Source organism: Daldinia vernicosa, assembly GCF_022497035.1.
Source record: "Daldinia vernicosa strain CBS 139.73 unplaced genomic scaffold F5Y00scaffold_28, whole genome shotgun sequence".
NCBI classification, from domain to species: domain Eukaryota; kingdom Fungi; phylum Ascomycota; class Sordariomycetes; order Xylariales; family Hypoxylaceae; genus Daldinia; species Daldinia vernicosa.
The window spans coordinates 96,137-232,109 of NW_025953944.1; the positions used below are offsets into that span (position 1 = coordinate 96,137).

Below are 135,973 nucleotides of genomic sequence, written 5' to 3' on the forward strand. Positions count from 1 at the left end.
ATGCAGTTTTCTTTGACAATATCAATAACAGCAAGGGATGCAGAATGATTAATTTGGATTAACTAGCATACTACAAGCATACCAAAACCTATCAAGAGCAAGGTAGCACAAGCAGCACAAGGCGCATACACATGTAACAATGCCTTTCCCCAAAAAGTACAAAATTGCGATGCTATACTAGTACGTACGGTGGTACGAATAACACGGAGATAGAGAGATCCTATGTAGTGTAATTCTTGCCACCAATTTTGATTAGTCCCATAGCTCTATGCACTTGATCGTATTTCTCGCCAGTATGATGCATGTAGGTACCCAACACGACTTTCACTTCATTAAACACACGAGTTACGAGTTGCCTATTCAAACAATTGCCAAGAAGCTGGAATGCCTCTACCTAACAACAAAATAGTCCAAGTTGACCAACTTGCATCTAATTCTAGATCCTTCTTACGTGAGTCGCGTGGCACATTAAGTGCCAAGCGCTCCCTTTGGTCTCATCGTAACGGGAAGATAACACTATTCTATTTCGATTCCATAGATAAGATCTATGGCTCCGTCCTATTTATATAGCACCCTAAAAACGAGGCTTTTTTCCCCTTTCCTTCGCCGTGCCGCTTCAAACACCTACCTATTTTTTATATTCCGGAAATACATACTTTGGTGTGGATATAATCACGACAGAACTAATGATTAGAGCACCGCTATCTGATTAGTATGTCTTAGACGAGCATCCTTTAGCACAAAGAATATGACATCACGTAAAGGTAAGCTAGGTCAGAAAGACTACCTAAGATATGCTACTACAAGGAACCGAAACAAAAACACAGCAATAAAAGCATATCACGTATCCGGACAAGGGAGAAAGTCTATGAGAAACGCATAGGGTAGAAAAAGAAGAACGAGGTCAGATGAATAGTTTACATGGAAGACACGTGGCTATAAAAAGGGAAAATGCAAAAACACCATTTATCACTAAAGTAACGTCGAACTATCAAACTGATAATTATTTGAAATAAAAAATAAAAAAATATTTCTGGTCAGAGAGAAGAGGGAGAAGAGGAATGAGGAGGAGGTACCATCATTGCTGGAGGGTACCACTTGGTACCCCCGTAACGTTAGCTCCAGTATGTTGGATACAATCATCATCCCAGAAATAAAGAAAACATCTTTGGTACACAGCATGGATTGAACCCTGAACCTCGAGAGAAGTTCATGATGTTCTTTTCATATGCATGCGACCACTAGACCGTTTTGTAGTGTTAGGATTCCCTCTTAACTTGAACTAAGTATCTGTTTACCTTCGGAGGGGTTGTCACTGGCAGACTCAAGTTTCCTTGACGATGACGACGACGATGAAGATGACGTCTAGTCCAGCTAATACTGCATGTCCCTAGATATCTCACCACATGCAAGCTATGTACAAACTCACCAAGATAAAAGAATAGGAGATTATATAGGTAGAAGTATATCCTCATTAGAATATACCGGCAACGAGATCACGTTCTAGTGTATCAAAGTCATAGCTAGTTCACACCATTCCCCCTATTCCTAAGAACCCTTGGCCCTACTACAAATCCGTATCTGTAAAAAGGAAGTCTAGGAGGTACTTAACACGACAGGTATATCCCGCCCCATAGTTGAACAATACCGTGTACGAGCCATTTGGAGGAAATCGCTTTGCAAATAATGGAATATGTACTGCCACAATAACTTCCGCATAATTGCCTGTACAATGAACTCGCCTTGTGTAGTTCGCTTGTTGGGGTATAGTACGATTGGTAATCTGTTGAATGATTTCTTCCAATATAAACAAGTTCACTAGGAAAATTAAACAAGTTTATAATATTTTGAGAGTATAACATGACTAATAAGGCATTAGTCCACCTGGACTGACGTTTTTGAACTTGGGAAGGTTAATTTCTTGGTAATCAACAAAGCATACTACTCTTCTAGGGTGTTAAGGGGTTAATCTTAACCTTTCCAATATCTTTGTATCTTGCACCAGTTGAGCTTAATCTTACCTGACAAAGCATAGTAGGAGATTTGACCATCAGCTATTTGCCAAGTATCACCCTTAGTGTCCTAGTTATTTGGTCCATAGCAATTTTTACCCAGAATAGTAACAGATGCCAAAAGTATGATAATTGTAATACCATGGAAGTATACTTTGAATCCCTCAAGCAATTAGACTCTGTATTGAATTGGGTGGTTTATATTGAAGATGGGTGAGATGAATGTTTCCAGGATCAATGATTTGACTGACAATGAGATGGACACTAGGAGGACAAGATATCTATCGTATTTACACTTTATTAGCTATTGAAGATATTGCAAAAACGATACCGTAATTGCTAACTAGCAATTACGCCTTATATGTGACAAAAGACTTATTGTATCTTCGGGGGTCTTCTTGTCCTTTGACGCAAGGCTGGAATCAATATATATGCTTACTTCGGTCTATTCTGAGGGCATACCCCTCAAGACATAGTCGTAACATGCCATAAAGATAAAGATGCTTAATGATCAAAAGGGTAAATATAAATGCAATATATTATAAACCGGAGGATTTTTACGGGGTTATGTATACTAACCGTCATTCGCACAAGAATAGTATTAGTAGAGCTGTAGCTATAGATTATTCCAACGATCTTTATATCGTGTAATGTGGCCTTCACCATTCACGGCACGACTCATACTAATACATGTTGCCTTCGTTGATCGCCTGGCTCACATGGTAGTTTATACCGGAACTTATCACTCAGGATCAGGACCCTATGAGCGAGATTTCTTTTTGACGTGCAAATGGATATACCAGGGCAGAAAAATACAAGAGCTGGCAGCACTGAGTACGGAGGTTGATCATAGCGGAAACGGAAATGGCAGTGACGGCAATGACGGGACCAACAATAGTAGCAACGCCGACGGAAGGGGCGATTTCAAGAGGATCACCGACAGAAGCAGCAACTGCAACGAGATCGCCGACGGAAAGAGCGATAATGGCAGGCACGACATCCATGAAGCATCTCCAATTCCTAACTCCTAAAACCCCCCATCGTTGCCGACCAGGGAGTGCGCCCGATGTGGTGCTTCAAACCTATATCCAGCTTGCGGCGACTGTCTATCGAAAAGGGGTCCATCCTCGTCCACGATGACATGCTAGACTTCCTAGGTAATCGGGCGCATCCATTCTTGCATACATAGACGTGTCAGCAGGGGAAATGGGCCGATAGACATCGACGACGTAGAGTTCTTTGAGAGGCAATCGGATCTCCTTGAGAGCGCAACAAATTTCTGCGAACAGAGGCTCAGGGTACGCCCGCACAATCACTGCGGCTATATGTACCTCACCCGGGAATTCGAGTTGTATGTCACAGCTGGGCCATCGGACTATGAAGCCATAAAGCGTGCCTGGATACCGAAGGAAGAAATTGTACGGCTTGAGGGCAAGAGTAAGGCATCGCTGAAGAAGATCTGGAAGGCCTGCCTTGAAGAATTTCGTGTTAGATTCAAGCGCGCTACGCTACAGATCGAGGAAGTGCGTCAAGATTATGTACATGGCGGCGCGTGAGATTATGGTCTTCTAGTTGGTGTTATTTATTGCTTTCTACGATAATTAATGCTTCGTTTTGTCTAAGGTCCTTTCTTCGCTAGGATTCTAATATATTGCATCAATTTACTTCTTAAGATGACTTGAGCACTACCCCCGGCGATCTAGGCCCTTCCTCGTGAATTATGTCCCTCATCCTCATTCTTAGCCGGGTTTCGGTTAGTAGGCACATAGCTATCTATGACATCGAATGGCTCATCAGCCAACTGTGAAGCATAGTCCAGATATTCAGGAAGGTATTTCGTATCAATTCCCAGCCTGTCCCAGTCGATTTCTCCTCTGCCATTCTTTAATTCTTCCCATGATATATTCTCTTCGACGTTATGCCACATATGTTGTTCGTCATCGTCGAACTCTTGTTCAGTAAAATATTCTGTACTCTTTTTAATTCGTGGTCGGACCTTTTCAACGATATCTTGATAACCTTTTTTACCAGCAATTAAGACCGCTTTTAAGTTGACAGTAGTTTCCGGTATCTTAAGTAGTAGGTCAACTACCCCGCGATGACCTGCTTGCACCGCGATCGAGAGTGGTGTATCACCTTCCTCTTCCTGAACATCCGGAAGGTGCACTTTTCCAGAGCTGAGGAGCTTTTGAACGTAGGAATCAAGACTTAAAGCCGCTGCCCACCAAAGAGCTGTCCTTGTTTCTCCGTCATAACGGTCTGCATCAGTCCTCTGCGCCTTTAGAATCTTCTCAAAAATAGACTCGTTTTTAACTCTGACTGCGCATATCAGCGGCGGCGGGGAACAGGTCATCCTGCTATATTTATGGTTTGGTTTAACTTCGTCAAATTTTAAAAGCAATTCCACTATGTCCTCTTTTTCTTCCGCGATGGCCAAATGAAGCGCTGGTAATTTCGTAAGACGATCATTTGGTTTTGCCAATCCGTTGCTGAGTAGTAAATCTATAATATGACGATGCCCCGATATGATCGCCGAACTTAGTGGCGTCATGCCTTTTTGATCATCATCAAATATTGACCGGCTTTTCCAAGTTTGTATCATGTCATTAAATATTATCGCATGTCCTCGTTTGGCTACTTCGCGAACAACCATACAACGATAATCATAGTCGTCACCGTCGTTGTTATCTTGCATTCGTATATCTTTCTTTCCAATGAATCTTCTCGCTATGTTGATATCTCCGATTTGGGAGGCATAAAGGAGTCTGTTTTTATCTTCTTGTTCTCCGCCTGCGCCAAGCTTCACCAAGACATCGACAACCATGTACCAGCCTAATTGACAGGCATCAATAAGTGCCGAAACTCTTGATGGCTCGTCAAGAGGTTCCCGTCCTAGAAAATAAAGGGTGGCGCTTAAATCGGATTCCTTAATGGCTTGAGAAAGGTTGTTTGCCTTTAATTTTGGTTCGACTTCCTCCCCTAACTCAGTCTGTAGCTTATCTTTCATAGAGGAGTAATCTGATATATACTCTTCTTCTCCTCCTTCTTCTATTATCCTTTTTGCCTGATATAGGGCAGCGGTGGTATAACATCTGATCGTCTCGGCAAGGCTAAGTGTCGATTGACGATTGCTTGAATCTGTGCGCTCCCCAAAATCAACCCAGACAAGTGGAATGTCCATGATCTTTTGATTTCTCGAGTACCATTGGAGCAATCCAAAAATTCCTTCGTAGCCGGCCAGTCCCTCGCTGTAATTCCGTATGATATCTCGACGATAGAATTCGCAGGTCGCTACGAAAGTTCGCCTGACCTGATTAATAGCCTCCAGTCCCTCAAACGAACCTTTCTGCTCGCTTATTGATCCCAGACTTGAATATGCATGATAAAGTCTCCAGTTAATTAAAGATATGGATTTACTCCACGGATGAAGATTTCGAGAAAAGGCTGTTATATTATTATTGGCCAATTCATAAAGGACCTTATCAGGAAGTTGAAGCTTGTGCTGATTTCTCAGAATCGGGATGGTACATGCGAAAGCATCTTCTGTATCACACAGGCCTCTTTCGATAAGAATATTCTGGATCTTGTCGACATTCTCATTGTGGACTGTAATATTACCCCGATGTCGGTCGACTTCTACTTCTCCAGTATCCTGAACAGCTGTCATAATTGCCGTTAAAAATGACGAATATATTTCCTGCGCGCAATTTAATAAAAGTGAGTTTTTGGAAGTCCTCACCAAAGCACGAAGACTCTTCCAAGGCGAGGTTTTTTTCATATTACACCAGCCAAAAAATCGTCGCTGATCGTATGATTCGCTAGGGGGTCTATTTTCGCCAACGCCAACAACAAATCCATCTCCATCTCCATCTCTCCACCACACTCCATTCTCAACTTCTGCGCGGCTGATGCTTCTCCCCGGACTGGAGGTTTGATTAACGTGTTGTTCAGTTCCTTCTGCTTTGGGCACATTTCCAGATCCTGGCTGAGCATCTGGGTCTTGTACCTTTAACCGGTAATCTTGTATCATCGGTTCCTCTTTATTTCTCCAGATATTCAAATCCATTCCATTCCCTGTAGGAAGACTATTACCTGTCGAGAGAATGCGACTTATGCGCTCGTCAAACTTCTTAGAGCTCATATCTTCTGCACCCCCACCGTCACGCGGCCCCTGCTCTTTTAATGACCAGAACCATAAGCCAAGGACAGCTTCTATTTCAGAAGCTTCAGCTTTCCACGGTCCTTCAGGGAGCCTGTCCTTGTTATGTGCTCTTCGCAATGACATTTGTATAGTTCCATCTTCTAATGAACATGAGGACTGAATGGTCCAAAATATGCAGAAGGCTTGTCCCCATGATCTAGAAAGCTTGATAGATTGCTGAGAGTCTGAGGCGAAGAGAACTTGCATGGTTTCTTCAATAGCTTGCGCCAAAGCTAGGGCCGTATCTCTAACCAAAACGCGTCTTTTACCCCAGTGACTACTATGTTCTGACTCCGGTTCTTCCAGCCCTATCATACGAGCAAGCCGACTTCTATAAAAGAACGCCTTCACGGTCGAATTCGGGCCTGATCCGCAGCTATCAGATGTACAATCATGTTGAGTTTTTTCAGTGCAGTATTCTGCTGAGATCCACTGAGAAATCTCCTTCTCAGCCATTTTCATAATACTTTCCGTGGGATTAAAGTTGTGTGATTGGATTCGAAACCCAGAAAGGATAGGCACGCCGCCTGAAAACCCTTGAAGTCTTTCCACTAAACATGATATCTCGCTTTCATGTGCTTCAGGTTTAGAAGACACATTTACGATAGAGCGAATAGTAATGTCTGCGCAACTTGTTCTTGGTGTACTAATAACCCTCCATTTGCAGGTGTTGGATTTAGAAGGCATATCAGACTGTCCAATCTTGAGTGCCAGCCATTCCAGTTCGTGCCCCTGGAAGAAATTTGGGTCTCCCGCCATGCCGTTGTTGGAGGACTGATACAGACGAATGGCATGCTCTGAGACCTAAAAACTGGCAGATGAATCCTATCACGGATAATGAGACTGCGGTCCAAATATAGCCCATCGTAGCATTTCCCGCTTTGTCTTTGTACGACGTGATGTACTTCTGTAAGGGGGACTTGGTGTCTGAATATCCAAAGGGGTCAAACATCTGATCGCCTATGGTTTGATTTCCTGGTTGGACCCAATAAAATACAGATTTGTAGTTAGGACTATATTTCCTTTCGAAGACATGTTCCTTGGTTTTGCTTTCGATCAAATAGGCACATAAAGCTATTCCGAGGCAAAGTAGGACCGTCCCAATTACCGTCAACGGAACCGCGTAGTAGTCTAAAATTGATATTTAGCATTAAAATAAAACGAAGACATAAGATTTATGATTTACCTTCATTGGAGTTTCGTGTCCATTGAAAGTGGTATCTTGTGAGAACCGCCCATACCAATACGAAAAACTGCATCATAATCCCTAGTATGGCCGCAAAAACAAACCAACCACGGCGCAATGGCTTGATTCCAATATTGAGGGAAAGATTTGGGTTTGGTGCAAAACGTATTGGCTCTTCTCTAGTAGAGTTCTCCTCGTCTGATCCTGCAGACTTATTTCGTTTTTGTGTCTCGTTCCATTCTTCCCTCCCGCGCTCTGTTTTGATATACTGCCCGAAGGAATATATACCAGCTGTTGGCTTGCTTCCATCTGTAGGATAAAATGCATTACCCGAATACTTGGGATCGTGCACGACCTCGAGTAGCTTAGGACGACCAAAAACACGAGCAATACCTCCATTAGTGTAAAGTTCACAAACATCGCGGCTAGTAGATGAACACAATTCTGCTTCGGCCGTACCGGCTCCCTCTTGAGCTCTCCCAACGAAAGCTCTAAGAGACGGTGTTCCACGCACTCGAATTGCAGATACAACAGCAGTAATAACCCCAATGGGGGCCATGGAGAATATAACAATATCCAGAATGGTTAAGCATTCGCTGAGATACTGCTTGGTTGGATTTTCCCCGAAAAGGCTAATAAGGGGAGCAAGATCTGTAGCAAGGTTGTTGGAAAAATCGTCCCACCAGTCTTCGCCCATGATTAATGATTCGTATGACGCTTATTGCCGTGGAAAGGGGTATAGAAAGGTATTAAGGTAGGTAAGAATTCATCCGAAAGTGAAAGCAAGTGACAATATTCACACCAGCATATCGCTCCACATGCGAGAAAAAGACAGCTATTCGACCTTAGGTAGAATGATGCGTTGGGCAGCAAAGCATATGACCAATAGAAGTACCGCGCAATCGCATAAGAAAGTGAAGCGTGTTATGGGGGTAGGAAGTCTCGAGGAAATAGGAAATAAAAGCGTATACTCATAGGGACTCGAGCCAAAATTACTCCTCTAGAAGGAACTACTACACATCCCCTTAGAAAGGGTCCAAGAAAGCGTTTTGAGTAAATATGATTCTTGTGCTTTTCTAATCCCTCACGTGAGTAGCTGAAAGTCGGGCATTAGGACACTATTATAATTATGCCCTTTATATTGGCTGCTGACTCGCTTATGCAAGTGAATAATTCAGTGAATAGAAAGCTACATAATCTTCAGCCTCTTAACGCCGACATCATCTCCGGAGACCCTCTTTCCTAAACGGAAAATACAGCCCGATGACTACCTAATCTGCCTAATCTAACTGTCTACTTAAGTACTAGGATCATGAGGAGGGACATTAGAATCCACATTCTGTAGAAACACAAGATCGATAGAGCTATTGTTGATATTAATCATATCTACCACTACCATTTTCCAAAATGGAGAGTTGAGCATCTATACCAAGAAGAGAAGGGCCATCGTCTTGATGTGGCTGTTGGTAGGGGTCCGGGTAAAACGGTCGCAATGATGCTACTTGCTGTATTCATTAAGCTGGATGAGAGATCTAGAACAAAGGATACTTTCCGTATGTATACCTTTATTATTTATAGGTGCAAGATGCATCTACCCCAAAGAGGGTATAGTCTTGGCAGCGCGGTCAACAGCACGAGCTGACAGTCGGCTCTGCAAGCTACAGAACAAGACTGCCGAGACCGCAACGATCATCAACAGCAAAGTCTTGGTCGGAGATAATTCCCCAAGCCCAACCTAAACTCCCCTCTAAGAGCCGTAAGGCAGACAGGAAGCAAGCGCAGCGTGGACATATCTTTCACGAATAACTACTCAAGGTATCATAGATTAACATTTAAGAAGAGTGGTTAGAATTAAGGCCTGGGTCCACACAAGATATTCGGTCCCGGTTGTACGCCGGCCATCCACTAGAATTCATAAGCCGATACCTACGGTAACCCACCTAAGTCTTCCCTAGGACGCCAAGAATGCCAATGATAGGTACAAGCGAAGATCTTTACCGTTACTTACAGCAAAACAAATAATATTCCCTGTGGCGATACTGATGCCCATGGTCAGGTCTGGCATTTCGAGCCGCCAAATTACCGGCATTATCATAGCAGAGCCTCAAATTACATTCGGGGTCGAGCGGTTTTGTGGACCCCGCCGTCAATCCCGGCAGCCCGGGCGTGGCGCCGACAAGAGTCTCCACAAACGATCGTAACTAACTTCTCCGATCCTCGGGAATCAGCGGGTATCAGCTCTTGGGTGAGCAGCTATAGAACTTGTATCATTTTAATTGGTCTCGACTCGGCGCTAAGGCGAGAGACAGGCAGATAGATAGCTGACAGGTTAATAGCGGGAGATACGCGGCCGATCCTTACGTCTAGTTAGAGGCCTCTGCGCTAAATAGTGTTTCGGTACCGGCGTTAAGTCGAGAGAGAGTTTTCCGTGGCAAATAAGAGGTATTAAGGATACATCTTGCGCATGTCCGTAAAATCCCCAGAAAGTCTTATACGAACCCCCTTTCTCAATCAAAACAGTAGTTCTGTTAGGGAGTTGTTCAGGAGGCACCGATTACGTCGAAAGCCAGAAGCTTAGGTAGCTGGGTACGATAATCCCTCAGTACTTCCATAACTGACAAGTCGGGATGAATCTCATAAATTAGCGACGTAGTTAACGTAATCATTAGGTACATAAGACCCTTCAATGTTCAGGTTCATCTCGCCCCGTACCTAGCTCTCCAAGGCATGGCCATGTATAGGGAGCCACCATGAACAAGCAATGAGTAACACATACTATATGCATGCCAACATCGCCCATCCACTTCTAGATTCACGTCTCGTCGTGTCCCGTTATCAAAAATGTGAAGGTGTTTGCGTAACTTAATCATGACGAATGTAAAGAAATTGAGTAGATTATGGGTAATAAACTCGATATTCGAGGAGGTGTACGTTAGAGGTAAGGAAACCTTAATGAAAATATGAATATTCAACTTTAGTCGGAATTGGGATGCCATTCATCCCGCTTGCCTCCCGAAGGGGCAACTTTAGAAGGTATAACGTTTATCATCGTAGCATTCAAGCTTGTCGTAGCGGCTCATGAAATAGTGACTCATGTGTCTCAGGGTAGCGGGCTTGTGTGTGTCGTAAGTATTTGGATTTTCAATATATAAGGCATCCGGGGTTCTAAGAGCAGGAAGATAAGTGAAATATTTCTCGAGTAGTTTAGTTCGGATGAGCTGTAAGGGAAAACGTAGGTGTATATTAAATTCATTCATGTCCCCTAGTCAGGTAATGATCGTGGTATGAAAGATGAGATGCAGTCGATGTCGATGCGACGGACTGAGTCCGGGGAGCCAAAACAGCCGAGGTCTCCCGCAGCCGCTGGATACCAGCGCGGAGCGCCTTAAGCAGGGGAGCCTCTCCTATAGTTAAAAGATTGTAGATCTTAAGAGACAATGTCCACGATACCGCTCAAACATAAACAGACAAATATTCGAGAGATAGTTGGGTCAGGTGGCCAAGTGTTAAGATCATGACGATCAGATCCGGTATCTAGGCAGTCAACCAGATGGGTTGGGCGGGTCTTCCTCTGGCACTTGTTCGAACATATTCAGCATTTCTCCCTGTAGAAATACAGGGTCGACAAATTCGTGGCCGTTATGGCCATTCTCACCACTGGAATTTCCCGGGATGGGGAGTTGAGCACCAATACCAAGAAGAGAAGGGCCGTCACCTTGCCATGGCTGTTGAGGAAAATACGGGGGAAATATCCGCCATGCTTCTTGCAGCTGTAAGCGTACCTCGTGCTGTATTACTTGTCGCACTTCTTGTCTTATTGCTTGCCGTACCTCTTGTAGCTGTTGCCGCATCTCTCGTATAATCGTTTGTTGTACTTCTAGAAGCTGTTGCGATACGCTTTGAGGCTGTCCTGATACCCCTTGCGGTGGTTGCGGTAGCTCCTGCGGTAGCTCTTGCGGCTGTTCTGGCTGTTGTGGGTCCTTTTCCAACTGCCACATCTCTTGCATGATCACTTGTCGTACCTCATGAGATAGTTCTTGTGGTTGCCGTGGTTCCTCTTGCAGTTGGTATCCTGCATGCTCTTCGACATCTATGGGCGCCGGTTAGCTTGAGCTTCAGAGCAGCCATAGTAAATAACTTACATGGAGACGGGTACGGACGGGCGGCTTCCGGAAAGATGATTGAGTATATTCTATACCACTTCTCCTCTTCTAACAAGCCTCGCAAGCCTTGTCGCCTCCGCATTTCATTTTCTTGTCCGTTATGAATTACAAGTATGGGGAACCCGTTTTCAGGAGGCGTACAGGACCTCATGAGAAGGTGCTCTGTGCATTCCTCATTCCGGCCGAAGACTGTGCCACAGAACGGACATTGAGGGTTTCGATGCTTCCGGTAAATATGTTCCCTATGAAAATATAAGAACATATTAAGTGTATGCAGTTGGGGTCTGACGTACTTGACTCGAGACGTGTCCGCAAAGCCACCTTCATCATGGCAATGGAGAGGTAAATGGGGGAACACCTTAAGGAATGGGCAGGCAAATTTTGGGCGCGGATTTTTCAGAGAAGCTGGTTTCTTTCCGTAGCTAGGAGAACCCTCGTCGTCGTTATCGTCATCATCGTCGCTATGTTTCTTTCTTTTCCTTGTCCTCTTCCGACTTGGGTTTAAGGAAGAGCTCACCGTCGGTTGATGACCAGCTATATGAATATGCTGCGTCCCACCCCGGCTCGGGCCAGGTATACCTTGAGCGCATGTAACGCTTGTCCCTTGACTTAAGGCGAGACGCGAATAAGGTCGTGGAACGCTAGCATTCAATGTGTTTCCGACTTCACCAGCCCCCAAGTCATGAGGGATTGGCCAGATATCGTCTACCCTCTCAAGGGTTGCTTTGACATCGCTGCATCTAGGCCCGGGGGGCTTGCCAGGTACTTGGGTAAGTCGCTCTTGAACTAGCTCAAATCTTAAGCAATTGTCGAGATACTCTCGGTGGGAGAGTTGGTTTTCTAGGTTTGGGTGAGGATATATTTGGGCCCGGGAAGACCTAGCATGGGACCGAGGACGCATCAGTCCGTTCGACGTGTTAGGCATGGTCTGGGAATTTGCCTCGGAGTTTGATAAACTGGCCATAATCTACAATAGGTACTGGTAACCTTTTGATAGACATGGGTAATGAAGGGACTGTAGCGAGATTTCAACAGTAACAAACACCAAAAATTCGACGGAAGATTTATTAAACTCGATATAATTAGCGTTACTAACTGGAAAAGATCGTGGCGTGAGATTTAAGAGGGGAAAAAGGCAAAGACACAATTCTAAGATACGGCAATGAAGATCGTTCTACATCCCTCTATTTCAATTCCTATATGGCAGATGGACAACATGTTATGCGCTTGCGAATAATGGTTGCGTACCTGCAGTAGCGTCAGTTATTCTCTACGGTTGGGCAGAGATACACCCTAGACGTATAATCCTCTTTAATCGGGCGGGCGTAGGACTTCTCTTCATCGCGGCTACGTTCCCATTGGTAGTGTATCTGGCGCTGACGTCTACTGACCTAGGTACCTGGTAGCTAAATAATAGATTTTAGAAGACTTCTACATCACAGCAATCTAGTTTTTTATCAATCGTTATCCTATTCCCTAAGTTGATTACTGACTCGAAGATAGGTAGGTAAATAACTGGAAGGGTAGAGAGTTGAGCGCATAGGTAGGACAGGGCTATGAAATCTAGACCCAAGAATCCAGCGCGCGTTTTCGCAATCTACCTAAGGTACGAGGATCTCCCTTGAAGTACTTCAATTTTTATGGTCATAATTTTAACTGGCTGAACGAGGACTTCGTATGTATTGATATAAGATAACTAATGTAACGAGGACGCATTTGCAAAGCTCTATCTCGAGGTGGCTATAACTTTCATTAGTCGTAACTCCAAAGTCAAACAGAAGTACACTTACAACTATTGTATGCCGGGCCTAGGGTCAAGGTCATATATATGTGTCTTATATTGATAACAATGACAAGTCGTGAAAGAGTAAAGACTACGACCAGATCCAGCTACTAGGTCCAGCTACTCTCACGACTAACCTCAATCGGCGCATCGCGTGGGGATTCTACGTACTTTATGTCAACGACAAAGCGTCACCAACATCCATGTACCACTGCTTTTGGGTGGGGATACGGTTGACTGGAGGAGACTGATTGAAAAAGAGCGTTACCCGGAACTTTTTTATCTACCTCCTAACCTTAGGTATATAAATAAGCAGCTTACGTCGCGTGGTAGCAAACGAAGGGATGTGGAATTGGGGTCATGACGACATGTTTGATTGCTGTCGAAAGTTCTCTGCAGTGCAACGCCGCGGCTGTAATGCATTACGAGGGCAAAGCTACCCATTTATTTCTTCGAGATTGACCGTAACGGTAATATTACAGGGTGTTACATACAGTATTACTTCGCAGTAGGTTTAAGGTACTCGGACACCGGTTGATTCCGGTTGGCGGGAAACCCCATAACAAAGGCTCGATAGATTTAAATCACCGGTTTCAGCCCTATGACTATATAACGCGGTTCCAACAACTAACATAGCCGCAGAAAGAAATTATCATCTCGAATACTTACGTATATGCCCCGTACACGATGGGGGTTGGGGTTGTCTTCTTCTATCCTCCTGGGGCGCATAGGGAAAACGAAAGAGGATCTTGGCAGCGGGCAGAGCGATATGGCAAGGAAGACGTGGCAGCGTACCACTGGAAGTGCTGCTCGTTATAACTAACCAAGCCGACTCGGGTGTCGCAATGGTGCGTTTGACCTTAGTATAACTGGCGTGTAAAAGAATAATTGCTTTTGGTTAGTTGACTTACTTCACAAGACTGGGTAATATGTACGAAGTAAACGTTCGTAACTTGGGCAGGAATTATGGATTAGTCCAGTGAGTTTGTAAATATTTAGACCAAAGTGATGATCTTATCTTCCAGTCATTAGCGATTGGTCATTTGCCGAGCTACTAAATATGTAATTGTTGATACCCGGATCGTAACTCCTCGAGTTAGATATTAGTAGATCAGCTGCATTTATAAGAACAACTAGTAAATACCTGGGTTAGATATTAGATTAATAGGTAGTAATGCAGACTCGATAGAAGCCCATTTTCGAACAAGAGAGTTAAAGTAGCATAGTTGTATGCTTTTAAAAGCCAAAGTTCTGAAGGATTAAGAGTATCCGTGAAAAGGAATACACTGTGACAGGGTATGTGAAAGGTACTCCTTTGCTCTGTTAATTGGCTAATAGTTACATGCATATTCCATAGCTTTTCCGACGTATGCAGCTTCTCGAGCCCTTCTTTCATTAGTGGATATAGACTAAAGTCCATAGATGGATGATTTTAAAATTTAAAACAATGGAAATTCCATATTTTTTGGTGGTGGTGGTGGTGGTACCTGTGTTGCACAGCCCTCTTACAAGCCTCAATGTTCAGATGTATAGCTGTGGCTTGGCTTCATTGCGGCAGGTGGGTTCTAAGGTTCAATTGTTTGTGGAGGGGAAACTAGGAGGGGGACAGCTTTAAGGTTGCCGTTGATTTTCACGGGTCCACCACCGGACCGCGCTCTTACCGACCCTTCAAAAAAGAGAAAGCCAACAGCTGGAGAAACGGCCCCCATACACTTCAATTCAGCCCAGCCCACCTCAGGTAACTCAAATGTTCTTCCATTAAACATCCATTTACATTCCATTCCCTACATTGGCCGCACACACAGAATGGTCATGGTCTTCTTGACCAATTTTTGGCTTTGCAATTCATTCCTAGCCACTACGACTCTTGCTTGGCCTATATTATTATAATTCCATTTCTTATATCCGCTACGGGCTTTATCATCAACTCCGGCTTCTATTACGTCTTAATCCTACGTAGTAAAGGTTTTTACGACATCAACGGCTTGACGATTAAACTTTCTGACCCCTTCAATCTGCTGTCCTATAACCGGGTTGCCAGATTAACCCAGACGATTATCCGCATTTTATTTAGTGAAAGCATTGGTGCCGAATACTTCCCACTTGCATCGTCTAGTGTTTGTTAAATTCCCCAAAGACGAACTTTGTCGTGAGCTTCCTCTGAAACTAGGACCTATAGGGATGCGATTCGTCAAATTTCAGACACAATAGAATTCTAGCTTGCCAACGCTCATTCATGCGACAACATTCTATCAATCCATTTGTTAATACCCAATATCTCCACCCTGCGGTCGGCCCTTGCGCAACAACCTAGTTGCCGCAACTCAATATGTCATTTCGAGACAACGACCAGCGCCGGTATGGCCATATCCCTCCGGTACAGTACCCCGTCGCAAATCAGTCTTCGCAAGACCCGTTAAACTATCCGAACCGACGGTCAAGCTTCAACAGCGGCGACGATTCTGGCGGGTTTACTTCTCCTGTATCTCGTCCAAGCTATCAGCCAACCTTGAATACGAATGTCGCAGGGCTCGCAGGCCGCGATGAGCTGTTCCTAGCTAGCCCATCCGATCCCAGCAGGCCCAACTATGGCAATTCAAATGTCGCCATGGCAGGATACCAGCATCAGTACCAGCCTCAATCACCGCCTACACCATCGACGTACAACCCGCAAGCCTTCGCTCGATCTCATTCTACCTCGCTACCGTACCTACCGCACCCCTCACACAGGTGGGCTCCACCAAATGCGACGCCCGCTCCATATAGTCCTACAAACGCGACGCCTAATAACTTCACACCTGCTCCGTATAATCCCGCCGCATATTCTGGAGCGCCAGTACCTCAGCGACAAGCGACTCATGCTGGATATGCTACTAATAATAATAGCAACAATGGTCAATCTTATGGCTCGCCGCCGTTAAATCAGTCGCCCTACTTCCAATCCCAACCTCTATATGCTGCTCCCACCCACTCAAGACACACCTCCACTCCACCGACCACTTACACTGCAAGCTACGGTCGAGCACCTTATAACTCGGCATACCCGCCTACTACCAACATAATAGCTTCGACTCTCACGACTAGTTACGATTCTTCGCAAGGGCGTTACACTACGAGCTACCCAAACGATGGTGCAAGCCCACAAGCTACGTTTTACTCGTCCGACTCGTCCACGTCTTCCCAGGCGCCGTACCCGACTCATTCAGAGATACCTGTGGGGCCAAACTATTCCGCTAACGATCCACATTCGTTTTTGAATCGTACATCCAGGTCGAATTCAGCAGCATCGCCACTACCTTCGCCCCCTGTCCACTCACAATTATTAACTGGCTTGGCGCGCCATCCGACTAACGCGCCATTGCCTAGCCGGCCAGTCGACGATGTCGCCGAAGAGCAGTATCCATCTAATGGCGCCCATGCTCCTGATATAGCACAGGAATACGTCACACAAAATAGCATTATGCAGGATATCGAAGCTGAGCTCGGGAGGAGAAATGGTTCAATCCATGGTCGTCCCACGGCTTTTGATCAGCGTAACGGCGCCTTGGCCGATGGCGATCTACAGAATCTCCGTCGGTTAACGTCCAACGCGAGCTATCATTCAACTGCTACCACGATAACGAGCCAAGAAGAACCGTCTGGGGTAAACCGATACTCCTCCAATGCGTCGACGTTGAATAGGAATCACTCAACCAACCCATATTCCTACGAAGATTATGATGGAGATGAAAGCGATCCCGAGGGCGCGGCCGGGGCTTGGGCATTGCAACAGGCGGAAGAGGATGATCGTCGGTTTAGTTCGGTAGGCGGGACGTTATCCTATTTCAATCCGCCGGAAACAGCCACGCAACCTACTCTCCCCACCCATAAGGAAGAGCCAAGCAGCGATAGTGACTATGCTGGAATGGATTTGGGGCTCATGGGTGGAGGTTACGCAGGAAACCTAACGTATGACAACAATCTCGGATCGCCGCCCGCTTCCGAAACGACACCGGGAGATTTGCAGGCTTTGCCGACCCCCCGCAGTAACCATACATCCCAAAGGAGCCATGGGAGTAATAAGTATCCAGCTTTTGAGCAGGCTGAGGTGGACTATGAGGGTACTGGTGGGTTACAGAAACCCGCTGCTCATCGTTTGAGCTTCGATGAGGGAGAAGAGCGCGTTTCCCTCCATTCAAGACAAAGCGGTAGTGAGTCTCCTATAAAAGAAGACTATCCGGACATGTTTTACCATCCTGGTCTATCGAATCGTCCTCTCCCGGCTATACCTGCCAGCTCGGACAGCAGTTCAATGTTATCTATTCAGTCGCCTACTAAAGCTGGATATCAACACGGATACTCCCTCAGTGTAGACTCGCCTCCATATTCTGGACCGGATGCTCTATATGGACAAAATGCGCAGCAACTTCAAGTCGAGAGGTCTATCTCGTTATCTAGCCATAGTACCTCGCCTCACGTCCAGCCACCGGGTCGGTCGAAGACTGATGCCACCGAGGAGCGTAACGCACGGTTGAGGCACGTGAGACAGCAACAGCAATTGGCGGCTCAACAAGGTTTGCCGTATGAGGGTTATGAAACAGGGACAGCTTCATCGATAAATTACGACGTAATTACTCTACCTAGCGGTCGGCGTCGAAATTTCCAACCAGAAAAATTCACAATTGTTGACGTCCGTTCTTGCACGGAGCCATGGGCTTTGAGTGGCATCGCCAAATGGGTTCGTGAGATGGCTGAGGGCGAACCCGACCTAAAAAGGAAGACTCTTGAAGACGGTCTTGTTAGACTATTTTGCCTGAAGGTCCCGACGATGAACGTCGCAGACGCCGAGACTCTGAGCACCCAAGTTACGGACTCGATGTTGGACGCTGGTATCCTTGTCCCGGAAGAAGAATGGCTCAAGTTCGGACCTGGTTCTATATCCGGTGTGTTATGGCAGTTGACCGGTTCAGGTTGTTACGCACCAAAACTTCACGAATATGATGATGATGTAACAGGGCATGAAGTACCACCACGGTGCTACTCATATCATTGTACCAGGACGCTTAAGAAAGCCAACCTAGATGATCTTATGTCAAATGGCGTTAAGACAGTTGATTGGGTGACATTTTATAACATGACGAAGGAGGGCACAGAAAACAGGTCGAAGAAGGAGATCTCACGACAAAATGTTCTCCACGAAATCGTTACTTCAGAGGAAGTATACATGGACCGCCTTGATGTTCTCCGTGTTCTATACCGAGACCGGCTCCTCCAATTTCAGCCCAGGATTATTGCTGAAAGTAAGATCGAGAAATTCGTCAGCGACGTTTTTGGCAAGGCCGATGCGGTCCAGCAGGTCAATATGGATCATCTATTAGCACAATTGAAGTACCGACAAAAAGAGCAAGGTCCTTGGATTGTAGGCTTTAGCGACATCTTCAGAGAATGGGTTCGAAAAGCCAGAACTGCGTATGTTGATTACGCCTCCGCCTTTCCTTATGCACGGTATCGAGTGAAGAAAGAGGCGGAGAAAAACTTCCTATTCAAGCAATTTCTCGAAGAAAACCGGGCGCACCCTCGGTCACAGCGTCTTGATTGGACCAGCTACTTAAAAGATCCTATTACACGTCTGCAAAGATACTCCCTCCTCCTAGAGACGGTATTAAAGTATATGGTACAAGAGAGCGAGGAAAAGTCGAATCTTAAGAGGGCTATTGAGGAAGTCAAGTCTATGACCCTTGAATGCGACGCGAAAGTAGATGAGATGCAGAAGAAGGTGACGATGATCGAGTTAGACCAGATGCTGGTTCTTCGACCGGGTTTCCACGCCGACCTCCATTTAGATCATCTGGAACTTATCCTTCAGGGCGATCTTCAGAGGATGGGTTCGAAGGGTATGCGATGGGTCGACACGCATGCTTTACTGTTCGATCATTACTTGATCCTCGCCAAATTAGTCATATCAAAAGACGGTAGGCAAGACAGGAAATACGATGTGTCGAAAGAAGTGAGTATTTCTCCACTTAGAATAATTAGCATTCGTTAACGTTTTTAGCCCATCCCTATGCCTTTATTATTTCTCGAAAGCAGCCAAGATGACCCGGTCTCTAAGCAAAAAGGAATCACTGCTCCGTTAACCCGAGCAGCAAATTCAGCCTCTGATACCAAGCTTAATAAAGTAGCGTCAAACGGCACCGAGCGGCCCGGCCTGGACCATATAGTCACGACTTCGTCCATCGGCACCGGAACCGTTACCAGGCTAGCGCCCGGTGGCTCAGGGGACACTGAAGGAAAGATACTTTATCCTTTCCGTGTTAAACATCTAGGGCACGAGGTATATACTCTATTCGCGCAGTCGGCTCAGACGCGGCAGGATTGGTGTGACAGGATTATTGAGGCCAAGACTCGCCATGCTAAGGCACTACATGCTCAAAATGCCGAGCCATTCAGGTTACGCGTAATGGCCGATAGTGCTTTTGCCTACGATCCAATCGCAGCCATCGGCAAGTATGTTGGTGGTGTGCATATACGTGGAACTCCCCTTGATAGAGCCATTCGGGAGGTTGAAAAGACGTACGGATCCGGTCGCGGCCCTCCTCCGATCTCTCGAGCAGGAGTTAATTGTGCGACTGGTTTCTCTGCCTTCGGTAAGAATATGGTTGCGGTTGGCACAGACGCGGGCGTGTGTGTGTCGGAAGCTAGTGATCAACGGCATTGGAATAAGGTAAGACCCATAGATGCGTACGTCTTATGCCATTTACTGACTATCTTCCTAGACGGTTACAGCCAACCGAGTTACACAAATCGCTGTCCTTGAAGAGTTTTCCGTTGTTCTCGTGTTGTCCGACAGGAATCTTATTTCTTATCCTCTCGACGTGATATCACCTCCATCCAATTTTCCCGTTCCAGCGAATGATAGCCACCGTCGGTCCCCCCAAAGGCTTGCCAAAGATGTATCGTTCTTTGCTACGGCCCGCATGAAAGACCGGATGCTGGTGTTCTACAAGAAGAAGGAAAGTCTACATACCACCTTCAAGGTGCTCGAGCCGGTGTTCCAAAAGGCGACGGAAAAGAAAACGCGTTTCTTCGGTGGAAGCCGAAAAGCTGGTGTGGGCGTGACGGAGAGTTTCCGAGATTATGACGAGTTCTTTTTCCCTACGGAATGCTACTCGCTCAACATTTTCCACACGTACATTGCCGTCTCAACCGCTAGGGGTTTCGAGCTTTTAACCCTTGATAAGAAGATACCTACGTCGATTCCTGACGTCAAGCAACCCGCTATTGCCGACATTGCTTATCGTATTAAGGATCAACGACCTCTGGGCATGTTCCGCCTGAACGACCAGGAATTTCTCCTGGCATACGAGGACTGCGCTGTATACGTAGACAAGTACGGCGATGTCAGCCGTAGCGTCATCATGGAATATTCAGGAAAGCAAAAGAAAGCAAGGGGTGCCACAATGTATGGGCAGTACTTGTTACTATTTAATGAGGATTATGTCGAGGTGCGCAATGCCGAGAATGGTCGGCTGCGCCAGATCATTGCCGGAAGGGACGTGAGGGTTCTAGACTATGGCGTTCGGGGTCCAACGGGGGGCTCGTCTAGTGCAAATGGGTCAGGCCCATTTCCTAGCGACGATAACGTGCCCGAATCAAACGGGACGGTCAAAATCTGCATGGCGCATCCAGAGGTTTCGGGTCAGCAGATCGTTCTAGAGATGTTACTCAACAGCGGGCATTGAGAGATGACACGATTCGCACGCTTTAGTTATGGCCAACACCGCATGGACAAACAGTTCAAGGCTCGGCTGGTATAGGGGGTTGCATATTTGTTTCTATGGCACGGCTACCCGCATGCGAATGGTTTTTTCCCTTTTTTTCAACTGGATATCCGGCCAAGCCAATGGCCAAGTTTCCTTTTCTTTCCTTCTCTTAACTACTCGAAGATGGTCCAGATGATGAGCTATTACGATAATGGCTAGAACGAAATATCGTTAGTAAAAGCTCTCCAAGGCACGACGTCATGCGGCCCAGGGTTATTCGGCCGTTTTCGAGTCTTGCATTGCTCTATTTTTCTGTGTATGAAAGAGGTGGACTCGAAGTTACCCTCGGTAATAGGGTAATCCGTAGACATTACTGCTACAATTCTATGATATACCCCCCTTTGATGGCATATTTCTATTGCAATGTATTTGCTTATTTTTTTTAATCTTCAAACTTAATCCGAGCTCGTTCAAGTGATTTAGATAGTCAAACGTACCTAACACATGTATGGGTGCCTATTAAGTAAAATTGTATTAATAGACAATTTCCTAGCTGACTGTCGATAATGTATTCGACTCCCTCGTAGATAAAATAGGTATGTCCTAGGTTAACTCAGTCTGGGGGCATCGTATCTAAAACAACCAATAATATAGCCAGTACGGCCTATTTGATACTGAAAAGTACAATCCATCATATGATAACGAATTGCATAGAAGCCACTTGAGCGCGATTGAATATGAATAGGTACCTAGGTATTTAATGAATGACGATTGAAAGCTATTTCCGCGCCTACATCAAACGGTTAGGCTACCCCTTTACCCTCGGGCCGCCCCAATTATCAACTGAATCTTCAACGAGCGTAGAGACTAATCAAAACACGCATCCCAAACTAATAGCTGTACAGCTACATTCCTCGCCCTATAACTCGCAACTTACTTACCCCTAACATCAACCCACCCCCTCTCTCCCCCCTCAGCAATAATAGCCGCACCATCCCACCGCACCCGCATCGTCGTCGGCACGGGGGAATACGCGCTCTGGTCAGGCGTCATATACGCCCTCAGCCCAGTCCACTCGTCGCCGCCGCCCCGCACAGCCCTCCGCCCAACCTGGCCCCGCCACTCCTTGAACTCGAGGCTCTTGCACTCGCCCCGCGGGCCGGGAGCACGCCTCAAGCCCGGCAATCGCAATAGTACCTTGAACGCGGCCGCGAGAGCGACCCGCGTCAGCCCCTCGCCTAGGCATCTGTGCGGCCCGGCGCCCCAGGGCAGGTACGTAGATACCGGGCGGTCGAGACGCAGGGTCTCGGGGAAGGGGAAGGCGGTGGCGTCGTGGGAGGCGGTTACTAGGTCGAGAATGGCGCGTTGGGTTGGGAGGAGGGTGTATTTGCGGGTGGAGGAGGGGCGGGAGGAGGGGGGGTTGGGGATGGGGGTGGGGGATGGGGAGGATGGGTTGGGAGGTAGGCAGGGGATGTCGTCGGTGATGGTTTGGGCGGGGCTGGTGGGTGGGATGGTGCGCGCTACTACGACGGTGCCGCGGAGGCGGATGCCTTCTAGGAGGCTGGTTTGAGTTAGTATTTGGAAGTGCGGTTCGTATACGGGGAGGCGGTAGGTAGGGGGTGGGAGAAATAGAACTTACTAATGCATCAACGTATCGTCAGCTTCGGCTGTGTCTTCGTGAGCTAGGCGATACAGCTCGGGCAGATGTTCGCTCCCCGTTCCTAGGAAGTAATCTAGACACTGCGAGAGCAGGCCTGACATGATCATGGCGCCGGCAGCACTATGATATCCAGCGTCAGTATGATGTACCATCCACGAATTCACTTCTGCTACCGTAATCAACTGGTCCCCAGGCATGAGCAGCTCACCTGATAGGCATAACAGTCCCCGCAACGCACTCCTCAACCGTCTTTCCCTTCTCCATCATGCGGGAAAGCAACTGTCGCCCGTAATGCGGGAGCCCAGGCCAGTCATCCTTACCCCCGACACTCGAGCCATCCTTCCCGGCAGACATAAAGCCCAACCGCGCCGCCATCCCGGCAACCCAACCGGTCTTGGCATCCGCTTCGGCCTCCAGCCGCACAAGCCGTTCTAGCCCCAAGGCGAGCTCGCGCGACAGAGTCCTCAGCTTAAAGGAATTAGCCGGGTCGCTGTCGAAAAATACGGCCGAGAACATGGCAGACAGCAGCCCGTATAGCTCGTGCTCTGTGTAGATGCCGTGGGGCGAGGTCTCCGCCGTTTTAATCGGCAGCCCGAAGAACTCCGCGACGAAGCGCGTGTTAAGCGGGATGATAACGTCTCGAACAATGTCCACTTCGAAGGTTTTGGCCGATCCCGGTGCTGTGGCAGGACTGGGCGGTAACATCCGGCCGGCTTTCTTCAGCAGATTCTCGGTGGTCTGGCTAAAGAAATGCTTGATCTCGGCTTCCCACTCCTGGGGCTGGTAGAGGCATCTAGCGACGTGATCCCGATTGCGCTGGTTGGCGGTGCCGTCGCCAGCTAGGCAGAAGTCTTTGGCGAAGGTCTTCCCCGGAGGACTGACGAGGTAGGATATACCTTCGCCCCAGGGAACGTAGAAGTCCTTGTTGTTGCCCAACACTTGGCTAACGGCTTTGTGGGATTTGATGACCACCGGATCCAACTGCCGCGCAGGCTTTTCCCACTGCGGTGATCAAAGTTGGTATTAGTTACATTAGAAAGGGATATTGACCGAAGAACCCCTATCACGGAGGGGTGGGAAAGGGGGTCTAAGGGGGAAAATTATCTTACCGAATATAACTCAGATGTGCCAAGAGCTTCGTGTATGACCTTATTCTCCCCGGGCACGACGAACGGGAAATGCGCGTGGATGCTGTTGCGCACGAAATGGAATGGGAACGCGCGGAATATTAACTTGTGCATTACTTGCCCCTGGTCCACTTTGAGGTCGAAGTCGGCTTCGTTGAAACTAAAAGACTATCTATCAGCTTCACATCTTACTAAGGGGGGATAGGTAAAGCGGGATGCTGCGAGATGGTAGGTATCATGCATACATACCCCCAGTTTGTCAAGTTCGCGGGAGTATAGTCGGTAGTATAGAAGCGATCTCCGCGGACGAGGGCCACGGCGTCGGAAAGGATGGCGCGGCTCGTCGTGACGTTGACGCATAGTCCGCTGCCGGACATAGGCGGCTTAGGCTTCTCAGCTACGACTGCGGCCAGTGAGTTAGGTACTTATTTGTTCAAATAGGGGGGGTTAAGGGTCTACGAATGTCCTAGGATAGGGGAAAGGGGTTTTCTCAATGCACGTACGCCCTGGATATAACTCAACCGCGTCAGGAGAGTCGTAGAGCGACATCAACTTCCCCGCGACCGCAGGGTCTGGGTTGATATCTTCGAACGTGGCGTGCTTCTTCAGGCCAAAATGCTGCCGGAATTCGTTGAGCGTAGCAACGTGCCATTCCCGCGCCTGGGTGATGCCAAGGATTTCGATAACTCGCAATGCGCTCGGAACTTGGTTCGCTCCAAACGCGCCCGCGACATCTTCGATAGAAGCGGTTAGGATATCGACGAGCTCGTCGTCGGAGTAAGTCCCGTCTTGGCCCCGGCTTAGACCGGCGAAATTCCGCTCGTCCGGGTTGTTGGGGATGCTGCGCCGGAATCTTGCTAAGGCTTGCAATACCTCGTCGACGCTCGCTTTGGCGGGGTCCGCGCCGTCGAGGATTTTGCGGAAGTCATCAGTTACCCATTTCTCGTCACGCGCCGATAGAGCGCTGTGCCACCTATAAATGAGATTGAACTCGACGGAAACTTGGTTGCCTGTAGCCTCTGGGGCCGGTGAACCGTTGAATATGTTCTTTTTCTCTTGCGTCCGCGGGTCCAGGTCCCATGTACTACCGGACCGGTTTACATTTAGTATGGTTCGTACGTAGTCCTTAAGGATGATGTTGACATAGAGCCCACAGGTAATGAGTCGTCCTGTCTGGAATAGGTCGTTATCGTATTTCTCCCAGGCCTCCCAATTGCCACCTTCGCTGGTTGCGACCGGCTTGGTAAAGCGGCCGTCCTCATTAATTCTTATAGATTTTAGCATTTTTTGATTATTATTATTATTATATAAAACTCAAGGTACCGCTGGTAGGTGGAGTCTTACCCTGCAAGCTGAGTTACAACATAGTTGTGAAACCGATTGAACATCTGCGAATGGTTTTTAGTATTAACTATCCAAAGTGAAGAAGTTTAAAGCTGCGAGAGTTTACAGTTTTAAAATCTGCTACGGGACACGTTGTTGATCCTCCAATACAATCCCTCAACGTGAATACATGTACACTTTCCAGGGATGGCTGGCAGGGGATAAGAAATTCAGGAGTACTAACGATCAAAAAAACTCCTACACCTGGAGGAAATCCAAGAAGATTCTTCGACGAAAAACAGTCCGACTCAAGTAAACCGTCTTTGAAAGTTCGCATAGCTTTTTGCTCTTCATCATTACGACCGTACAGAGGCGAAAGGTCGAGATACGACGAAGTCAAGTTGACGTTTGCGTCCCGCGAGTCCTTTACTTGGCTATTAGATATCGGCTAAGGCTAAGGGAGACAGGTACACATGTATAAATAACTTACTGTCTGGAAGATATCGTGAGTGATGATTGTTGCAAGGTAGAACAGAACGCTAGATATCTTGTTTGGATGCTCGCGAAATGACGTCCCATCCCTGGCCATGATACTATCGTAAATAAGACCCGGGTCTGGTAAGTTGGGCCCCTGGAACACCTTAGCAGGGGTCGTTCGTGTGTATCGTGTGTTAGCGGCCCCCATAGTAGGAGCGTCGAGATTGTTATAGGAGCCGTCTGCTGTACGGTAGCAAGCATCTCTAGCAGAAATTTGAGCAGGAGGATGCTCAAGCGAGTTCCAGAGCGTGTTGACGAAAGCATCCGTAGCTTGTTTACCTTCCCGAGAATTAGGGGGCAGTTTAGCCAGCAAGGTGACAATACGCTCCTGTAGAAGCTCGTTGTCATCCTCTTCGCCAGAAACAGTGGCATCCAAGACATCTTTCAACGTCTTATAGTCTTCAACACCCAAATGCTGCAAGTCTTGGAGAAGGCCAGTCTCCTTAGATGTGTCATCATTCCCCGGGGTGAACTGATATTTGGGAAGAGGTCCAAGGGCCCTGGTGATAACTTGGATAGCTTGGGCAAATGGAGAAGACATGACTGGAATATTAGAAGAGGCTACATTGGAGGTTCCTGGTACCACGGAGGAGGACATGAACTCCCTTGTCCACTTATACAGGAAGAACCTACGAGGTGCCCGTTGGGGGCCAGCATTTCTCGGCCGATTCAGCTCCATCCTGATAGGCCTTGTAGATGCAACTATAATAATATGAAGTCGCCATTATCATGTGGAAGGCTGATAAGTCACATTACGCGTGGGAGACGGGTGGGCACAGTGTACCTACGTCAAATAGGTAGAAGAAATGTAACTGTAACACAAGATGAGTCGATAATAGGCCTGTAAATTGTAATAAGAGACATAAATGCGACTCTGCCTGTAAATACCAACACCACCAACATTAAGTAAGCAATACGATGCCAACCTAGGTACCTACTTAATAAATGTCTTTTTTTTTTTCATCCCTTAGATACCTAAGGTATATTTGCTAAGTTACCTAGCAATTTGATTTAGTCACCTAATTTTGTTACGACTTATACACCACCGGATATAGAAATATAGAAACTCCATGTCGTTATTTCGGGACCGAAGGTATTTGCACTTAAATTCGCACCAAGAAGCTCTGCCTATATTATACTATGATACGGCTAAGGATTTTAAGCTGCGGATTTAACCCCTACCTCGCTATTTAATATAAGGTAGTTTGACGGCTAAGGTGTTGGTGCAAAAGTGTATCCATGATTCGATCATATGGTTTGAAGCTGCAAGCCACTGATCCTCTATTAACTTATCATATCAGGTATCAACAAGCAGCCACCGTAAGTGGCTTCCTACGATATCCTTGGCGCGTGAGTATTTTAAATGATAGGTATATGAGAGAATTACTACGTATCGGCCATACCCAAACCAGACTGTTTCCTCGAAACTCCAGGATAGCGCCATAGGTCTTATGCAGCCACCCGTCGAAGTCATATAAGGTATTCCCCTTTAATAATATACCTCAAAATAAGAGGCAACCAAGTATTTTTCCTAGAGTTGTGTTTGGATTATCAAATAACTAACTATAATTATTAAGACGCATTTTCTACGTAACTACTGTTTCACACTTATATTACTATAAGATTCAACTTCGTGGTACCGGGTCTGCTCTTTTGGTCCCTCCTTTCCTCACGTAAGGGCCTAATAAGTGTGAGGACGGTCCGGACCGACGCTTAGCCCTATACCCCTCTACTTACGCGCAAGGCGATTGAGGACTGCGTGCGTAAGCGGATATTTCATTCGACTTCGACTTTTACGCGGAAACAAGGTGGTGTTGTAAAAGCCGCTAGTCTGATACAAGCTTATATCATCTGAAGGCTTAATCGTACTTCGCATATAGTACGACAATTCTCTCGGGCTATTTTTACAAGGTCAAACTGACTTGCAAGATATATCTGTTTAGGGCACAGAAGTCACTTTATAGCTCGCAGGGTAGTTCAAATAGCTAGCATGTAACTCAGTACGAGCAAACGGTATTAATATTCAAAGTAACTACTACTTCATGATTCATTTAGTAAAGGCTTAGTTGAGTTGAATTATAACCCCAATTACGAGCAGCTGCATTCTATGGGATCCTTCGTAAGACAATATATACGCACATAACTGACATGTCAGCATTCCTTGGACATCATAAGTTTTGTTTATTCACTAATCATAAATGAAATTCGGCACCGAGAAGCTAGAACACCCCTGTTTAAGATCTTAATTCTAAAATAGCATGAGCTAAGCTGTCAAGAACCACTTGAGTAAATACCTAACTTAGAAAATACCTAGTAATAAGCCGATACTATTACCTTAGGTACCTCTCAACCATACTTATAGCTAATAATACGCATACGTAGGTACCTACCTGTTAATCTAGTTCATTTAGTTCCCTCAAGCTAACAATTAGAAGTTCATAGATATACTATAAAGTTTTGTCAATATCCATGTACAACTTGGCTGCAATTCAAGGCACGCCTAACAGGTATATACCCTCTCCTTTCGTGAACTACAACGTGTCGAAATATTGCCGGGTTATATAAATGATAGCATATACTTACTCACGTGACAATGGCGACATACTGTACGAGTATTGCGAATATTATAAGCGTTGGTAATCAGTTCATGCGGATCCCAATGCCCCTCCTAGGTAAAGGCGATTACGCATCCGGTTCAATTGAAGATGAAGCTTTAGTTATTACAATACTTATTGTACGAGATATGAGTGAGGAGCATAGAATCAAGTCCGTGGCTGTTGTTGGCGCGGGTGCGGGAGGTGTGTATAAATGTCATCTTTAAGACTCTTACCTATAACTACCTACATGCATACGGGTATCTAGCATAAGTTAATACATATAATAGGGGCTATCGCCGCGGCAGCATTGAAAGCTGAGAACTATTTTGAACGGATTCGGGTATTTGAGAGAAGAGAGACGCCCGGAGGAACATGGTACGCCGTGGTCCTTTATATACATAACCCAATAAGTATGTTTTTGCTTACAACCTGCAGGATTTACGACTCGGACCCGAAGCCCGCATTAGAGGTGCATCCGGGAAAGTTACCCCCCGATGTCGATCCGCCGCTGGAGATCCCGAAGGAGCTCCCTCAGATCACACAACCTAACCAGCAAGAGAGGTTTTCCAAGACGCCTATTTACGACTCTTTAACGTGGGGGCTCGACTCAAGTCCTTTAATTGTTATTGAATAAAGGAGTCAACGTGTTAACACCGGACTATGTAGAACCAATGTCCCCGACATCGCCATGTGCTTCTCCGATAGGAGGTTTGCCTACGGCCCGTTCCCGCCACATCATGTCCCGAAACAGTATATCGAGAGCTATTTCTCGCTCCACAAGACGGACTCCCTGCTGAGTCTAAACACCACCGTCGAGGACATCACCAAACTAAAACCCGATTCGGAAGACGGCCCCGAAAGGTGGAAGTTGACCCTCCGGAAGTACGACCCGTCTCGCCACGTCGACGTCTGGTGGGAAGAAACATTCGACGCCGTAATTCTGGCGAACGGGCACTACTCCGTCCCCTACGTACGTTCTAATCCCGACCTCACTCGCTTTATAACCCAACCACCAGCACCGCTCGGCACTATGAGGTAGGTATAACTAACTAACTAACACACACCCACGGGCCACAGATCCCCCACGTCAAAGGCCTCCAAGAATACGCCCGGAAATTCCCCGGCCGCGTGTCGCACTCAAAATACTACCGCTCGCCCCTCCCCTACACCAACCAACGCGTCGTCGTCGTCGGCAACTCCGCGTCAGGCCACGACCTAACCGCCGAACTAGTCTCCACAGCCCGCCTCCCCGTCTTCCAATCCCGCCGCTCCAAGTCCCGCTGGGACGGCCCCGAGCCGCCCCCGGGCATCGCCTGGAAGCCCGTGGTATCCTCGTACGACGCCTCGGACGGCGGCAGCATCCTGTTCGCGGACGGGACGCGGCTGGCGGACGTCGACGCCGTGATCTACGCCACGGGGTACAACGCGTCCTTCCCGTTCTGGAACGCCGCGAACAGCGCGAACGGCGCGCCGCTGTGGGACTACGCCAGCGGCAAGCTCGTCGGGAACTACTGGCACACCTTCTTCCGCGCGCACCCCACGCTCGGCATCGTCGGCGTGCCCCGCGTGCTGACGTTCCGGAGCTTCGAGTACCAAGCCGTAGCTCTGGCGCGGGTGTTCGCCGGGCGCAACGCGGTGCCGCTGCCGCCCGCGGCCGAGCAGGAGCGCTGGGAGCGGGAACGGTTGGAAAGCACGCGGCGGGAGGGTCGGCGGTTCCACGATATTAATTGGGAGAGGGGGGAGACGGCGGAGTGGCTGGAGGGGCTGTTTCGGATCGCGGGACTAGGTACGCTTAGGGGAGATGGGAGGGTGCCGCCGCCGTTGACGAAGGAGGTTGTCTGGGCGATTGAGCATTTGAGGAAGTATCCGGAGCCGGGGAAGGGGAAGGATGGGGATGATGGAGATGGAGATGGAGAGGGAAAGGAGGATGATTTGGTTATAGAGGCTCGGAGTGATCAGACGAGTATCCAGGATGATGGATGGGTATTGGTTGATAGGCGACATAAAGATTTATTGGGATTCATATGATGGAATCCTCGAAATTGAGCAACGAGTTGCATATAAGTACCTACCTACATAGCTTGGTAAGATTCCGAAGTCATATATTTCTAACCTGCCTAGATAACTCCTCTTCGAGATTGAAAACATGATAGTTAATTCAGAGTATAGATCGAACAACACGCCTAAACATAAACCCCTATATTCCGTGTACAAATTCCTCCGTTCATCTTGCGATATTATTCTCAAATGAACAAGATAAAGCCTCCAGATACGTACTTTACAATGCAGGCTCTGGGTTGGACTTTTCAAATAAAAATCCTGTGAAGGAATGTCCTCATGTACGCTTAACCAATCCCAATAACGCCGTTCTGCTATTCCAGTAAACTACCTACCTAACCTAACCTATTGCCGAAAATAATCGAACTCAATTGAGATTACGCACGTGCGTATTAAACACGTCGTTCTGCCAGCCGCCTGCCTCAAATTGCTCAATGCGATCGCCAGCCCGAGATGCCTCCTCGTTCCATATCTTAACGACGCTACCCGGGGCATAGACCCCCTTAAAGACACCACGGCCCGGCTGTTCAACACCCACCCTCGTTTGTAGATCAGGATCCTCCTCGGGTACCAACCTAGCCGCAACAGCCCTGATGAAAGTCCACAGATCCTTCGGGTCGGCGATCCGCGTCGCGCGCAGACGCTCCCGAGCAAACAACAGCTCGCGGTTCGCGGCATGCAACGAATCGCTAATGGCAGAAGCGAGCTGGGCTTCTATTGTGGACTTAAGGATGGGACGAAGCATTGGCTGGATGATCCAGCTCAGCCACGAGTACTTGCTCTTCCGGAGCTTGTAGTTTAGCTTGTGTACTTTTACCCGCACGCGGCGTAGTGTTATGATCTGTTCTAGGCGCCCGCGGCATATCTCGACTTCGAGGTGAATGTCGATGCCGCGCTCATCTAGCGCGAAGCTTGCGATACCCTCATCGGCCAGACGGAATAACCCGCTATGGGCGCGCAACCAAAAGCCGACCTCGTCCGCACGTGCCGAAAGGCCGTCGATTTTGATGAGCATGAGATTCTTCATGCTGGCATTTGTCCGGAAGCGGGCTTTACGGATCTCAACATCATTATAATTCTCGATCCTCAGTCTGAACGGAAGGAATGATGTTCCGTTCACAGTATGGCCGGGTTCGATAATGAGGTTTTCCAGTAGAAGATCGATTGTTGGTGTGCTGACTTCGAGACGTGGGATTGGCACATACTGAACGGCGCTGATGAGAAGTGGAATGAAGACATTCAGCGCGTCATGGATTAAGTCAGTGTTCGTCGCCGAGTTGGTAGGAGAAAGGACACCAAAAATACGGAGCATGGTTGTTGTCAGATTGTGGATATCTTCGTCCTTTGCCACACTTTTGAACGTAACAGATAGCTGCTGTAGAAGATCATCGACATCCTGTTTCAAGCTACTCTCTGACCCGACCTTCTTGCTCTTTTCTCTTAACTCCCGGAGCTTTTCATCCGCATTGGAGAAGAATTCCGGATCCATAAGGAGCTTCTGCAAGCTGTCACCGAGGTCCTGTAGCAGATTCTCAAACTCGGGATCGCTATCCTTATGGCTCATAACCTTCTTCAGAAGCTCTTCAGACTTCTCCCATTCATTCCTGTCACCAAAGCTCTTAACAAACTCCCAAAGATTAGTGAGGGCACGATCTGCCTCCCGGTTTTCCTGGACATTGTCCTGGGCGACTTCCATTACTTCCTCAGCGGCTCGCGAATAGACTATGGCGTAGCGTTTTATGAGCAGTGAGAGTGTCGATACGGAATCCGAATAGTCTTTGCGCTTGCGAAGGTTGAGGACTACTTGTTGCAATCGCTTCAAAAGTGCCTGGCCCTCATCTCCAGAAAGCTTATCTTGGGCACTTTCGACCGTAGCGCTTACGACTTCAGCACCGTGGCTCGCAACAACCTTGCCGGCGTCTTCGAATTCATCTTCTAGATCTTGGGCTGTTGGTGGCTGCCCATCACTAGTAGTTCCCGACTCGGCTATACTTTGCTGTTCTTCATGTGATGGCTCCAACTGCTCGCCTACTTCCTTAGCAGCACTACTCAAGGCAAATGCCGAGTCGCTGAAAACCTCGCGACCGACTATGATGAGATCACTAAGGAATGTTCTAAAATCGGGGTTCGTGAGCAGCAGCGAGCCGACGGTGCGTACACTTTGGTACGCAGCAGCAATATCGGCCTTGGCTTTGGTTTTCTTGGCCCTTGCACTGAGATCTTCCACGTCGATTGATATTCGGCTTCTTGTTAAAAACCAGATAAGATCTTGAAGTTGATCCTTGCCGTTTTTATGCTGCAGAAGGGTAATGAATTGCTGCAGCCATAGCTTGGTGAGACGTGTCAAACGGCGACCACTGTCGGACAGGTCTGGGTTCTCGGGATTCAATACGTCGCTTGCTAGTAGAGTACGCAAGTTGACAATGGCTTGTTCGGTAGTTGGCATGTATCCTTTGGTCAGAGCGCTTAGCATCTGGTAGCTTTGGAGCTTCCGATACAGCTCCCGCTGTAGGTGAGTGTCCTGCTCATATTGAGGGAGCAGTGGTTCTCGCTCGGGGTCAGTGCTCTTCTTTCGTGAACCAAAGCAAGAGGAACCGAAGCAAGAGGATAACATTGTCGCTAGCTGACCTTGAGAATTGTCCTTCTTCTCCTGCTTGTTCCTGGTGGGAATGATAACGAGTTGTAATTCATTGAATACATTGTTTAGTCTTGAAGCAATAGGTACCTGAGTCTTGACGAATGAATGACGTCTACGTGGAGAAGAACGACGAGTTTAAGCTGCCAGCTCAGGGATTATGTAAGAAGTTAATCCGGATTAGCCCCGATTATACCTATGCACGCCAAGACGAGTATCTCCTTTTTAGGTAACAGGTACGTACATTATCGGCGCTAGCTCGAAGCTTATTTAGTCCTCTTCCATCATTATGGAATCTTAATTTTCTCTCCAACCTAAGGTGTAATTAAATCAACGCTTCCTACCCAATACAGGAGTAGTTTACGAGATGGCTGGACGGTTCTAAGACTTATCGTCCCGGTTGTCTGACCGCCCCTGACCTTGTTAGAGATTCCAGATCAGACCGCGTGCCACGCAGAGCATCGTGGCAGTGCACTACGATTCCACCAATCAACATAATGCCTTTCATCCACGACTTCATATAATAACTTATAAGATCTGCATATACATTCCTCCTATACAATATTAAAGTCTGCCAAAATGAGGTTTCTAGTGAGGCTGAGATGCCCAGCCCACAACGACACGTAAGCTAACGAGCCCGTGGTATGGACGGGAATATATATCTTCAGGGAAGCGAGATGGTAGTATGGATGCGATCCTGGTGGTAGCCGAGGTTCTGACTCTACATAGGCATAGGCACAGACACACACATATTCTGCATGTCCAAGGGGCTATCTGCGCCGACTTGTCGCGAACCAAATCATGATGTTGCTTGTCTTGCTGTGTCTACCTCCACATACAGAAGTTGTGACAATGTGACTATGCGCTCGTAGGTCCGCGGGGTCCGCTCGGCCGCCAACGGGTGCGATTATACAGTATACTCATCGAGTCGGAAGTGTGTATACGCCGTTAGAACGCATATTGTTAATAGTCTGTTCTAGATATAGCATAACTACCTATATCGGCGACTTTCTATTCCGGTGATTATCATAGGGGAAATATGCCCCCCAAAACTCGAGAAGAATATCTCGATATTTGTAATAGCTAAAGAGAGTCATTTAGAAGAAACTAATCTATCCGCTCTGACGATGTCCACTCTGACGATAGGTTCGATAACGAAGAACTGTCTCGACTAGGCAATTCGACCCACAGCCTTACCTCGCATTCGCTTCTATGGCTACCCGCGACTATGACTACCTAGACATGCCTCTAATAAACCAGTCCGGCCTTTTTTGAGGCTGAGCCGCTTATGTAGTAGATATATACCTAGACTGATATAAACATTTGCGAAGCCCACACACCCCGGCATCCGCGGTCTTTGCCCATCCCGCCTTATAGTCTTTAACTAGCACGCTTGCTTCCCTTCTGCTGGAGGAACTATTCTCACTCTTTACCATACCTAACCCATTTCCGCCGTAGAACCCTTCATATCCGTTTACCCTAGAGAGTCTTACTACATTGACCATCCTTCATCGCCTCGAATCTAATACCTATCTCTATCCGCGATGAGCGACCAAGCCGGGTCTGGCGCCAACGCCGGCAACGACCTCACCAACGTTGCAATCCCCCTCAAGGACTGCACGCCAGAGATATGTCCTTACGATCTGTCCTTCTATGCCTACCGTATCGATTTAGCGCCCAACGTAGTTTTCCTGGCACTCTTCGCCCTCTCCCTGATCGGCTTCCTCGCCGTCTTCGCCTTCACGCGGCGTGGCGGTAACTTTACTATTGCCATGGCCCTCGGTCTCATCGTCGAGATCATAGGTTACGCCGGCCGGATCATGAGCTGGCAGAACCAGTGGTCTGAAAGCGGATTCTTGATACAGATCTGCGTATGCGATATCCAACAGCCCCCCCTTCCTCTTTCTCTCTCTTTGCCGGTCTCGTACCAAGAGGGACTCCCTGATCGAGTTGGCTGGAGAGCTATTATATACTCCCAAAACATATCTAAATTATATACTTGGCTTTCGTAAGGAGGCGATTACTAACTCGTGTCGTTGAAGTGTCTAACCATAGCCCCGGCCTTTCTCGCCGCCGGCATCTACCTGTGTATCCGGAAGATTGTGTTCGCCTTCGGACCCGAGAACTCGCGGATCCCGCCCAAATACTATACTCGCATCGTATGTCTCACATACCTACCCTTTCTCATTTACTCCAAAGAAAAAAAAATAAAAAATAAAAAAAAGGGTAAACCCGTATAAACTCCAAGTCCACTAACCCCAACCCATAGTTCATCCCTTGCGACATCGTCTCCCTAATCCTCCAAGCCACCGGCGGTGGCCTCGCCTCCTCCGCCTTTCACACGGGACGCTCCACAGACACCGGCGACTATATGATGGTCGCCGGTCTCGCCTTCCAAGTCTTCACGCTCTTAGTATTCATCCTTCTATCCACCGATTTCCTAATCAACACCTTGCGCCGGCGCCGAACCCTCGGTTCCGCAGCAGCGCTAGACCAGGACCCAGCGCTAGTCGCGATGCGCAACTCCCGGATGTTCAAGGCCTTCCCGCCCGCGCTGGCGCTAAGCACCATCTGCATCTTCTGGCGCAGCGTGTTCCGCGTTGCCGAGCTGAGTGGCGGGTGGGCGGGACCGTTGATGGGCCGTCAGGACCTATTCATCGGCTTTGAGGGTGTGATGATCACCGTCGCCGTCTTCGTCCTGAACGTCTTCCATCCGAGCCTGTGCTTCGGCGAGATTATGGATCGGAAGTTCGAGGCTGGGGATGATGGTACCCGTAAAGAGATCCGCCAGAACGAGTTTGAGATGCTCCCCGAAACTAAGCCTAGTGCTGCGACTAGTGTTGCTGATGCTCGTGGTAGTAGTCTGAATACGAATGATGTTGAGCGTGGGGCTTGAGTACGACCAAATTAGGTTGAAGTTGAAAAATTACGGCGTTCTAGGTACAGGAGCCAGTTCGATATACCTTTTCTTTGACTATCCTCGGGGCCTTTAGATTCCACAATGCCTGAGGTTGATTTTCATTATTTATGGAGGATGGTATGGACGTGCTATGGATCTTTTATAAGATAAATGGACGAAACGTTACGATTGTTTATAGATTATCTCAGGTTATAGAAGAGTAAGATAGTAAGCAGTAAAACAGCCATAAACACTTAAATAAATATACTTGAAGATTTCGAGTCAAGAGAAATGATGCATGCATTACTGAGCTATTCGGCTATTTTCCTAGCATAAGCTGCAGATACTTCCTAAACATAGTTTTGCAAGTATTCGTGGCTGTCCTCTGAGAATGTGGGCTGCATCTAGATAAATATAGTATATGCAACCGCTCTGTCTTGCTCAGCAGTCAGTCGACTCCAATTATTATGCTGTGAGCGGCCACCCTAATCTTCTGCTTAAATTATTCTTTCTTTCTTTCTTCCAATCATAAGCCAACTGTATGGCCATAAGTCCGTCTCCTATAGTTACTCTACCGGCATTCTTGTCTGGTAGATCTCACATTTCCAGCATTTCAGCTCCCGATCAAGAAGATCATGGGCGTCGTGAAGTTCGTGAACAAGCGCCCAGCCCACGAGGGTTGCTGAGCCCCTTATCACAAGGATATATACTGCCACGACACCTCTCATAGAGGCAAATAAGTAGGCTGAAATAGTCATGGAAGATCATGATCTGCCTTAGGTAGGTAATGCAACACGACGAAGCGGGAGAAAGGGGGTAAAGGATAAGGGATAAGTACGAAGTCTACGGGGGTTGATCGATTGTGCGTTGCTGCGTAAGTAAACTACGAGGTTGCTTAACTGCTGCCAGCATCGAGCGGCAAGACTTTAGACTTGTCTTCGAGAAATTCTTGTCTGTGCTTAACGATAGCTTTCGTAATGCGATCGAAGTCCTTGACTTTGTTGGCCTTCAGTTCGTTAAGAACTTTCTTCAGGCCCTCAATGAATCTGTTTCTCGTTTCACCGGTGAACATATCGGCGGAGCCGAGTTGTGTGATAATCTCGGCGTCTGAAACAAAGTACCATGAAGTCAGTTATCCAAAGGGGGGGATGCTTCGCAGATAGGATCGAATTTTAGGAATATCGTTTCGAAAACTCACCAGGAAGCACCATATTCTCAAAGTGCTGGAACTCGCAAGCATTACCATCGGGACACTGTTCTCCCGCTAGCACACGCGGGCACAATGGCCGCATGGGGTCAATCTTGGAACTATAAGTCATTGACTTCAGACCACCCGCTACTTCGTCGAAGTACTTGGGATGAAATCTATATGCACGGAAATATCCAAGAGGACTATGATAAGAAAGCAGATCCTCTGGTTGGGCTGGCTTTTCAGACTCATCCTGGTTAGAAGTCAGTAAGGGGTGCTCATAAGAAGAGCTGTTCTGTACTTCTCCACTCGGGTTTTCGGGTGCAGACAAGGCCGATTCTTCCCCCGGCTGAAGCAGGCTAGCCTCATGGAGCACTTCACGACTGAGTTGCTCATCATTATACAAATTAATTTGCTCTTGTGATGGTGTCTTCGTACTGGTGTTCTGAGATCCTAAGGGATTATCGTGGGTAGGGGAGGCCGGCGTAGATTGTGGTTGGTAGGATCCATCGTTGCTTAGAGAAGGTTCTCGAGATGGTCGCTCGGAAACGTCTTCCTTGGACAGATCCTGTCTATCAACCTGGACTTCCGAAACGTCGGCCGTTGTTTTAAGGATAGTTCGGTTCTCATCAGTCGACGCATTCGTGGAACTATTCTGCGATACTCCAGATATGCCAGCCTCAGCCTGAGATTCTCCATTGACCAGAGCAAGTCCCTGAGATAATTGGACAGCGGCGGGCTCGTTATCAGTCGGAGAAACAGACTGAGATGAATCCAAACCAAGCTGTGCGTTATTTGAATCAACTGGATGCTCATGCTGAGTTGATTCTCCCTCGGTCATAGAAATATCTGTCATTTCTTCGGAATTTGGCTGCTGTTCACTAGTAGGCTGCGTCTCAATGTGACTCGGTTCCGAAGTTGTGGTTGCTATAGCTATATACATGTTAGTATGTAACAAGAACGCAATATAGGGAATGGCAAAACACTAAGCATCGCAACTAAACTCACCGGAAGGGGCAAGTTGATTTTGCGTACTTATTTCGATAGGTATTGGCTCCGCAGGGACCGCCAGCCGCTCCGCTTCATCGGCTAGTTTGCGCCGTTGCTCCATACTCGCCTGAATTTCGAGCTCAAGCTGAGCTGCTTGAGCAACGGCTTCCCTTAATCTCTCCTGTTTTTCTTTCAGGGTGGCCTCCACGGTTGGTAACTCGTAGCTCACGATCCTATCGCGTCTCTTCACGTCGGCCGTTCCAACTCTTTTTTGTACCTGGGAAAATTCCGAAATTTTAGGAAGTGTAGTAGATTCCATTACTGAAGGCTGAGTCTGAGGTGATTGAGGAGCGTTCGTCTTTTTGGCAGCCTTCTTAGCTTCGGCTTCAGCAATTAGCCTCTTCGTCTCCTCGATTCGTTTATGTAATAAATCTAGCTTGGCTCCGTGCACGGGTGGTGTTGGTGCCGTGCTTGAGCTAGGACTTGAACGTTGTTTTCGGTTTAGGGAATCGGACAACGGCGGGAACGCCGCGAGGGGAATCTGTCGAGGAGGATTGATTGTCTCACTAAACGAATTGGGCTCATCGGTAGGCGAAGCAATGTCCATTTCAACATCCTCATCGTCACTAACGTCAATAATTAACGTTTCTTGAGTGCGTGTTCGCTTGAGCGTGCCAGTGGGGGTGGAATAACTATCAAAATCCGATGCTACCGGTCGTTTTAGGTTGCGGTTGCTTGACTGCGTTGGTTGAGTAGTTAGAAACAAACCAGGAATACCTCCGTCTCTTGGTAAGCTCTTCTCCGTAGACATAGAACGTCTATCTGCTTCCGGCACGGATGTCGTGACCGTGGTAGCATTCGTGGTCGATTCTATGTTATTTTTGGATACCGCAATTGTGGGTGGGTTACTTGTGGGAAGAGATGGAGGCGTCATGGGCTTAGCCGCATTATCAGCTGCCAGCTTTTCGGCTAGAGCTTTCTCCTGCGCTTTCTTCAACTTGGCGAGCTTTTGGTGAAGAAGTGCGTTATTCTCGGCCCGCGTCTTTGGTTTGGCCGGCGACGCACTCGTAGAAGTTACAGCACCTAAGTTGGTCGAAACGGGTTGAGATGGTGGTGCTGATGCAGGAGGCTGTGTCGCATTTACGGTCTTCTGTGCCTTTGCCGCTAATTTCCGAGCAATCTTGTCTTTCCGTTCCTCAGCAGCAGTCTTTTTACTAGGCTTTGTATCGCCGGTGGTACTGGTATCTATCGCAGTTTCGACTGTTGTAGATGGCTTCGGCTTTGATATAATTGGTGGCTGAGGTTTTGCGTTCTGTGACTCGGGTGCGGCCTGGGAAAGATTAGAAGGCGCAGCAGGAACCTGCGGGTCACTTGCAGTCTTTTGAACTGTGGTGGGTTTTGGGATTGAAGCCTCTAGGCCCAAATCCGTGAACAAGCCTTTGATAAGCTTCTCGTCGAGCCCTTCCTCAATGTAATCCTGATATCGGACCTTAAGGGGCCATAGGCCAAGGATAGCCTCCTGTGCCTTCTTTTTTGCTTCGGCCACGGAACGAAAAGGACGGGTTGTGGCATCTTGTGTTTGGTTAGGAGCCGTTCCATTTGCCAATGGAGTTTTCACTGGTGGTTGCTGTAGGTGTGTCATATTTATCCCTGGCAGGGATTGTACTGGATTCTGAATGTTTGGTGCTTCTGGTGACCATTAGATACAAGTAAAGAGAACCAATATATATAGTGTAACTTACGCTTAATTCCATGGGACGCGGGTTTGCTCACTGACACCCTACGCTGGATCTCTCTGGGAGACAAGTAGGGGGAGTACGAACCGGATCTCTCGCGTTCTTGGTAAGAAGGCTCCCAATCCCCGTCCGGTGAATATTCTCGTTCGGCCGTAGGAAACGACGTAGGTATGCTATTAACGACAGCTTCACCTCGGGGCGTTGTACCATCATATATGGAAGACCCGTCAGCATCCCCAACACTTCCATTCTGGTTTTCCATCACACTTGGGGGTCGAGGAGATGGAGGAGTTGGTATAGCAATATCAGTGTTGTCTTTAGGCTCATATAGATCTTCAAACTCGCCTTCGCTAAGCTCCCCTTCTTCTGGAGTGTGCTTTTGCGTCTGGGATGATACAGGTATATCTCGTTTCTCCATAGGACTTTTCTGAAGGTTACCCTGCTTAGCCGTAAAAACAGGGGATTTATCTCTAGCTTGCGTGGGAAGCTGATGTAATGCGGGTTGTGTGTGAGGTTGCCATATGCTATTATGTTCGGGTCGATATGGCATAGGCGGTAGAGAGCTACCCATACCTAGGCCAGGTATAGTAGTTGCATTATATTGGAAGGAATTATGAGTAGTTGCGTAGTTGCCTGCAGTGGCAACTGGCTGTTGGAAAGCCCCGTAGTAAGGCGGTTGAGCATTTAGGGAGGGAAGTGACTGTTGGGCGAAGGGCGGGAGAGGTTGCGAATGAGGTTTTTGGCCCTGATACGGGCTATACCTGTAAGGATGTTCTGACATCTTGAATCGAGTCGACGCGATGCATGAGGAAGCCCGTTCCTAGAAGTTGAGCAATAGTTCAATATATCAGCCGAGGATAACGAGACGATTTAGGCAATGAATAGCCAGTCGCATGAGAGTCGCGTTTATAATAAAATGTTTGTTTGCAATGGTCAATTAATCTTTAGGGATTAATCTTTAGGGATAAGAACAGATGAAGATGTCGGATAGAAGGTCTGATTGACATGGCAAGGACTTCGACGCGTCTCCTTCAAAGCGATAAATTGATCGGCGGCAAGAGGTGATTGAATCTAAGGATGGCGAAAACCCCTAAGAGCCAAAGATTTCGGGCGACCGAGATCAAAGATAATATATTGCCAAAACTTCTTTCATTAAATAAGAAAGAATAGTTAGCTTGGATTTCGATTTGTACTACCTTCGCACTACTTCCTAAATGATGAGAAGTATTTGATGGATTTCAAATTATTGTTTGTTAGTTGAGTGTTGGAATATGGCCCAAGCGCTCCAATACCTAAATATTACCTAATATTTCTATGGGGGTCAAAAGAAACTTGGAATGAGGCAAGAGTGGACACCTGCACCCCACGAGGTGCCGAATCCATGCAAACGGTCCTAGATTAATCCGTAACCCGATATGTGCATATGTCTCCACTTTAAAGTCGTGTAAATACATAGAGAAAAGTACATGTATGTACCTACCTATTCCAACCCCCACTAACAGTAGGCTAGAGCTACTTGGTACCCTAAGCCTATTTTGGTTTATCTAAAAGTTGGGCAGCCAGCACATTATGCATGGAGATACGCTAATTTCTGCCAAGTCTAAGGCCTGTTTACTTCCCTACTCGCCCGTTGCCATGTGCTTCTGCATGTCAACAATTGACTTCCGTCATTTCAATTGTAGCATCAATTATCTCAAGACAACACACCCATACAGAAGGAACAGTCTTTTTTGGGGGCAAGTTAACCTCTTGTTATTACTTTGGAGGCGCGGATTTTAAATTGGTTTCGTTCGTTCAATACCAGTAGTTATTTTGCCCAAAAACCCATCCTTGCTCTTCTATGGCATCGTGTCTTATGATACCGATACCGATCTCCGCAATTTATGTAGCAACGTTTAAATAACGGCTGCAGACGAGAACTACAAGATTTCTTATTGATGAAGCTGGAACTGAGCCAATGATATCTTGGAATCCTTACTATGACATTGGACATCCCCAGCATGTCGGTACGCAATAATCCTTTCGTTAGGAAGGCTTCACCCTCGCCGTCGCCGTCGCCGGGTCCGAGCGGTGTGGGTAGACCGAAATCTGCTATATTCCCCTCCCAGTCGAATGTCTTAACGAGAATAGCGACACCACCCACACATAATCGCACGCAGTCACAAGCATCGATAGCCGCCGCCAACCTCCTGCCAGTTGGCACAAATGGCCCTCGGCCGCACCGAGTCGACTCGAAAAGCAGTGGCCCAAACTCGACAACGTTTGCACCGTCGTTTATTAAAGCAGAAGAGGACCGGCGGAAGAGCTTGGACCCTGTAAAAGGAATCGAGGGCGAAAATGACTTTTCCGGCAAGAGATATGTCTGGCTTAAGGACCCACAAGCTGCCTTCGTCAAGGGCTGGATAGTCGAGGAACTTGGAGAGGGCCGTATATTAGTACAATGTGACGATGGCAGCGTAAGTCTCGCTCTCCCGCATGGTTGCTGACGGTTATACTGACTTAGCCTGGTAGCAACGTGAGGTTGAAAGCGAAAGCGTGGATAAGGTCAACCCGGCCAAGTTTGACAAGGCGAACGATATGGCGGAGCTGACACACCTGAACGAGGCATCCGTTGTCCACAACCTTCACATGAGATACCAGGCCGACTTAATATACACTTACTCAGGATTGTTCTTAGTTACAGTCAATCCTTATTGCCCTCTACCAATATATACGAATGATTTCGTCAATAGGTACAAGGGCCGAAGCCGAGATGATACAAAGCCACACATTTTCGCCATGGCTGATGAAGCGTTCCGTAACTTGGTCGAAGAAGGGGAAAATCAGAGTATCTTGGTCACCGGTGAATCTGGTGCTGGAAAAACCGAAAACACAAAGAAAGTAATCCAATACCTTGCCGCGGTGGCTCACTCAGAATCTCCGGCCAAGGGTAGAGGGCAGCATTCTACCCTCTCCCAGCAAATATTACGAGCCAATCCTATCCTCGAAGCTTTCGGCAATGCGCAAACTGTTCGAAATAACAACTCCTCTCGATTTGGAAAGTTTATTCGCATCGAGTTTACTCGGAATGGAGCCATTGCCGGTGCATTTATCGATTGGTATCTCTTAGAAAAGTCAAGGGTTGTTCGCGTCAATCCTCAAGAACGGAACTACCACATTTTCTACCAGCTATTAACGGGTGCCGATAGGCAAATGAGACGAGACTTCTTACTAGACGAATTTGAAGTTCAGGATTTCGCTTACACCCGTGAGGGTCATGATACCATATCCGGCGTCTCTGATCTTGATGAATGGGAGTCGCTGCTCGAGGCGTTCGATGTGATGGGATTTTCCGATAGCGAACAGAAATCCATTCTACGCACTGTTGCTGCGGTCTTACACTTGGGCAATATCACTGTTGTCAAGGAAAGTCGTATGGCTGATCAAGCCCGCCTTGCGCCGGACGCCAAGGAGGTAGCAGCCAGAGTATGTAAGCTTTTAGGGATTTCCTTGGAACCTTTCTTACAGGGGCTACTTCATCCCAAGGTCAAAGCAGGCCGCGAGTGGGTAGAGAAGGTTCAAACTCCCGAACAAGTACGACTCGGCATCGATGCCCTAGCGAAAGGTATATACGAGCGGGGCTTTGGGGACCTTGTTACAAGCATTAACCGTCAGTTCGACCGAACTGGGCTCGGCATCGATGATTCGCATTTCATTGGCGTGCTTGACATTGCAGGATTCGAGATTTTCGAAGAGAATAGCTTCGAGCAACTCTGTATCAACTACACCAACGAAAAGCTCCAGCAATTCTTCAATCATCACATGTTTGTCTTGGAACAGGAAGAGTACGCAAGAGAACAGATTGAGTGGCAATTCATCGACTTCGGCCGCGACTTGCAGCCAACCATTGACCTCATCGAGCTCCCAAATCCTATAGGTATCTTCTCATGTCTTGACGAAGACAGCGTCATGCCAAAAGCCACAGACAAGTCATTTACGGAAAAGCTCAACTCATTGTGGGATAAGAAGTCTAACAAGTATCGCCCGTCACGCCCTGGTTCTCGACAGGGGTTTATCTTGACTCATTACGCAGCCGAGGTTGAGTATTCAACCGAGGGTTGGTTAGAGAAGAATAAAGATCCCCTTAATGACAATGTGACCCGACTCTTAGCTGCTTCTACAGACAAGTACATCGCGAATTTATTCCTAGATTGTGCCGACTCAGATGACGACAATACTACGTCTCGAAGTAGGGTCAAAAAAGGATTATTCCGAACGGTTGCTCAAAGACATAAGGAGCAGCTAAGCAGCCTTATGTCCCAACTTAATTCTACTCATCCTCACTTCGTTCGTTGCATTCTTCCAAACCACAAGAAGCGGCCTAAACAATTCAACGCGCTACTCGTTCTTGATCAATTAAGGTGCAATGGTGTCCTCGAGGGAATAAGAATAGCCCGAACCGGTTTCCCTAATCGACTCTCGTTCACAGAATTTCGACAACGATATGAGGTTCTCTGCAAAGATGTAATCAAAGGACACATGGATGGACAAGCAGTGGCGGCGTTAATGCTGGATAAGCTGGGGATAGACAGATCCCTTTTCCGTGTCGGTCTCACCAAGGTATTCTTCCGAGCTGGTGTGCTTGCCGTGCTAGAAGAGCAACGTGATGCCTTGATTACTGAGATAATGTCTCGTTTTCAGTCTGTTGCTCGCGGCTATATCAAACGGCGCTTGGCTTTCAAACGGTTATACCGCACGGAAGCCACTCGGGTCATCCAAAGGAACTTCAATGTCTATCTTGACCTCTGCGAGAATCCTTGGTGGCAGCTTCTTATTAAGATGAAGCCACTATTAGGCACAACGCGTACGGCCATCGAAGTGAAGAGACGTGACGAGAAAATTCGACTGTTAAACGACAAGATGAAGCAAGAAACTGAGAACCGCACTCGACTCGAAGAAGAAAGGCGCAACTGCCACGCAGAATTAATGCGTACACAGCAGATCCTCGAAAGCGAGCGGGCGTTGGCCCTAGACAAGGAGGAGATATTCAAACGGTTACAACTTCGCGAGTCCGAGCTCGAAGAAGAGCTCAAAGGCGCCATTGAAGATCAGGAGAAGCTCGAGAACCAACTTGATGATCTTCTCAGTGCGAAGAAGAGGGCTGAACAAGAAGTGGACAGATACCGATCCCAGCTTGAGCAAGCCGCTGCTCTCATAGCCCGGCTCGAGGAAGAAAAGTCAGAACTCGACGTTCGAGTTGCTGACCTTGAAGTAGAGATAGAGGCTCTCTCTCGGAAGCAGGCGGACAGAAGTGCACAGGAGGCTATCCTCGAGGATGAGGTCAAGATGCTTCAGAGCCAGCTGTCGTTGAAGGATCGCAAGCTAAGAGACGTCGAGGGGAAACTACTCAAAACCGAGCAAGACGTGGACATCAAATTCGCTGCCACTCAAAAGGAGTTACAGTCTCTAAGATCACGAGAGCAACGACTAACAAAGGAAAATCGTGAAGCCCAGCAACAGCTATCTGAATTATCGAAAACTTCGACAGATTACGAAGAGCTTGTGAGGAAGAAGGAAAGCGAGCTTGCTATTCTCCGTTCAGATAACAAGAAGTTTCAGATGGAGCAACGTAATTTCGATGAGCAGAGGAAGACACTAGGCTCCGAGAAAGAGAAGATGGCCGACCGTCTACGTGAGGTTCAAGCTGAAATGGTTGCTATGAAATCTCAGCATTCGCAGCTCCAGCGTGAAGCAGAAGATGCGAAGCAATTACTTCAGGCGAGACTCTCCGAAGATGCACAAGCAAACCAGAACCGAGAAGTCTTAGAGTCACAGATTAAAGACCTAAAGAATGAGCTATACAAAGTTCAGATGGATTTAAGTCGGGAACGCCAATCACGAGATGACGTAGCCCTTCTTGCTGAGCATAAATATCAAGCCTTGCAAGAAGAACATGATCGACTCAAGGAATCAAAAATAACAATTGAGAAGGAGCTCTATCTTCAACAGGACACTCTACGGCGAACTATGGAAGCCCGAGCAACTGCTGAAAAGGAACGCGATGATGCGCGCGACGAGATTCGGCGTTTACGAATAGCGAAGACTCAAGCAGAAGAAGCACGACTAAACGCGGAAGAGGCAGGTGAACGCAATGCCACTCGCGTAGCCCGGGAGCGAGAGGCTAGCCTACAGAAAGATCTCGATGCGACACAAGAGCGACTTACATGGTTCGAAGGCGAATGTGAAAAGTTAAATCACGAAATAGAAGATCTCAATAAGTTTATGATCTCATCCGGAGAATATGGCCTCAAAAATGACCAGGCCAAGGAACGCTTAGAACGTGAACTAGTCACAGTGAAGGGTCGACTAACTGCCTCCGAGAACGACAATCGCGCCTTGCTCAACAAGCTGCAGCAAAAGGGCCTTGAAATCGCGCGATCCGCCTCGAGGGCAAACGAGGCCTCGAGAGGACAGATTTTAAACCTGCAGCGTGAAAAGGCAAGGATGGAGGAGCAGAATGCGGTACTTAACAAGCAGCTCGGAGATGCATCATTGACTATAGCTGGCCTCGAGAAGAGGGTTGAGAAGTTGCAACTTAACGTGGAGGATCTCAACCACGAAGTTGCACGCGAGGTCAAGTCCAGCCGCAACGCCGAGAAAGCTTCATCCAACTATACAATTCAGCTTGCTGAGGCAAACAGGACAATAGAATCCGAGCGTCAGCTACGGACCCAGGCCCAAACTACCGTGCGCGCTATGCAAACGACCCTTGACTCCCGGGACAAAGAATTAGAAGAACTTCGAGCACAAATGCTACGAATTTTGAAGGCAGTTGACCCAGAAGTCTCAATTCCAGCCCAGGGTGACGGAAGTCATGATAAGATCATGAGTCAAAACTTTGATATGCTTAGGAAGATTGAAGAATTGCAACAAAACCTTCGTATACAAACCGCTGCACGCACAAATGCGGACGCACAGTTGACTGAGCTACGTGCAAATCGATCAGAGTCGCCAGTACGACCTAAACTAGAGGAGATGCACCCTAACGAGGCTCCTTTCAACGGCTCTCCTACGCAGAAACGAGGCAAACTAAACGGAAGGCGTAATTCGGTTCTTTCCACACCTACTCGCCGTGTTGGCAACGAGAACGATGTGATTCCGGACTCTGGTAGATCAGACCGCACCGCAGATATTCTCAGCTTCAACAATAAGCAAGATCTAAAGACGGAGGTTGAAGAGTTGCAGAATCAACTCCAAATATCACAGATGCAAAACCGTCACCTCCAAAGCCAGCTTGAGCGTGTCACGCCCACACCAGAGATGAACCTTGATGAGAGCCCTTCAGTTCGCCGAATGAAGAAGTTGGAGAAAGCCAATAACCGACTACATGATATGCTCGACGACTCTGCTAAGAAGGTTTCCCAGTTGGAGAAATCGATTAGGAGTGGCGAGTTGTCTGTGCGAGACCTCCAAACTAAATCGCACGAAGAAATTCTCGACCTACTCAACAGTCAAGAAGACTCTAGACGTGCACTTCTCCACAATCATAACGATGCTATTACTGAGCTAGCTGACGTCAAAGAACATTTTGAGAAAATGAGGCACGAACGTGCCAGGCTAGAGGTTGAGCTTCGAGATACAAAGTCAGATCTACAAGAAATGTCTGTTGCTCGAGAACAGGAAGCCGCTAACCGCAGTCAACTACTCCAAGAGTTTGCCGATCTACAGATTCGCCTTGATGCTGAAAGCTCTCAGTTAGCAGATGTGACTTCGAGCCTCGAGATGTATAAGAGTCGTGCCGACGAATACTTCAGCAAACTAGAGCAGGCTGAGATCGCTGTTCTGAAGGCGACGCGGGCAGAACAGTTTGCTAAATCTCAGGCTAAAGAAGCAGAGGAGGCCTATGCTGAGATCATGTCACAGCGAAACAAATCAGATGGAAGCATGGAGGACGTATTACGTCAGAATCAGCGTCTTGAGGAGAAGCTAGAGGATCTATCTACAGACCTCGAGGCTGCTTTGCAGTCAAAGAAGCGTCTCCAGCACGAGCTAGAAGATTATAGAAGTCAAAGAGCCATTGATCTCGAGGACAAGGAGTCACAGATGGAGCAAACTCGCAAGAAGTACCAAGCGGAATTTGCTACTCTTACTAAAGAACTTGACATAGCACGGGAGGAGAAACTCTTCAAGCAGTCCGAAATCATTCGATTACGCGAAGAACTTGATGATCTCCGCTCCAAGTGGGACGACGAGGTACTCAACAGCACAACATGGTCAAAAGAAAAGGCACGCCTTGAGAGTACGCTTGCTGACGTCGTTTCATCACGCGACGAAGCCGTTAGCGCCCATAACGAAGCCCAAGGCAAAGTTGTTTCCCTCCTTTCTCAAGTCCGAACCCTTCGAAGCTCAGTGGACGACATTACCGCTGAGCGCGATACTCTAATGAGAGAGAAGTCCAGCATTGAAGCGAGACTTAAAGAAGCCAAAGCCAATCTTGAAGAATTGGCCAACAGCGAGAGTCCAGCGATGCGTAATGCTGCTAATACAGACAAGGAAATTCTGGAGCTAAAATCTAGCCTAGCTCAACAGGAAGACATTGCTGCTGCTGCGGTAGAGAAGATGCGGCGTGCCGAGTCCCTCGCTACCGAAGTGCAAAAAGAAATTGCGGCCGAACGTGAACTCAGCGCCGACCTATCTAAACAAAAGGCAGCTCTCGAAAAGAGCCTCAACGAAGTGCAAGTGCGACTTGTCGATCTGGAAACTAAGGGATATTCAACCGGCAGCCAGGATATCAAGTTCTTGCACAAGCGTATCCAGGAGGTTAGTACCACGCCAGACCCTGAACATGAACCTCGTAGCAACGTGATAGTATCACAATCTCCAACAGCAAGACCCCTATCCTCGTTATTCCGCAAGCTTACAAGGCGTACCGCTAATACTCCACCAACATCATAGCTTGAATCGCAGCTCGAGACTCAAGAGAACGAGCGGTCGAAATCGCAACGTTCGGTCCGCAACGTAGATCGGATAGTAAAGGATCTGCAATCTCAGATAGAGCGCAAGGACAAACAAGCCGTGCAGCTCAACGACGACGTGTCGCGACTACGTGACAGGGTGGAGAAGCTCCTCGTGACAGTCGATGAGCTCCAGGCCAGTGAGAGCGATATCCAGCTGTCGGCCCGTCGGGCTGAACGGGAATTAAGAGAGGAGAAGGAGAAGGTTCTACGGTTAGAGCGTGAGTTAGAAGGGTGGAAGCACCTGCGGATGGAAAAGGGAAGCGTGAACGGCAGCGTGCGGCTTAGTACGTCCGGCCTAGAAGGAACGCGGCGGCTCAGCGCCTGGAAAAACGGGACCGGAACTGGTGGCGACGCGGACGAGACAGCCAGCCTTGGCGGAACCGGCATCGAGGTGCCAAAGCGGACAACCAGTATCGGACGGAAGCCAAGCCTAACGAAGGGCTTTTTGTGAAGCATGGAGGATGGAGGATGGAGGATAGGGGGGAGTTACTGGAAGCATTGTTAATGTACCAACGATTAAGTGGCGACTTATGTATTTTACGGAACTACGCTTGTACTAATCATGATAATGCATCGAAATGAGGGGAGGATGGGGAGGATGAGGGGGGATAGGATAATGTTAAGGCATTGAGCTGGTATTATTTTATGTAGCATGAATGAGTGGCTCTGATGGTAATGTGGATTGGTGGTCTAGCTGCTTTGCTACACGATGCTTGAGCTTGCTCCCATGTATTTATGTTTTATGTTTATCCCTCGCCATAGAGCTGCGCTCCTCTGTCTATACCTTATTACGAAACACGGTATAGAAATGAATATAATCACATCACCATACATACCTACATACCTCATACAGCATTTGAAGTCATTATCAGATAGTATCTGAGACACATCATTATCATTAATTACCCGACTATGTAATACACAGCAGCACAGCAGGTAACCTTGTTCACCCAAAGTGCGACTTGTCTCATATAACCTGGGCGTACGCCGTCCTCGCCAGGAATCAAATCACGAAATAGCCTCTATGGGATTCCTCTATCGTGGTTTGCTGGGGAAGACTGAAGTGACGCTTGTCAAGCACGTATCCGGATTTACTTCGTGGTTAGTAGCACTTATAACGGTGTTTTGGCCTCATAATTAACTAGTTGCCTAGGTAGCTAGCTGTTTGCACGCCTGCACAAACACGAGTTTATGCTTACTTATAAAGTGGAAGACCACCACTTATCATGAGAACGTTCCTTGCTTGGGGGATTTCCAGAGTACCTAACCTAATATCTTAAACCTGGAGCAAGGTGATATCGTCTGCTGGGTAGTAACTTAGCCAGCCAGCCAGCCAGCCAACTTAGTTACACACGCTCATCGTAAGACCTCTCCCCCGAAGGACTACCTAGGTAGTTAATAGCAATGGCGTCTTCTCACTTCTTCCTGATGCTAGACCACATAGCCTCCTATCAATGCCATGAAACATCCACCACCCGCCGAACCGAAATGGGCAATATCCTCGGCTCCCAGCGCGTCTTCTACGTCGGGTACGAGTACACCCGGAGCTCTGTACACGGCTCCAGCGATGATATAAGCGACGGCTCACAGGAACGGGACTTGTCGGGAGGATGGGGGGGTAATGTGGTAGGGGTTAAGAGGAGGAAGGGCTGTGTATGAGTGTTTTTCTTTTCTCTTTAGTCGTACATCTACTTCTGTCTTCTCTCCCTTCTCCTTTCCTCCCTTTCACTCGTGCATAGGTACCTAACCTAACACTATTGCGCGGGAAAAAGGGGTAAAGGGGTTAAAAAGGAGGGAAATAGGAAGAAACAACCAAGTATAAAAAATAGCGCTAACTAACAATCATATCAGATAACCCGCGACCACTGGGCGCTCAAATTCAGGCCCGGCATCGACGCCTCGCAGTTACCACGGCGGATCAAAGGGTTCCGAACAAAGATCCCAAGCCGGTGCAAGGAGAATTGTGGCTGAGTGCCGCGAGGCGAGCACATTAGCGGAGATCTTTGAGGACGACCAATATTATCATCGTGGGATGAGAGTGAGGGTTTCATCTTTCCAAGTTGTACATATAACTACCTAACCTAATGGCTTAATGTAATCTTTGGCTGGTTGTCGGGGAGAAGCTGGACAAATTTAAGAGTTATTATAACTCCAGATAACGCATATTAGCTTAATAGCCTAGTTAGCACGTATCCAAAAAAGAAGGCATGAGAGCCCGTTCTGTTTATCATTTAGAGATAATATGGCGAGATGGATTACTGTGTAGAAGCAGTATGCTTCACTTACAGTATTATCCCATTGAGTCCCAGACGTGGGTCAAAAATTGTATCCACTGCCTAAGCCCTTAAGAGAAAGTATTTTATGGTTGTTATGGATTAAATCGTAAAATAATAAGGGTTTCTTTTTGATATCGTGATTCTTTGAATTTATTTGGTTTAGTTAGTTGAGTGGATACAATTTTTGACTTATGTCTGGGACTCAATGGGCTGATGGGATACCGGCAATTACTATGCATGTTTAAACTTGTTCGTCTTATCAAAAATCGATCCTTTGGGCTCAATAAACTTTCTAGGGCCTTGCAGCTACATTATGCATATCCACGTACATATGTATCCACCCAGTATAATATAGGTAGATATATATGTCTTACATGTAAGAGCTCCCGACGCGGAGCGAATGATGGCCCCCGGAAGCAACTTCAGCTGTCTGACATGGAGGTGATTCGTTGGTCAGCCTAATATAGGTACATATGTATATACCTACAGATAACTCGAGATAAAAGAAAAAAGAAAAACAGTGTAGTGTATTAGGTACTTTGTTCTAGCAAACATGGGTTGGGATCCGACTTCCCGTTACGGGATGGGTCTACCAATAGGAGGCGATTTTAGCTCCTCTGCCAGGGGTCAGTATGTCAGGTCCTAGTCGCCACGCCTTGGGCGGCAGCGACTTACTCCACTAGAAAACCCAATAGACGGAGCACGGAAGTGGAAGTGACGGGGCTGCGGTGAGGATGAGGTCTTTCCATATCGACACGTTCACGTTCGATCTGGACAGCAGGCAGGCACAGGGGGTAATTGGGGATTGGATTGGATTGGATTGGATTGGATTGTACGTGGTGGAACTTACCTAACCCGCGCGTAGATTATGTAGTATATAGTACTGTATATATCGTTATCAGCTCCCATATCGTAACATATCATAACATATCACAACATATTACTTCGTACATACAACCGCTTCTTCCGTGATCCCGTCCGAGCAGCCGAGCCGATACATCACCTTCTACCTCTTCCTTCTCCGAGGTCTATTTACATACACCGTCATTTTGTCCTTCATTGGCCGATATGCGTCCGTAAAAGCTTTGTGTACCTTGTCCAATAACTAGTTGTTTCTACGGTTTACACAGGTACAACAACACTCCCAATCTACACCCCCAATCTTATTGGTACGAATAACTTGTCACTTGCAACCTCAAGTGACTGTGCAGCACTCTTATGATACCACTCAACGCAACAATTCTCACCGCGGTTTTCGAAGAAAGTACACGCTCGATCGATGGTATTCGCACTTTGTCCTATTTTCAAAGTTCCATTTTCGCCGACTATCTTCGTGTCTCTCCAAATCTCTAGGTAAAAAATATTAGCGACGATCTGCACGACTCAATATCTCATCTACCTAAGACACCCACTCTGTCGTTGATGGCCCTTCTGAGGTGCCTCACGTCACCAAGATGCTAGCTCATCGCCTATTCGATACATTGATGCTTCCCACACTCGGCGGGCTGGCTCTCCTACCGACAACGTGGGCCAAGGATACTCAATATATCACCGGCATGAGCCTCGACGGCGTCACGGCAAGTTTAGCGCTCGACAGACGACCTGCCTTATATACGGGCGATTTTGGTGATTGTCTTGGTGGACAAAGCTTGCTGAATGTCACCAAGTTCGACGCCGCCTTCTACTACGACAATTCCACCGTTCTCTTCCACCTCGACGGAACTACCAATATACGCAATGAAGCTGTTATGCGTATGAAAACTAGTCCCCCGTGCGACAACTATCGGCTAACTGTCCCTCTAGTATATATATCCGTCGAAGCTTACGGCGAAAGTAGATTTGCCATGGCCGTAAACCCGTGCAATGTGAATATCTATAGGTACGCTTATCTAACTGAGCTTCATGACCCCGGGCCCCGATGCTAACAATTCCAACCAGCATGTGCCCTATGAAGGCCGAACAGCCCATCGAAGCCTTTGCCTTGTTACCAGTCGGCCCGCTACAGGTTTCTGGAATCCCGCAAATTGCCTACCAAGTTCCCGACCTCGAGGGGTTCGCGAGGATACAGGTATTCGCTAACTCTAGCCAAACCGAAATTGGCTGTTTCCAAGCCGTCATGAAGAACGGGAATACATTTTCGCAACCTGAATCCATCAGTACCGTCTTGGGCGTATTTACTCTCGTGGCCATGATAGCTTCGTTTGCGACGGCAGCCTATGGTGTTAGCATACCCCATATGAGGAGTCATTACGCTCATTCATTGTCTGTCCTCGTCATATTCGAAACCTTCCAGTCCATATTTTACTCTGGCGCGCTATCACTACCTTGGCCCAGCGTACTCCCGGCGTGGTGGAGCAACTTTGCGTGGGCTGCTGGCTTGGTACCTAGCACTCAGGTGGTGAATTCGATTAATCCCTTTGTTGGCGTCAGCGGCAACGCAAGTCAGGTCGGAGGAGCTGGTACCACGGTCATCAACAACCAAGGAGGTCTCACTCAACAGATTTATGGCCGTTCGCTTATATCGGACGTCGTTATCCAACTATCTAGGAGAGGCCCGGAGATTTTGAAGGGCGCCGTGAACGCTCTGGTGAAGAGACAGCCTTACGATCCGAACGATCCCTACGATTATAACTGGAATGGCAATCCGGTTCATCCGGGGATGCCATTACCTGGCACTTCGCCTGGGTTTGCGGGCGAGCTATCCGCGTTAAGCATTCCTGCTCCGAATGCGTTCATGGTTGGGTTAGTGTGGCTCCTTGTCGTGCTTGGGCTTGTGGTTGTCCTGCTGGTGGCTTTCAAATATTCCCTTGAGGGCTTGGTGAAGCTTAAATGGATCAAACAAGATCGCTTGGAGTATTTCCGATCCCACTGGACCGGCTACTTAAGCCTTGCTGTTCTAAGGACGTTATTCATTGCGTTCTTCTCTATTACCACCCTGGCCATGTTCCAGTTTGCCATCCACGGTTCTGCTGGACCGACTGCAATAGCTGCGGTTGTTTTCATTATTCTACTGGTTGGTATGGGTAGCCTGGTCTTATATGCACTATACTTTCGGTTGCGTTTTAGCACATTCTCTATGGATCCAGACCGGATCTTGCTACGACGTGGTAAGATATTTGGGTACGTTCCCTGCTTAGTACCAGTCCGTCTCAGTCAGTTGAAAGAGGAAGAATCGAAAGAGAAGCCAGCTGGTTCCCTGCCTTTCGTTCGCTGGCATTTCGTTGATAAAGACACCAATCGGAAAAATGTCCACCAGGATGAGATGTATGTGAAACGATTTGGCTGGTTATCTGCGCGCTATCGGCTCTCGAGGTGGTGGTTTTTCGCCTTTTGGCTGCTCTATCAATTCGTTCGCGGCTGTTTTCTAGGGGGTGGTTCGGGCAATCCCCTCGCCCAGGTTTTCGGACTGTTCATCGTCGATATCCTCGCTCTTATTGTCATTGCTGCCCTTAATCCCTATGAAGGGCAGCGTAATACCGCTCTGGCGGTTTGGTTGCTAGCACTCACCCGCGTGATAACCACCGGCCTCTCGATTGCTTTTCTCCCTGATTTTAATCTCAACCGCATCGTGGTCACAGTGATCGGGGTCGTCATTATTGTGATCCAGGCCCTTCTTACGATTGCGGTCATGATTCTGATAATCCTCGGCGGCATATCCTCGTGGATGTCACTGTCTCGAAATCGCGAATACTTCACTACGCAGAGCCTTGAAGGAATCCGAATTCGCTACTTTGAACACATTGAGCAAAGCGCAACTGACCAGCCTCCCCCACCGAAACCTAAATCGAGAGCAGCGACGGAATCAGGTTCTACGGAGAAATTCCCAGAGCTACCACCAGCGCCCTACTTCACTGTTAAGTCTGTTCGACGAGCTCCCAAGATCGCAGATGAGGATGATGACTACCTGACCGATATAAACCCGGTTCGTGTGTCGCACGGTCCTGTGGGAAGGGCTAGCCGTACTGCTAGTATCAGTTCGCGGCGTTCAGTCAGCAGTATACCCCGCGGAGCGAAGGTGCAGCGCGCTTCGTGGAGTTCCAGGGACTTTTCTCAAGTGGACCTAGATCGCCCCAATCCTGTTCTCGTGAGGCGGATGAGCGGCGGTACTCGGCCTGGCTCTGCGAAGATTGCCGATGGCTTACCGGGACAAGTCTTGGGGACGCCGGGCCCTAGTCGCCCGATGACTCCTACGAAGGAAGTCCCCGAGAAGGAAAAAGAATCCGAACTAGATGGAGCGAAGGAAGTCGAGGTTGAGGTTGAGGTTAGGAAAGACGCTGAGAAGGGCTTGGAGGACTCTCAATAGTCGTGGGGATCCTTGGACACTTCCGGGATGGTACTTATTAAGTAAGTAAGGATCAGGTACGAATCGTGGGTTTGTATGTACCCCGTGTCCTCTGCGTTTGTTCATTTAGGTTCTGGCCGGTTATACTATACCCCTTAGGCGATTTTATTCTAAAAAGCACGCGGTAGATTAGTGCATTCATTGGGCGGCGTTTGGTTTATGAGGGAGATGATGGTTATGAGACATGAGATGGACGTATAGGAATGGAATGGAATGGAATGAAACGAAACACTCGGGGTGCTGTATATTTGAGTGAGTGCTACGGCTTGGCCTACTATGCTTTTTTTTAAGTTATTGGACTTACTCGGAAGTCGAGCTAAGTTAGGTGGGCGTATATACGTAACTACATCTTAAGTTAAGAGACTCTGGATAGCTACGCACGCTCTAAAGGCAATAATTAGTATTACGAAATCGTTAGGATCGGGCCTTGGGATGTTTTAATGTAATGCTTGCTTGTGAGAGACGTCAGTGAATAAATACGATAAAATACTAACCTAGAGACGATGGCAAGGACCTAACCTACCTTGCTTTATGCGAAAGGCCGTAGAATAAATAGGGGCACGGTAAATAAGCCATCATTCTAGTTAGTCAAGATAATTACGAAACACAGGTACATAATAGTAATAACTACCGTAAAATACTCAAAAAAGAATTATAGACGGGCTCAAAAAGTAATGTTGTGCGTAATGTACATACGCAATGTGGTATCAATTCATTCTGACTGAACACGTTTATACCAGTCTTAACCCCCCCTTTTCGCCAAAGATTTCGTTTTTCATTGCCTCATCCATCCATATATACCTCGTCCATGTGCCCCCTAAATCCCAAAATCCCGCAACCAGCGCCAGTTCAGCTAGCTAAATAGATAGATAGATAGATAGATAGATAGACAGATAGATAGTAGGTGATAATAATAATGAAAACGATATACGCTCTCTCTCTCTTTCCCCGCCTCTCTCTACCTCTGTCCTTCTAATATAGGTAGAATATAGGTAGTCAACTATAGTTATTTTCCGTGTATGCGTCCGTATAGCGACAGGAACGCTTCATATATAGGTGGTATCCGTGGAGGCTTACTATTCCGTGTGCACTATTAGATGAGCAGCGGCGCGGTGGCGGTAGGCGGCGCTAGGAAACAATACACAGAGAGACTAGTAGTAAGAAGAGAAGAGAAGAGAAAATAGAAAAGAATATCGTGTGCTGCGTAGAATCTCAAGCGGCAGCCGTCGTCATGGACAGCCGGTTCTTCTTAGGGGCCTTGGCGTTCTTAGCAGCCGCCGCCTTCTTGGAGTCGTCCTCTACGGCCTTTTGCGAGAAGTCTTTCCACTTCCTCCACCCGTCGAAGTCGATCAGAGCCTGCATACAGCCCCATTCCATCACCTTCCTCTCGAGCCAGACGAAGTTGACGGGCTGCACAAAGTTGTGCGTTAGTAGAGCCCACGCCTCAGGTTTGGAAACTTGCTTGCTTACCTTGGTTAGGAAATCGTTACAGCCAGCAGCCAAGGCTTCGTGCCTGTCGCTCTGTAGGGAGCTAGCCGTGAGAGCGACGATGATGACGGGGCTCTTAAACATCTCCGTATTGACCAGCTTATCTTCCTCGGCAGGTTCTGCCTTAATCTCGTCCGGAGGGCTGCTGGCGGACGAGGAGAAGACGCCGATCGAGTTAACCTTCTCTATCCTCCTAATCTCGCGGGTGGCCTCGAGACCGCTCATGACGGGTAACTGAATATCCATCAGAACCAAATGAAACCCGCCGGCGCGCCACTTATTCACTGCCTCTCTACCGTTCATAGCCGTCTGCCACCTGACTTTTAATCGCTTAACGAAGGCTTCTAGCAACTTCAGGTTGATGATGTTGTCTTCGACGATGAGAACGTTAATAGGGGGGACGCCGCCATTTAGCATGCCCGGTGGCAGCAAGGGGTGTTCGACAGGTTTCTTCTTCTTAGGCCGGTTGACGAGTCGCGGCGAGGAGACGCGGGGAGGCGGAGTAGCGGTGCGTTCTGGGATGGGGGGAGTCGAGATGGCGGGAGCGGCAGGCGGGTGATTGGATTGTTCTGAAGATGCACCTGAATGAGTCCTTGAGCGCGGCTGTCTTGGGTAATTGTGCATACCGATAGGCGGCGCTGCGGGTTGCTGCGAAGCGAGGCCGCTCGGAACAGCAGAAACTGGTGATGCGGTGTGCATCCTCTGGATTTTCGGTCTTGAAGCCCCGAGTCGTCTCGTGCCGCCGGGAGACGGTAAGGGTGGTAGCTGACCACCATTGATAACGGTTAAAGAGGGAGGAAAGTGAAGTTGATGAGTGCTGTTGAGAAGTGTTGTAGCCGAGTTATTCGGGTGCTGAGCTGCAGGAGGATAGGGTGGGAAATAATCGGTTGCGGATTCGTGAGGCCTGTCGTCGGCGTAGTATCTAGGATTCGGAGAGGCTTTAGGCGTTCGGCGGCTTGGTATATCGATTAAGAGAGCGTCGTCGACGGACTGGCCACCAGGATAGTAGGCATCGAGAGTCCTACTCATGGGCTCGTCTGGTTGTAGAGGTCTACTCGTCTGTTGTTCTCTGTCGCATATACGAAGCGTCAGGTCCGGGGAATCGTATTGGCGACCTAGGGAATTTGCATATTTTCGCAAGATCAAATCGCGAACATCGTCAACTAAATCCTCCTCATTTATCGTGATCAATGTAGGAGAGGCCAGCGGCCTTTTAACCCATACTTTTCTGGTAACCATATTTCCGCTAATCGGTAGAAGTTGATCGACTTCGCCTGGACCTACTTCGCTGCTGGCATAGCCCGTATTGCCCGTGTTGCCTGTGTGGAGGAGAGTCTTGATGAAGGTGGTTTGGCGGTTCGGGATGATGCTCTGTCGTCTTGGCGGTCCTGTAGGTCGGGATAATGGTGATAAAGCGCGGCTAGAAGGAATAGGTAGACGAAGATGATCGTTTATGTCGTCGTCGGTGGTGTTATTTTCGTGGTCGTGATCGTGATCGTGATCGTTATTATTGTCGTTGTTATTATCGCGATGTTGAAGTTGGTGTTTTTGATGTGGATGATGATGTTGTTGATGATGTTGGTGATGTTGGTGATTTTGGTCTAGGATGCGTGGCTTAAGCTGTAAGAGGGAGGCGGCGGCGGGATGTTCATTGATGCTCGGCAGTGGTAATGGTGTGGCTGCGGTTGAGATTGTGTTGTTTAAATTGTTTAGATCAAGGCTTAAGATGGGCGTAGTGATAGCGGGAGTAGGCGCCGAATTGATTGTAGAAATTTGCAGATCCTTGCCGGTCTTATTAGATGGGGTTGAGGGGGTCGAGAAGGTTAAGTTGGTTAAGTTGGTCAAGTTGTTCAAGTTGTCAACATTAACACTCGAATTCGCATTTGCACTTGCACTTGCATCCACATCCGCATCAATTTCAACATCAACATCCCCGTCCAAATTTGTAGCCACAGCCACAGTTTTGAGACCTTTATCAGCATTATCAGTGTTATTATTCACGTTAGAGTTTCCAGCTAGGTTTAGTTGCTTCTCTAGCTCTGGTGGAACCGTCTCAGTTTCATCCCGATTTCGATCTTGGTCCTGGTCTCCGTCTCGGTATTGACTTTGACTTAGGGGGGCTTGACTCGGACTCGGAATCGGAGCTGGAATTGGTCCTGGTCCTGGTCCTGGAAATAAAACACCAACACCACCAACTCCAACACCAACTCCAACACCGCCAAACCCATTTCCTATCTTCTTCGGTGGACTATCATTGGAACGAATAGAACTATTACTCGGTCTATCCTCGTTGGTAGCAGCCGTACTCAACGAAGCCGCATAGCCCGTAGTAGAAGTTCGCGTACGTGTGCTGCTGGACGCCCTATCCTGGCCAAGACTCGGCTTGCTTGAACCCAACGTAGGAGTTGCGCTGTGTCTTCGCAGGAGCTTGGCCTTGATGCGGGCTCTGAAATCACCCATCTGACCGGCCGCTAAGTAAAGTCATAAGGAAAGGGATTGAACTCCTTTCTTTATTCTAAAAAAAATATTCTGGGTCGAGTCCACTGGACTTAATTAGTATGAAAGTATATAAACATAAACTAGAAAAAAAGGGATAGTTAGGGATAAGAGATGGGACGAGGAGCTTGTTGAAGAGAAGCCCCGTAGGTAGGTTTGTGCTTGTTTACATGCCGGGTGGATAAGGCGATATGATGATAGTAATAATAAAAATATATAAGCGTATAAATCACATACTGTAGGCAACTTTTTTTTTTAAAAACACGATCTGGCAGCATGCAGTACCTATGGTATGGTAGAAACAATCTTATTAGCGGGAGGCAAAAAGGAAAAAAAAAAGGTGTCGTCTGGCATCCATATCGTATGCGCCTGCGAAGCTCCCGGGACCAATACCAAATGTTGCCAACAACTAATAAACCGAACTTAACCTAATAACCTACCTTAAATGTATTGGCCTTTAACTGTATTGGAACAGGTACAGTGGTAGGCTGGCAGGATGAGATGGATGGTGTGACAGGCGGCCCAGACTTTTCCCTGTTCCAAGCCTCCAAGCCTCCAAGCCTGTCCAAAAGTCGCTTGTGCTTGTGGGTGTTTATCTCCTTGGGGAATTATGGGAGCTCCCCATGCATAAGGGATCGCGATCACTGATGAGCTAAGCATGGATATAGTATGGGATAGGTAACAAGGATTCCCGCAACATCGTGGTCGACGCGTCTCGATTCAATTCCAGTTAGGTTGAGGCTAGGTCGAGACTTTTACATTAGTGCCCTCCCAGTCATTAGGCCTAATATAACCATAGGCGGGATTTCTAAGCCCCGGCTAAAAAGAGGGAGTAGTGGTGTAGGTATGTAGTATGGTGTACGTTTAGCGGAGGAGGCGTCTTTTCGAGTACCTACCTTTCTCTCGACTCGTAAAATAGCCAAGATAATAGGAATCAATAACGATAATAAAAGCGAAGGGGAAAAAAAAAAGAAAAGAAAAAAAGAAAAAGAGATAATGCAAATATAGCAGTATAGGTTGTTATATGCAGTATGTGAGTTGGATGCGTGCAAGTCGCCAAGCATTTACTATTGATTCGAGGATTTAACGGTCGTATGGAGTAGGTAGACGATACTGTGTAGTGAGGCGCGAGTCAGGTGGAATTGCCGAGGACGCCTCCAAGCTAACGATAAGCAACATGCAGAGTGAGTGACTTGGGTATTGCTGCATGCGAAGACAGACAGACATGAACGAGGAAAAGACACCTTTTTTCTTTCCTTCTTGAGATGCAGTTGGTCGAAATCCCCGGTTTGATACGAGCAAGAGACGCTGCAACAGACGAAGCAGTTAAAAAAAAGAAAGAAAGAAAGAAAGTTAAGCTTCGAAAACGTCCCGCCAGCAAAACGGGACCATATGTCCGATATGTAGGCATGTAGCGGAAAGGACCCGAGCTTGCCCGTTTGCTTGGGCTCTGACTTCCCGTCTTACCTATCTGCAAATTCCCCCACTACGGATTACCTACACAGTAGGTACATGTCCATATGTACACTATTTTAAGTACCCAAGTACCAGTGTTTCATCAAACAGGAATTTCCGGAGTTTAAATCGCCGTTTCAATATTCTTCCAGCTCCGATACCCACCCACCAGTGGACCTAAATTTTTTTTTTTTGCAACGAAGATTTTCACATTACGGTGGATTTCCCAATTAAATATAAAAGCTTCACCCTCACCCTCCGCGAGTCGAGCTGTCATATGCTCCTGCGATGCCACCACGCATACCAGGCCCGTCGACGGTATCATCCGCCTTGACCCGATGCGCAGTCCCATCGGCCTCGAGTCGGAGTCGATGTCACCCGCAGCAGCCATGTCCTCCTCCTCCCCAGAGCAAAGCTAGCTTCTCAACCACTGCAAGCCGGCCGCGCTTCACCAAGATCCGCCGTGTCTTCAGGACTTGGATCAACGGCCCAGGCTCCACTTTCCGTAAGCATAGGCGCAACGGTACCAATTATCTTCAGAGCCAAGCGGATAAAGAGCGGAATGTTGATCGCCCTTTCCCCCTCAATCCCCATTTCATAAGCCAGCCCGTCTTAGATGACCACGCGAGGGAAATAATATGGCACAAAGTGATGCGGAAGGGCGAGCCCATCAAAGCCGTCTCTGCCGAACTAGGTGTCGATATTAGAAGAGTAGCTGCCGTTGTGAGGTTAAAGGAAGTCGAGAAGGACTGGGAAGCCAAGGTTAGTCGTCTCTTACACTTTTTCCATTATTCAAATCCTCCCGGCGCTTTGTATGATGATTATCAACATTACCCAATTCGATAAGTCTTTAAGACAACTACATGGTTACAAACTTTTGTTGCGAGCCTCTCTGATAACAGTCGCCTCTCACAATTCTCACTTGACATTTCTTCTCTTGAGAGTGCCCCGTTGCTAACATGCTGCAACATCAGGGCAAGAAGTTGGCAAAACCATATGCCAGAGCTGTGCTGAGCATGTTACCTACGCACACGTTTAGAATCGACCGATGGAACCAGCCGTTCGAACCCATTAACGAGCTGCACGTACATCCGTACACCACGAAGCAGATCTTTTGGCCGACGTCCGAATCGCGTCACTTCACACGTGCCGACGCGGCCAAGGCCTTCCACCCGAAGCTGCTGTCGGCGGACCAGCGTGTTCCCCACCCGGAATTAATCCAGATGGAGAAGGATCTTCTGCAAGGTCGGCCACTGTGGGATGCCTCGGAAAGGTTCAAGCAGGCCGCGATGGAGTCGGAGAGGAAGGCTGCCGACAAACAGGCTGCAAAGGCTGCTCTAGAGGAGAAATTCACTACCCGGGTACGCTCGAATCGTTTCGAGTTCCGCTTCAAGCAGATCAACTCGGAGAACGTCGGCGCTAAGGGCAGGGCGCGGCACGCTGTCGGCTGGAGGTATGGTGCGCCGTACTACGACCGTGCCAAGGGCGAAATCAAGATTCCTACCTCAGTACCTTGATCTAGTGTTAGGCGAGAATACTGTTCAAGTTATCGTTGCGCCGGGATCCTATACCTGCGACGGTGCCTTCGGAATTACTGCAGCTATGTTAATCAGCTTATCTGAGCAGAGCGTCAGACAGTAGAACGGAGGAATGTTTGTACGAAAAATGTATGAATATCTAAGTCGAAAGACGCATGGAGCGAGTTGGACGTCTTGAGGGTCCATGAATGATGTCTATCTATAAGGAGCAGGCCAAATTCGGCATCCAGCTTTCTGTATACATATTACTCAAGACTTGCATATACCCACCGATTTACAACAATAGTTTGGCATGGTCCTGCCATGGCAGCACTCCTTTCTCGTCCACGTCGACGATCAGGTTGCTTTGTAGCTGCCTAACCCCGTCAGGTGATAGTAGTCCCAGGTCAACGACACACTTTTCGACTGATCCATAGGTATTGCGGATCTTAGCCAATGTTCCCAGCATGGCCTCTTTCCTATAGTTTCACAAGTCAGCCTCCTAACACGCAAATATATCATGAGACAAAAGCTAAGTGATAAAGAGTAAAAATATTAATGGCAAATCGGTGAAAGGGAGGCAGTGAAGTCCCAATGGAACGGGCTGGTTAGTTTAATATACGAAGCAGAAGTAGGACATACTGGGATGAAATCATCCTCCTAGCAGCTACTGGGTGTTCCCGTAGCGTCGGGTTGCTCATCAGATGCGCAATGAGCTCCTCGTGACGCGACTTGAGCCCCAGGTCCGTCAAGCTGTACTCATGCGCTACGACCTCATCGGGTACACCGCATAAGCTCAAGATCAGCCCGCAGATCACTCCGGTGCGATCTTTACCGGCTGTGCAATGGATGAGGCAGGGCGCCGGCGGGGAGGATGTAGGTGAGGCTAGATGCTCTAGTATCGTCTTGAACGGCGCGTAACTGTTACTCGGCGAAGCCCCCGCAACAAGTATATCGTGGTATGCCGCTATAAAACCCTAGTCAGGACATGTCAGTCTAGGTGCATACACGGGTTGAGCTGTCAGCCTCTCGGAACGACTTGAGCAAGAGATTTGGTAACACGCAAGCATGAGGCAGCCTGCTTCGAGCGAGTGGTGAACGGAGTACGACGAGGCGAGCGTAACTGCCCAACGGACCCCATTCACTTATCACCGCTCTTCAATCTTGGCCCAAAACGAGGCCAGCGAGGGGCTTTCCCGCCCCCAAAATACAAGTAAATGCAACTGTATATTCCCTCAGCCCCAATCTCTTAATAATCCGCTTGCTTGATCCTAATTTTCGGACCGAACTAGAAGGGATAGGCAAAAATCCAGCAACCCAGAAAGCCAACCTGCGTTGTTCCAACATGGATCTCCGCGGCTCTCTTTAGCGCGTTACGCGCGTAATTGCAATACGTACCTCTGCATGTTCTGAAGCATAGTTCTTGTACCTAAGAGCTAATGCTTCGGGAGAGTAGTCCTGATCTAGGAAGACGGGAACGAAATGGCGGCTCGCACCGTCCCATTCTTTAATCTTCCAGCCGTAGCCGTCGCGCAAGCCTTTCTCGATCTCCACCGCCGAGCGCAGGTCAAATACCTTCGCAATACCTAGGTCCTGCAGCTTCGACACACCGTCGTCGGTGACCTTGGACGGCTCCGAGGAGCGGAAGACCAAGCCGCGGCGCACGACCTTGGAGTCACCCACTGGGTAACCTCCAACGTCGCGGAAATTGGGTAGACCAGAAATTGGCACAAATGGCGGACTAGGAAGTTCGGTTTCCGCCATTTTCCTTTTTCTTTTTTTTCCTCTTCCCTTTTGTACGAGGTTGACTAGGGGACCTTGGGAAAAGGTGCCTTTTGGGTTAGTTTCTTCCTCCGCGTGAGGCTGGCCTGAGATGTGTACAATAAAGTGAGGACGTAAGCTGTCAGAGGAGATCCGGAGCAATGATTTTCATACATAAAAAGGGACGGATCTAGGGATGAGACGCCACATGCTGTAGTAAACAACAGATCCAACCAATGAGATACCAAACGCCTGGATCAAGTTTCGATTGGTTGGTCAATTGATCAGCCAAGGACATGCCCCTCTACACTACCTTGTTTGTATAAGTCGGATTCCACGATAAGTGGCTCATTGGGCTCTGTGAGTTGTCAATGGAAGAATGCTGGTATAACCAACACAGCAGCAACATGGATAAATCTATTCGCCCAATTTTCGGTGAATAGAAATTGTATGTATTCCAAATTGTAGAAATGGTGAAAGATGAATGGGAGCGAAACGAGGGGGAAAAAAAAAGGAGGGGTTGTAACTAGGGCCTAGTTGTAACACAATAACTACACAATTTGACAAGTCCCAATCTGCGAAACGTGCATATATGTACTAATCGTTCATGTATATTCTATATGCGAACGGTATGTAGGGAGTACATACTTTGTAATGTACATTATGTACTACAACATATCTGTACTATGTATATGTACATATCGGCGTGTAACCTTGGCACAAATCCATATTTTAGTCAGCCATTATCTTATCTGCGTAATCCGTAACCCAAAAATATAATAATAATAACCAGCTGCAACGCATTAGGTACCTAACCTAACCTAAGCCAATTATGTACGCCATAATACGCCATACATGTAATATGATATACACGACCAGCCATCAATCACATGCAGGACCCTTGTGATAATCTTGTACGGAACCGATTACTTTCCATCCTTCTCTCTCATGTGACGAGTCCTCCACCCGGAGCCTCAAATGTGGAGACAAACATCAACACGTAACCCCATGTCTCAAAGTTACAGCCCAGTATTTATCAACTTACCTACATACAACTTACCTACCTGATACATGTACATGCATATATACAATCCTTTAACGCAACAACCCAGTACGTGCAGTGCAGTTTCTTCCAGACCTGTCAAGTCCCCGGATATTTCTCAACCGCAAACCGAATTGAGAAACCGAAGACGAAGATAGGCAACAATGCGTCGATGATGTGTCTCGGAACCCTCAATTGGGTCTAGCCGAGTGACGGCATGGCATAGGTACATACCGTTAATAAACGCCCGGCCGCATCCTTACTCAGCTTGCAAATTACTCAAGTATACCAAAGGTGGAAAAGGGGGGCCGGATGTATGTATGTATGTATGTATGTGTATAATAGATTGTACATAGTAGGTAGTAAGTAACCTTTATCCCCACCGCCATTCCCAGTATGTATGAACACTTCTGGCTGACGGATCCGCCCTAGCCCTTTCTTCTTCTTCCTGTCAGGTCGCATATAGATGGCCTAGAAGGGCACCTAGCCCTAGCTGCCTAGTCGTTAGCGTTGGAAGCCTTGGGATTGCCTCGAAAATTTGGCGTGAGCTATGGGAGTCGAGACTAGCTCAAGGCTGTGTCTGCTAATTGCCGGCGGCGGCGTCCGCCCCTGGCATCAGGGGTTGGCGTGAGGCTCGTTGCCATTGGTGCTGTTCGATGCCTACATTTTTCGGTATACCTTAGGTAGCTTTAGTGTTACTTCCCATAAGACTTCCCGTAAGCAGAAAGTAAGTAGTTCCAGCGGGCGTAACCGTAGTAAGTGACATAGATATACATACATAGTTGGTCATTCCTCTCTGTCAATATAGGGGTAGGTACCAGAATATGTACGAGGATGCGGTAGCAGTACGACTGACTGTATCTACATTAGCTGCGTCAGGATAGTTGTTGGTCCTGGGTTTTGTTGTATCGAAACAGTTCAAAGTGTAACCGGCGGCTGGTTCCTAAGGCTCATGCATGCATGTATGGTAGCTGCGCATCCTTTAGCTGCATTTCCGCCTGAGTCTAAATCCCTTGACGATATGCGAGGCGAGTCACAAGGGATCCGCGGTTGGGACAGCCAGTTTCGGAAAGTCACTCTTCCAACGATGGCATTTTAGGTGTTGTCAGCCGCATGTCACCTTCTGTGTCACCATCTGTATAACCATTAAAGTGTTATAACCGTGAGGATTTTCTATCTGTCTATAGGTAGTACATAATATAGTCTGAGTCTGCGCCGCTCCTGTGTTTCCCGAGATGAAGATAAATCCCGTGTAACTAAAGCATAACCAGCGTGAGCTTTCATCTACATTGATTCCGTCCAATCCACAAATGAGAGACAAAGGATATCCGAACTTTTGGAACTTTTAAAGACCGTATGACCTCCACTAGTCGGAAAAAGAAAGACGAGGATGCCGAAGTGTATGTTTAGTCCGGAGCCTCCCGAGGGAAAAAAAAGGGGGGGGGAGGGAAACCCTCAGCTTAGCATGAATGCTTGCCATGCTCGATGCCTAGCCTGGGTATTTATTTCGGTTTCCAGGTACTGCAATAGCTGCACCTTGTATGCCCACATTCAACGCAAGCATTATCGTAGATGACTGAATTATTACCACCAGCGGTACAGTTGCACTCCGGGTACGTTAGTTACAGACAATAGATAGTAAAGGGTCAAGTAACTCACGCATTTCCAGCGATGCTCTGCCGAGGCCGACGACGTCAGCACCGGTGATGATTCGCGAGAGAAATAGCCAGTGATAGTGTTATCATCGTAGTTTTCCTCGATACCGTTTGAGTAAGCAATCTGCTTGCAGTGTGCGTGGAACGGAGCCATGGTAAATATTAAGGATTTTGTGAAATTCAGTATAAGATAGTGGTGTATATTCGATAAGACTGTTCGCTATGAATCGAGTAACTAGTAACTTTCGTAGACGAGTGGTGACGGTAGATCCAGGCATCAAGAAGGAAGGACTCGCAATGGGCTTTATACCCATCTTGGAGACTCACAGCCCAGCATCGTAACCAACTAGACACAGGGATGAATTCGAGCAAGCTGGTAGTCTCGAAGCCATATCTGGTTGTTACGCTGATAGACTTCCAGTGGCTCGGAATGTCAGCGTCGTATGACTGACTAGGACTCGGTCAGGGAAGAGGATACGCCTAAGTATCGAAACCCTACATCTAAGTGGTTAGGCACGAGATTGGCGAAGCTAACAGGCTTCCCAGTCGACGGCATCGCCATTTTGATTGAGTAACTCGAACTTCGACATGTGACGCAATTTTTCCCAACGAGAAACCTAGATAGATTCGGTAGGACGAGTTCCACTTCCTTACACCCTTCTCGGTGGAATATAGGATGTTGATTGACGCATATAATCCTCAATATTGATTGCGGACGACGCTTTGAGGAGACCGGAGATTCTTTGACAAGTGCTCCCACAGCCACTATACAGTTTTCGGTAACTTCTTCGCGATTATATTGGCTCCCGCCTGCTCGGTAGCCCTGTTATTCAGGCGACAAGGACCCAACAACTGCACAAAGAGTCGCATTGCATAGCCATGAGGCCCGACGGTCGTAGGGCTGATTCCCCATGCACCACCATCCCCTCTCGAACCCCGTGAGTCGCGCCAGTAGACCTGTCATCTGTACGACCGCCAGCCATTATAACGCGCCCTCTACCGAAATTAGGAGACAGCTGAACTAGGCGCATACGCCTCAGGCGGTCTGGAAACCAGCGTTGGCATCGACGGGAACTAACAAGCGGTCCGCGTATACGAGGCGGGGGTGGCCTTGAGGTTTCTTGAAAGCAAAAAAATAAAAGGAGGAAAAAAAAAAGAAAATTTCATCTTCAGATATATGATGTAAGCGAAGGAATCCAACGGTGTAACTGCACAGCTGAGATTCATACTCGGACATGATAAGCGGCCGCGTACACCCCGAGCGACCCCGGAACTCAGCCGGCGTCTTTAGCATCCTGCGACGGTTCTAAGAGTCGGACGTGGGCCTTCATCACTTATATATCCCAAATTGTTAAGTCCTAAGCTTTGCTATATTTGGTGAAATCCAGAGAGGTGGTTTGTTCATCATGCGGCTCTCCGAAAAAACATGTCGTGAGACTTAGAGACGTGCAACAATTGGAGGGGTATCGGGGTTGGGGTTACCTCTCATTGGACGTGGATTGATTGTGAGAGACGGCCCACGTTGCCCGACTATCTTAGATACAATCTTAGATACAAAAGATATCTCCTTCGGAAATCTCGATCAACGAGCCTCAGAGATCTAGCAAGGAGAGTCCATAGCTGACAGCCTCGGAATAGCCCCGTAAAGTAACCTCGTCAAGTTTGGTTTTAACCCCCACGTTTTCAGCAGTAAAGACTATTGCATATCTGATTGCTGCTGATGATGATAGCCCTTGAGGCTATTGAATGCGAAACCGAACCTATGTCGCCACTGGTAACAGGCCTCCGAGCGAATCCAGCCTCGATCCTACCGAGATGTCAGTGTCAACTAACTATGCAGTCTTTATCAAGGGTCTTCTCAAACAGGTATAATACTCTCTTTAACTAGTTAGTGTAATCGCTAAAGAACTCATTAGACCATTTAAAAGCAAAAGTACCCAAGTTTTAACTAACTACCTACCTTACCTATTAAGAGGTATGGGTTTAAGAATCTAACTTGTTACAATGTAGTTAGTTAATTAGAAATGCTTTTTCGAAAGTCTACACGAAACTAGGTTAAGTAAAAGCACTTACACGGCAAGTGGCCGAAAAGTCCAGCGGGCTGCCTTCATTCATTCGCCAATAGCATTTAACTAGCCATTAACTAGCCCATTCTTGGCATGCCCAAAGGAGGCAGATCTTGTCGTCCCAATTAGGAAAATCTACAAAGATACATCATATCGGAGTCTGGGGGCTAGACACATTTGGAAGCACAGACGCATAGTTCGTCATGGCTCGTCATCGTTTATCCTTTCTCACAAACAGGGATAAGACGCCTAAACGGCCACAAGCTTCTCACTTCTATCAATTATATTTAGCTCCATCTTCAGCTCAAAGTTGTTTGTGTTTTTCCACAGCCATTCTTTTTGCTTGCGCGTGCTCAGCATTGTATCGTCATTAAAGCCTGCGGCGATTTAGTAGTAGTATTAGCTACTCGACATCGCAACTGACATTCTTTCTTCGTTAACTACGCCGAGCGTCGCGACTATGAGTATCTGGGGCATGACAGCGAGCTATTTGCTCTTTTCTCTCCTTCACTTTGCCCAATTCGTACTTGCCGTTGCTGTTTGTGGATTATACGGCGTTGATCTTTCGCGCGCGCGTTCTCAGGGCAAATACATCGATGGGAAATGGGTATGCCAAATCGTCCCGTCCCCCCTCCCCCTCCGCGATAAGCTGATGTTGGGGTCTTTTCTTAGAAGTGAAAAAAAAAAAAGCTGACAGAAGTACTACTGTATAGGTCTACGCTGAAGTTGTGGGGGCTCTTGCCGCACTGACGGCTATCCTCTATTTCATACCTTTTATCCTACGATTTGCTGCAGTTACGATATGGAATTCTATCATGTTTATCTTGTGGATAGCGCTCTTCGGTCTGTTTGGTGGCATGTACATCCATGAGGACCCTGAAGGTAATGGCGACATCCAGAGGATGAAGAACGCCGTGTGGGTTGACTTAGCGAATGCACTGCTCTGGCTTATTGGATTTGTTGCGAGTGCCACTTACTGGTGGACCCACCGCGAGAGGCCAAGCCGCTTTACGGGCCGTGCTCATCTAGGCCGGAATTCGTCGGTCAGGTCCACCGGTTGGACGGCATAGTTATATCATATGCGGCTATCATATTGTTTGGTAGATCTGATAATTTTGGGGCCGATCTTGGTGGGAAAACTTGGGGTATGTGTGATTACGATGATGAAAGCGATGAGGGACAGTTTGGCGTTGAGAGAGGTTAGAATACCCAAAAACACGACTTGGATTTCTGAATAATTCGTCACGGATGTAAGAGTGACATAATCAAGAGTTGGAGTCGTTAGATATTCGAGGCTCTGCGAAGTCTATGCCACGTTGCATTCTTAGTCTGCAGCTCATTCGACTCTGCATAAAGCATCAATAAGAACGATATTGCTTATTTCTCAAAGTGCCGCCTAGAACATGACGTTTATTGCAACGTACTCCGAGGACTTGTCATCATCCGTTTAATTTATACCTACACCTCAACTTATACCCAACATACCTATATACCCAACATACCTATATACCCGCCGTAAACTCCCGGTGCCTCAAAACTACATGTCATACGTATACCTATGTAGATGAAGATGTATGAGAGCCTGGGCTTTATGCAGCCTTACTGACCTAGAACCGCCGAGCTGCGGATATATATATGTGTGCTTATTTTGAAAAATAAGACATGCGGTTAGATGAGTAGCTTTCCAAAGTGACTGCGTATATGCAATGCAATGTATCAATCAATATCTTACCTCTTATCATAGTTAAGCCCCTTTCACATGTCACTACGGAGCACAAGAAAATTTGACGAACTATATGTTGTTTTGTTAGGCCTTAATATCGTCACGTTGGTTTTGTGTGTGCCTGTTTTACGAATTTTGGTAGTATGTCAAGTGGATAACGCTACTACTTGAGAATCCCGAAATATGCGCCAAGGGGACCACCATCTACGTCATATTTCATAGAATTTGCTATCGAATTCTTTGTCTCTCCCTCTCGTTTGTTTAACGCCAGGGGAAAATGGGGATTTTCCCCTGTAGCCAAATTTCCAACTCTGTGGCAATTACAATTAGAATATATTCGACACTGATACATAGTAATGATGCTCTGCTTAGTTATTAGGACGCTATCGTCGATCCTTCAAGACTTTTTAACGGACCCCTGTCGAGATTGATAACCCCCGAGTTGGAAGTTGGGACCCCGCCGGAACCGCGCTTGGCGCATTTAAATCTCCTGCTAGAAAATTCGTGACAAGGGAACGGGCGTTGTGAACTCTACTAGTCAAAGATCTTCGTCACATAGACGTGCGATGAGGAATTACATATGCATATACGTAATAGCTATATAAATTGAAAGAACACTTAATTTCGACTATTCGGAGCAAAGAGAGAGATAGAGAGAGAGAGGGTCGAATTCAAGGCTAGAGTTTGAGATTGATAATGACGGCGTATATAGTACGTACCTACACGTGTAAGAGGAGAGTCGACGCGGAGAAGACCCAAACAGAACAGGGTTATTCGCTCGACGTAGACCCCGGGCGATGATGGGAGCCATGCTTTTTTCCCCGAGCATCGATCTACTAGTAGATCGGCGGGGGCTTACCTCTTTCTGGCATCGTCTGGTGCTAATGGTGCGAATACACTACGGATCCGTACATAGAGAAGGCATTGCGTACCTGTCGCTGACAGGCTCAGGTGCTTCATTTTCAGCTTCGTCGACAAAATTGCGAGACGTTGCGAGACGTTACGAGATGTGACTAGATTGTCGGAGTGATGTGTTCTTCGGTTCTCCTCCTTGATAGGAGGTTACGGGAAGCCGCCGCATACACGTACACGTACAGTTTTGACGGGTTCCTCATAGCCGCGAATTGAATTGTGCACAGCTGTAAATCTCAAACCCAACGCAGACGCTGGATGATCTCACAGAGGGACCTAGTTGAGCTGTTAGGTGCCCATCTAGAAATTAGCTCGTGGCGATAATCTAAGACAGAAGCATCAGCGGTAAAATTCGCATACGGCTATTTTTGGATATTTTACTCATTTTGTGATTGCATTCTACCCTTCGGGACTACAATCATTCCTTGCTGAATACATAGGGACGTAATGTCCTAACCTATTATGTAGAGTACTCTTGCGTATTATACATAAGGCATGTATCATAGACTAAGGTCTTGTGGGGACTGTGCCGACGCTAGAGTTCGTAGTGTCTAGAGGCTGTGTATATTTGGGCACCTAAAGTCGCTTAGTAGTTATGAGAACGGAGGCAACTTGATGTGCAATACGGAAACGTTGATCACTGTACGCTGGGTAGCAACACACCCAGAACACCCAACGTCCCAAGTAGCCGGGGTTTGCAGTAAACTGCGAGTTCGGGGACCGGTCATGTTTTGTCGCGGGCGGGCTATGATATAAATTTGATAGGGTAGTAAAGAGGACACGGTGAAGATGGAGGAGACTTAGGCGGATTTTGCTCCTCGACATCTTACACGCTGGCCGATATGAACCCTCCCCGGCCGGTATGGAGTTAATGGGAACTTGGAAGATGCAATCGGCCGAGCGTGCGAGGGTAAGCTAGAATTAGATGTCAGTCTAAAAGGTAGTTTGGAGGGTACCTACACTGCTACAGGCCGTGGCCAAGGTATGATTGATGTGGGTGGGACGCGTTAATGGTTAGCAGGGCTCGTACGATGCGTCCTCATCTCGAGGTTGGATGATCGTCAAGAATTACCCATTACGTACAAGGATACATTAATGCTAGCCCGACCTGTCGGCATATTGTTCATATATTGGTAGAATCATATCGAGCAATCGTGAGGAGAGAGAAGCCGATCGTAGACGATGCTGTAAATCTTATTATTTTTTTCTTTTCCCTTTTGCGCGTTGCAGTAGGCGGAAATGACAACTTTGATAGGGCTACCCAATGAGCGAAGGGTATCACATACGAATCTACCCCGGTACAAAACTGTCAGTTCAAATGTACTGTACTTCCAAGGTTCCTTCTGCACAAGGTGGAGTGGAGCCTACCTGCCTACAAGTTTAGTACTAGGTATGTATGATGATGTACTTGGATGTAGAAAGTCGAAGGATCCTTACGAAAAATTCTAAACATTAGGTAGGCACATACTTAAGAGGGACGATACACTATTGTATGGGGTACTTACATATATGTGTCGATGTGCTTACCTTTTTTTGTGGTTTGATACCTACATAAACTACCTACATCTAGATGCAACTTCTTACCAATCGCAACCACCCATCATCAATACCTTTTTGAATTCGAAGTGCTCTACTCCTTAAAGAGTTCCCGTACCTAACGCCACATTACCGCGTTTGGTAGCAATCATCTTTAAAAATATTATAGATATTACTGCGGTGATAATAAGTAAGCCGATAGCATATAAGACACCAGAAGGTACAGTACTAAAGCTTATTCCTTCGGATGGCTATACAGCGGACTAAGAGACTAGAGTCGTCATCTTATCAGAAGAAATGCTAGTTGATCCCGACTTTCCGAACATCTATCGCGACCGGCTTTATACGATATAAAGTACTTTCCAATAATCTCATCAGGGGGTCTGGGGTTTCCGTTTGAAAGGTATGTGTGCTTGGGTGTACTCTACCACAAGTAAACCTACCTAGTCGAATAGGTAGCCTCGACATCTGCAGGCCTTACCATCTACCACACACATTCACTCACACTCACTATCACGTTTACTTTAGCATCTCCACCACTGTTTAAACACCTGCTCTCTTTTGAACAACAATAATTCCGAGCAACTAAGAATATTCACATCATATGGCAAGGGCAACCGTCTCCCCCTCGGGTCAAAGGTAGACAATTAGAAATAACGAGCGGGAGGAAGCGGGTCTCTTCATACATACCTATCCATCCATCTATTCATCCATCCGTCCCTCCATCGACCTATTCCACCCGTCAGTTTAATCCATGGTCAAATTGCGAGTGGAGACGCCGGATACTTTATACACACCTACTACTCATTGCGCACTACCTAACGCACTAACACACTACGCACTATTCAGCCCGCCACGGGCCGGGACGGCGATCCTCTTTCGAAAACCAAATCTCGTTTCGATAACAACTCGTACTCCAATTTACCTATAGTTTACCTATAGAAGTGCGAGGTATCAACCCTCACGTTGGACATAAACCCACCGAAGTTTCTTGCCAAGGTAAGACACCTGACATAACCCCATCCTTCTTCGATCTATTGCATTGTCATGCTTGCTTGGTATTTGATCAAACACCGCACCGAACCGTCGCTTGCTGGGTAGCACGACTTCTGCATCATTTTACAACGTGAAGCACGTCGTCATATGAGAGGGAGAGATAAATTCCCAAGAAGCACCATTGGTATAAAACAACAAGTGGGAACCTCCACCGGTCCGTTCGACATATAAGGTTATTTGGACGACGGGCTCCAGTCTCAACAAATCCAACATACTCTTCGGCTTACCTATCTCATACCTACTTGTTTATGACTGGCTAAGGACTGTGCGACGTCTAATCCTAAACACACCAACCGACTTCTGAAGAGCCGTACTGACTGAGAGTCCTGTGGTCCATTAGGTTTCCCGATCTCTGAGTTTATTTGGGGTTCAGCTGCAAGGGCAGATTAGTGAGCTGCGGCTTAAAGGTACTGACGATAACATGGCAGGCTTCAGCCGTTCGTTTAAGCCATCTTCATACCTGTCTTCTATGAAAAGACGACCACCTCCACCTTCGAGAAATATGTCAAGCTCATCCGAAGCGTCGCCTCTCTCATCACCCGACATCCGGCAAGACGATATTATCTTCTCTACGAGACCTTCGCCAACACCGACGATGGATAATCCATCGCAAAAACAACACGGAGCTTCTCCAAATCTCAGACCTATTGGTGGTATGTTTATATATTCATAATTCTTGTTAGCGAGTGACGATCTTTTCACAATAAAATGGGTCGTTTACTTCAGGCATACACACGAGATGTGTTTGCTTTATTTTCTAATCCGGAATGCCGGTCTGCGGTCTGCGGTGAAGATTGCCATTTTTCGGCGTGTGACCCCGGGGAGGGTGATGGTGGTTGGATTGGTTCAGCAAGCCACTAACGCTGTCCAATGCCCCAATGCTCCAATGCCCCAATACTCCTCCAACTCCTCTCCACTATCAACCCCTAAGGCGGGGTGCATTTAAAGGATACCCTTTTTTCTTTAGCTCCTTTAGTTAGGTGGTTTTAGGGTCCCATAGTCCCGTTAACGTTCCCCTTTGAAACGCCCATCTATGCACCCCTCTGTCACTTGTCTTTGAGTCTCTGGTTCCACGTTTACGTTTGCTTTTGTTAAACTGCGTCATACTCGACCATTGCTAAATAAATGTCCTAACTGGTTCAGGAAAAAAAGATCCGGTGCTTTTCGATGCTCCTAGGTCAACACCTGCTCGAGCCAAACCAATTGCAATCGAGTTACCCACTGTAAAGAAGGTTAATAGTGCTCCCGTTTACACTCCACCTGCACCTCTTTCAGCTCGCGGCGATCTTCCTGGGTAAGTTTCTTGCTAGCAGTTTAGCAACTGTTACTAACAACCCTCGCCTGGTAATAGTGGTTATTTTCCCTTACACGAGGAGCAAGCCCGTATTTATCGTCCTCACCCGTTTCAGCTTGATGCTTCTCAGGCCCGTATGAAATCCATCGAACGTGCGAGCCTGTCCAACTCCCCCGGCCCTGAGAAAACCACTTCCGCTAAAGCGTCGAAGGGAGTTATTCCTTCTACTACGGCTCCCGTAACTATGCCAGAATCTAGTTTCGATTCCAGGTCTGATACCCCCGTTGCCAGCTACATGCCGACTGGCACCCAGGACAGCCCTCTACCAATGGGCAAGTATTATCCTTCCAACTATGTGAAGAGAAAAGAAGAAAAGCGAAGCCGACAGACTCGCCCATCAACGTCAACCTCATTGCCTCCGATGGGCTCCAAGTCGGAATCACTTGTATCTACCACAAGAGACTCTGCTACGTTGGGCCATTCACGGAACGAGTCCGATGCGAAACGTAGATTGCAGCAGTACCAGCGAGATATGATTGCTCAAGCGACGCTGGCTCTTAACGGTGGAAATGTCAACGCGGCAACGCTAAGTTCATTAAGGACGATCGGGTTTACAGCCGTGCCCGGGCCCGGCAAGCCAAGACTGGCACCTTTGGGATCTCCTGGACCCGTGACACCTATGGAACTCGAAAATGCCCAGGATGGTTACTTGGGAGCACGGAGCACTGCGGATATCCAAGTTGAAGAGATCGCACGGGCTATAAGAGCCGAAGAGGAACGCAAACGACGAGAGGGTACGACATCACCCACTGTTGAGCTGGGACCTAGCACATTTTAAAATCTCCCGCCGCCTTTGCGTATGATAAACAGGATACGTCGCTGTTACGAGATTTATCGGGATGGGATATTGTGGTTAATCGTCTAGGTAGCCATGGAGGTCTTTCCAACAGCCTAAATTCAGGCTTACCGTACCTAAAAATGGGGGGGAGGTCTCCTGTTTTATGTATCAACGATACCATTCTTTCGGTTCCAAGTTTAAGAATTGCATTGCGCGGTCTGGATCTATTTACCATGGCATTTTCACCTGTTTGACTGCCATCACGACCTCTGGCCCAAGCACACGTACCGGCGCCTCGAGCCGCGATGTTTCATTTGTCTCGTTTATGATACCCGATATCCTCAACAAAGACTGGATGATACAACAACAGCCACTACTACACTTGCATGCATGGATTCAACAGGCGTAGGGAATTGGCAGATAGGTTGTTAATCGCGCGGCAGTCTGACATCCGCCATCGTTTTTTTTTTTCCTTTTTCCTAAAAAAAATTCATTTGATTTGATTTGTCCCGGCCTCTATTATAGACTTACCTTCATTCTTGCTCTACTCGCTAAGAGGCAGCTCCCGCGTGGGCAATCCGTTCGTGTTGTTTGTTTGATATTGGAAATGGGGCTGGGTTGTACTTTTTGCTGGGTTTCGGAGGCGGAAAACGAAGATATTTATTTATTCGATCCAGAGAAGTAGCAGCTGTGACCGAGTAACTAACTCTTTTGGTTGAGTGCTAGGTTAGTTTCGTTTAGGCGGACGTAACTAAACTAACAGACTGAATGCACATATGTATTTTTAAAGCATCAAGAACTCATCATCATATCATGTTCTGACCTCACGTCATGATTTTTATAGTGAAGACTAAAAGAAGTGCTATTGTATTGTATTGACTTGAACCCCAATTTTGCTTTTTGCTTTTTCCCTTTTCTCCCTTTCGTACTTATAAATACCAAAGGTATGCATGCGTATCCTATTATAAAGGGAACGTAAATCTTTTCCCATTTCATTATCCATCCATCTACTCATCCACCCAGCCTTATCCGTTTATTTAGACATGACCGAAAGAGCGAGTAGAATGAATTCCCCTTTGAACCACCATTATAGAAACGAAGCAATACTTATTAAATATATATAATACCACATGTTCTGAATACCTGCGTTTTATTCCGAATATCTCCGATTTTTTTTTTAGTTACCTAACCTAGCTGGGATTTTCTCTGGACGTCCTACCTGCTAAGCTGCCTTACAGTAATTTGCCGGGAAGCTGCCCCGGACGCCGTCTAGTTCGCCCACCCACCAGTCCTGATCCGTGCCCGTCTTCTTGACGATTTTTATCCTGTCGCCTTCGCGGAAGGACAGGTCGCCTGCGTTTTGCCCGGTGAAATCATATTGAGCGATTACGAATTCCTCCAGCCGGTTTGCGCCTATCTTCTTCGGCGGTGGGGGCGGAGGAGCTTTCTTCTTGACGGCGATGGCAGCTGCAGTAGCGGCCGCATTGAATGATGCGCTGGGTGCATTCGTAGGCGCCGGCGAAGGGCGTCCGAAATAATCTGATCGTGGTTGAGTGGAGCCAGGTGATATGGCTGGTGTCAGGCCCTGGCCAAGTCGAGATGCTGTGGTGAAGTCTGTAGGCGTGAGATGGTTGCCAATAGTAAACGACGGCTTCGGCTTCGGCTGTATTGTGTTGCTTCCTTGGGATGACGCTATCGAGGCTGACGAAGGGATTCGTTTTGGCCGTGGGCCAGCTGGAGGTGGTGCGGAGTTACTGGAGCCGATGAGCCCAGACGGTGAACGGTGAAAGCCGTTCTCCGCGGTAGAAGAAGTGGCGGACGAAGTGGACGGTTTGCGATCATTGTTATTATTGTTGACGTTGCTTGGGTCGTCTGGAAGTTTCATTGGTTGTCGGACGGCCTTACCCGTTGCGATGCATGTTATGGATTCGACTTCGCGCTTGACGGGCTCATAAGCAGCCGACCACATCGATGTTACGGTTTCCATGGGTGGCGGTGGCGATGGAAAGTCATAGTCTTGACAGTAGTTGTGAAGAGTGGTATAGTATAGACCGAGCAGTCTATTCTGAATTACAACCACTCCTGCTATGAGCGGCGGTATTATACTGAAAGTCGCAGCCACGAGAGGTGGTAATGTTTCTCTTAGATGTGAGTCCGCAACCTCGAATTCCTATGGGGCTTGTTAGCTTCTATAAGCCATCTTATTTCGCATCGTATTAGAATCTGTACCTCAGCTGTTCGCGCAACTTCAGCTTCGGCTTTGGCCAGAGCAGCATCTTCCTTAGGAGTTCGAGAGACCTTCCTCTGCAATTTATTGACCTTGTCTTGACACTTCTCGTAATCCAACCTTCTGTTTTCCCGCTTCTTAATGGTCCTCCTTAAGGGAGCAATGCAGTCGCGGGCGTCGGTAGCGGGCTTAATTATTGTAGATTCAATGAGACCTACTTCCTCCAGTACTTCTGCCTTAAGTTCAGTATAGGCCTGTTTCAACTTAAGAGTACGTTCGAGCTGGAGATCCGGGGTGGGCACAGCTGTTGTTCCATGACCATCGGTAGCACCAACTATTGGGTCCCAGAGGCCGTCGTACTCGGTGACTATGCCTAGTTGCGCCATAGCTAGGTTGATCCAGGATTCGCGCCATGCCTTGGTGTGGTCAATGATCTGGAGATATAAACTGTTAGTACCGCGGGAGGCCAGATTATAGTAGACTAGGAATGATAGCCAGCATCATCAGCTACTATCTTTTAGTTCATACCTTAGCAAGAACTCTGTCGGCGTCCTCGTAGTCGTTTAATAGAACAGCGACTCGGGCATTATCTCCAGGGCTCTTGTGGAGTAATTTTCCGAACTGTCTCTGCATAGATTGCATGGTGGCTTGTTTGTTGAGCTCGCCACGTTATCAATCTTGTATCTCTTGTATCTAACTGCTAACTGCTTATCCTTGAAGGGAAACGCGTGGTGGGGGGAGATTATGAACAATTAACAATTAATAGCACGCGGGGTTCGTAGCTTTGAAATATGACATGACGAACGGTCCTGCACACTTAAGTCTGTATCTCGAAAAGACGAAGGGACGAAGGGACGAAGTAAAGACATTCGCCGACCTAAGGATGAGGGGTGTGGGGTGAGTAATAAGAAACGACAATAAGCTAAATAGCATAGACTTGCCGTGTGAAGTGAAATAAATGAAATAAGTAGGTCTAGCAGCGTTGTTCTTTCGCGTCGGAAGATGGAAGCAGGGGTGGAAACGCAGGCAGAAACAAGGGGCTGAGAGAAGAGGCGTAGAAATAAGTATATGTACATGCGTTTAGGACATTTAGGACATGCATTTAGGTAATGGGTAATGTATAGTGAGAGGAACGGCTGCCGCTTTACCGAGCTGCCGGAACTTTACATAAGTCACTTCTGTCCGTAACTTCCAATTGACGAATTGACGAAGGTTAAAGAGCATAGTATAAGATAGACTTAGGAAGTTACGATTGAGAAGAGAATCATGATAGATATTATGAAAGTACCATTTAAACCAATTTATTAGGGCTGGGTACTTTGTAAGTACTTTATGAGAAGCTTTTTGGCTATACATAATTGTAGGGGCTAGTCCTAGTACATAAAACTTAGTGGAGGATGATGGGTTGTGATTAGGGATTGCCTGCAGGATGGCCTGTCCTCATCAGTTCCTGCTCTTCTCCTAATTTTCTCGAAACGAACCACAAATAGGTAAACTACTGCTAACACGAACGCCTCACCGTTCCGAATAAACAGGTTTGCGATAACGATAAGCAGCAAGACGTCAGCGCACATACCTGTGGCCAATGGTTAGGAATCTAAAAATACATTTCAACAATGATTGCTTGCCGTTACACTAGTCTCCGAGACAAGTTACGGCAATTTATGGTCGACTTTTTGGTTTGGATTATATGCTGCTAAAGAATTATGAAGCTTCTGAATACATAATATACTGGCATCCTCAGTCTTGCTCCCAATTGTCATAAATGTAATGCTCGGGGGGCATTTGTATTATACATACCTATAAAAGGTACCTATTCTAGTGGATGCAGCCCTATATTACATCAAAGACATGACTCAGATGTATTGTACTTACTGTTTTAGGCAGTTGAATATACCGCTCTATAGCACGTGCTAGCGTGTCAGGCTAGATTGGGTGGGACGCGACTTCTTAAATGATTAAATAGCGAAAGCGCGTTCTAATCCCCGTTCTAATCTCGCCACACCAACTTTTTGAGTTTAGTAGCAGCATTAAGCGACTACATCGAATACTTGGCTTATCTTTCCTTTTCAGGCACCACCAAGTCATATATACATATAGACTTGATCAATGCCAACAAGTATTCGTCGATAGCCATGGCTACAACTACGCAAGTTATGCATAGTTCTGCTTCTTCAAATCACCAGCAGACATCCGGCAGTACCGCTCCAGTTCTTGAATATGTCTGCCTATTCACGCGCGACCTTCGCAGAAAGCAAAAGCGTTGGCAAGATGGGAGGTTGAAATATCACACGTTCAATAAACGTATCATGGTATACGACGAGCGTGGCAACTTTGTAGGAGACACACACTGGCACGAAGATTATGATTTCGACGAAGGCGAAGAAGTTGAACTTGAAAGAGGAGGCACCATTGTTCAAGTCGCTGAATGTACAGGGAGTCGTGATCAAGATCTCTCCGAACTCATAGACAAGAGAGCTCGAGAAAGAGCCGAGCGTCAATCTGCTGCTCTTGCGCGACGACCTCCCACAGTTGAGGCCGCTACACCAAATGTTGCTGCCCCTCATTTCCAGTTGCGGCATAAGCCTCTCCATAATTTGATTGGCGCACCTACTGGCCACCACGGGCGTGCTCTCGTGCCAACCGAATCACCATACGAAGAAAGACAGAAACTGGCTGCTTCCACACATGATAACGATGCACGCCCCGCAAAGCGAAGGAAGCGAGAAGTATCTCCTCCAAGCAAGAGCGGTTACGCACAAAGCTTGTTTGGCGCTTCATTGACACTATCCGGTACGCCAACAAGTAGTCCACTATTACGGAGCAGGCCGCCGAAGGTGGCATCAGTCTCCGCTGACGACCGGCCTTTATCATCAGCTACTCTTAGTGCCTGTGTCGGTAATTCAGTTGCCGAGCCTATAGTTATACATGATGCACCTACAAGAATACGAGAAGAAGCACAAGTCCAGTCAGGACCAAGGAGAAGGGGTCAGACTGGAGAACAACCCGTAGAGATCGATACATTGCAACCAATATCGGCGAACTTGGGTTTGGAAAGTCACGAAAGCAATAAGCAATACCATCCTCAACGTAGGGATCGAGATGGTGCACTTAATAATACAGCCTCTGTGGCAGATTTAATCGATAGAGGAGCCGAAGGCCCACCCTCTGTCTTAGGGCCAAAAGAATCGCTTCGGAGCCGCGGTCTCGTTACAGAACCGAAGCCTAGGAATAAAGCGGAAGCGGTTGGCAGTAATAATGAACGCTTGGGATTGGGCCATGGACAACCTATAAGCGAGCAGAGGACAGAATTGCGTATCAAGCCTAGGAAGAAACGGGGCCTAGTAATGATATCCGAGAAGCTGAATAGTGACAGTTCATCAGCATCAAGAGCATCTAAGAGCCAAATCGATTGTCAATACCCATCCGCTCCACTAAGCAGTATCAAGAAAGGGTATTCAAACGACGCTATGCTCGATGATGATGATTTGAATATAAACACCAGGGTTAAAGAGCCCGATCGTACCCGACGGATGACACAAAATACTCCTTTATGCGATCCATCGCAAATAAATCCCAAGTCGGCATACAAACAAGATACCAAAATAAAGAAGGATCAGCGGAAAATACGGAATTCGAAGCACGGTGAAGATGATCCGGCTATCTCGAGTCCTGAAATTCCGAGCGAACCTTTTAAGGATATGGGAACGTGTGCTTACTATGATCAAACAAATGAGGAGCCATCTGGCGCCAGGCACGAGCATGGTGTTCTAACTGAAGCGACTAAGCTTTCAAGAAGCAGAAGCGAGTCATCTAGGAAGAAGAAAAAACTTCGGACCAAGGATAGTGTAGACTCCGATTCAATAACAGAAAAGGATACCGAGATCATGGCTGACGAAGATGACTTGATTTTACCCGACGACGTTCCTGCTCCTCGCCTTGCTCAGTTGGGCCGCAGGAACGTACGTAGCAAAGAGGTTATCGGGTTCTTTTTCGACGAAGAAATTGATGGCAGGCCTCAACGGAATGAGGATGGTGAATATGGTAAGGCAAGTCTCGCTAGCGGCTTTTCCGCGAACCACTCGACGGTGCAGCCTCCTTTAGCCAAGGAAATAAGGGCGGTGAGCAACGGTGTCCCTCCCGAGTTTGTCGAAGACCGCAACATAGGTGCGGTTAATGTCGAAGCGGTTTCGTGTCTTCCGCAGAAGCAAATCAGACCCACGTCAGCCCGAGTCAGCGGTGACCCAGACGTGCAGGCTTTATTATCTGACGACACTGCGGCGACGCGGCTACCTACTGCTAAGATGGTGGTCAACCCCGCCACCCGAGGGAAGAAGGCTGCCAAGCCTTCGGATGCTGCCGGCCATGTTCCGCAATGTCCATTGCCGTCAGAAGTGGTAATAGGAAAACCGCCAGATACTAAGAGGCATGAACACGACGAGCAGAAGACTACGTTAAAAGTCCGACGCAAAGCTTCTGTTGCGGCGATGCCCGTATTTGCCAGAGCGAACGGAGGACCATGGAGTAGGGAAGCCCATGATCTATTTGAATTTACACGCCCACCATAGGGCGTCCGAATGTAACCCTCTTGCGAGTTCTCTGATCCGGGCGGCTCTGGGAGAAGGGGAAATAGTGTATGGCCGGCGAATGCAAGCTAGGATTACGCCAGTTTACGTTGCGTGCAATACTTACAGTAGGGCTAAAAGTAGATTGGGAGTTTGTAACTCCCGAGGCCAAGTCGCAATGGTAGTTGATGGTAGCAAATTTTGCTAATTCGCCCGTATAGTTTTGTCGGCCGATAGGGCAACTTGTAGAAAGCCACGACGAACATTATAAAGCAACGCGTTGGCTCGATCTTGAACGCAGACGCTCAGACGGCATGCTACGTGTCAAGCCGACCCTTACCACTTTAGTGCTCTGGCCTACACTGCTGTAAAGAAGCGCATAGCTACCTACATAGGTGGGGTCTTACCTGCGTCTAGGTATCGCTAGGATTCATAGAGAGGGGGAAAAAGAGGAAAGAAAAAAAGAATCCTCCATTTCCCCGCTCGAATCGAATCTCTTGCTTCACACATCTAGAAAACCGCCGTGGTCAGCGCCAAAACGACAATTATTGATATTGCTTCACCGAAAGTTTGGTAAAGGAGAGATACTTGATGTCCAAGATGGATCCGTCTCTCTACTACATTCCTACCCATAGCTAGATAGCATTGGCTGGGTATAGTATATAGCTGGGATCCCGTGGAGAAGTATTCATGGTTGAAAGATGACGCACTGTCTCCCCCAGCTAAGCGAAATCCAATGATCGGTAAGTACACCAGCACAGAGAGCTCATGTGGACGCTACGCTCCGATGTAGAGGGTTTTGTAAAGAAGAAAAAATCTGCCTTCTCGTCAGCCTCAACTGGGCGCAGTATGTACATTGTTACAGCAGGTCAACTTAATATACCTAGGTAGGTATGTCCTTAAGTCCTTGAGTACCTAACCCCCTCGGGTCGGTCCCTCAAATATTATGTCGCGCCCTATCTCGTGTCTTCCATCCCAACCATCACCATACACAGCCAGCCTACCAGTCTACTACTACTACCACTACTACTACCCGTTTAGACCTTTATCGCGTTGGATTTTATCTCCTTGTTCGTTCTATCATAACATTAGGCCCCTTGCTGCCCTGCTGCCCTGCACGGCTTCATTTCTACCTTACCAAGTAAATGTACTGGCAGGCCTCACCACCCATCACAAGGCTGTCTGCTACTCTGTAACTAGGTACTCGGCACGCACTTAGTGCCAACCAGACTATGACTATGACTTCGCCTAATCAAATCCCCAGAGGCTATGACTCGCGTCATGGTTCTAGAATTATTGTCGAACCAACCCCCGAGAACCAGAGGATCTATAATGATATTCGGCAGACGCATGAACGCATGCGCCTGCAAACTCATGTTGTCTCGCAACAGAACTTACTACCTCCCCAGGCAGCTCCGTCTATTGGTAGTACTATTCATTCGCCAACAGATGAGCCTGGCACGCCTTCCACCCAAGATGCAACGACGCAGGATACAGATCGATCCAGACGTCAGCGAGGTAGGAGGAAAGGACCGCTGGAGGCACGTACTAGGTTGAATACTGCACTCAAGCGGAGGCTTGGGCTTACTTGCCCGCATCACCGGGCTAAGAAAACAACGGTACAGCCATTAACTACATCGCATCAATGCAATTATACTAACAAATACCCGTAGTGTGATTGCCATGATTTCCGTCTTCTAGAAGAAGGTTATCAAAACACCTTACTTTCGCGACCCCCAAGTCATGGCAGGTCGCATGGTCGAAACGATATTCTGTCGCTCACGCCGATAGAACGAAATTGGAATACGTTTGGTGCTGGTGGGGCTGCGATGGTGTCGTCAGAGCAAGACTTCATACCGAACGACTCGATTGACCTACAATCCTCAATCGGAAATCATGGGGCTGTCCGCTCAGATGTACAGCAGATTGTGAGCGGATTCGATGCCGCCTCGGTACATCTAGACAGCGCGATGCTCCAAGCCCCGGGACAAACATACCACCCAGGTAACGATATGGGTGCGCAATCACCTAACGGGCATATACATCTCGAACTCCTCGAGATTGGCAGCCAGATGGAGATATACCCAAATCGCTGGCAATGCGAATATAAGGGTTCAATAGATACTGCATCGAACACTTCCTCAGAAACCTGTCACTGGACGGGACCGCTCTGGGAGCTATCTAACCATTTTAGAACAAGACATCATCCCTTTCACGATGTCAATCCACGCTTCTGGCTCGTGTGCACACGTTGTCGCGCTAGAGCTCGAGCTCCTGACGACTTAGAATCCCCTCTATCTCCATTCCGATGTACCAGAGAGAGCTGCTTAGGTTCTTGCCAGAGATGGTACTACGGTTCCACAAGAGATGAATCGGTCGCAGGGTCGGCGGTGGCCCTGACCCAATCTAGCGAGTCTGAAGCCGGTTATTCTTGGACCTTCCAGCCGGAAGGAAACCAGCCATGGAGTGGTGGGGGGGCCTCGAACAATGGATATGGATCGTATTTCGGTGCCAGCAACCCGCACGAACGCCCGTATTACCACAATGCTAAGTGGGAAACCAGTAGTGATTCCTCCACTCCCCTCACTGACTGCAGTGATTCCCCACGAAAACCCCTCCGCCCTGCTCGGAAATACTACACTGGGTGCAAATCACCTCGCCAGTGCCCCATACACTTACTATCTTTTGCCAAGTTGCCCATCGGCCATCTCCTCTCAATCATCGTACCCTTATTAGCCACTATTATTCGAGAAAGTAGTCATTTTACTGAACCAGGTCCATTACCATCTCGCGCAATTAACACAAACGCATTTAGTTGGTGGTCTCTGATACTGGTCTTGATTGGATTCTTGGCGACATGGTCATTGAAAGACCGAGCTCGATCTCGGGGTTTTAACGAGGTAAGTAAATAAATATCCTAAGCTGCTAGTAGCAATTCTAACACGGCCGTAGCCCATCTATCGAGATCGCCGCCGCCAGCATCGTAGGGGCCAGTTTCCCTGCGACGAGGGTTTTATAATACGTCATTTTAATACCTTGATGACTTGATGACAGCATAACCAACTGTTACTACTACAAGTTGCGAAGGATGATTCGCATTATATCGTTAGAGGAAATACTCACAACTGCTTCTTACGGAGTATGGGCGAACAACACTATTTTGCATACTTGGCATTGATACCCTTTTCATTTCCTAGGCGTCGGTATGGATACACTCACGCACGACTTGTAGGCATGTGGTGTTAAATGGTTGGCATTTTGAATATTCGATCTTGGGAGATATTTACGAGTTGACGCCCTCGAGCCTACGTGGTTATATATAATATATATACACGAGCTATAACAATACACTAACAGAATACACTGACAGTTTTCAGTAGGGGTGCGCATACCAGCTCTCGTAAAGTAGTGAACTATTACTCACATTTTTAGTCGCCTACGTACCTCGATTTCGTACACGCATCCATATACGCGTTCGAGTACTAGATTTATAGTATAGATAGTATAAGGGTGCAGACATGTACTAACACATGATAGGAGGACACATATTTTAGCGGCGTCATCCTATGCATGATTCACATGTTATAGTTATTTAGTATGCGTATCTGAGTCTTACTTCGATCGAGTCGAGTCATACTATAGTTACGTACGTATTATATGCGAGCATCTACTCGGCAAATATGACAGGTGCTTAACCCCATGTAGTTGTAAAGTACATGTAACTGGTTGGTATAGGTCAAATACCTATTCACACTTACGGCCGGTGCCATGTATTCTCGGGGATGAAGCAGGTGTTCCGTGCAACGTTAGCCTCCCGGCCTCCACTAGATCTTCTGGCAGATCTGGTGGGGTTAATGACGGGGAAGCCACTGAAATGAATAAATAAATAAACGAATAGAAAAAAAAAAAAAAAAAAAAAGGCACCGAGAATGGGTCAATCGGGTTTCAAGACTGCCAAGGTCGTAATTGTAATAATAATTGTAATAATAATAATAATAATAATAATTGTAATAATTGTACTGTGTAATGGCATACCTTAGATACTCTCGCATTGAAATACCTCTAATAAAATGAAGAAGAGCTCGTCTTAATTTAGGAGGGGTGGGTTAGATAATTGGTAATTGGCCAATTCTCGAATGAGTCAACCCACCTGTTTGGTCTTGCCGATGGATGCCTCAGGCTCCCACGCATACTTCCCCAGCTGAGATGGGACAGGTATCTGACACTGTTAGCATTTAGGTATCTATCCCAGCTAAACACTAACAGATTACGGAACGGAGTACTTGAGGGTTAGAAGACTCGTGCCCACTAAAAAACAAAGGTGATTGGTTAAACGGTCGATCTACTTCTTCGCCGTGGTGGGTCTCAAAACCTTGCTCCGCCATTCTTTTGCTGGTGATGAATTGAGGCTTTGCACGCACTAATTGTATTTGTACATAAGTATAACGGAAGCTTTGGGACTTGTCAGAAGTGAAATATCATCCTGTGACTCCCTCCCGAGATTCGAAATTCCTTCTTCTTTTCTTTTCCCATCTCTTCACCCATCTGACTTTAGTAGTAAACTCTACCTAGGTCTCAAACCTACCATTTGACCATTGTCAACCTTTTACTTCGATATTTTCGAAGACTTACACTCTTTACCCCTGACTCTTTGAGCTAGACATCGTCGACCTAGGTGCCTAGGTTCAAAAAGCAGGTTTCCACTCCCACCACCATACTATAAGCTATATTAGCCAACCCGCATCGGAGTTGGCGTTGCTTATTACCTTTTACGACGGAACTTGGTGCTTACGCGTAAACCCACGTTTACTCGAAGCCACCAAATCGCCAAGTCGCCAATCTGACCAACCTGCATCGTATCCATTCCCTCGGCATCGCTAATCACGTAGCCAATACCATGTCGTACGTGTCCGGTACCAACTCTTCCACTTCCCTTATGGGTTTCTCTGTCCATCAGCCTGCCAATGGTGCCCCTTTACAGTTTTTCCCTCCCATGGGGTCCAAGCAGTTGAACGAGATGATCGACGCTTATGTCCCCGGGGATGCTTCCATCCTTGATAAGCGTGCTACCGTCTCTATGGAATTCTTCGAGCACAGCATAGCAACCGGCGAATGCTTCAAATTCTTCATGGTCTACCCTGCCCTTGGCTCTGCCACTGAATCGCCAAGTATAGCCTTGGCTGATACCGGCTACGTCTCCAACTTCACATCTCCTGTTATGTCCGAGAGCCAATGGACCCAAGCTAGCAATATTTCTTCGTCTAGCGAACACAGGGCCCAAAAGCCGTCTCCCAAGAAGACGGCTCTATCCAATGATTTCTCACATCTTCCTGGTATGAAGATTTTAACTAAGGACGGAAAGGACGTCACCAATTCGGCTTCCCGTGGCTGCAAAACAAAAGAGCAGCGTGACCACGCCCACCTAATGCGTATCATCAAGGCTTGCGATTCTTGTCGGAGAAAGAAGGTGCGTTGTGACCCGAGTCACAAGCGGTCGTCCGGTTCTTCTGCGGCCAGAACAGCCAAGAAGACGAAGAAGACCGCTGCACAGTCCGTCCCAGCATCGGCACCTCCACCACAAACAACATTAGAATCTTCAGAGCAACCTTTATACATGCCATCATTCGACATTACACAAGTATCTAGTTCATCTTTTGACTCTGGCATGTCGGAGTCGCTAGTTGATCCCATTATGGACTGGGATCAGTTCGTTCAGTACGACGAGGAGCCAATCGAGGCCATTCCGTACGGCTACGACTTCTTCTTTGACCCTGCGGGCCACCTTACACCAACATCATCATCCAACTCATACTCGTCACCATCTCAACCAATTACTCCGGCTCAAACGGCAGGCCTCGAGAATGCGGCAGTTGGCCTAACAGAAGATTCCCAGGCAGTACTACCACCTTATCTAAACCCAGGTGGCGAGGCTGGCAACAACTACGCCGACTTCAACCTATACTCACCAGGTTCTTCGGTTTGTCTAGATGATGACCCAAGCCTAAGTAAGGAAGTTGCAGCGTTGCCACCACCTGAGAGCTCAAGATACCTAGAAAACCGACAACTATTTGATATAGACCAGGACCAAGACCGAGATCGGGATACTCAACTAGGCGTATCTATAAATGCAGATCACCAAGCACTGCTCGTCTCACAAGAACAGGCATCACTACCAACCGGCCTAGATACATCATACCACGAGGAAACATCCAACGCTCCGATCCAATCCCTTATTGTAGCACAGGGTGACAGCGGCCAGATTAGCCAAGTGCCCGGGTCGCGCGTTCCAGTTTCGCCAGGTCTACCAAGCCCATTAACACCAGTAAGGGCAGGCGAACCACGGCCGCAACCGTGGACCTCGCCATCGCCATCGCCAACTGGAGTAGGCGTACCATCCTCTCGACTACACGAATCTCAGCTTGGATTATCTTCATCTTCCACCGCTCTAAGGAAAGCCAGTCAGAACCTTGCAGAATGTCACAGTCGGCAAGACTCGGTTGCTATGCTGACGAGTAGTAGTGGTACTCGGTGTACCACGTCTATGAACTCAGCAGCGCCCGATGCCATGAAAGAATCGTCTTCGACAAGCCAGTCACGTCGCGAGTCTAGCAAACTTCCACAGAACGTAAGTCATCCCTACTATATATCCAATCATGGCCCAAGGCTAAGATGTTTGCAGAACGCGACAACCCTCAACACCGAAGAATCGATTTCTTCTCTCTCCGAGCGCCGCACGGCGGATACAGTCACAAGATTTTCTCTGTCTCAAAATATACTTTCTTCGTGGTCTTCTGTCGCACGGCCAGATCCAATCTCCCGGGATACACCCACACATCCTTCGTCTAGCATTGGCAACCCAGCTTCCCAGAATATCGCAACCTTGGATGCTGCCGAGAATAGTGGTGTCTATGATACAGCTGTTCCATCCGCTTCCTTGTCTAAGACGAGCCAGACAGTGCTCTCGTTGGGTGACAACGAACAGAGCCATGCAGAAAGGAGGCAGCTCCTTTCAGCATCTCTAAACATGTCACAGTCACAAACCAGGCCGGACATGCAGAGTTGGTCCAAGACGATTGCGAATGCAGTGGCGGGATGCCTACTAGTATTCGCATATGCATCTTTGAGCGTGCTTCATCAGTGGTCACTCCTTGGCAATAAAGCTGGAGAAGTTCAAACCACCGGAATCTTCGTGGGGTCTTTATCTGTTGCTGTCGTCTACACTATGTTTGGGCAACATAGTATAGGCATGCTAGATCTAGCCACACAAGTTCTTCCCTTTCCGAGGCGACGCGCCATTGGTACGGACACCGTCAAGTCAAGATACATATCCAGGGTGCGCAACAACCTCAAAAGTAACTTCTCCTTGCACTCATCAGAAAGACTACGGCCCCGGGCTATCTCATGCAGAAGACTACGGCCCCGGGCTATCTCATGCAGCGCATGATAAGTCTTGTTTAATGATGATATTTTTTGCCATATAAATCATTTCTACTAAATATTGTTGTGGTTGGCGCTTGGTCGCTCTTTCCAGGGAAAAAAAAATTCATATATGATACCCCAGGTTAAAAACAGACGGTGGTGAATTCAGAGTGGGCTTCCAGCTCCGTACATGTTATGTACCTAGTTAAGGGAAGGAAGATGGTTGAGAGTCGGTCCAACTGACGATCTATGGGAGGTGATGTATTCCGTGCCTACGTAGACCAATACGACACTTAACCACTTTTTATGAATACTGTCGGCTTTTAATGACCTTGTGATATGAATTGTGTTGCTGGGCCGTGTGAAAGTTGCTGTTTCATAATTTCTCGTTGAGGTCTGGGATATTTGATAGGTAATAGCAACGGCCGAGTAAAGATATGGTTTAGAAAATATCAATCCGTTTATAATAACTTACGACTTAATACCGTTTGTTATTTTACCTTAGTTAATGTTCAATGCGTATTGTATTGATACACTCCTAAACTTTTTTTTAACTATACATACTTATAACTATAGAGGAGATCAATATACTAGAACCAGGTAGTTAAGATAGTAAGATAACTTGGAGTAAAAAGTGACTTCGTAAAAGTACGATCATTAGGTATTCGAGGTACCTGTGAATTACCTAATCTTCATTAACTTACGTAGTGGTGTTGCGGGACCTTCCCGCTCGGACTAAAGTTACCATACTTTTACCTTCTATGGTAAGGTCTAGACCCTACCTATCTAGTCCTTAGTAAGTAATGAACTAGTGCGAGTTAGGCAATTAGCTTAGGTACTTTATACTTTATCCCAAGCGGCAGAAAATTCTCAGCCGCGCCGCTGCGACATCTCGCCTTGTCGTGATTATATAAAATAGCCTTTTTTTTTTTCACCTACTAACTTCAGCTCAGTCATGATTACTCACCTGCATCATAGCTCACGGGTTTTCTCATGGACGCGCTACCTCGTCCTATCCTCTAACGGCATGGAGATATCCTGATAAGGAAGAGATATAGGGGATATAGCGATTTCATATTCATAGATGCACGCTCGTTTAGGATCCTTTGTGGGTACTAATATCGCTCGCTCTCACCAACTCACCAACTCAGCAAAAGAGTTGTTACCTCCTTGATTGACTTACACGGGACAAGGAGGCTTATGCAGGTCTTGCTTTACCATTTACCATTCATTGGTGGTCGGCATTGCTTCGTCTCATGATTAGCTGCTTATCTCATTCGGCATTCGGCTGGTGGTTTGAGGTTTGACGGCATCACGGACCTTTTATATATTTTATTTGGGTTAGGAAGTTGTAGTAATTGCCGCTATTTTTTATCGATTCGATTTAAGTTTAGGAATAAAAAGTATTATAAGGAAAGCACGGGAAGGAGGAAACAATGGCGGGACACAAGATCTTAGGTTACGCCGCGAGCCTCTGGCAGACCTGGCAGGCGCTGTTTGCGTCTTTCATCCAACTCTACGCCCGCTTCTTTCCCTTCAAATCGACACCTGACTCAGGCCGAACAACGCAGCAACAATCATCAACAAATCCAAATCCACCACCTTCAACACGCTCAGATTCACTAAACTCAAACTTTTCAACAGAGCAAAAAATCCCAAATTCCTCTTTATGTTCACCTTCTCTCCATCTCCACCCCCACCCCCAGACTTCTCAACCACATCAAAATTCTTCCTTCATAGATCTCGAACAAGGGTTGGATTCTTCATCCCAAGACGACAACGACACCATGGCGCAGTCTAAGAAACGTGGCCAAAGGCGAGGCGGCCATAAAGGTTCTGGTCCCAAATCTGTTGGTCCTAATGCTTCCAATGCTCCTAATGCTCCTAATGCTCCTAATGCTTCTGCCACTACCCAACCAAACAACATCATCGCCAACAAGCCTACATCTAGCCAAAACCGCGCGTCGCCTCTTGGACAGGTCGGTGTTACTCCTGTTGCGAATCAAGGTGACACTAAAGTCAACTCTCATCAACCCGATAGTCAAAAGCCACTCGGTGCTAAAATAGGCGGCCAAAACCGTGGCCTTCCATCTCCTAGTCCCCTTGTCGACAATAGAAGAGAGAATGCTCCCCTTCACAACAATATGTCGTCCACCGTGTCCCAAGCTCAGCCGCCTGCCCCAAAGCCCCTCCTTGCAGAGGGCCGGGTTCAAGTCCAGAAAACGGGTACCCGCAGCCAGCACGTCACCACAACCCTGGTTTCTCCTAACACGTCTGTAATAGAGGATAATACTCCCCAGAATACCCAAGTCGAAGAAGTCGCGTCTGGTATTAATTGTCTTACCCTTGATGATATTTCCAGTAGTAGACAGCCCCCTGAGCCGGAACATGCTTCTGCAGCGGCCACTCCTAATGCCTCCGCCGCTCCGATCATGGCTGCCTCACCTCCCACCGATAAGGCCGCTGCCCCGAAATCTCCTTCGCCTCCAGTTCCTAATCTACCTGGACTAATCGAGCCCAAGACAGAAGAGGAACGAGTCGAACGGGCGTACCATCTCCACTTTATGCAAGAGGCACTTGCTATGGTAAAGGCTCCTTTTCGTTTAGCATCTGATGTTGTCCTCATCTCTACCGACTAGCTAACAAAAATATTAGGGTAATCTAGCTCTAAATACTAATGAGACGCCAGTAGGCTGTGTCTTGGTCCACAATGGGAAAGTTATTGCCAAAGGAATGAATGCGACAAACGTTACTCGCAATGGGACTCGTCATGCTGAATTTATGGCCTTGTCTGCCCTACTTTCCCGGAAAGAACCTGAAGATGTCAAAGGAGTTGGCACCAGCCCAGCTCTGGATGATCCTAGCTGGGAGGATGTAGATCCGACAGACAGTCATATCTATCCTTATGGCCAGAAGCTCCATCCTGCTCCGGCGATTAGTCGCAGCATCATAACCGAGTGTGTTCTGTACGTTACGGTTGAACCCTGCGTCATGTGTGCCTCCCTTCTTCGCCAACTAGGTATCAAGAAGGTATATTTTGGTGCTGTTAACGATAAATTTGGTGGGACCGGAGGCGTTTTCAAAATCCACCAAAACTCCAAGCCCGTTCCGAAACCAACAGACCGTCCCTATCAAAACGGATATGGTCCTCAAGATGTCAGTCGTATTTACCAAGGCAAAGCTACTCCTATCCCGAGAGATGAGGATGACGGCGACGGCGGCAATGTGGAGCCTGGCTATCCGGTCGAAGGTGGTTATCTTCGTGACGAGGCCGTCTCACTACTCCGGCGATTCTATGTCCAGGAGAATGGTCGAGGTAAGTACTCCCCAGTAGTCACATGTAAATAATGCCAATATCGCCGACTAACTTCTGTGGTCTAGCTCCCCAACCTCGCAAAAAGGAGGGAAGGGCTGCTCGCCTGTTCGCCATGGAGAATCAGGCCAAAAACGGCGGAAGCGCTTCTGAATTTTCGGATGGTGGTGGCCCCATTGATAATGAGGCGGCAGCCGAAGATAATGAAGCGGCAGCCGACGATGGTGAAGCAGCAGCCGACGATGGCGAAGCTATGGAGATGACTAATGGTACTACGAACATTTAACTCACCAGCTCCGGATATCAGAGATGTCTTTTACGCCTTTACGAGTACAACATACAGCATGCGCATAACACTGTAACAATATTCTATTACGATAGACTCGCGTCAGATTCCCTAAATTGCATGGATGGGAGTATTCTCCCCGGTGTTTCCGGTCTCTTTTCTCTCAGTCAACAGTACATATCACACTGGTGGGCGCGGTCAGCATGGTTTCGGAGCCGGCAAGAGGACGGGGGGTGACTTTGATTTGTCTCGTAACATGAGGGCATTGTACGTAACTGTCTAGACGCGTTGTTTCTTCACAGATAATCGCGTTAGTTTTCATGCTTAATTGATATCTACAGAACAATAACGGTTATGCAACTTTGTATATACCTTAACCCTGCTTTTACGCGTGCCCTATAATGTGTGCGGTTCAAGGTATAACCCCAGTTAAATATGAGGTATCCATCCATGCTATCGTAGGTAGGTAGGTAGCCATGACACACGCCTAAAGACAAGACGTTCTCACCCGCCCTTAGCGCAAATATCGTCCCGCTTATCACAGTCCCCTCGGATATCGCCTGAGGTGTCAACGAAAATTTCGAGTACATTTTCCCCAGTCGTGTCGTAAAAGGGGTACTTAACCTTTTGGCATTGGCGTATACTGTTGTTATCCCCGTGCTGCAGTACACTGGCTCCAGGGCGCTTTAAGCGCCGCACCGTATTGCCACTGTACAATACCCCCATCCATTCATCCCTTCTCCATTCCTAAGCGATCCTAGTAGTTAGTCGTCGTAAGAAACGCGTTTAATTGTGGAATCGGGTGGATTAGAGGAGAGGACTACGTATAAGTATTTGGTGGTAGGTAAGACCCCCTTTTTGGAAGATAGGCAGGCATATATTATATTGAAAATTTTGGCAGCACGCTGGGACTGTTGGTAAAGTATAGTAGAGTAGAGTAGAGTAGAGATGTTGCTTAGCGGGTCGGTTGGATGCGAAGGGCCAAGAACTTCCCCTGCGATATCGCCGACGCCGCAGAAGTAGGCTTCTTTGACCCTAGGTACCCTCCCCCCTGGCATCACGGATTGAATTGGTAACCTTGGGGTTTTAGGGACCGGCTTGATGCGTATTCGCCGCCTTACGTATTGGGTGCTTGGGATAGGGAATGGAGTTTATTATGTCATAGCTCTCGAACTCTGTAACGGCCGTGATGGAACTTTGAGATAGGTAGGCTTAGGAGAAAGACCGTGTTTTCGTAAGGCTTATATCTTGGATAGGGTTAAGTCTAGCTGGTGGTTTCTGGACCATCGATATCCGTTCGCTTAGAGAGAGGACGGTCGGATATTGACGTGCGAAAAGCTTACGTGGCATGTAGGTAGACCTCTGCTATCGGCCTGGGGTACCTATTCTATTGGAATATTTCAGATTGTTGAATAGGTATTCATTACTTCACGGGAAAGGTTAGGGCTGAAACTGGCTTGTCGTCTGTTTGGAGATGATGATTGGTCCCAAGATTGGCTTGACTGTTAAGACCTAGTCACCTCTGTAGGCGTAAACGGAGGATGTACCTATGGAATAACGGTACGATAATTATTGGTGATACTTTCCACCTCTACTATTTCGAGCGTTACGATAGGTGATTTCGGGAACTGCTATGTTTGTTTATCAGTCGTGTAGACTGGTGGGCTTCCTTTAGATGCTGTTGACTGTCAGGTCCCATGGCTTGTGTGGGAGTATGCCAACAGGAACTGCGTACAGATGGTCAATTGCTGGAACTAACAAAAGAGGGCTTATATCAATACGAGAAAAAAAAATCTCTAGAAGGACAAGAATCGTAGGTGGCTACACTTATCCTTATGTCTTATCTACGTGGGCCACTTCTGGCGTCACAATGCCCCCAGCAACGGAGCATCGTCACTTGTGGTGAATTGTTCGGCATCGGTCTGGGCTGGAATCAGGGGTTAAGAGAACCCGAGTTTTTTAGTATCTTAGATGGCATATGGGCTGAAAGGATTTTGAATTAATGTGGCCTTTCAGCATTTCCGACGGCCTAATTTCTAATCGCTTTGGTGATACCTGCTGACATATGACGACCAACTCTACATGCAGACCGGCCCGGCACCGTGCTATGATTCAGATCACAGACATCATCACAGACATCGAGTCACATACGGCCAACCTTCCGCTAAGCACATAAAACAACTTTTATCTGCTACAGCGGTAGGGCTTGCACCGTCGTGATGGGGCAATACACCCCCTACCCCCCTACCCCCCTACGCACCACGGTGTTGGAGTGGGCACAAACGTAGTCCACGGTGACGGGCACTCCGCCACGCAGGGACAAGTCGCCCCGGGAAGAATGTCCTAGGAATATGCAACATCGAGACTCGTTGTCATTGGAGGTCAAACAGCTACTATTCTAATGAGAAAAGTACATGTGATAATTAAGGAACCTATTCGAACCCTCTACCACCAAGTCAATTAGCCAGTCAACCTCCCTACCCCGCTATCTATAAGATTTCTATTTGATGCAAAGTTGATGCCTAGGCAAACCGACTTTTCACACACACGATATTCCCGATTTTTTTTATAAATGAGTCATATCGTAAAAGCATAAGTCCGAGGACCCAGCGTCCTGCGTAAATATCATGATAATCCATCTAGAGACCATTTTTAATCCTCTGTCGCACTACTAATTAGTATCTTCTAGTCTATCTAGGCGCAGTGCCACGGCGATTATCTGGCCAAAGGAGAATACCAGTAGAATAATTTGCTAGATGGCTCTGTAATAGCATACCATGCTATTGCTTCACATTGACCCTTGATATGATATTTAGAAGTGTTCGTATCATGATATAGGTTCCACGTAGTGTGGCCAACCTATGGACATATATAGAGAGACGAAGGGAGAGAGGTTCAAGAAGGAATCAATCATGTGACATCCAAACACGTTGAAGTACGGCTGTATGCTTTCGATTACTTGTTCGTATATTCAGCGATCGTAGGAATAGATGTATCCGGTGGAGCGGAGAGGTCGGGATATACGAGAGGAGAGAGGAGATTACGGGAATGCATCTTAAGCACCTTAAGCATCATACGGCCAAACAACATATTCTAGATATTCGTAATGGGGCCAAAGGAGTTCGTTAGCGGTATTGTTAGGCTATTGTTGCCCCTAACCCCTAACGGTGGCTTTGTTGAGGTTAAAGATCGGGGGAGCGGCATGATACTAGACACGTCCGGGATCTACACCCTCAACTAACTAAATCAGCGCAAGGGGTCTCTCTAGGATGACACTCGGTCAGTACTCGCCACGACTAGTGTATCCTCTCGGTTTCGACGGCTAACGTAAAAATATGGTCTGTGATGGATTTCTTGGGATGCTGAGCAAATGTGTAGCTGCGCGAGGTTGAGCACTGCCTTCGAGTGACATACCCGCATCTTATCGAGAGGCGTCACTCGTATCCTCCGCTCCCCGCTCCCCCGGTGACCTGAGATGGTGACCGATGAAGATTATCCAAATTTCGAGGAGTCGTCCATCGTAACGTAGAGATCAGATTGCCTACTCGACATAGCGATTATTGATTATTTCTCCTAGCCCTTATCATGACACATAGTTACGTCAACCGAGTTGCTGTAGAGACGACTTCAAGAGCAATGCTGTTAAAATTGACGTGCTCGTCGTCGCTATCCCCTTTTTCGAGAGGGGAGGAGCCTACAGATTAAGTTTCTGAAAGGTCATGGATAGTTACGAGGATGATAATAGTAAGTTGGCTTGTGGTTTGAAGCTAGCGGTGGTGAGACTACGGGCGGGCAAGTGGTTAGTCGGTCAGTCAGCCGCAGCAAGGGGTATCTAGATGGCATAATGAAGTCACAGAGAAAGCCGGATGAGGCCAACGGATATGTCGGACTATGTAATCCGAAGGATGTGACTGGCGCTGGGGGTACATATAACAACATAACCTCCCTTTAGGTAAATAGGAATAGGTAGTATGGAAATATTAAATGTTGGCATTGGCATTGACATGGACACGTTATCTTGCGCAAAAGGCAACGGATAATAATTGATACCTACCTGATACCTTTAAAAAATACTAAATACCCTTAGGTAAATACCTTGTTGAGCTATCGACATTAACTTTTAACCCCCCCCCAGCCATTTTTTGTTATATATGTAGTAATTTACCTTTGAACGCCAGTGCCACGTTCAGTCTCTCCGTCTCTTCCCTCCCCGATTTTCCCAATTTAGGTCCAATTCTCATCTTGCACTTAATCCATCTACTTTTTCTTCCCTCTCTTTTTTTTTCATCCTCTTCACCTCTTCACACACACATACATACACACGCACACCGTACTCCATAACCGCATCACCTTTTTTCCCCCTCTGCCCATCTGCACCACTGCATCGCCATTTGTTAAAACAGTTGAGGCAACAATACTTGGTACCTGACTACCTCCTTACCTTACCTTGCCTTCTCAACTTTTTTGATAATACATCCATCTCCATTGCATACGTAAGTACTACCGCAACTGCAAACCACAACTATTAGGTTACTAGTGTCCATCTCAACCACAGTGTTCATTTTCCCATTTCCCCCCCTCTCTCCCTTTCTTTCATCTCCAACCTTCTTACCACAACAACCCAAATCTTCCACTTTACAACTTCAATCATTCACCAACTTCGCTTCGTGAACACTCGTTTCTTTAACCCAGCCACCAACTTTTAAGTTTTCCGAGACTGACTCCCATCTCCTAGAGAATAGGACAGCATTCTCTTGGAACTTACAATCCTTCGGATCTTCGTTCCTCAGGGGAAAAAAAAAGAGGAAGGGAATCGGAAACACCATCACGAAACACGCGAACAGGAACTTACTAGCACAGACAAAGTAAGTAATAACCTAGTCCCATTTACAGCTTGCTATTTTATCCATGCACCCCTGGGCCTCACATTCTAACATATATAGGCATCTTCAAGAACCACGTTTGGTATTTTCCTTGATCGTGCTGCAAAACGCGACCGGTCTTGCATACCTACATACCTACACAGCTGATACCTACATACCTGCATACTTAGGTACTCGAGTACTTAATAACCAAAGTGGGAAGCGACCCAAGCTGCAGATAAGCTCAGTCATTGGCCCAAGTTAATTGGCCTTTACCCTTTTACTACTCTTTACCTTTTTCTATTCTCACCCCAACACTAAACTAAAACTGAACCTTGATCCAATTCATTGACCAATTCCATTTGGGTATTACGGAGTACTACGGTACACATTTACGCTTTACTCATACTTCCTTACTTCCTTCACACCTCTCACACCCTTCACACCCTTCATACCTATACATACCACCACAACACCTTTACATTGCAACTTTACAACATTGCCTTACATAACTCTTTTTTCCGCTATTACTGGTCTTTTCCCAAAACAACCACATACTTGACGCGTCATTATCTCTTCCAAACCATAATCTGGGCTGAATTGCCAACTCCATTGTCGCGTCGCTCGACCATGGATTCACCTGCAACCATGTCTCCGACGCGCGCACTCTCTTCAGAGTCTAGCGTCGGTCCGACCGCAGACACTTTCTCTGCTGCCACGTCTCTTAGCTCTACGCCCCCGACTACTGTCGCCGACACAGCCAGCTTGGCTTCAGACATCTCTAAGAACGACAATGTCACAGCAATTGGCCTTGTTAACGAACCCGTTGACTCGACCGAGGTCGACGCGACGCCCGAGGTAGCCGACTCTATTGTCGCGTCTGCCGAGCCTCTCAACCTGAACCCTGTTCAGCCTGCCGAATCCCCTGCGCAAAGCGCTCTAGACATTCCTATGAACGGACGCTCGCGCCGACAGCGCCTTAGCGCGCCAATCTACAACCTTGCTAAATTAGCTGGTACTGCTATCCACGGCAAACGACGATCCAAAGGCGACATCGTATCTAACAGAAGGCGACGCCACACGACTGCCGGTGAGATTCCAGTTGCAGACGAGGAGGATAACGACGACGATGCGATATCTATGAAGTCGAGCAAATCCAAGATTTCTACACTGAAAGATGCGATTCCCCCGAGACGCATCTCGACGCGTTCAACGGGTGTGGAAGCCGAAACCTTGGCGAGCAAGCTGTCTACTCTAGGAAAGAGGGGTAGGAAGACTTTTGAGAAGGGTCTGAGCAAAATGTCGCGTGAGCTACGACGTCTGCAGGACACAGACGAATTTGCAGGAATAGATAAGAAGCCTGTTCTATACACCACCTGGGCCAACGGGAAGTACGTCTCTCCAGAGGATTCGCAACCCCCTAGGAAGAAGACGAAGGTCGCATCCGAGACGCCAGAGGTTACCGCTCCAGAGCCCGAACCTGTTGTTGAGCTTGGCCCGGCTGTTAAGAAGAGACGGGTTAAGAAATACCTCGATCGCGGCTTATACGCTGGCCAGGAGGCCCCACTAGATATCTACAAGGGACTCACTCCGTCAGAGAAGAAGACCTTAGCACAATTGCCTGAGCTGATGCCGAGCGGCAAGGTAAACAAGACTATGCCCATGCCTATATACAATGGGATGCGCACATTGATCCAGGGCAGGGATTTTAAGCTGCCTTTTGACATCTGCAACCCTCTCCCTCCGGGACAGCCTAAGCCCGACGAGTGGAAGAAGATAACGAAGAGTAAGTCAATTTACCCATCCATTTCATTTCAGTATTTTCGCATTATATTCTACTTTCTTGGTTATTTCAATCTTCTTATATTTCATTTTTACGTGAGTTTTAACTAACATTTTTCTTAGATCGATTCGTTGGTGATGCTGCGGCTTACTGGAAGAAGACACCCCACTTCAAGGACTATCAATCCAAGTGCGTATGCACCCCGGAAGACGGGTGCGGGGAGAGTTGCCAGAACAGAATCATGCTTTACGAGTGTGATGAAACCAACTGCAATGTTGGCACTGGCTTATGCCAGAACCGCGCTTTTGCGCGACTCCAAGAGCGGATCAAGGAAGGAGGAAAGTACCGCGTAGGAGTTGAGGTTATCAAGACCTCAGATAGAGGCTATGGTATTCGTGCCAATCGATGCTTTGAGCCCAATCAGATCATCATGGAGTACACCGGTGAGATCATCACAGAAGAGGAGTGCGATCGCCGCATGAATGAAAAGTACCAGGACAATCAGGTAAGACTAATAACGGATCTTGACTATGAAAACTCCTGGTGCAGTTACTGACAAATTCAGTGTTACTATCTGATGTCTTTTGACCAGAACATGATTATCGATGCAACGACTGGTAGTATCGCTCGTTTCGTCAATCATTCATGCTCGCCAAACTGCCGAATGATTAAGTGGATTGTCTCGGGACAACCTCGCATGGCCCTCTTTGCGGGCGACCGCCCCATCATGACGGGCGAGGAGTTGACATACGACTACAACTTTGACCCTTTTTCTGCTAAGAACGTCCAAAAGTGTCTCTGCGGTAGCCCGAATTGTCGAGGAGTCTTGGGCCCGAAGCCTAAGGAAGTGAAGCAGCCGAAGCCGCCCAAGGAGACGGCAGCCGGTAAGAAGGGTGCAAGTGGCGGAAAGCGCAAGTTCAAAGACTCACTTGGCGAGAAAGAAGAAGCGGAGGGCAGCGCAGCGAAGAAGCGCAAGATTAAGACCGCGACTGGGGCAAAGGCACAAGGTGCTAAGCGCAATCTCTCTACTGCCGGTCTCAAAGCGGCCAAGGGTGCCGCCACAGCTATTAAGCGTAGCGTGTCGACAATCTCTGTCAACACAAAGGCGGTTCTGGGCCCGAAGGGTTCGAGTCAGAAGACATCGGCAGTCCGAAAGTCGAAGACTGTAGTTAGAACCTACAGCAAGGCCAAGGTGCAGACGAAGCTACCGGCAGCTTTCCGAACCGCCCTTCGAAAGCCTGCATCGCATAACTCGAGTCTTACAATTGTCGCAGCGGGTTCTGAGGATGTACCGGAAGAAGACGAAGACGAAGACGAGGATGACGCAGATTTGTCGATGGCTACTAGCAAGAAGACGATTTCCATGGAGGAAGATGAAGATGAGGGAGACGAGAACGAGGTTGAGTCAGCATCTCCCCGAAAAGCCGTCGATATACCCCGATCTGTGAACAGAATTCGACTTGTTCACTCATAAGATATTATCACCTGAGAGATACTATCAGTGGCCCTTTCATCACGTGGTCACCGAAACGAAAATGTGGTCCTTGTCCATATAATGTAGGGCTTTAAAGCAGCCCGATTGGATTTTTGGAATGGACTAGCTATGCAACGATATCACCTGAGGCTTCATCGCTTCAACATTTCCCTTACTGACTCATTGGCGGTATAATCCCTGAGTTATGCCTCTTTTGCACATTTATTCGAAGTGGAAGGTTTCCGAGGTTGCGGACAGATACGGCGGGATACGAGGATTTTGGCATTGTGTATATTACATGACACTCTTGCGTTGGCATTTTGAGGGCGTACGGCGTCGATGAGCTGAGCTTTGCGTTTGTTTCCACCCCTTCATAGACGGTAGGCTGCCGAAAGGGCGCGTTCAGAGGGACCATATGCCGTCAGGGGTGTTGGCTGGTTGGCTGGTTGGCTGGTTGGCTGTCTTGCTTTGTATGTATGCACTAGAGAACCAGAGATTTCTAATCTGGCCGTTTTCAACAAATACTTTCCCCTGATCCTATACTTTGCATTAATGATTTGATTTGCTCTGATTTGTTTCGAGTTGGTTGTTTTAGTTGGTGTAGTTTGCCAAACGTAAAGACCAAGGCGGTTTCTTAACTTGGTATTTATTTATCGCGATAGAATTAACAAAGTACTGCCAAGTTTGCCTGGTGAAAATTATAGTGATGACTGCATTGGAATATTGTGTCCTAAAACTATAGTAAATTCACATAAATATTCGATGGCTTTATATATAGGTGTATAAACGTAAGTTCCTACAATACAAAATAGGGGTGATGGTGATGCAGGGGTTAAACGAATAGTTCGACAAGTACAATACGGTAGTTATATTAGTATTAAGTTTCTATTTCAAGCAGTAAACTCGCCCTTGAAGTTATAGTTAATCTCAATTGTTGTTAAATTGTAATTTTGCAATAGTATAGATATTAAATATTATCAAAAAGGGGCGACTATAAAAGACAAGCCACGACGCTTTGTCAGCATATAGAAGTGGGATGTTTGCTATGGGCCTATGGCTTTGATCTGCCCACACGTAGGAGATATACAATAACTAACTAGTTTAAATGGCCGTTTTTACTATAAAATTATTAATATTAATCATCTGATGATCGAATGCGTAGGACAATGCGTGTACGATGAGGAGATGCTGACGTGCCACGCGTTCGATGAAAGAAGCCAAGACGATGAAGGCATTCGTGACTCGGAATGCTTAGCTAGACGTAGAGCAGCTGAGTCAGTTCTACCAACGAAATGGTTATATGCTGTCGTGTCGCGGGGAAAATAGCGAAAAAGGGGTCTATATTAAGTATCTAATCTCGCCAATATGTTTTCTTTTCCGTACACCTGCATATTGTCGCATATTGTCACATGTATAGTCGTTGCGTATAGTTTTGAGGCTGTGCATAATTAAGAATGCTGCATGATGATCCTGCCTTGACTATCTCGGCCCGCATAGGTCAACTATGATTGGCTAATATAGACTTAGCTTGGAGAGATGTGGCAACTGGGGCTGCTGGGCTGGGGTTGCTGGGGTCCGAAAAGCTTCTAGTGTTAGGCAGTCGCGCGGCATCACAGTTGAAGTACATACTGCATTAGGCAGCGGAGCGCTGTTACTTTATGTCAATTGGCCGACAAGACGTCCCTCCCATTTCATGGAGAATTGGAGATTGCGTGCCTTAACTCCTAACACAATCTTTTTTCTAACAACCAACCTTTTAACCTACCAAGTCTTTCCTTTCTATCAAGCTTCTTCGCCAATTAAGGCTGTGTCTTTTCGAGTGCGCCAACCACAAAACGCAACAAATCAGACCATAGTTTCATCCACCTTATCCATTCGTCCAGCCGATATAATCATCCATCTTCGTCACCCTGCAGCCTCCAAACCCTTCAAACTCTACACTACCCACCGGTCCCTGGGTTCGGAGTTGCATTATACATCCTGACGTCTAAACTACGACCACCGTCACACTTTCACCGCTGACAGCCTTAGGGGTCGCTTAGCTTCCTTGCCTAACTTAGTGCCTCATCCGTCACCACTCTAGGTTGAGGATTGCACTATAATCCCGATCGCTAGCCTCGACCTTTCTCGATTCACGTTTGAACTACTAGCATATGCGCCGTTAAGGGGAAACAATCGCAGGTTCCAATGAGGTCGCTCAAGATGAGCAAGGTGCTTGGCACCATGAGAAAGAAGAGGTCTACCGATGGTACGATAGAAGCCCCCTCGCCTTAAGTTGTCGCTTGCGCAAACTCGCAAGTTTAATGGTTTAACTATACTTTTTGCTAACATATACCTTCTTTAAGCTCCGAATACTCCTGAAGTTCCCCAAGGCGAAAGCCCCGAGGCTACGGCCTACCGTTGTGTGGTGCGTCCGCACTTACCAAATTCAATTCTTGCCTGAAGTTGAACCGAACAATCCTGACTTTCGATTAGAAATCCTTCTGCGAATCTGGCTCTAATAACTCTGGGGACGAAGTCCTTTTCCTGCCTCCCATCGTCGATGCTGCCGAGTCATCTCCAACCGCGGCGGCAGAATGCGCGCGCCTAGTTCGAAAATACCTGAAGAGGGACTATTGGACGAAACCTTCCTACCAATACAATGCCATCATGCTCATGCGCATCCTTGCCGATAATCCTGGTCAAACATTTACTAGAAATTTGGATTCGAAATTTACCGACACTTCGAAAGAGCTGCTAAGATCCGTACGTGATCCGAGTGTGCGACAGATGATGATGGAGACATTAGACGTTTTCGAGAATACTAAGGCGTACGATGAAGGGCTGACCCCTCTCATTAATATGTGGAAGAAAGAGAAAGATAGAGCGCAGCAATTATATGCAGTATGTTAAACCGTCGTTTCCACCTACGAAGTACTTGGGTCATGCTAATGTTTTGCTAATTAGGGACGGCCTGCTCCGGTGACGCACGCCATGACTCCGCCTCCAGTCAACCCCCATTCCCAGAACTATTTCGCACGAGCCCATTCGAACCGCAATCTCCCGAACCCTGTCGAGTTGGCTAGTAGACTAGAGGAAGCGCGGACATCTGCGAATCTGCTACAGCAAGTGGTTACGAACACTCCGCCGGTCGAAGTGCTCAGTAACGACCTGATCAAAGAGTTTGCCGATCGCTGCACTAGCGCAAGTCGAAGCATACAAATGTACATGACTGCCGAGAACCCATCACCCGATAATGACACTATGGAGAGCCTGATCGACACAAACGAGCAGCTCCAGGCATCGCTAAGCTTACATCAAAGAGCTATGTTAAACGCTAGGAAACTCGTCGCTGTCATGGAGCCGCAGCCCCAAGCTCAGAGTGAGCCTCCGTCTCGGAATTCCGTGAGCCCCATAGAGTCAGAACAGAATGGGGGTAACTTGGAGCCCCCTACTGTGCCAGCTCGAAAACCGAATGGCAAAGGTAAGGAAAGAGAATACGAACCTGCTATGGCAGGGCCGTCCAGAACACACACGCCCGCTATCGAAGACGAAGATCCGTTCAGGGATCCCGAGCCTTCAGGCTCGAGATCCCGTGCGGCCGGCGGCTCGGGATCTGGCGGCGGGGCGCCGTCGAACTATATCGAGGAGCCCCGGTTAGCGTTTGAACCCTTTCACCCCGGTTTCGAGACGACACCGAGCTATTTGGGTAGGCAAGAGAGTGCTCTCGGTAAGGAGACGATGCACGGAGCTGCGGGAGACTCCTCGTCTGACGATCGGCGCTCGCGTGACGATGTTAGTGATTACGAGGCTCCGCCCTCGAAACGAAAGGAGCCGATCTACCGGTATTGATCGGTTTGTTGATGATGATGGCCGTGTTTGCATAAACTCCGCGTGTTTGGATTAGGGTTGTCTGTCTACCTGTTAGAATTAATTTTGCGCAGGCGTGGAAAAGGCCGGTCATAGGCAGCCACGAAGATCACGCATGGTGCTGTTCTATTCCGTCGTTGTTGTATTGATGTTGGGCTTTTTTTTTTTTGATGCCATCCTTGTTTATTATTTCTGTCGTTGCTGCTGCTTTTTTTCGTCTTACACGAGATTCCCCAAATGTCAAGACTTCAGTTCGAACGTTCGCATATGCTTTGATGTTGCCTAGTGCTTGGGTATTTGTGGTGAGTGGGTGGCGCGCGAGTAGTGAGATTGGTAGTTGTGTGAGGGAGGTATTCGTAGGTCGGTGGTTACCCGGGAGGTGATGGGCGTGGATGGGTGGGTGGATATTGTTAGGTTTAGTTGTTCATCAGAGGGTACCTAGATCTCGAAGGGGGGGGGGGGGGGAGAAGAGAAAAGGCTTAAACCGTCGAGGGTGGTAAGGGAACCTGTCATAGCAGCCGGCGTATTATACTTGGAAGCAACTTTGGAAAGCTGCTGGAACAGTAGCGGCTTTGGACTTTGTTTTCGAGATGCGATCCTCATGTTCGGTGTCACGCTATCTTCGATGCTCGATTAGCTATCTCACTATATGACGGGCTCTTGCTATGATGTAATAGCTAGGTACCTAGTTTCTGAACTTAACCCTAGCTTCGTAGAGGTGTTATTACTATATATATAGTAGCTAGCTAGCTATGCTCCGTCGTTTCAGGCGGGTGTTCTAGAAGGAAAGAAGGAAAGAAGGTTTCTTACCGTCTTGTACCGAGGCTTGGTCATCCGGTCTCTGTAAGACTTAAGTACTTGGGACTTCGTCCGATGTTTCCATCGTGTAGGCAGTTATAACGGGTTGACCTAGTTCATCTTGTGATGGCCCATCGTTCGGCTCTTTGGGGGAAAATAAGTCGGGTGAAGTTGTATTTTTATTTTTATTTTTTTGGGATGAGAAGCAGTGCATGGCTAATAACAACGCATTGCTTATCTTATTTACAGGGATTCCGTTTGTATGTAAGTTCTGTCGACCGATGTATTCATGCAAACATCAGACAGACTGACAAACCATCTAGCCTACATACGTGTTATTGCCAGGTTTACTCGTACATACCTATGTATATTAGTTGAACCAAAAATTCCTCTTGGCTGCCCTGCCAAGATATTACTATTCTTCTTATCATTACTCCAACCAGCGAGTACAGGTAGCAATCGTTATAATAGCAATACCCAAGGAATTTCTGTATACGCTTGCATTGTATATGTACATGTATACCAGGTATATGTAGCACAGGTCGCGGGGACCCGCAAAAAGCCGGCGGAGCCTCAGATGCAAAGTTGCGATTGGACGATGCGGGCAGAGCCGGGCGAACCCTTCTGGCGGGTCCTAAGTGGCCGGTCCGGTGCGCATTGGTTGCATTTTTTGTCCCATTTTGCTCAGGAACGCCTATGATACCCTGTTCCCGCTTTACCGCTTTGATTTGTCCGATCTTGCCCATTGGTAGATCCCCGATCTTGCGCATTTCTTCACACACACCCTTGACGCTAAGTTGTTGTTCGTATTTGCTTTCTTTTTTTGTTCTTTGTCTGCGTGTGTAGATATGTATGCTAGATGGTACATATGTTAGGTATGTATGCCCCTAAAACCCTGAGATGCACGATCCCGTTTTATTTATTTCCTAATAGGGTAAGCGACACATGGGAGAGGATGTATGTAGGTACCTTATCTTTTTAATTTAATGCTTTATTTCAACCTTTACTAACAGTAATAGAAGAACAATTGAGGTGATTATAAGAACGATAGTAGAGAATGCATTACCAAGATAAATACTGAATTATACTAATTATACGTCTAGCAAAGAAATCATATGATTCTAGGTTGCTCAAGTCCCGCCCATAGGTATTCCACGTGTGAAGGCGGCGGGGTTCGGTCCAGCTCCGAGACCGTGGCTTGCGCGTGGCGGCCAAAAAGGTAACCCGGCAAGCTCGAACTTCACCGCGCGTTTTGAGAAGCGGGCGTTAGCGCCATGTGGGGTCGCCTCTTTTTGGCGAAACTTGCGAATTTCATGTGTAAGTTCGGTACGTACTTTTTACACTCCAACACTCCAACACACTCTTATTAGTTTTTCTCTCTCATCTCCTCTTCCTAGTGCATTACAAATGCAAAGAACGATGTGCTGATGTCTGGTAATGCATAAGAATCCTCCTATACGATGATGGTTCGAACCGAGACGATCAATGGCGCGAGTTCGGACCGTTAGGAATATCCTATTGGTTGCATCGTCTCATCTGTCCTCGGGAATTCCTACTTACTTAGGTAGCTTTCTACTTCACACAGCCAACTTAAGTTAACCGAACCTCGCGAGAATGACGGTGTCCTCGCTAAGTTTAATATTTAATTTCAATCTCACTTAGCTTCCGCCTTGGGACTTGGTCTCAGGGATGAGTAGAGGATCTAATGTAGATACCTACGCACCTATCTCGACCTACCATTTAATCCGTCTACGATATACTATTTGTATACTATTTCCGGATAGTATGCAAGTTCACATGGTCTATATTCGCTATTTTGTCCGCGGGCGGTTTAGTGGTTCCTTCGATCTGTCAGAACCTAGCTCGAGGTCAACGTCGCTTATACCACCCTTCTTATTCGTTCCCTCGTCTAATAAACCATCTTCGTCCCATGAATACCCAAGACGCCGCGTCACTGCTAGCGTTTCTTTCTCGTCACCTGTCACATTAATTTTTGCCGCATTTAACGTCGCCCTATCAGTCGATTTATCTGCCACCTAACAGAAGCTCGCGTCGTCTTTAATAAGACTGTCGAGCTGCCGTGCTCGTAACATTGCCAACATTACCTAGGACTTCTCAATACCGATCATGACTCAAGTAAAGACCATACGGAAGACTTACCCCGTCTACTCATTATCCACTTATTCCAAAAGAAGAAAGATTAGCCACGTTCGCCTCATGGAAACAGAAGCTATAGTGGATATTTCTACACAAACACTATTTCTTGACAGCCTCAGTACGGAATTATTAAATATCATATTTAAACAGGTATTAGGTTACTCTTCAATTTCCCATATCTCTTCTTTTAAAGACTTGGTAGTTAACAGTGTATATTCGTAGTTGCGAGATATTGACTCGAGGACGCTAGCTGATGCTCGCCGGTTATCTAGACGATTCGAAACAATCATTTCGCCCATACATTATGAAACGTTATACCTTAGCGAGCATATAATAGACCCACTCGCCGAGACGCATTTCCCTGGTTACTTTAGAAATATTTATTTATTTACTAGACATGTGGAAACAAGAAGCAATCTTGACGCGAGAAGCACTAGGCGGGTGTTAGACAAAGTACAAAGGCTCTCGTCTTTGAGGTATTCAATTCTTTTGAACTTTGCGAAACTGAAATTGCTGACATAGAAAGATGGCGTTACGTCGAGAATCAATCTCTTACAGGAGCGAACTTTCCTTTCTCGACGCCGTCCGATATATTGAGTCTATACCACATCAAGGTTAACAAGACCAAGATATATGTTGAAGACTTGCCTCTGAAGGACTCTTACAGCGACATATATAGCACTTATACCCAGCATATCCCTGCAAGTAACCTTGTTTCTCTAAAGATGCAGAGTCCTACTCTCACGAGAACCATCGACTCGTTAAAACGATTCCTCGTCCAGGCTCAATGCGCACAAAATCTCAATTATAACGGCCGTGGCCAAGGTACAAGATTCGAATTCAACGGAAATGAACGCTTGCCGCCTCTTAAAGGGATATTACTTCAGTCATACGACTGGAACCACAGCGCTGATGAGGTTCGAAGGCACTGGAATTTCTCGCGGATAGAGCATTTAACTCTTATCGACGTGCCCCTATTCAAATTCCTTACTTCGGTACCTATTCCTCAACTCAATAACCTCCGGACACTTCACTGCGAAGACTTCACCACACATACCTTATACCAACGGGAAGACGTGACGAGAATTCTACACGCGCTAATAGGGCGTATCGAGGCTCTTGAAACGATTAAGATAACGTGCAATACAGAATTATTTCCAATAGATTCGCTACTTTGCCATGCTAATTCGCTCGAGGTTCTGAGCTTCCGGGATTACGTCGGTTTTGGCGACGAGACACAACGGTATCCCACGATGCGGGCAGAAGATCTTACTCAGCTCTCCCACGCACTGGTTAATCTCAATTACCTCGAGCTAGGCATGGACGCAGCTATGTGCGACCCTGACCAATTCCTCGAGACACTCTGCAATTTCCCTCGACTCCACACCCTCAACTTGAACACGCAGACGGTCTGGCGCGCTCACCACGCGGTACGTAATTACGAAGATTTAGACTATAATGCCGCGGTGGATATGCTGGAAGCTTTGATTCGCGATAAGCGAGGGAGCCCGTGGCGACGCATCACGATTAACGTCGGCGGGTGGAAGCCGGTTATGGTGCGTCGGTTAGGCGCGGCGTGGCGCGAGAAGAATCTTCAGGGGGTATATGCCGAGAGGTGTTTCCATATGGAGAGGGATGAGAAGACGGGCGAATATACGTTTAGAGAAGAGGAAGGCAAGGATAATACTTGTATCTAACCTAGAGAAGGTGGTGGTGGATGGAAGAAGGTGTGGTTTCGACATTCGGAACGAGTAGATACCTACCCGAAGCGAGTGGATAGAGGACAGGTTGCCTGTCTCAGTATTAGAGAGGTAATTATTAATGTAATGCTATTAGGGTTGGAATGTTCTCTCGTCTTTTTCGACATGCTGTTTTGCTTTCGTATGGTATGTAAAACTTTGACCAAGCGCACGTTCATATGTTAAGCACTGTCTTCAACGCTTTATAGGATGCTTGGTTTTGATATGAATAATACCCCATCAGCCCCAGGTAAGTACGAATTCTTCCCCTAGAGACGCTTGTTTCTTCATCCTTTACATTAATAAATAAGGAGACCCTATGTTAGCAAAGCCTCATAGCCAGCCAACCACCCCAAGAAGTATCGTTTTGCTAGAACCGTCAACATACCGAGCCGTCACGATCCTCTCAGTCGAAGCTCATGATCGCTCTAACACAATATCATATCCACGAAAATTAGCGTTGCGGTCCTATGGTACGTATAAGCCATATTATATATCGATCTGAAAACCGGTAGGTAGGTAAGTTGAACCACAGAAGTAGGTAGTCTCCCTCCGGGCCTTGTAGGTATGGTCTGCCATATCATTCGTGTGACAAACTACTATGATATTGACATCATCCCGTACCTACGTATATCCTCAGACCCCCAATGTTAGAATCCTATGCCTCATCTAGGGTTAAAAATATTTTCGGTACCTACCTAACCTATGCATAGGTAGCCACGGACTCCCATAGCTTGCTTGCTTGCTTGCTATTAGAGTCCCCTACGGAACGACCAAGTCGTTTCCATACCTTCCAGGGCCCCTTCGTACTACCCAGCCAGCTAGGAAAGAAAGAAAAAGAAAACGAAGCGGATTCCGACGATAATACCATGGCCGTAGATCAACCTAGCCTAAGAACTAAGGACGAAACATATACCTTGTTTCTTAAAGTCTCATGAATTACCTAAAGGTCCAATTAAACATGTAATCATCAAGCGCGCAGTCCGTTTAGATACCCTTAAACAGCATCGACTCCTTAAAAAAAACAAAAAAAAAGGGCACGAAAAGCTGAACAGGACAGGGTGATTCAAAATAACTAATAGCCTTATAGATCAAGTATTATAATTGCAATATATAATACCCTCACAAGATCCCCGGGGTTAATTTCGGGGCCGCAGCTAATAAAGCTACACTAATTGGACGAGTGGGTGACGAGGACATACAAGGTAAGTGAAATACTTGAAGGGTTTTACTACCACATCTCTAACATCGTGGCTGCTCGAGATACGCCGGGCAGACCACGATAATAAATCTCAAGATAATTATTTGGCCCTATATATATATATTCCGAATTTAATTAGCACAGAGTAGACTAATCATAGCACTATATTTGGGTATTGCTTCATGGTCGAATAATTGAGGGTGCATCGTCCCAATATGCTTATTCAAAAATAAAAATAAAAATAAAACGCCAATTCCTCAATGCTTATTAAGGTATTGCAATTATGCAGCTTTCTCTCCTCTAGCCAGGAATATTTGTCTCTTCATAAGCTCCTTGCCCTCTTGCGCGTAATGGCCGGGCATGAGGCCGGAGCCGAGTACTTGGAGAGAGAAGCCTTTTCCGGCTCCGGCATGCTCGAACATTTTTCGGACCCTTTCCTCGGAGAGACCGTGATGTAAGACTGCATGCGCATTAAGTCCGTGGTGAGGCCCGTGCGGTAGAAAGTCCCAGACCAGTAAGACGCCACCGGGACGTAGACGTTCGACGAGGCGGTCGGCAGCCAGCTCCGGGTCCGCGAAATGGTGGAGCCCACCCCCGACAGTCGCCAGATCGAATCCGAAGAAACGCGAGTCTGCGAAAAGTTCCGAAGGCTGCGGCCCATCTGCCGCTGCGAGATCTCCCACTACGGCATGCATCTCATCGCGAGTTAAGCCCTACGAAGAAGGGTTTAGACATGTCTTGCCAACTAAGCCGAGAGGTACCCTATACATACCTGGTTCTCAGCACGTGAGTTATACGCTGCAACCATATTTTCTGATATATCGATACCAACACTTTGAGTCGTATAAGGAGCTAATGCCTATGGGAACATGTCAGAAAAATCCATTACAATACTCGAGGTGATGTAATAAAGCAGGGACGAAAAGCAGCTTAGGGGGAAAATATTTCCACGAAATAGGAAACCCACTCTCGACATTGTGCCTGTCCCGCATGCATAGTCAAGCAACCGTACTTCCCTACGAGATTGGGTAGGCTTTTGTTCTGCCTCTTCATCGCTATCGTCGTCGTCGTCTTCGTCGTCTTCGTCGTCGCTGGCCCAGTCGACGCCGATCCAGTCCAATCGGGCTTGGATCTCTTCCGTTAGGCGCTCGTTAAGCTTACCATGTTTGGAGTCGTACGTTGACGCCTCTTCGCTGCAGGGATGCCATTTTTAGCTGATATTCATTCTCTGGCATCTGGTCTGTTGCCCGCGCCGTGCTGTGCCACATATCGATCCACAAGGTTCGATTGCGTGTCAATGCTTCTCAGATGCATCACACTACTAGTTGCTGGACCACAGACATGATCATCTCTTGGCCCAGTATAAGAACCATACATGAACTAAAGCTAGCCAAGGAAAAGAAGTAGCCACATGGAATCCAAGGCAAAACTTGCCCGTAAGTTCCCATTGTCCTTGGCGGGAAGCAAAGAAACAGATGAGGCAGTAAAATAACAAGGTACACAGGTACATGTTATACCATTACCATATCCTTCTTCCTCCGCATAGTAGCCAACTGGACTACGATATCTGCTTGATGATGAATCACCATACAGGGATAAACTATAGTTCCCGAATGAATGGTGATAACATCTCGGTATAACTACAAGGAATATATGCCAGAACGGGAAGGAATGATGTGTTGTCGACGAATTAGATTCAAGGAAAGGGGTGATGCAGCTTACTTAAAGTGTATCCTATTAGTCTCGGCCATGTTGTCGTTATGCGCTGATCGTTTTATTTTCCCTAGTTTGTCTTTTGTTCTCGAGCTTTTTCCCTCTCAACAAATAGGTTTGGTGTCTTGATTATTTTGACGTTTATATGCTATTTCGTGTCTTAGCTTTTCTCCCTTAAAATATGCGTTGTCGGCGACATATCGTACACTTCTCGTAAGCTTCTCGTCGACATTCCGGCGACTTTTTGCTCGATAACTTTTTACGTTGGGAGCTTAATTGTAGATCCTTGTAGTCAGTCACACCGGGGCGTGTAGTGAATGACGGGATAACCATGTACATACAATACAGCAATTATGGATAACTAGCATACGGATCTAACACTTCCATGGCATAACCTGTCACTCTTTGTTTACTTTGGCATCTAATGGGACTCAATCATACCCACTCACCGCCTCGGTATCGTATGCGTTAATTTACTTTGGGTGTGGTACGGTACGCACCGAAACGGGCAAATCGGGACAAACGGTAAGCGGGAGGGATACCACGGCACGCCACGACGGGCTCGATCATTGTAACCATGAAAAGCAATTAAAATGGAGCCGATGGGCTATGGAATCGTGGAGTTGGTCTCCTTGGCGGTTATATGATGCCCATGCCTTGCATGGTTCAAATGGATCTGTCTTTGCTAACCCCCTGGCAGGGTGCGCTTCGGACAGTGCCTCCCGCAGATGCAGCTGGGTTCTTTGGGGTTTCACAGTAGGATGCGCGGTGCTACGCTATCCAATTCCAACGGCGTGTTTTATGCGATGACTCATGATTTCCAGGCGGGTTGGAGGCTAAGAAAGTCTAGGGGTGGTTAGGTTCTACTGTGGCTATGCAAGTGGACCTGCAAGCTTCGCAGCGAACCGTAGTCACAAGAGGAAGTGCATATGTAAAGCTTGCTGCTGTAGCACGCCTCTTAGCCTCTCTGCCTCTGAGATGATATGGCTGGTGTTGCATGGACAAGGCACCAAAGCAGAGACGAGTCTGGGTCGGCCTTGGGTTGGGCCTAGCCGCAAGGGACCGAGCGTTATTAAGCGTAGGCCGCTTGAGCGAAAGGACGTAAGAGGTAGGAACGTACGGCGTCACGGGCGTCACGGGCGTCTGCAAGGTGAAGAAAGCGGAAGTGCGTTTGTGATAAGGGTGGGGTGAATGGAGGAAAATTGAACATGGATGGCGTCAGCTCGTTGGACTGACATGCGTCGTATGTAATTATTTGCGATAGAGAAACAAAAACGGCTGAAGGTTTTGAAGGCGTAAATACCTGGTCCGAGCCAATTGCTACCACGATGGCGGCGGCGGCGGCAGCAGCAGCAGTATACACATCCATAGTACGGAGTTTGGATCGTTTGCGTGTGATGAGAGCTTTGGGCATCGACTAGCATTCGGCCGACTGGGTTTCTCTGTATGCTGTCAGCCTGCATGTCGGGTAAAATGTACGAAGAAATAGGTATAGCAAGATAAAAAAGTATGGCACCCCCCACCGAGTTGGATCCGTTGGGAACCAGTCGTAACAATTCTTGCCGCACCGGCAGCAAGGGATTGGATTACACGGGGTAGAAACACGCGAGATGGATGAATGGACGATGAAACCTTCTGTTCCTTCTTCCCTCATACCCGGGTATAAAGCAACATAGCGTACCCGAACCGCATCCCGTAGGCCTGGTGCTCATCAGGTACTAGGTTAAAAGATGAAAATGTGATGGATTACATACCGTATCTAATATTATGTAGGTTAGGCTAGGTTAGGTTAGGTACCTACCTACACTGCCTACCTTCCTAATGACAGATCTTCTAAATTCCTGTGGGAGTCGCAATGGAGTCGCAATATAACTCTCGTCTTATGTACCTGCCTTTTTTTTTTTACCTACCTCCCACCTGTCTTCTACCTGCCCTCTACCTGCCATTGATCTACCTCGTGTAGGTAACGCTAGTAACACCCAACGTAGCAGGTAATTACCAAGGTAACATGCCTTCTTCGTATACATTATGTTAGGAGGTACATATTTTCTTACGAATGTAGGTGACTAGAGTATCGAACACTAGAGGCAGGTGATGTTGAATAATCACCTAAAGTAATTTCTGTCGTGTGGTAAAGCTTCGTATCTGCTTTATAACCATATGTAAGTATATAATATATTAAGATGCAATACATATCAACTTAGGTATTTTAGGTAAGAGGCGGCTGTCTACGGGATGAAATATTGATTACCTACATACATACCTCATATTATTGATTCCCATATTGATTAGGTACATCCATGTCAACTCTCAAAGTACGTATGTAGGTAGTTATAAGCGCCGTAAGTAAGTCTTTATGTAACACCAAGGCAATAATCCAAGCGCGTATATGAGAAAGTGACGCAGGTGTAACCGTAACGAGATCTGATATGCGGGACCCAAGGGATCGTTACCTTAGTCGGGTAATTCCGTATTATCTATGTACGATCGGGCTTCAAGTTGAAGGCCAAGAAGGTGTGGAATCTACAAAATCTACAGAATCTATTAAATCTCGGTTAGCCGCTTATGTAGGTTAGGTAGTTACGTAGCTCATCCGGATGTGATGCGAAACAATGCTCGGCATGGAGGTAGTAGGTATGGCGTTAACTAGTAATATATATTAGGTACGCTCTACAGAATTGTCGGTCTCGGTCTGTAACATAGACGGGCTTCAAATATACATATATTCAAATAAAACCTCACCGCCGCTTCTCTATGCCGCTGTTGCATAGGATCGTCTCAGCACCATCGTCGTCACACTCATGAAATTAGTCGCGGGTGTGTTGTATCTGTACAAACATACAGCCGTCCATGTTTACCATATACTTATATACCGCCTCCGGTTTATTAATATGTAGGTAGATAGCATGTAGAGCCGGCTATTATAGGGAAATGTGGTAGTGTGAGTGATTAAATGCCTAACATCGTGGTCAGCGTCATGCGCTTGCAGTCGGCTTCTACTTTATAATACAAGCAAGTTTGTGTTACCTACGAAATCCCATGGCTTCGCCATGCTAATGTTGGTGGTGTTTGCAGGCGGCAGGGAAAACGTGGCGTTGAACTACTTAGTGTGTACCTACACCTGAGTCGTTTCGAATCCGACAACAGCCGCAAACAATGTGCAAGCCTCCCTTATACATCCAATGACCTTCGATTTATTGCACCAGAGCCTTCTCGGAATCGTTTCCATGGTTCGTGACCTTCCGCGAAGGACTAGCCCAGCCAATACTCTGCCAAGTCGCCCGACTATCTCTTGGTTAGTAGCTAACCCACTATATGCGCTCTTATTAATCAGCTATAAGAACGAACCATCTCGCCCCTCCATGATATAGGCTATTCCCTGCTTAGGCCGTTGGCGTAGATCGAGATTAGGTAGGCTGGTAGACGAGGTTTGCATTGCACGACGTTTCAAACGATAAATCCATATGTAAACATGGTATACCTATCCTATACAATTCTTTAGGATGCCAACGATGCGACCCTCGTCAGGGTTCAGTTTCATGAGAGCGTGCTGATCGGCAGTCTAGAACCTCGACTCTAGAGGGACACATTATATCAGTGACATGCATCCCCGGTCCACAGTCTTATACAATAATACATGCCAATACATACAACGCACTACACCGCACTACGTACGTGGACGGATAAGTAAGAAGAGGTGGACCGAAGTACGACGCAAGACTTCCGTGGTGGGGTGCGAAGCGCCAATTTCCCCAGTAGTTCGGAAGTCGACACCAAAGTTAGCGTAAATATCGACAGATTATCTGCATCTTTCCTTGCTTTTTTGGACTATGCCGGCTCCTCTGGTTCTAGCAAGAATACGCCGAGTGGTTTCGGCTATACCCGTGCCAGCCAATAAGACCCGGTGGATGGCTTTTTGAAGTACTATGTAAAGGAGATGGGCAACAGTTCGGTAAGCGAGAGGTCGTCAACTGACTCGCTTTTACGTACGGAGTAGCCTGTATTAGGCGCCGCCGTAACGCATGATAGATGGGCTTGTGTCAATGGTGATCGGATTTTCAGCGCGACCATCTCAAAAGGGGATTCCCTGTTGGAACTCTACTTGGAACAAAGCATTAATCCATTCCCCTTGCTTCCTTTATGCTAGAAGAGGGTGAGGGGTTTATCTGCGTAAAAACAAAGTTAGAACGGGGAATCGATTTCGTCTTAACTATTCAATGCACTCGGTTTCAGTGCTAGGTACTCCTATCGCTACAGCATGTGGCAGATTAGGGTTAAGAAAAGCTAAGATTTAATCCTAATAACTAGGTAGCTATAAGTAAGTATTTTGCGTTCTTGTGTGTAGTGTATGCTCGCTTGTCTGAGAGGCTTTTCCAGTAGGTCCAGTAGGCTTATTACTATTTGTGGGAAAGTTGAGAGAAGGGACTAACAAGGAAAATGTGCGGACTTTGCTTGGTTCGGTACCCACCGTACTCGGCAACGATTCGGGGGCCAGCAAACAAACTGCCATATCGACTAGTCCAGTTAAAAAATGGGGTTCAATTTGCGGGAGCGGCTCGCTGCATGCATATTCAGTCACGTGAATACCCTTTCTGGGTATATTGATTGGTTCGTGCCATTCAATATCCAATCAATACTCTCTAACCTACTGCAACCTACTGTAACTTACAAGCTTGAAGAGAGCCTAACGTCCAGCTACTACTAAGCCCGAGAGTCTGGGTCCATCTTGCCTAACTGTCCTAGGTCTCCGGTACATCTGCAAGCTGCAAGCTGCAAGCTGCAAGGTCGAATTGTCGGTGTACACTACACTACCTAATTCACTTGCGATTCTAGGACGGTCCAGTGCAGTCACTTAGCCGGCCCCAAAGGATTTCATCCTCTTGGCGTACACGGCCCGCCTGGTTGCATCCTGTCAAAAATGCGGTCTGGTTCCTATCTGATCCTGTGCTACCGTGCCTGCAAGAAGGAGTCTAACGGGTTAAGTAAATGGTTTGGTGCTGTTAGAGTGAGGCACGGTGACAAAGATACGTGGCAGCTATTATGCGGTCATCCGACTTGTTTCTGTGACAGGGTTTTGCTGTACATGGTACGTACATACAGGCCCATTGACCATGCTCATTGACATGGGCAAGGCCGATCCGGAAATCCTATCTATCTATCGTTACGGATCCCCCTTGTCAACGGAACTTCCCAAGCGCAAGTCGCGCTCTGCATTATGTAAATCTAAGCTAGCCTATATACTACTTTTATTTTCCCCGATACATATTCACGGCAAGTATGTCCGAGATGCGGAATATTCTCGGAATCGGCGATGTGCGGAACGTCGGATATCCCGGTTCGAAAGCAGGTTGAAATTACCCTAGTAGATCTTCGCATAAATAAGCTTGATCTGGGATTAGCTCTTGACGATAGTAACCCTATTGTAAACATTAGTTTGAACTTTAATTCCGCCGAGGTTCAGCTGATATATGAATTGTAACGGGGTTCATTGGCTAAGAAAGCTCATTGATTTGAAATGTTAAGAGAACTTAATAGGTAATCTTACTACATAAAGAAAATTAAAGTTTCAAATTTCTTATTGTCATATATATTGATTCATGCGTAACAAACACGGGCCGAATTTTGAGTGGCCATTGACATATAAACTACCTGATATTTTATTGAGTCTTCATACTTACTTCATCGCCATAACCCTAATTCGTTCCTTAGTGCAATTGCAGCATACATGAGATAAAAGATTACTCTTGCATAATGTTTTTAACAGAATGAAAGGTAGCTCACTGGAATATCTCAATCTAAATATAGCAAAAAGAAGACTAGATGCAAAATTCCAATTTTTAAAAGCATTCTCTTCACTAAATACCCAAGGTATGTGCCTAGATAGGTAATAATAATTGCATTATTGACTCGAATTATCGATGAAAATCGAAATAATGCACTATCATTATTCAGATTATCTAAACTGCCTAGGTACCTAAGCTGTAGACCGGGATACACTTACATACTTAAGGTATTAGAAAGCCAAGTTCCTGACACATTAGCCTCAAATCCAGAGGTTAACGTTGGCTAACATCACGGTGTGTGCTAAACCAGTCTGGTGCTAAACATGGTGGTATATCCGGGCCCGTCTCTCCTCTTGTGTCTATCCATCTTATAAAACTCTCAGAGGAGTCACTGCTCCCTTGTTGGATGGCCCTGTAGGTAGTAGAAGTGTCTACGCTCATGGCTGCCTCCTAGCTTGATAGACAGCCATGATTGTTAAGTAAAGCTAGCTAATTGGGTACTTACGCTATGAGCTTTCAGCAAGGGATGCGGATATCACACTCGGTAGAGCCCGGTGCTACGGATAAGGTAGCAGTTTTTATTATTATTACTGCTAAGTGATAAAGCACCGCAATAATGGATAAGAGCACAAATCTCGTCTATTATTTGTAAATTTCCATTGCTGGGGCCCCTGTATGGGGGTTCGTATGTATGAATTTATTTATTTAATAATTCTTTTTTTTTTATATTTTCGGGCCCGAGTAAACTCTGGACTTTAGTAAAGCTGCGTGGTATTTAGTATTTACTACGGAAAGATAGGATTCCCATGAGCCGTCATGATGCGCAATCTCCGGCGTGTCCATGATTAAACCTTCCTAGGATCCTAATCCTAGATGGGTGGTTCTCAAATCCCCCAGGTCTCTGAACATACCGGATCTGGGCCGCATGGTTCCAAGAAGAGGCAAGTATCCCGCAATTATAACACCCTGGCTAGATATGTTTTGATGTTTCCAGCTGGTAGGAAAACAGCTGAACGGTGTATAGTGGCTGTGTAATTTACCATAATATTAGCAGAACCGGCGAGTAGTTTGTTACCTGGTTCTTTTCGTCTTAGCCTTCATCTCATTGATTAGGTAGGTGTGCAAGCTAGCCTAGGCCAGGTCGCAAAACAACGTCGCAAATATTGAGAAGATTGGGACCCCACCGGATACTACATTAGCAATGAGTTCGCTGTCTAAGTGGCCTGAGAGGTAGACCATTTTCAATACATATCCCCATAATTTATTTGGCTGCTTTTAGAATTGCGAAGTTTTGTATTTAGTGCATTGGCGAAGAACGGAATTACTAAGATTATTTATCTCTTGGCTTATAAAATAAGAAGACGAACATCTAACTAATTAATTTAAAGGCTTAGAAAAATGTAGACTATGTCATATTTGGAATGTCGCCGGGGGTTGTCGTTAATTGCGCTTAGTAGCTACACTTGCGGTATTTCATAACCACATTAATAGTAAGCAAATATTTCAAGGGCAATAGTCCAACTATATTCCATTAAACCAATTTCAAACCTAACTAAATATTCCCTCAACTAATACTTTTAGCACCTATAAAAATAGGTATTTATAATTACCTGTATTGTATCTCCGTGGTACTGAGGATGTAAGTGGTGTCTTTTTACACTGCTGTGAAACTTGCACGTTGGGCGTACGAGTGAGCTGGTGGCTTCAGATTATGCAGGCAAACATCGAGTATGCGTCGGGGTTTTGTCGTGCGAGTTTGTACTCGACACACCGACGAACCAGTCCAACCTCATAGATCACCAGCATCCTCGACTCTGATTTGTCCCTGAAATCTGAACGGGGTAGGCTGGGTCACAACATCTAACACCTGCAGAAAGCCGTGGCGCGCTATTGTAATCCATCTCATCCCAGCTGGAGATTCTCAAGCCAACGACAAAGAGTTTTGTGTAGGACGTGGGCTTTGCGTTGACTGACAACGACGCCTCGGCGGGTTATTGAGGACAACCTAACTTTTCACAGGAGCTTGTGCACCTACCTATACCCTCAAAAGTGGATGATATGGTATTGTGAATGATTACTGAGATAGGCTACGAGTGACGCCAGCGAATACCCAAGAAGCAGTAAAGACGGAAAATCAGCAAGGTTAGTATAGCCGGCAACTTAAGTTGTACAAGGGTCAGGTTGACGAGGATATGTCATGGTGGAGGAATCGAATTACGCTACCCACGTGCGCCAGAAGGATGACAAGCATTCTCTTAAGGCATTTCTCCGCTGCATCATCATTGGTCGCTGGATATAAGCACTACCTAACAATAAATGTGATATTACTGATTTGGTTAGGTTTCACAAGCCTAAGTCCAAGCCTTCGAAGCTGGAGCGCTGCAATTCGAGCCGAATGTATTGTACATGTGTACACGGTACACGGCTGCAGATACGGCACAGAGGTGGGTCGACGGGTCCCCATTCCAACGAACATGGATCTGCACGGATGGGAGCGGATATGTACGAAGGACGGGAAGAGCCTAAAAGGTGGCGGTTGCATATGTCCAATGCGTCACTCGAGATAGGTACTTATCGATACAGTAAGCCCGGGGCGTGAACTGATTTCCTAGGTCGAATGTGATGAGGACAGCGATGGTGGAGAAGATGATGGTGATGGTGATGGTGATGATGAGAGGAACAGGAACATGATGACTACAGCTGAAGTCAGCTATTCAAAGCTGACTTGCCACGCCTCACCAAAGGAAGACAACCACCGGCGGTATGTAGAATTGAAACGGACAGTCCGGGCTGGCCACGGCTTTGTTCATTTACCACGTTTACGGTCCAGGAGTTCCCCTGCCAAGAAAATGGATTGGGCGAGAAGATCGAAGTAATACCCTACAGACAGACGGGAGCTAAGATGACCTGTCACAGTTGTTGGCGCCTCTAACACCCGAAGTGGCCTTACGCCTGTCATCGGCTCTATCAAGGGAATAGCCGGGCCGCGTACGTATACTTGTGATATACGACTTGTTTATTTCTCATCGCCGTCAGAGGTTTTTCTGGCCTAAGGGTTAAACAGGCGACTGATCCGTTTCGAGGCTTGCGTAGAGGTGCATGGGAAGGGATCAGTGACTTCCGGCGCGTCGCGGATATGTAAGGTGGTGCAGTATGGTACAGTCACCGTTAGCCTTATAGGTAAGGATAACTTTTCGTACAATACAAATATATAGCGAGGGAGGGGTGTCAAGTCAGATTCGCAACGGCGAGAGGTGAGGACGGGTAGGGCAATGCATCATATGCGCACACACACCCGCTCATCACCGACCACACCCTCCCTTCTATGTAGCGGCACCAACAGGGACGGGAGGATTTACCCCCCCTAGGACCATGCAGCACAATATCCGGTTCAAAGGGCTACATAGCGACCGCGAGCCGACTGTCCTGGGGTATGCAACGGGGCGGGAACAAGGGCTGCGCGTCATGAATTGCGCAGCGGCTCAAGTGGCTAACACATGCACGGACGCCAAATCTGTCACAATTTGTGGTCTTGGGGAGACTATGTATCGAGGGAGTGCCGTTGATGTCGACGGTTGGGAGCGCAACCGTGCTAGGACCTTTCCTACATAGTACATAGCAGACTACTAGAGTCGTCCGACGTTGCATAAGGACTGTGTATCGAAGAAGAGAAGGATTTTTTCTTACGGGCGCGTGAGCCTTGTCCCTTGCTGCTTTGTACGATGGCTCTGCTTGCTGCTAGGCTTCCCATGCTTCAATGTTGCCATGTTTTCCCGCATCTTTAGAAGTATGTACAATACTTGGACCACACCCCCCCTGCTCCCTCGCCCGCATTACCGCTGAGCCCTGCCCCTGTTCCCCCTGCTTGGGTTTAACCAGATTCGATGTTTCGAAAGCTCCCATGGGACCAATGAAAACTACTAGTTCCGCCCATCCATTACCAAACAGAGGGATGATAAGACGGACCTGGAAGACGATTTACCTTAGACAGCTTAGCGTTATGCGATCAGCAGAATGTAACAGTGGAGAGCGGGGATGGGCTGAAAGCTGTGTGAAAGGGGGCTAACGGCGACCCGGCCACGGGAGGATCTGCTATTACTTACAGAGCTTGCAAAGAGGTAGCATTGTATTATTGTATTATTGTACACAACCTCTACGTATATGAATGTATACGATTGGATCTTAGCTCGGCTCAGCTCACGAATCCTATTTAATGCGCATGAAGTGTCGAGTCTCGAATGATCTCGACTTTTTACCATACCTATATGTAAGTGTGCTTCGAATATGGATGTCACCAACGAATAAGTACTCTTAGAAAGTTCAATGCCCTCATATTCTCTTTTCTCTTAAAATTTATTGTCAAACCCACATACTATGCTGAATTTTATCTTGTCTTATTTCATCTCATCTCATCTCATCTCATCTTCTACATATCTCGTTGTTTGAATCTAGGACTGTACTAATAACACAAAATTTACGGCGAGCCTTACCATAGTACGTATGTCTCTCTCCACATATCATTTTTTAGTGTTAGGATCTATGCATAAACACCGCAACATCTCGATTGCTATTTTCATTTGATCCCCTTGCTTATTTCATACCTCCGGCGAACCCGCCTGTTCGGATCTTGGGTCTCGTTATTTCTCCGTTAGCTTCCCCCCTTACCATGTCTAGCATGTGCAAAATTGCCCATCTGCGTACGAGGTACATAAAGTGCATAAAAGAACTTCCAGAAATGAGCTCAATGCCACCTATATTACGGAGAGTCCCTCGATAATAGATGCATCCTTTCATCTCGTAGCCGGCTTATTAAGAGGCGGAGATTACTGCATGTATCATTCGTCTGCCCAAGTACCCCCGCGTCATTTTGGGTTCGTTATGCCGCCCGTACTATTTTTCTAGAACACCATCGCGGCGTGAAGAACAGCCAACGTTGCATACTCTGAAACATGGCCCATACTACCGCATATCATGACGGCGAGTCGTAACGATTCATCGTTGTAACAGTCTCCCAACTGCAGATAATCGACGACATTAATTGATGCTATTATGTAGAGCAAAGCAGGGACCCTCGCTCGGCAATAAGCATGTAAGATGCGGTACATGGTATAGAACTGGATAAGAACCATGTTATAGGGCTGCTCACGGCGGTATACGATATTGGGATTGTTACCTCTTACCCTGCCTGCACCCCACAAGAGGACGGAGCCGAGGCTGACTGCGTGTGTTAATCACTTCGCCGGGGTGCAGCAAAACGAACATACGAGGAACGCAATCAAGGTCTCGGGTGAGAGTGGACCCTATTGCAGCCATGAGAGACAAGTATTCAAAGGGTCTAGACAGATAGATGGCCGCCCCTCCCGCATCTCACAACCTCCGACGTTTTTTTTTTAAGGTGGTGCAAAGTTGCGAGCTTCACAAGACAAGGAACACGGGAATATGACGAAAAAAGACGGGCGGAATTCCGTTCGCGGTAATGTCCATCGCGGGAAGATCACGAGGTAGCAGTGTAGAGAGGCCATGCAGAATATGCGGAATATGCAGAATACCTATGCAGAATACATACCCACCTTCACCTCGCACATTGCGGTACACCCCAAGTGACTCAACCGCAATGTGAAGCGTGGAAACACATGTAATATACATAATATACACCATGGACCCCGCCGCTTTCCATCCAGCCTACCATCTAGCCCATCTAATAGTTTTATCTCACTACATATTGCATGCCTTCTCAGGGGTTTATCATCGTTTGGACGTTGCACCGCAGCCGCTTGTAGACCTCCCGTTAAACATCTCTCGTACGACCTGTTGAAGCTCACCGTACCTTGGGCAGTAAACAGCAAGGCAGCCAATGTACCTCTAGCCAATCTCTCTGCTTTTCCTTTTAAATCCTCCACTCTGGCAGGACTGGTATCCTGAGCTCGAAACTGATATTTTCTGGCTTCTAGATCTTGTCTAGCTTGCATGACTTTTTGCTTTTTTTTCAGGGCGACGGGTTGGCCACCCTCACTGCACATTTACAAACAGAGAACGACTTATTCTTCGCAGTGTCGGAAATTCTCCAACCTAATAAGGACAATCAATCAACGCATCTAGACATTCTCGTCCCAACCTTTAAACACTAGCTCGTCTATTATACCTAATAGGCAACGCTGGCTGCGTAGCGCATCTCGCAAACGTTAAGGGTCGGCTTAATTTGGCCTGGTTACCGCACCCCTGGTCAGGGTTCTGGGGTTAATTCCTTGCTGGATCCCTTCGCGTCGCGACTTACATATAAGTACAGTTACTTCACGTCACAGCTCACGCCATAAAAAGTCGTGGTAGCGGTGTCCGGAGTAAATAACCGCAGTACCAATATCATCTGCAATCATATATACCCATCTCCTTAATATAGCAAGCCGGGATAGGTGATAGTTTGACAGCAATTTATCCATTGGCGCTCCCAGGAAGGCATTGTGCAGTGTAGCCCGTTGATCAGAGTTTCGGGTCACCCCGTCGAACCGCTACGTTGGGATCTATCCGCCCGCCTTGTATTCCGTTACCGTATTCCCGTTCTAGGAAGGCTAGTGCGAACGGCTGGCGTCTATCAAATCCCATGCTTGGACGGATTAAGTTACCAACAGCAGCAATAAGGCCAGCCGAACGGGTTTAAATACCTAGCATTAGCAGGGCAGGGCAGGGCAGGGCAGGTTTAATAGGTGTCCCCCCAGGTGTCTGTTCAAGGAAAGCAGCGGTGTGAGAACAAACTGGCGCACGCTAAGGGGTAACCCTTGTCTAAACAAGGAGGGGAAATAGAAGCTGGGTGCCCAGAGCCTTGGGTCAAGCCATCGGCATCGTGATTAGCTGACGGCTACCCCGTCATCTGAACCCGAAGGACCTTGCACGCTTGCGTTGCGTGCATCAGGTGCCTATTAGCCCCAGCTTGTACAATCCATCCATCTAACGTGACCCCCATGCCCTGAGGGTTAACGACGGAAGTGAAGGATCCTGGCGGCATTGTAGAGGTACAATAGAGGAAGAAAAAAGCATCCACGCGTACCTACACCACCCTTCCCAGGCGTGCGGTGTTGTACTACGTACTTTGGAACTTGTCAGTTTGGGTCTCAACCGAACGTCCCGTTGGCTGGATTAACATCCGGCAAGCAGCCTGAAGCACAAGCTCGAAGGGAAAGGGGGGGTAGAAGAGAAGGGTGAAAAAACAAGAAAAAAAACAAGAAAAAAAGAAAAGAAAAACAAGGAAACAAAACGAAGGGGAGGAGAAGAAGAAGAGGGAAAGTAATAATATAATAATAATAACTACATACGAGAAAGTCGAGCTGACCGCCCCACCACCAAACATAATAATACTGGCTGACTCGCATCGGCCAACCTTTTCAACCTTATCTAGAGAGTTACTCTTTCATCTACTCGATCCGACGATTACCCTATTGCATCGCATCTACAAATTACATGCAGCTGTGAACTCTCTCGGCAACTTCACGGGGGCCCTCTGCGGTACATGTGCAGCCAGCCCGAGCCCGGCAAGCCGATCAGCCTACCAACAGCCTACCCGAAGTGTTCCACGCCCTCGGGACAAGCCACGTTTGCATTATTTGAGAAAATCAGACGCCAGCCTCTGCAAAACCAGGCATCTTTAGATTCGTCCTAACGTCGGTCGGTCGGCTCTCCTACTCAATCCAGTTTAGAGAAAGCAAGCGAGCCGCGTCGAGCAGCAACGGTAATATAAAGGAATTGGATTTCTCACAACCACTTGTTAGCCTTGCGGCACCTGGAACTATAATTACCTTCCTCTATCATACTTTGGATCCGTACGTCACCGCCAAACGGACCGAGCGAAAGGATCGGTTCGGCTAGAAATCTCTTTCTCTCTTTTTTTTTTTCGTTTCGCGCCGCATTGCCACTGCGGGAGTGGCACAGTAAGAAGCCTTCGCGAACGCAACTAAAAATAACGAAGCAAGGGAAAAAAAAACATAGGGTTTTGAATATACTGAGCGTGGCGCTCCTGTTTTTCAGGGTAGCCCCAAACAACAACAGAGTTGGCCGCTTTACATACGGTAGACTTGCCTTGGCTGTCTGCCTGCACGCAAGACGCAAAACGCAGCATCAGCATCGCCACAGTATTTGACTGTCTTACATTCTACTGGACACGTTAGCACGATACAATTTCGTAAATAATTTGTAAGTGGCACACATGACCTATAAACCTGCAATATACCTACACACGTATCTTGCCAACAAATACTTACATGTTGGTGTATATAGGTTAACATAATATATGTAAGTGAAAATCGGGGTTTATTTATTTTTGACTCTTAGATGTTGATGGAAAGAAGTGAAGGGGAAAAAAAGGAAATAGAAAAAAAAAGCTTACTTGTTTATTTTATTCTTCAAGCCCCAAACGCTGTCTGCAACATTTAAAAAGGCAAGCAACATATCGCTCAACAAGCGCGCGCGCACGCATAGAAGCACATACCTACAATACAACAATACAACAATACTACGCACATAGGTGGTATATTGGAAAGAAGGGCGGTCATTCGACCGAATCAGCTTGGGTCCTTCCTTCTGCGGCCCGTTCTGCGACCTGTTAGGCCTAACCGTTCTGACGGGATTCCGCCATTGCCCATTAGGCGTAAGGTACTAGCCTAAACTTGGACTTGATTGGAACAAAACCAAGCCCTTCCCAAAAAACCAATACCCCCGGCTCCAAAGGTTATTGTCGTTCCCAATTGGAACATCATACATACTGCGCACTACCACTACCACTACCACTACCACTACATACCTACACTGCACATGCTGCACATGCTGCACTTTCAACCATAACTCCCGTGCGACACGACCTTTCCCTCGCCTTCTCTTTTCCTTGAACGCGTTTTCGTCGCATACGATCTAACAAAATATCGGTCGAGTTTGCGAGGCTACTACTGTGCGAAATTGCGAAACAAAATAGTTATACATTTTCACTAAAGCATCAAAATAACTATACATTTAACTAAATCAAGCATCATCCGTCGGATTGACTTTGACTTCAATCGACCTCATCGTGAGAGTTTTCGGTGTGGGCAGATACTCAGACGCACTGAGACGCACTCAGACAACTCTTGAACTCTTTCACACACACACGCATACACACACGCAACCTCTTAATCCATCAGTCAATCCATCTCATTCCTCCGTCTCACTAAATCTCACCAACGTCCCGGGAGAAACTGTATGAAGCTGCCTTCGTCAGTGAGATCATTCAGCTTTTACGTTAGCCACTTTGCAAGTAGACAACCTTTTTTTTTTTTTTTTTTGTGTTTGGTTAGCGACTCAATAGCCCATGCCAGGACGGTGCTATCGGTCGCCAACTCATCCACACGCAGACACACGATCCTCTCCATCCGCAGTAGTTCATCCGCCGTCGGTTCCGTTATTTTTTATTCTGGTCCACCGGTACGAATCACCGCTCTCATTAGCCCACCCCGGAAAGGAACACTGCCGCTAGTAGAACATTAGCTCTACCTATGCGCAGTCAGTCATTCGAGAGAAAAAAAAAAGGTACGTTTCTCTACTTCATTACTTAGCGTCTCTGCGTTAGTCGAGTACTACCTGAAACTTTGCCCGTTCTATGTCGAGCGCGGCAACCATCGCTCGAATCAACTTACACCGAGTCACCTGAGCCCTCTTGCTTGGGCTTTTCCTTCATAAACCTCCACACTCAAAGACAACCTTCCAGTCTTCCAAGTCTTCTCAGTCGTCTATTTTCACATTCCCGTCCCCATAAACCTTGCACCTTGCGGGCCCCTGCTCCGCTCACAGAACTGGCATGCCGCATTGTTTTAGTGTCCCTGTCCCTGCCCCAACATCTAGGTGAGCTAGGTGACTAGGCGCACATACACGCACATACACGCACATACATACGCCCACTCGTTCACAATACGCCAATATACATACCCATATACATCGCATATACATATACCTATCCATGCGAGCTACGTATCCCGCAACGTACCAGCTCGCAGTAAGTTTTGCCTGTTCGACCCCCCCCTTTAGTAATAAAGCTGGGCTGGCCCTTCACGCGGCATCAACCTACCTACATAAACCGACCTCCTTGTTTGTTCACAACATCACTCATCACTGTTGGTTGTTAGCTAGACTTATTGGCTAATCTTTCTACCTTTGCAAGCTTCCTATCCCCAGATAACAGGTTAGTTCCGCTTGGAGTTGTATCGCAGACCTCTGCGATGGTGTATATGCGTATGTGTCTTTTAATGAGCTTCATGGGCTGGACATGATCATTTCATCAGTCCATCGCATATGGATATTCTTCGTTATTGGTTTAGACCCTTCCCAAACCCCCGTCTCATTCCCTGACTAAAATGTGTCTATATTTGATTATTTTTATCATTTTATTATGAGCATTATTATTATTATTATTATCATCACTATTTTAGCTCCGCTACTTTATTCTACATACTCGGGTTCATTCCAGCTAACGGGCTAGCTAGACTCTTCCAAGATTCTCTTGCAGCAGCCCCCAAGGGTCATCCCGCAATTAAATTATAGAAGACTGAAGACCCCGTCTCTTCCTCCCGGCACTACAAGCTCCGCCATCTGTGCTGTGGTTAAGGTTCTTCCCCTTCGACCAACGGTTGGCCCCGCCATTCCACCTAAATTTATTGCGCCGTCATTCTAGGTGCAGTTATTAACGTTTCTGCTCTCTCTTCTTCTATTCCCTTTACTCTAACACCATTACGCTTTCCCTTCGGGTTCTATAATTATTACCGGCAACGTCCCTCTACAAGCTCCTACTACTCACCAGTTACATATATCGCTAGTGAGCTCGACAATCTCTCAAGAGATCGGTTTAATATATGCGCATCGAATAGCTTATAGAGCTGACACTCGTCACGGCCCAGTCTCGTGGATTCTCTTAGTGTCCGAAGAAGAAGAAGAAGAAGAAAATCCTGATATGGTCTTTGGCCGCTGTACTGCTCTATCTCGGAAAGTGCGCGTTTAACAGAACAACATAAGTCAACCGGGGGACTAAGTCTCGAAACATACCCTGTGTCAGACACCACCATAGATCACTTCCTAATTACTACGCGGTTACTGCTCTCGTACTTCGCTCTGGCGCCTCAAAGCGTCTGTTAACATAGCATGGCAGAAGATCGTCGGCATAGAGGACAGCAACCAAGTCACGACCAAAACGACGAGACTGTGTATCCTCACGAGTCTGGGTTTTTACCTGATGAGGAAGAAGTTCGTACGAGAGTAATTGCCTATCATTCCCGGCCACAAATGGCGTCAGGAGCAGTAAGATTGCCCGCTATACAAGATCCCTATGCTCAGCCTAATGGATACCCTCTTCCACCCGGCGCACCGGCGCCTCCAAGTACTGGCTACTCTCCGCCAACTGTTGGCAACGCCTACCCTCCTCCTCCGTCCAGCCTTCCGCCCTGCCTTCCGCCCTATCTTCCTGCAGTCCACGCCCCAGCTCCAGATCCCAGAGCCAGTTATCCGCCTCAAGATCCCATGGGACAATATTTCGCTAATTACAACTCCCCACATCCGTACGAGTTCCAATTCCGGAGTGACCGCGGTGCCGTAGGGCAATACCCCGAATTTGCGAGAGGTGGGCCCGTAGGAGCTGGTGTGATGCAGCAGTCTGCCCCTCGCCAGCGGACCTCAATTGCCTGTAGATACTGCAGAAGAAGGAAGGTGAGAATGCACTATACCAATGGGCATATTAAATGAGCTCTGAGGAAGACTAACAAAAAGCTTAGATTCGTTGTAGTGGATATCAGAACTCCCCAGGAGGAAAATGCACGAACTGTATCAAGATGAACCAAGATTGTGTTTTTCAACCGGTCTCCTCTTCCTCGTCCACCGCGTTTGTTCCCGTTTCAGCACTGACAAACGGCATTCCCCCGGGAACTCAACTATTTGGAGCATATGGTCAACCATTAGCAGGCCCATCAAGTGGTGCATATCCGGCTACGAGTCCACAATATAGCCAACCGCAACCATCGCCTACTAACTCGTACGATTCTTTCTCGGAGGAGAGGCAGGAGAGGCCTGAGCTAAGGAGGCGGCGACCAAGACCTTCAGATGAGGAGCACGGCGTACGATTACCACCACCGAAAACGTTTCGGGATGACAATCCTCGACGGCGGTCTCCTTCGTCCAGCGGCAGCCCAGGTCGCTTGCAACTGATACCACCCACACCGGTGTCACTACTACAACCACAACTACAACCTCTAACCGTATCGTACACTGGGCATGATAACAGAACGCCGCCACCGAAAGGCAGCCCATCTGTTCCTCCGGCGACGCATCAAAATACGAGTCAAAATACGAGTCATAATACGAGTCATAATACGAGTTCTGTGATGAGTCTGGAAAACATAATGGGCACTGCTCCTAACCCTACCACGGAATACGATCAGACAATGATAAAGCGACTAAATCAACGAAGTCAACGAAAGGACTAAACAACAATAGGACTGCTAGTTTTCATGGAAGCAAGCACACAGCGGAGGAATCAGCGGAACTTGTTGAAAGAAAGACCTTGTGAAGGTTGGGAAATTAAATGGCTGCTGGCGGCTTGTTCGAACGATAAATCGGCGATGAATTCTGGGTATCCTAATCGGTTCCTAATCTATGAGGGTAGTGCATCTTTAGGCAGCATTTGCATTTCGTTTATTGGGGCGGCGGCTGCGAGTCCAGGGCGTATTACGCGGAAATGGGAGAACGGGGCTGCTCGAAAGATTTCCTACCTACTTAGATCACCAGTTTGGCGACAAACCTCGATCGTGGCATATTTACTATCTGTTTTTTTTACAGCGGTTCTACATGTCGTTTTAATTTCTTAAAAAAGACGCCCACTCGATTCGAATACGAGAAGGGATGAGAAGATTGGTTCGCCTCGCGGCAAAAATCTGATTATTGGAGGTTATTTTTGCTTTTACATTACGCGTTTGTTTTTCTAAGCGTTGTTTTTTTGCGTTGCCTTTGCATTGCCCTCACAGTATGGGTTATGACCTAGACGAATTAATGCGACATTGTTGTTGTTTTTAACAAAAACAGAAGGCTTTTGAAAGTGACATTGAATGCGGTTAAAGTGCTATGCAGACTAATGATACAGACAGGGGACATTTTAGATATTTTTTTACTTTGGGTAGCGGTAATATCCGCGATAGCCTCTAAGAGCTATCTGGATTAGTAAGGTACGGACGAAGACGTGCTAACTCCATGCCATAGTGTCTACATACGGCCGAGGGGATGACGACCGGGTTCGAAGTTCAGGGGACGATGATATGGGTGGCTGCGCTGAACTAGGGCCAGCGGGGACCCCGTTGAGGTGGATACAGGGCCAAGGTTTGATAAGAAAGGGCTGGAATTTGTTGGCAAATTCATGGCCATGGATGGTACGGATGCTACTGTAGCACTTTGCTCGTAGCCGCGGAAAGAGATCCGGCATGCTCGCCGATTCAAATTTGACGTTGACAGCGGTATCCCGGTCGCCCGTTGCGCTCTGGGGATTTTAGCGACACATTACACGCATATGCCAGCAACGTCGTGACCTCGCACTGGCATTGCTCTCGCGCCTAGTGTAGGCAGAGGAGAGAGGAGGGGAAAAGGGATGGTCCTTGCTGCTCAACCCGGCATCCCCGTCGAGCTGCTTGAGGCGAGGTGCAAAAACTCATGGATAATGTTATTTCTGCGGGGACAGTTCGCTAAGATACGCGAACAGATATCCATAGAGTCTGGGCAATAGGTACCTACAGAAGGTAAAAGAAAAACAACGATATAAATTATCTAGTTATGATATATGTTGAAACTCGATTTGTTTATTAGTCTACCTCCTAACTTAGGTACCTATAGAGTAAAGCTACGATATAAGCTACGATATACACAGTAAACTCACTCAAGTTGGGTACTTACCTTACCACGAGTACCTACGTGATATGTAACTTGACACGGCAAAGCAAAGGCTGACTGGCTTTGTTGCGAGGTCGAGGCCGTGGCGTAAAAGCGTTGTACATAGCTCCCGCGGAGCCTCGACACGCGAAGGGATCCTTGACTAACTACGCAGAATGGTAAACAAGGCAGACGGAGTTGTATCGACTACCTAGTTGTTAGGTAGTCAGCCCCCTTCGAAAGGACGAGCTAGCGGCTAGTTAGGATAATACTTTGTATTAACAATGTACACTTTTTTTTTCTGTTTTTTTTTTGCAAAATGCCGAGTTGTGGGTTTGTTTTTTCGTAACGGTTGATTTTTATTATTATTATTTTTTTTCTTAGACTTTCTAGTGGGATTATAGAGTCGGGGCAATCCCTGATGCGCAGCGTACGCAGGCCTAAAGGCCAACAGCAGCCGACGCGCGCACAAACTCACAGAATCCTTCGGCGGCAGCGGCGTTGTGTATATACATAGGTAGGTAGATAGGTGGGCAGTGTATGGTATGTTAGGTAGGTATGGAGCGTAAGGCTCAACACCTTGCTGCTATAGGCTGAGGGGCTTGGATTTGAGGGGGATCGTTGTCTCGCTTTTTTTTTTTTACAGACTTACATGCATACAAACTATGTAGGCTGTAGGCTGCTAAGTAGATCAAGTATCATAGGCCGTGTTTTATTTCGTCTTTCGTCTTTCGTTTCTTCGGCCTGGCGTATAGAACAGAGCGAATCGAGTCGTCACCGACGGACAGACCCTGAGGGACAGAACTCCAGTTTATTTTTTACACATAGGTAGTTATAAAGTATTCTATTCAAGGTTAAGATCACGACTCCACGAACTATAATGTGGAACGTAGCGGATGACGCCACGTACCGTACCGAAACTTTACGTTTGTTTCTTAATCCTTCCCTCCCCTTGGAAAATTGACTGGGTCGAGAACGTGGCCGCCCTAGGAAGCAAGCCAGAAAGAAGAGCCTACCTACCTATCTGACACGGTGGTGCTGCTGGTGCGGGTTGGAAACCCAACGAGGCGGACAAGGCACCTTTGTACGTACCTAAGCCCTCTCTCTCCCTAGCTAGACTAAAAAAGTCTACTATTGCTACTGTATAACCCTGCCGTGTTAGAATTAGGGTCTGCGTACGGATTATAATTAATAACCAACCACTAGGACTAAATAATAACGTCCGTCGATCTTCAGAGGACTGGCTGTAACGTAACGTAACCTAAACTACACTTGTAATTCTTACCTACTGTTACTAACGAATCCTCGCAACATATAACTCCATCGGTAGGTAAATTCTACGGTTTACCTACCTAGGATTGCCGAATTCTACGACTTGGATACGCGATGCTCGATGATACACAGATGCAAAGTTAATCTTTATTCGAGCAGTTTGGGATCTGTTGACGTTTCTTGCGATTTAGGGTAAAAAGCTAATACCGCGGCGCGCTCTTGGTGTTCTCCGACAGACAGACACGTACGTTTCGACCCGAAGAAAAACCCTCGACCCATCATCATCTCGATAGTAAAGTATATTCGATGGCGTTCGTAAACACCTCCGTACCATGACTCATACCGGGCTACGAATCGACTCCCTTTCGATGACTCCGAGCTTCTCGCGCGAATACGTGTATCGAGCAACGGAGAAAAAATAAACTTTTAAACCTAGGTATTCCTACAAATAGGTACCTCAAGAAAGAATTAGTGGCGAGGCTGGCGTTTTGGCTATAGGTAGTCAGTCATGCGACATACCATATCAGAACATACATATTCTTCCTGAAACACCTATGGGAGAAGGCTACGAAGCTAAATATCACAGACTCGCAACTGCGAACTGCGTTATTTCTTTCCCTACACCCCATAGTAGGGTTATAGCAATACCGGAAGAATCAAACAAGTGAGCCTTTGCAGATGAGGGAGCTCGTGTCCGGTTACCCATTTGAAGAGCTGAGAGGGCTATATGAACTCTAGATTTAAGCCTATTGCAACCGCGCTTTGGTTCAAGTAGGTAGAAGAGGCTGTTCCTCTTTTGCTACTCCGAAGTAAGAAGGACTTTACCTATCACGCTCGGATTCTCTATTCGAATAATACTCGGAAGCGGGAAGGTCCGGAGGACGTCTACACTGGCGGCAATATACGGCATTTTCTCTCTGCCAACTAGGCTGGGCTTGGATTAAAGAACGATGCCGCGTTGGCTGTCTGACTCACAGGCCATGAACCTTATAACTTGGACGTTGGCAGGTCTGCTTTAAACTCGCGCCAGAGGGGTAAACGAGATAGTTCGGAATGGCCCAGCAAAAATCCCCCGTCTACCTACCTACCTACCTCTTAAGCCACTAGGACACTGCTTTGCGAAATAACCTTAACATTCAGCGTTATAGAGCAACTACCTAGTGTCTGTGAGGCATTACGTTGCGGGGGATATATCGAATGATAAAAAGATATACTTTGGGTTCGGAACGCCGTTGCTTCGAAGAGGCGTCTTCCTAATAAATAACCATCGAACAAAACCACCGGTAGTGGAATGGACTAGACGTAGTGTCTGACATTTCTGAGGTGGCCG

At 47.3% G+C, this 135,973-nt stretch overlaps 26 protein-coding genes across 26 annotated transcripts; 17 read left to right on the forward strand and 9 right to left on the reverse strand.

Annotated features, from left to right (window-relative positions):
• Positions 1–2,876: 2,876 nt before the first annotated feature.
• On the forward strand, positions 2,877–3,568 carry F5Y00DRAFT_262782 (uncharacterized protein; the record flags this gene model as incomplete). Its single annotated transcript, XM_048011440.1, has 2 exons — positions 2,877–3,116; positions 3,170–3,568. 2 exons carry the CDS (start codon positions 2,877–2,879, stop codon positions 3,566–3,568), a joined length of 639 nt encoding a protein of 212 aa, XP_047864078.1.
• Positions 3,569–3,711: 143 nt separating this feature from the next.
• Positions 3,712–8,096, reverse strand: F5Y00DRAFT_270368 (putative ankyrin repeat protein; the record flags this gene model as incomplete). Its single annotated transcript, XM_048012602.1, has 4 exons — positions 3,712–4,022; positions 4,116–6,987; positions 7,046–7,344; positions 7,400–8,096. 4 exons carry the CDS (start codon positions 8,094–8,096, stop codon positions 3,712–3,714), a joined length of 4,179 nt encoding a protein of 1,392 aa, XP_047864079.1.
• A 2,845-nt stretch (positions 8,097–10,941) lies between these two features.
• On the reverse strand, positions 10,942–12,526 carry F5Y00DRAFT_262785 (uncharacterized protein; the record flags this gene model as incomplete). The annotated part of the gene is made up of 3 exons (XM_048011441.1): positions 10,942–11,489; positions 11,542–11,804; positions 11,856–12,526. The coding sequence occupies 3 exons, from the start codon at positions 12,524–12,526 to the stop codon at positions 10,942–10,944; spliced, it is 1,482 nt and encodes a 493-aa protein (XP_047864080.1).
• Positions 12,527–15,455: 2,929 nt separating this feature from the next.
• Positions 15,456–21,207, forward strand: F5Y00DRAFT_93238 (CNH domain-containing protein). Its single transcript, XM_048014348.1, has 3 exons — positions 15,456–19,331; positions 19,380–20,048; positions 20,101–21,207. The coding sequence occupies exons 1-3, from the start codon at positions 15,675–15,677 to the stop codon at positions 21,064–21,066; spliced, it is 5,292 nt and encodes a 1,763-aa protein (XP_047864081.1). The 5' UTR covers positions 15,456–15,674; the 3' UTR covers positions 21,067–21,207.
• Positions 21,208–21,836: 629 nt separating this feature from the next.
• On the reverse strand, positions 21,837–26,275 carry F5Y00DRAFT_270374 (linoleate diol synthase precursor; the record flags this gene model as incomplete). The annotated part of the gene is made up of 9 exons (XM_048012603.1): positions 21,837–22,648; positions 22,727–22,867; positions 22,956–23,749; positions 23,857–24,034; positions 24,124–24,277; positions 24,378–25,141; positions 25,219–25,262; positions 25,442–25,621; positions 25,688–26,275. 9 exons carry the CDS (start codon positions 26,273–26,275, stop codon positions 22,021–22,023), a joined length of 3,471 nt encoding a protein of 1,156 aa, XP_047864082.1. The 3' UTR covers positions 21,837–22,020.
• A 2,202-nt stretch (positions 26,276–28,477) lies between these two features.
• F5Y00DRAFT_253525 (FAD/NAD(P)-binding domain-containing protein) lies at positions 28,478–30,359 on the forward strand (the record flags this gene model as incomplete). The annotated part of the gene is made up of 5 exons (XM_048010060.1): positions 28,478–28,532; positions 28,619–28,706; positions 28,767–28,925; positions 28,998–29,301; positions 29,409–30,359. The coding sequence occupies 5 exons, from the start codon at positions 28,478–28,480 to the stop codon at positions 30,357–30,359; spliced, it is 1,557 nt and encodes a 518-aa protein (XP_047864083.1).
• A 40-nt stretch (positions 30,360–30,399) lies between these two features.
• On the reverse strand, positions 30,400–33,187 carry F5Y00DRAFT_239209 (uncharacterized protein). Its single transcript, XM_048008048.1, has one exon. It carries the CDS (start codon positions 33,001–33,003, stop codon positions 30,757–30,759), a length of 2,247 nt encoding a protein of 748 aa, XP_047864084.1. The 5' UTR covers positions 33,004–33,187; the 3' UTR covers positions 30,400–30,756.
• Positions 33,188–34,568: 1,381 nt separating this feature from the next.
• On the forward strand, positions 34,569–35,920 carry F5Y00DRAFT_262790 (RTA1-domain-containing protein; the record flags this gene model as incomplete). Its single annotated transcript, XM_048011442.1, has 3 exons — positions 34,569–34,895; positions 35,067–35,183; positions 35,294–35,920. The coding sequence occupies 3 exons, from the start codon at positions 34,569–34,571 to the stop codon at positions 35,918–35,920; spliced, it is 1,071 nt and encodes a 356-aa protein (XP_047864085.1).
• Positions 35,921–36,204: 284 nt separating this feature from the next.
• On the reverse strand, positions 36,205–40,619 carry F5Y00DRAFT_270383 (uncharacterized protein; the record flags this gene model as incomplete). The annotated part of the gene is made up of 4 exons (XM_048012605.1): positions 36,205–37,030; positions 37,122–38,045; positions 38,121–39,791; positions 39,845–40,619. The coding sequence occupies 4 exons, from the start codon at positions 40,617–40,619 to the stop codon at positions 36,819–36,821; spliced, it is 3,582 nt and encodes a 1,193-aa protein (XP_047864086.1). The 3' UTR covers positions 36,205–36,818.
• Positions 40,620–50,238: 9,619 nt separating this feature from the next.
• Positions 50,239–50,805, forward strand: F5Y00DRAFT_262793 (uncharacterized protein; the record flags this gene model as incomplete). Its single annotated transcript, XM_048011443.1, has 2 exons — positions 50,239–50,487; positions 50,686–50,805. The coding sequence occupies 2 exons, from the start codon at positions 50,239–50,241 to the stop codon at positions 50,803–50,805; spliced, it is 369 nt and encodes a 122-aa protein (XP_047864087.1).
• A 1,250-nt stretch (positions 50,806–52,055) lies between these two features.
• On the forward strand, positions 52,056–55,634 carry F5Y00DRAFT_93383 (TRP-domain-containing protein). Its single transcript, XM_048014350.1, has 3 exons — positions 52,056–52,862; positions 52,914–52,989; positions 53,049–55,634. Exons 1-3 carry the CDS (start codon positions 52,565–52,567, stop codon positions 55,411–55,413), a joined length of 2,739 nt encoding a protein of 912 aa, XP_047864088.1. The 5' UTR covers positions 52,056–52,564; the 3' UTR covers positions 55,414–55,634.
• A 1,030-nt stretch (positions 55,635–56,664) lies between these two features.
• F5Y00DRAFT_262795 (uncharacterized protein) lies at positions 56,665–59,400 on the reverse strand (the record flags this gene model as incomplete). Its single annotated transcript, XM_048011444.1, has 2 exons — positions 56,665–56,862; positions 56,923–59,400. 2 exons carry the CDS (start codon positions 59,398–59,400, stop codon positions 56,665–56,667), a joined length of 2,676 nt encoding a protein of 891 aa, XP_047864089.1.
• Positions 59,401–60,840: 1,440 nt separating this feature from the next.
• Positions 60,841–62,513, forward strand: F5Y00DRAFT_93416 (eukaryotic mitochondrial regulator protein-domain-containing protein). The gene is made up of 2 exons (XM_048014351.1): positions 60,841–61,653; positions 61,866–62,513. Exons 1-2 carry the CDS (start codon positions 61,180–61,182, stop codon positions 62,406–62,408), a joined length of 1,017 nt encoding a protein of 338 aa, XP_047864090.1. The 5' UTR covers positions 60,841–61,179; the 3' UTR covers positions 62,409–62,513.
• A 42-nt stretch (positions 62,514–62,555) lies between these two features.
• F5Y00DRAFT_93432 (tyrosine phosphatase family-domain-containing protein) lies at positions 62,556–64,379 on the reverse strand. The gene is made up of 3 exons (XM_048014352.1): positions 63,807–64,379; positions 63,051–63,385; positions 62,556–62,887 (listed from the first exon to the last, which is right to left on the reverse strand). Exons 1-3 carry the CDS (start codon positions 64,170–64,172, stop codon positions 62,704–62,706), a joined length of 885 nt encoding a protein of 294 aa, XP_047864091.1. The 5' UTR covers positions 64,173–64,379; the 3' UTR covers positions 62,556–62,703.
• Positions 64,380–69,137: 4,758 nt separating this feature from the next.
• Positions 69,138–70,409, forward strand: F5Y00DRAFT_239245 (uncharacterized protein). Its single transcript, XM_048008049.1, has 2 exons — positions 69,138–69,539; positions 69,646–70,409. Exons 1-2 carry the CDS (start codon positions 69,393–69,395, stop codon positions 70,000–70,002), a joined length of 504 nt encoding a protein of 167 aa, XP_047864092.1. The 5' UTR covers positions 69,138–69,392; the 3' UTR covers positions 70,003–70,409.
• Positions 70,410–74,580: 4,171 nt separating this feature from the next.
• Positions 74,581–76,291, forward strand: F5Y00DRAFT_262799 (uncharacterized protein; the record flags this gene model as incomplete). Its single annotated transcript, XM_048011445.1, has 3 exons — positions 74,581–74,812; positions 75,303–75,453; positions 75,511–76,291. The coding sequence occupies 3 exons, from the start codon at positions 74,581–74,583 to the stop codon at positions 76,289–76,291; spliced, it is 1,164 nt and encodes a 387-aa protein (XP_047864093.1).
• An 841-nt stretch (positions 76,292–77,132) lies between these two features.
• On the reverse strand, positions 77,133–79,873 carry F5Y00DRAFT_239265 (uncharacterized protein). Its single transcript, XM_048008050.1, has 3 exons — positions 79,047–79,873; positions 78,521–78,952; positions 77,133–78,461 (listed from the first exon to the last, which is right to left on the reverse strand). Exons 1-3 carry the CDS (start codon positions 79,158–79,160, stop codon positions 77,514–77,516), a joined length of 1,494 nt encoding a protein of 497 aa, XP_047864094.1. The 5' UTR covers positions 79,161–79,873; the 3' UTR covers positions 77,133–77,513.
• Positions 79,874–80,369: 496 nt separating this feature from the next.
• Positions 80,370–83,086, forward strand: F5Y00DRAFT_253532 (uncharacterized protein; the record flags this gene model as incomplete). The annotated part of the gene is made up of 2 exons (XM_048010061.1): positions 80,370–80,385; positions 80,652–83,086. The coding sequence occupies 2 exons, from the start codon at positions 80,370–80,372 to the stop codon at positions 83,084–83,086; spliced, it is 2,451 nt and encodes an 816-aa protein (XP_047864095.1).
• A 1,235-nt stretch (positions 83,087–84,321) lies between these two features.
• Positions 84,322–86,131, forward strand: F5Y00DRAFT_253533 (uncharacterized protein; the record flags this gene model as incomplete). The annotated part of the gene is made up of 3 exons (XM_048010062.1): positions 84,322–84,702; positions 84,757–85,983; positions 86,036–86,131. The coding sequence occupies 3 exons, from the start codon at positions 84,322–84,324 to the stop codon at positions 86,129–86,131; spliced, it is 1,704 nt and encodes a 567-aa protein (XP_047864096.1).
• Positions 86,132–87,535: 1,404 nt separating this feature from the next.
• F5Y00DRAFT_239273 (uncharacterized protein) lies at positions 87,536–91,080 on the forward strand. Its single transcript, XM_048008051.1, has 3 exons — positions 87,536–89,708; positions 89,763–90,478; positions 90,509–91,080. The coding sequence occupies exons 1-3, from the start codon at positions 87,981–87,983 to the stop codon at positions 90,525–90,527; spliced, it is 2,463 nt and encodes an 820-aa protein (XP_047864097.1). The 5' UTR covers positions 87,536–87,980; the 3' UTR covers positions 90,528–91,080.
• A 306-nt stretch (positions 91,081–91,386) lies between these two features.
• Positions 91,387–94,447, forward strand: F5Y00DRAFT_239275 (cytidine deaminase-like protein). The gene is made up of 3 exons (XM_048008052.1): positions 91,387–93,087; positions 93,158–93,818; positions 93,884–94,447. The coding sequence occupies exons 1-3, from the start codon at positions 91,939–91,941 to the stop codon at positions 94,099–94,101; spliced, it is 2,028 nt and encodes a 675-aa protein (XP_047864098.1). The 5' UTR covers positions 91,387–91,938; the 3' UTR covers positions 94,102–94,447.
• A 4,734-nt stretch (positions 94,448–99,181) lies between these two features.
• F5Y00DRAFT_93866 (SET domain-containing protein) lies at positions 99,182–102,306 on the forward strand. The gene is made up of 3 exons (XM_048014353.1): positions 99,182–100,749; positions 100,869–101,251; positions 101,312–102,306. The coding sequence occupies exons 1-3, from the start codon at positions 99,594–99,596 to the stop codon at positions 102,218–102,220; spliced, it is 2,448 nt and encodes an 815-aa protein (XP_047864099.1). The 5' UTR covers positions 99,182–99,593; the 3' UTR covers positions 102,221–102,306.
• Positions 102,307–104,306: 2,000 nt separating this feature from the next.
• Positions 104,307–106,145, forward strand: F5Y00DRAFT_93902 (uncharacterized protein). Its single transcript, XM_048014354.1, has 4 exons — positions 104,307–104,468; positions 104,566–104,627; positions 104,696–105,103; positions 105,167–106,145. The coding sequence occupies exons 1-4, from the start codon at positions 104,408–104,410 to the stop codon at positions 106,049–106,051; spliced, it is 1,416 nt and encodes a 471-aa protein (XP_047864100.1). The 5' UTR covers positions 104,307–104,407; the 3' UTR covers positions 106,052–106,145.
• A 2,849-nt stretch (positions 106,146–108,994) lies between these two features.
• Positions 108,995–110,721, forward strand: F5Y00DRAFT_253537 (uncharacterized protein; the record flags this gene model as incomplete). Its single annotated transcript, XM_048010063.1, has 3 exons — positions 108,995–109,142; positions 109,254–109,500; positions 109,551–110,721. The coding sequence occupies 3 exons, from the start codon at positions 108,995–108,997 to the stop codon at positions 110,719–110,721; spliced, it is 1,566 nt and encodes a 521-aa protein (XP_047864101.1).
• A 1,348-nt stretch (positions 110,722–112,069) lies between these two features.
• F5Y00DRAFT_239288 (S-adenosyl-L-methionine-dependent methyltransferase) lies at positions 112,070–114,141 on the reverse strand. Its single transcript, XM_048008053.1, has 5 exons — positions 113,884–114,141; positions 113,687–113,825; positions 112,932–113,157; positions 112,737–112,823; positions 112,070–112,677 (listed from the first exon to the last, which is right to left on the reverse strand). The coding sequence occupies exons 2-5, from the start codon at positions 113,713–113,715 to the stop codon at positions 112,246–112,248; spliced, it is 774 nt and encodes a 257-aa protein (XP_047864102.1). The 5' UTR covers positions 113,716–113,825; positions 113,884–114,141; the 3' UTR covers positions 112,070–112,245.
• Positions 114,142–130,112: 15,971 nt separating this feature from the next.
• On the forward strand, positions 130,113–132,222 carry F5Y00DRAFT_94014 (uncharacterized protein). Its single transcript, XM_048014355.1, has 2 exons — positions 130,113–131,169; positions 131,235–132,222. Exons 1-2 carry the CDS (start codon positions 130,609–130,611, stop codon positions 131,940–131,942), a joined length of 1,269 nt encoding a protein of 422 aa, XP_047864103.1. The 5' UTR covers positions 130,113–130,608; the 3' UTR covers positions 131,943–132,222.
• Positions 132,223–135,973: the final 3,751 nt, after the last annotated feature.

Coding starts and splice junctions, on each gene's coding strand:
- F5Y00DRAFT_93866 (XM_048014353.1), top strand. CDS start 99,594: ATGGATTCACCTGCAACCATGTCTCCGACGCGCGCACTCTCTTCAGAG. Junction 100,750..100,868: donor GTGGAAGAAGATAACGAAGA/GTAAGTCAATTT, acceptor CATTTTTCTTAG/ATCGATTCGTTGGTGATGCT. Junction 101,252..101,311: donor AAAAGTACCAGGACAATCAG/GTAAGACTAATA, acceptor TGACAAATTCAG/TGTTACTATCTGATGTCTTT.
- F5Y00DRAFT_93238 (XM_048014348.1), top strand. CDS start 15,675: ATGTCATTTCGAGACAACGACCAGCGCCGGTATGGCCATATCCCTCCG. Junction 19,332..19,379: donor AATACGATGTGTCGAAAGAA/GTGAGTATTTCT, acceptor TAACGTTTTTAG/CCCATCCCTATGCCTTTATT. Junction 20,049..20,100: donor ATCAACGGCATTGGAATAAG/GTAAGACCCATA, acceptor CTATCTTCCTAG/ACGGTTACAGCCAACCGAGT.
- F5Y00DRAFT_239275 (XM_048008052.1), top strand. CDS start 91,939: ATGGCGGGACACAAGATCTTAGGTTACGCCGCGAGCCTCTGGCAGACC. Junction 93,088..93,157: donor TGCAAGAGGCACTTGCTATG/GTAAAGGCTCCT, acceptor CAAAAATATTAG/GGTAATCTAGCTCTAAATAC. Junction 93,819..93,883: donor TGTCCAGGAGAATGGTCGAG/GTAAGTACTCCC, acceptor TCTGTGGTCTAG/CTCCCCAACCTCGCAAAAAG.
- F5Y00DRAFT_239273 (XM_048008051.1), top strand. CDS start 87,981: ATGTCGTACGTGTCCGGTACCAACTCTTCCACTTCCCTTATGGGTTTC. Junction 89,709..89,762: donor CTAGCAAACTTCCACAGAAC/GTAAGTCATCCC, acceptor AGATGTTTGCAG/AACGCGACAACCCTCAACAC.
- F5Y00DRAFT_239209 (XM_048008048.1), bottom strand. CDS start 33,003: ATGTTATCCTCTTGCTTCGGTTCCTCTTGCTTTGGTTCACGAAAGAAG.
- F5Y00DRAFT_94014 (XM_048014355.1), top strand. CDS start 130,609: ATGGCAGAAGATCGTCGGCATAGAGGACAGCAACCAAGTCACGACCAA. Junction 131,170..131,234: donor GATACTGCAGAAGAAGGAAG/GTGAGAATGCAC, acceptor CAAAAAGCTTAG/ATTCGTTGTAGTGGATATCA.
- F5Y00DRAFT_93432 (XM_048014352.1), bottom strand. CDS start 64,172: ATGGCGGAAACCGAACTTCCTAGTCCGCCATTTGTGCCAATTTCTGGT. Junction 63,386..63,806: donor ATGCTTCAGAACATGCAGAG/GTACGTATTGCA, acceptor TGTCCTGACTAG/GGTTTTATAGCGGCATACCA. Junction 62,888..63,050: donor AGGAGGATGATTTCATCCCA/GTATGTCCTACT, acceptor GTGAAACTATAG/GAAAGAGGCCATGCTGGGAA.
- F5Y00DRAFT_239265 (XM_048008050.1), bottom strand. CDS start 79,160: ATGCAATCTATGCAGAGACAGTTCGGAAAATTACTCCACAAGAGCCCT. Junction 78,953..79,046: donor CCGACAGAGTTCTTGCTAAG/GTATGAACTAAA, acceptor TTATATCTCCAG/ATCATTGACCACACCAAGGC. Junction 78,462..78,520: donor AAGTTGCGCGAACAGCTGAG/GTACAGATTCTA, acceptor CAAGCCCCATAG/GAATTCGAGGTTGCGGACTC.
- F5Y00DRAFT_93902 (XM_048014354.1), top strand. CDS start 104,408: ATGAGGTCGCTCAAGATGAGCAAGGTGCTTGGCACCATGAGAAAGAAG. Junction 104,469..104,565: donor AAAGAAGAGGTCTACCGATG/GTACGATAGAAG, acceptor ACCTTCTTTAAG/CTCCGAATACTCCTGAAGTT. Junction 104,628..104,695: donor CTACGGCCTACCGTTGTGTG/GTGCGTCCGCAC, acceptor ACTTTCGATTAG/AAATCCTTCTGCGAATCTGG.
- F5Y00DRAFT_239245 (XM_048008049.1), top strand. CDS start 69,393: ATGAGTATCTGGGGCATGACAGCGAGCTATTTGCTCTTTTCTCTCCTT. Junction 69,540..69,645: donor AATACATCGATGGGAAATGG/GTATGCCAAATC, acceptor ACTACTGTATAG/GTCTACGCTGAAGTTGTGGG.
- F5Y00DRAFT_93383 (XM_048014350.1), top strand. CDS start 52,565: ATGCTAGCTCATCGCCTATTCGATACATTGATGCTTCCCACACTCGGC. Junction 52,863..52,913: donor ACGCAATGAAGCTGTTATGC/GTATGAAAACTA, acceptor CTGTCCCTCTAG/TATATATATCCGTCGAAGCT. Junction 52,990..53,048: donor TGCAATGTGAATATCTATAG/GTACGCTTATCT, acceptor AATTCCAACCAG/CATGTGCCCTATGAAGGCCG.
- F5Y00DRAFT_93416 (XM_048014351.1), top strand. CDS start 61,180: ATGCCACCACGCATACCAGGCCCGTCGACGGTATCATCCGCCTTGACC. Junction 61,654..61,865: donor AGAAGGACTGGGAAGCCAAG/GTTAGTCGTCTC, acceptor CTGCAACATCAG/GGCAAGAAGTTGGCAAAACC.
- F5Y00DRAFT_239288 (XM_048008053.1), bottom strand. CDS start 113,715: ATGGCCGAGACTAATAGGATACACTTTAA. Junction 113,158..113,686: donor ACTAATAGGATACACTTTAA/GTAAGCTGCATC, acceptor GCATCCCTGCAG/CGAAGAGGCGTCAACGTACG. Junction 112,824..112,931: donor GGACAGGCACAATGTCGAGA/GTGGGTTTCCTA, acceptor ATGTTCCCATAG/GCATTAGCTCCTTATACGAC.